The sequence below is a fragment of the Zonotrichia leucophrys genome, chromosome 10 (assembly GCF_028769735.1).
Source record: "Zonotrichia leucophrys gambelii isolate GWCS_2022_RI chromosome 10, RI_Zleu_2.0, whole genome shotgun sequence".
In the NCBI taxonomy this organism is placed as follows: Eukaryota; Metazoa; Chordata; class Aves; order Passeriformes; family Passerellidae; genus Zonotrichia; species Zonotrichia leucophrys.
Window position 1 is genome coordinate 7,443,100 of NC_088180.1, and position 109,804 is coordinate 7,552,903.

The 109,804-nt window shown below is 41.2% G+C and overlaps 2 protein-coding genes across 3 annotated transcripts; both read left to right on the forward strand.

Annotated features, from left to right (window-relative positions):
• Window positions 1-10,377: 10,377 nt before the first annotated feature.
• Window positions 10,378-84,178, forward strand: PRTG (protogenin). The gene is made up of 20 exons (XM_064722459.1): window positions 10,378-10,500; window positions 11,161-11,463; window positions 38,303-38,447; window positions 39,446-39,579; window positions 39,842-39,979; window positions 41,084-41,242; window positions 41,824-41,983; window positions 42,477-42,724; window positions 46,600-46,764; window positions 47,725-48,030; window positions 48,933-49,121; window positions 72,844-72,939; window positions 73,464-73,650; window positions 75,259-75,386; window positions 76,097-76,267; window positions 79,799-79,981; window positions 80,527-80,647; window positions 81,578-81,743; window positions 82,718-82,822; window positions 83,843-84,178. The coding sequence occupies exons 1-20, from the start codon at window positions 10,437-10,439 to the stop codon at window positions 84,176-84,178; spliced, it is 3,504 nt and encodes a 1,167-aa protein (XP_064578529.1). The 5' UTR covers window positions 10,378-10,436.
• Window positions 84,179-98,065: 13,887 nt separating this feature from the next.
• PYGO1 (pygopus family PHD finger 1) lies at window positions 98,066-106,258 on the forward strand. 2 transcript variants are annotated; one of them, XM_064722249.1, is made up of 3 exons: window positions 98,066-98,183; window positions 102,570-102,655; window positions 104,396-106,258. In XM_064722249.1, exons 1-3 carry the CDS (start codon window positions 98,135-98,137, stop codon window positions 105,515-105,517), a joined length of 1,257 nt encoding a protein of 418 aa, XP_064578319.1. In that variant the 5' UTR covers window positions 98,066-98,134; the 3' UTR covers window positions 105,518-106,258. The 2 variants fall into 2 exon arrangements, with proteins under 2 accessions (XP_064578319.1, XP_064578318.1); XM_064722248.1 differs by lacking the exon at window positions 98,066-98,183 and adding an exon at window positions 98,499-98,604.
• The last annotated feature ends 3,546 nt before the right edge of the window (window positions 106,259-109,804 follow it).

The window sequence follows — 109,804 nt, forward strand, 5'->3', positions numbered from 1 at the left end:
TGGCACACATTTCCTTTTTTTTTTCCTTGTGTACTTTTTTTAGTGCAATTTCAGCATTACTTACCAAATACGTGATCCTCATTAATTCCCTAGAGTGGGAATTGCTAAAACATTAAATACTTAAAACTGAATTTGTGTACTTTTAAATGTTGTCTTCATTTTGCTAATTTCTTGTGGGGTCAAAAATAATGTCAGTTTGTTAGGAGGCAAGATTCTTCTATCTGTTATTTTTCATGCTGTCTGTTCACATGTGGTTTCTGTTTCTCATTAATTAGTTTGTTGTGGTGCTTGATTTCTTCACACAGGATCTTATTATATTATTTTTCTATGAGATTTTGCTTTTTATCAGGCAGTTTATTTTAATATCTCCCCTTTCTATGAACCATTAAAAGATTCACTCTGTAGTTCTTATGATGTGAACTGAGAGGAGCTCATTTATCTGCAGTCTGAGCACCAGCAAGGAGCCATACCTCTGGTGGCCTAGAAGCATGTTTTTGAAATGTCTATTCATTTGAAAGACAACCCACATGTACCATCTTCCATGGTTATAAATGGGAATTGAGCATTTAACAGCTGCCATTTTGCTCTGCAGCATCACAGAATCAGTAGGAGATGCAAGCACAAGCTTTGGTGCTCTTATACTAAATCATTTTTCTTTGAAGTGGAGACTTAATTGCTTTTTCTCTGTGGAACATATATCACTAGCACGCTAATCAGAATACAAACAACTCACAAAAGGGATAATGAGGGAGAACTTCCATGTAATGCTTGGTTTATTGTCCACGTGATTCTGTAGAAAAATGTTTTGTTTTGCTGAGCTGCCCTTAATTTGAGGTTTCTTACTTAATGAGACTTCAAACAAATTTTGCATTGTAGGTTTCAGGTTCTCATCCCAGAGAGAGGCTTGGGATTTTGGGGAGGGGGAGGCCAAGTGGCTTGGAAAACCTAAACAGACATTAAGTAAGTGAGCCTGCCTCCTGAGGAAAGACAGATAAGGCAGCTTTCCCAATTGTGACAGAATGTAAAACTTCCTGTTGCAATATAATAAAGTCTAAAAACACCCATTACAATTTGTTTTTCCTAACCTATTTTGAGTTTAATTCAATGGCAAATGTTTTTGTAATTGTTAACTTTTCTGATATTTTCTACAAGCTGAAATTTTTCTGATTGGGGTTTTGTTTTGAGGGCTGGGAAGTATGACCTTTCAGAGGCTGTGAATACACCTCCTTCTATGCACTGCAGCTTGGGAGTATGCAAAATGCTAAAGGTTTAAATCAAATTGCCCCAAGGACTGCTTACTGACCTTTTGAATGCAAAGCTGTCAAAACCTTCAACTAGACATCAGCTAGAGAAGAACATTTAAGGCAGATCAATGCAAATAGAAAACAATGTGGTTTTGACTTTTGGTAATTCCTAGTTAGTGAAAAACAGTTCCTGTGCTGCAAGAGCTGCTGGAAGCAAACCCACGCTATGAAGGAGCTGCTGTGAGTAACATGTAATAGTTATTTTTCAGGGAAAACCTTTTATAATCTGCTTAAGAAATTAGAAGTTTTCATTAATTGCCAAATCCTGACATAGTTATCTGAGCAGGATGCTTCATTGACTTCAAAGGGATTTTTGTCTACTTAAGGAATGCAGGGTCAGGCCCTTAACTAGTGATAACTTTCTTCAGTGGGTTGTCAGATATGACAAACTATGCCACTTTAATAGAAGTTACCCAGACCAGACCATGCCATGCCATCCCTTTGTCTAGAAAATCTGCTTTCTGCCTTTGCCCAAGTAAAGGAATTTCTCTATAGAAGTTATTAGAAATTACTCTCTAGCTGTAGTTAATGAGAATATATTTTATTTATGATGAACTGCTACAACACATTATTTTCTAGTTATGATAACTATATAATAAATTCAGTTTCAGAAAGTGTTTGATGGAGTTATGAGCCCCTCCATTCTATGTATTGCTGCCCAGCAATTAGTTGTCCATCCTTAATAGATTTATGCCTAATTAGTTGTTCATGCATTATTGCTTGCTGTAATGCAGAGTTTTAAATAAATGCCTACCTTTCTATGTAGACCTACAGAAATGGGCCCAAAACCAGGGGACTGAGATGCTGTTCATTCCTATTTTGGGTCTCAGCCCAGTAGTCAGAGACTCCTGTGTTGAAGACTCACAGAAAAATTATTTCACAGGTTAGTAAAATGTAATTCTCTGTGCTTTGTCAGATTGTTATAAGTGCTTTTCTTAGTATAATAAGGGCTTAGCTATCAAAAAGTGAGGTGCTGCTTCATCCAATATAATATAATTGAGCTCCAGTAATATGTAGCTAAAAATTATTATTTTGCAAATTAATTAATTTTGCTCTTCTCCACACTGAGAATTTGGGGTCTGACTGCAAGTCTTTCTAAGAACAGATTTTCATTTCTATAGATGTCTACAGTTTTGTAAAGATAAGAAGTGAAGTTGAAATTTTGCATGCTTACATAGACCTGAATTTGAAAAACAAACAACGTTTTGGTCACATAAATGCGTTTGTGTACTGGAAAAGGTTCAGCTATTTAATTGAGTCTGAAGGTGCAAACAGGCTGGATTAGTTGATCTCTCACTGGAGAAAGAAATTAATCTTGATCAGGCTGTATGTGATTGAAGCAGCTCGATCAGTTGTTGCGGGGCTGCAGCTGGGCCATGGTGGGAGAGGGCTGCAGGATGTGACTGGGGGTGTTAACGGGGCAGGCTCCAGCTGAAGCCAGCAGGATTTGGAGGGCTGCTGTGTGTGTGCTGAAGGTTTGCTCTGGTGAGGCATCGTGCTTTGGGTGCTGCAGCTTGCTGAGGCTGGGCAGGACAGCCCCAGCTGCTCCAGATGGAGCTTCCCCTTAGTGACTTGCAGTGGCCTGGTCCTCAGTGAGCACATTAGGCCAATTTAACTCCCTAACTTGTCATAATCACCCCACACACATGGCACACATACTTTTTTCCCCTAGTTACTTAGCATGAACATTTTGGTATGTATTCCTTATGTGTATTATTTAAACAATACAAGTTCCATAATGTGCCACTGTCTGGCCTTTGTGGTCTTACAGAGGTATCGAACACAAATAACAGCAAAATGTTATTTAGCATTTAGCAAGCATAATCCTGGACTAATGATTAGCAGCACAGATAGCTGGATGCAGCACAGTTATGCTATAAGCACCTTTAACTGCTTTCAGGTTGCTCTCCTGAAACATTATGCAGCCATACCTAAATTGAATCAGGGAATTAATTCCAGCAAAACAAAACAAAAAAAGTTGTAATTTGCCCCCAAGTTATTTCTATCAGCATTATTTCTCTTGATTCCTCACTTGGCCACACAACCTCTTTGCAGCTGGCAGTGCCTATGCTGGGGTGGCAAGTGCTGAATTGCATTAAACTGGGGGCACCCGGGGATGTGCTTCCAGCAGAGCTTCTGATCCCCTCCTGTTCTGCTGTGCCTGGGCAGAGATCAGCTGGAGACCTAAGCCAGGTTAGTAACAATGCAGGGGAAGGAGGAATTGGGGTGGGCTGCTTTGTTTCCCCCCAGTCCCTTGGGCCACGCAGGGCACTGTGATCCAGCTGTGTCTCCTGCCTTCATATCCGTGCAGCAATGGGCAGACAGTTCTTCCAGAGTCTTTAAACAGGAGAGATCCCCACAGGCCCCCAAGTGACTCCTGCAGCCCAGCTGAGATAAAACCCCAGCAACTGCAGCTGATGGAGGCAGCAATTTGGGCATCAAAAGAAATCACCCCTGCAATGCCCAGCTTTTGGCTCCCCTGGGTTGACCCCCCTCAGCTCGCTCCTTGCACCCGGGTGTTGCCTTTAGCGGGTCAGCCCGAATTCTTAGCAGAGCCGTTTTGGTGCAAGTCACAGCTTCGTGTGGCCCTTCAAAAACATCTCGGTCTGCATCCCCAAAGCCGCCTTGTGCACAGGGGCATTTGCAGGCCGAGCCTCTGTGTGCATGTGAGGGGGAGGAGGTGGTGGGAACATGCCTTGAAGGCTTCAAATCTGTTTATCTTCACACTCCTGAGAGGCGATCGCTCTCCCGTGACAGGGCCGCGCGCTGGAGGGAGCAGCGCTGGCAGCGCCGAGATAAACCCGTGGGGCACAGCCTGCTTTGGCCAAGTGGCCTCTCCCTGACCAGCAATTCCTTATGTCTCTGGGAGATGAAATGGGACAAGAGCAGCAGGAAGCCTCCCCCAATCCTTCTTTTTAATAGTTCCTTGGGATAAATTGTAGATAAGAGGAGAGACCACGTTGTTAACATGCTGAGAATGCACAGACAAAGGAAAGACAATCTTTCACAGCAAAAATAAATAGGTATCTGTAGCACAGTATATTCAGCAGTATGTCCAAGTGCTAGCTAGCTTCTGACTTGCCTTGTTTTTCATTTATTTTATTTTTAATATTTGTTTTATCGTTGTAAACTTATAGAGGAAAAGAGGAAGAAATTATTTGCCTGTTTCCTGTTGTAACAGCAAAATGAAGGTAACATATAGGGATGAAAGGAGACCATATTTCATGCCTGTTGCTAAACAAATAGCTGCAGAACAGTGGGTTATCATGATAAGCATGACAGACTAACAAAAAGCTGCCTCTGACAGATTCCTTTGTAGATTGAAACATAGAAAAGGGTAACCTAGGAGATACTTTCTTTCTGTTGAGTTATTCTTGGTCTGATACTTATTGTATCGACCCAGTGCCTAAACACTGATTTATGGAAGATAACATCAGAGTACAGTACTGCAGCATTTCCAGGATTTTGTTTGTTTCCATATTGGGGAAAGGGTTGAGAGAGGGGACTGTACTGAGCCAATTAAAAAATATATACATTGCAAATGCATTTTATGGGACAGCTCCCATAAAATGGGAGTCTCCACTTGCTGGCCATTCCTGTGCCTCACAATTTCTACATATACATAAGCCCTTTATGAAAATAGTCTGTGTTTCAGTGTGCAAATTCCAGCTGCTGCTGCTGCCAGTCTGCTGTCACTTTGGTCCCATGCCAGCCAAGTGCTGAGGACTTTCCTCCCAGGAGTGCTGAGCACCCCTGAGCTCAGAGGAAATAAATGGTGCTTAGTTCCTTGTTTGGAAGCCCAAGGTGGCATGGCAGAAGTGTGCAGGCTCCCTGCACAGGTGTGCAGGAAATGTTCATGGTGGTTTGGCTGATCTGAGCCGCTGTCCCATGCTATTGCCATACCTTCTGCTCCATTCTGCAACCCTTGGTGTTTCTACACCTAAGAGCCAGGTTAGGGAGATTACCCAGATTAAAACAAGCTCTGCTGAAAAACAGAAAGGCTTTTCTGGCAGGTTATGTCTTCAGAGAAATTCACTGAAGCAGAGGAGCATCAGCTGTGGCATCAAGGCCAGAAGAGAGAGCTTGGAGCTGCAATCCAAACTCCACACCATAAAGTCTTTACACTGTATGTGAGGGCAAGAGTGCATCTGGGATCAGCTATGTCCCTTTCTCTGAAGCTGTACGGTTTGTTAAAAGTACCAACAAGATCTGGTGGCTTGCATCTAGGAAACAGCAGGCTGACTGAACAAAAATTACTATTTTTGGTATTTTTCACACCTTCCAGTAGCAGCAAATGGGCATGGGAGAACAAGGGAATGCACTTTGCCAGATCCCTGTGAGGTTGCTCTTCCAAACTGCCTGTGGTTACCTCTGGCAGCAGGGGAGATGATGATGGGATGTCATCCATCTCCTGCTGAAATTCATGGCAGGGTTCCTCTTTATTCTGGTGTGATGAGCCTTCAAGGAGGAGGCTGCCTCTGGGGCACTGTGAAACAATCTGGCAAAGGTAGACCGCCGATTTGGCCCAGTGAAACACTGGAAGGTTGCTGGAAGGGGAAAAATGCTAATATAGCAAATAATTTTATTGCTTTCTCTTTGTAGTTGTTTTATGATGAGATGAGAACTGTGTTAAAATCCCTTTGTCAAGGTGGGCTTTTCCTGTGCATGAAGGCTGCCTGGAGATAAAGTTCATTAGCATCCCAAGGGCTCAGCCCAAAGTGTCCTTGCCCATCTGCTCATGGAAGGAGTGAATCTCTGCTGAGAAGGCAATGGAGATGGTAACTGTACACAGGTTTGGAATGAAACAAGAATCTACTAAGTGACCACATGGGCCAAAAGTAAACATTTTTATGGTGGGTCTTGATAGAGTTAGTGTAACATACTAGAATCTGGGAATACAGTTGTAATTGAGTCAGGGGTTTGGCATGAGAAACAAGAAAGTATCTAAACATGCTTACAGGGACACCAGATCAAAAACACTCACGAGCAAGAGCTGTAAGGACAAAAGGGGCTACCCTGAGAAGAAGAGTTAATGACACCCTGCCAGGAGTGCAGCGTCGTGGCAGCCCCTTAGCTGGGCTGTGGGGACTCTGTCTGAGGGCAGAGCTGGCTGCTGCAAATTGCAGTAATTCCCCTGCAATTAATGGGTTTCTGGCAATTACCGCTGCTCCCAGCCTGCCCTGGGCTGCAGCCACATCAGCTGCCTGTGCTGCAGGTACCCTGTGCTGCCTGCAGCTCCAGCTCCCTCCACACCAGCAGTGACACCAGAGCTCCCACCAGCAGAGCTGGAGGATGAGCTGGGACCTGGCACTGGCAGCTGGGAAGGGCTGAGCCTGTGGGGGACCAGGATAATGAGTATTTGTCCGTTTAGAAATGGATTTGGGCTCCGGGACCCCACTCCCACATCTTATGGGCTCCAGCTAATTGAGGATAGTGATTGGACATATTCCACTGGGGACACTTGTAACTGCTGTAAATAACTGTTTCCCCACTTCTAGTTTGCCACCCAGAGGTGTTCATTCCTCTCCTTTTCTGTTCCACTACATGGTGGTGTTAGAACACAGCCATATGAAGCCAGAACAAGAGAAAAGATCATGTGGGCAAAACCGCTTTTCCATTTCTGAGCTTGCTAGATCATAGCTTGCTAGCAGCGTGCCGGAACCCAGCTCCATCCATGCTGCTGTGACTGCTTTTTCCAGACTACAGAGATGAGAGCTAACATGATGCTATTCATTTTCTCAGATAGGGGTGAAATGCTCAGTGCAAAACTGACCACAGAATAAACAGGACTGTTTCTGGTTTAAGTTGAAGGAGGTGTAAATGTTCTAACGTCAGAAAAATTATATTCTGATGTGCAAATATCTGCATTCTCCATCCTGGGTTTGGGGCGCAGTGATCTCATAAATACAGAGTTCACGCTGGGAAGGTCCAGTTAGTGAATTTCCAGCTTCTTTCCTTTTCCTGAGGCTGCTACATTCCATCCCAGGGAAGACTCCTGGCTATCAGTTTGCTTTCCAGACATGTTGGGAATACTTTAGACCAAGCATATATGCACCACAATCATGAGATTTCATTCATGTTTGGAAAATCCCACTTTGGTTCATAATAGTACCAAAATTCTGGATTTTGTAGCCCTAGCTCAGTTTAGCAGTCCTGGATGTATTGCCTGCTGCCCATGGAGCAAAACATTAAGTCAGTTCTGTTCAAGTAAATCTGATTTAAAAAATCTTACTTTCCAGGAAGCATATAGATCAGTCTGGTCAGGGCTGAGGCTGAAATGCAGCATAAGGTAAATCAGGTTATTTACAGACAGCAACCTTGACAGCATGCTGTTGTTCCAGCTGTTGATAGCACTTCAAAGAGAGTTCTTACTTTAAAAAAAGTTTCAAAAACTGGGGAAGTTTGGATAACCAAAAGTACAGCTTGAGTCAAGCAAAAAAATCTGTGTTGGTGACAGAAGAAAAATTGCTAACTTGCAGCAAAGTAGGCATGGCTTTGTTTATGTTGGCTGCAAGATCTTGTGCTCCAGGACTGCCTTTCTGTCTTCCTCAAGATAATGCTTCTGAAATGGTTGTCCAAGAAGATAATCGTGTTCATTGGCTGCATATTTACAAATAGTGTATTTGACAAAGTTACAACTGGCAGTGCCTTTAAACTATGGTTCAGTGAGTTTATCAGTTGTGTATGAATTTAGATATGTTATCACAAGTCTGCACTATCTCTTACCCAGTTAATTACTGGGAAATGTGTTAAAATAATGAATCCTGACAAATTAAAGAGGGAGAGTTTATACTCATCGAGCTATTGAACTGCTTAGTTCTAGTAAGAATTGCATTACTTATTATGTTAAATAGAAATGTGAAAATGAAAATACTGGTTTTTGTAGCTGCCTAGACACAGGCACAAGAAGCATTCCAGAGGGAAGCACTTGCTTTGTTAAGCCATTTAAGACAAATATTGCATTTGATCTCATGAGTCAAAATCTCCTGTTGGCACAGTGTAGTTTGGGGAGATGGTAAAGCACTTTCCTCATCACAGCAGAACACAGCAGTGAGCACAGATGACACAAATAAGGCAAACCAGCCCGCAAATAGGACGGGACTACAACTTGCTGTCTCTTTGTTGGCTTTTATTTTGTCCCCTGGTCAGCTCAGACCAACTCTTCCTTCAAAAAGGGCTAATGAACAAGGATGTGTTCCCCTGGGACAGGTGGGATGGTGTCCAGTGCTGGGCAGTACAGCTCAGCACCTACTCATGCCTGCAGGAGGCAGTGCCAAGGTCTGCAGGGAAATGACCTTACATCTCCCAGGGACAGCTCCAGCCACTCCACCAACTGACTGAGGCATCTGGCATAGAAATGTTACTGGATATTGCATTCTCTACTGTGGTTCTCATGTAGGTGTGCTGAGCTCCTCTAGTAAATCTCAGTTTTACTGGTCACACTGATGAACCAGAGTTTAGCATGAGCTGCAAAAGAAAGTTGTGTGTTTACCATGAGAAAGAATGAATGTTTAGTCCTTAATGCTCAAAAAAATAATATAAACAAAACTGATTGTGATTCTTTTTCACAGTTTTCTGATTAGATAAATTAAAACACTGAGCAAAATTGAAAACTATTTGGCCAAGTGGATCCTGTTGCTGTATTTGGTCCTATTTGGACACCAAAGCAGTGCATGTCCAGTTCTGCTCTGCAAAGTGAAGCTGTCTGGATGCTTTTGGGGTAAATGTTTAGCATGTAAAGCAAATATTTCCTAATTATCTTCCCTGAAAACTCTGCTTATGTATTTTTGACAAGTGAGGAAGGTGATGTAGATCAACCTATGGCTTACATCACATTTTAGTAGTTCTGACTTTCTCTCAAAGACTTTCAGAGGAGTCACTGACTCCAGCTGTAGCCAGTCCCGGTGATGATGCAGCAGAAGGGGCTGGTTTGGCTGCCAGCTCTCAGCTCTGTGAGCTTTGCAGCGATGGCAGGAACAAAAAGCAGTAAAAACTTGCCTGTCACTGAAGTCAGCAGCTCTCACAATGAATGCAAACATAGAGCAAATCTGCTGAGTAAGAAGATGCCTTCCTACACAGTAACTTTAGAAACTAGAAATCTGAACAGACAAAAAAAGAGACTAGAAATTGCTGGCTGCAAGCATGGAGTAAAATCAGGGATGGAACTGAAAGCTTAAATGATAGTGGCAGCATCTGATGGTATCTCCCCTACACATTATCCAGAGGGTGCTGATAGCATAAATTCTGAAGCCATGTGTTCTGTTTAGGTTGCATTTTTGCAAGTAAGTTTACATCTGCCTCAACTAAAGGCTGTTTTCTGAGGATGTAAGTAAAGGGCAGCTCATCCTCAATAGCACAGTGCCGTCCCATGTGGCCTGCTGGAAGTGGTTTTATTGGTGCTGTAGGATGGGCTCAGTGAGAACTCCTACCAAAATTGGCTTTTTATTTCTGATCAGTGCCCATCCTCAAGTAATTTGTCTGCATGTGTGAGAGGCCGGTTTTCTCTGGGTGTGAGGATGCTCTGGCACACCTGGACAGTTCAGCACCTGCGCCGGGCAGTGAGGGTCCAGTGCTCAGCACTGGTTCGGTGCTCTGGGCGGTGAGCTCTGGCACAGTGCCTGGGTAACGCCGCGCCAGGTCCAGCGCACGTGTTGCCGATGCTGGCCACGCCGGTGAGCCGTGCGTGTTCGGGGAGCCCGGCGTGCCGGGGGAAGGCATGGCCGGCAGCTCCAGCCGCGGCTGGAAGGCTCAGCCCGCCCGCCAAGTCCCACAGCCGGCAGCGCCCGCCCGGCTCGGGGGTCGGCGGAGCTGCCGTCGGGTCCCGGGGCCGCGCTCGGCCCAGATGGCGCCGGAGCCCGCGGCCGCTCGTGCGCGCTGCCGGCCGAGCCCGCCGCATTGTCCGCCGCGACCCCCGCCCTGCGGCCCGCCCCGTCCAGCGCCGTCCCTCCCTCCCTCCTCCGGCCGGCCCTGCCCCTCGCCCCTCTTCTCCCCAAAGGCCAATGGAGACGAGATGCAGAGAGTAGGGCCGGGACGGGCGCGCCGGGGCCGCTCCGTCCGTCCCCAGTCTCCTCCCCTCGCCCGCTGACCGGTGTGTGGAGCGGCCGGCGGGGCATGCCAGCCGCGTCCCGCTGAATGGCGCCGCTCCGCCGCCGGCCGCTGCCGCGGGCGCTGCTGCTGCTGCTGCTCCCGCTGCCAGGTGAGTCCGGCCGGCCCGAGCCCCATTGTCCGGCCCCGCTGCGGCCGCCGCACGTGGCTTTATTTATCCGGCATCGGCGGGACCGGCGGGGAGGGAGCGGGAGCCGGCGGCGGCTCCGCGCTTTGTTCGCGCCGCGACGGGGCGGGGGGGCGTGAGGGGCGCGGGCGGTGCGCGGCCCCTCCGCGCTCTGGTGAGAGGTTTTCGCTAACGATTCCTTGTAAAATCAGCCTTTTTACGACGCGCCCCGCTCCGGCTGCTTTGGCAGGCTTGTAAAATTAGCGAGCGGGCCGGGCGGAGCGGTCGCACCTGTGTGGCCGCCCCGGCGCTGCGCTGCCCGCGGCCCCCGGGCTCACCGCACCCCCGCCTGTGCCGTGGCCGTGCCCGGTTCGCTCGCTGTGGAAGGCGCTGGTTCTCCGGCTCCTGGGCTTTTTACAGCCCGGGGGCTCCGCGCCGCGTGGAGTCAGTACCAAGTTTGCCCGGAGTTGTCCGAGTTGGGAGCGCTCGGAGTGTGTGTGATAGCGATGGCTTCACCTCGTGCTGTGGGGATGACTCGCAGCTCACAGTGCGCTGGGTAACTTGCACCTCTCTGCTTACATGTCTGTCCTTACAGACAAAAACATCTTTTCCTTTTTTTTTTTTTTCTTTTTCCTTCTCTCTTAGGAGTGTGGTGCTTTAGTGAACTGTTTTTTGTGAAAGAGCCTCAGGACGTTACTGTGTCAAGGAAGGATCCGGTGGTTTTAGACTGCCAAGCCCGTGGTGAAGCTCCTATAACTATTACATGGCTGAAAAATGGAGGCAAAGTGTCTGAAAACGAACGGATCTACACTTTATCCAATGGCTCGTTGTATATCAGTGAGGTAGAAGGAAAGAAGGGAGAACTGTCTGATGAAGGATTTTACCAATGCTTAGCTCTCAACAAACATGGGGCCATTCTCAGTCAAAAAAGTCATCTCACACTAGCAAGTAAGTCCCAGCTCTTGTTTTTAACCTGTTCCCGAGTTTGTGGCAGGAATTCTCTGAGCAGCACACAACAACCTATCATTTTGATTGCATACCTGAAAAGTTAAAATGCAGAATTATAGAGTAATTCTAGAGAACCTTTATTTCTTTTTAAATGTATAAAGATTATGGAAAAAAAGTATGGTGGTCCCTTTTTCAGTCCCTGATGTGGCAGAAGTGGCACAAGCACTTGTGAGACCTCCTGGGCAGTGGTGCCTTGTGTGGGTGGCTTATGTGTGTCACTAGCCTGGGGCAGGTGGTGATGCAGAGTCATGCTGACCCAGTCCTGGGTCTGGTTTCCCAAGTGCTGTTCTAGCAGCCTTACAAGGGTTATCTACAGATCTGATTTAAAAAAAAAAAAAATTCCTTGTTCAGTAGCTTGACTGTTGTGTTGTGCCATCTTGGGGCACGGTGGAATGATTAATGTAGATGTTTATCTCTGGGAGAGGAAAGAGGGGAAAAGTTTTCTGGGCAACTGTAAGGCCTTGCTTTTCTGACTTGAGTTCAGCCACGCAGATGTGGGTGCTGTCCCACCTGGTTCCTCTGGAACCTCCCATAAGGGCCTGGTACGTGGTTCCAGTGGGAAGGGAGAGTTGCATTTCTGGAGTGGCTCCCTGCTGCTGGGTGAATGGTGAAGGAAATAGTTGTGTCTAAGTGCCTTTATGGCTTTAACAGACTGACCCCGGGTGTTTGTTGCCCTCTATTTTCCTATCATCTTTAAACATTGAGCAAGAGATGTGTGTGAGGGACGGAATGCTGTGCCTTGTTCCATGGCAGAGCAGAGCTTTGCCACTAGACTACTTCTACAACATGATCTCCCTTTGCTTCCCAAAAGTACATGGGAATGCGCTTTTCAAAGAAAAGTAAATTTTGGCAAAGTAAAGAAAACTTTCATTTCAAAGAAAGTATAACACAGAGAGTACACAGTTTATGTAGACTTCTCATGTTCCCTCTATAATGGGACTTAACTGATGAACTTAATCTAATAGGAAAAGACTTCCTATGACCTCTTCGACCCTGTTCTTAGTAGCAAGTTGAATAAAACTAGTGCTGGTACCTCACTGAAAAACTGACATTGATTGTAAGTTGCAGCTTTTACTGAATTCAAACTGAAACGAAATAATGAAATTGGTATATTACATTACATTAAAAAACGTGTGAATGTTAACATTTGTTCGTTTCTTTCTGTGTGCTACTGACCTGAATCTAAACACTGTCCACCAGATGCCCCAGGAAGGTGTGAACAGCCTTGTTCAGTGAGCCAGAGCACTGGGTGGTTCAAAACCATCCTGGAAGCAGGTGGCTCCACGTGACTGCTGAGTTTTCACATGCTGTAAGAATGTGAAACTCTGAAGTCTCAATTTCAAAAACCTGCCTATATATTACTTTTTATCTTGCTCATGTACAGTACTGAGAGACTAAGTGATTTGTGGATACTTTTGATAAAAATTAAGTGTTTGGTGAAAAATCAAGTATTACAATTTTTAACATTTAACCTCACTAAGTTTCAGTGTGTCAGCATGAATAAAAATTAGACAAGAAAACCCTCCTAAAGAGGATATCAGGGCTACTTTGAATTGGAGACATTGCAGAATGAGCTCCATGCTTAATATCAGAGAACTTCTGGAATGGTACAGAGCACTAGAGTGGAATAGCTTGGTAATGCAATTATAGTATTTGATTTTATTCAGACAATACTGGACTTCTGTAAATGTTTGTTTCTCACATGTACATTATTTCATCAGAAAGATGGTTTAATTATGCTGATTTTCACCAAGAAAGTCTTGTGAACCAATAGAATGTGTGCTGTGGAGTGAGATTCTTGTTTTGCAGCCCTTTTTTTTCCTCCCTCCCCTACTCTGTAAGACTGTGACAAAAGGTTTCTTTTTCTTGTTTGAATACTTGAAAGGCTTTCTATGGCTGTTGGAGAAAACTGGAAGAGATAGCGGATCCATAATGATCACAGTAGGTGTTGTTGACTTAGTGATTAAGTGGTTAACTAGTGGCCAAACATGGAGTTATCCTCTGTAGCAGTCTCTTCTCTTTAGTCATGCACCAATCTCACCCGTTTCAGAATGTCATCTTTACTGTAAAGCTGTGAAATTGGGCAATAATTTGTATTGTGATAATTTGGAGCCTATAAAACACGTGCAGAATTAGTTTTCTCTCTTTATTTTCATAGTGTTTCTGCTTGCTCTCATGAACTGATTGAGCTTTGCAGACATTTTAAGTGAAATAAAATAAAGTCTTGTGGGGGATTTTGTAGCCTTACAATTTTTCTTTTTAGAAGAAGTTGTCGGGTTGCTGCAAAGGCAAATTACCTTGTGGTCAGGGTACAGAAGGAACTATACATATTAAACAGGTGGAGAATAGGCATTAAATGGGCATTCTTTCTTTGGAGGAAAAAAGCAAATGCTCTCTTCAGTTACTGGTAGCAGCAGGGTGTGAGGATGTTCTTTTACTTTGCCTGGTCAGAGGTTTTGCCAATAAGCTTATCTTTTGCTTCAGAATTGTAATGTTTAGTGTTGCATTTGGAAATCAAAAACTTTAATCTGTCCAAGAGTTTAAGATCTGAACACACAAGGAGATCAGGTCTTGGTTTCTAAAGTTAGAAACTGGAAGCTGAAGGTTGCACTCTTGGCAAGAATTCCATTATTCATGTGCAAATTAAGAATTCACAGGGTTAAAAGGTTAGAAACTGGCCAGGATGAGGTTTACCCTTGTGATAAAGAGCAGATGACCCTCATTCATTGGCCAAAGCTTTCATGTAGCTCCTCTGCAAAGTTAGTGATTGCCATGAATTGTTCTTGAGGAATGCAGAAATTCAAATGTGAGCAGGCCTTTCCTTAAGTGTCACTATGGAGCCTTATCTCCCGAGCACATCAGAGTAGGTCTGCAGGGACAGGGTTCCTCCCCAGAGGCCCCAAGGCTTTGCTTTCCTGTTGTTCATCCATGCACAAAAGAATTTGACTAATTTAGGGCTTTTTTTTTTTTTTTTTGTGAGATCCCCCTACTTTTTTAAAAGGAAGCTCTGGTGCTGAGGTAGTGCTTAGGTAAAACTAAATATTAGTTTCAGTACATGCTTGTAGTTACTTCCAAAGCTGGCTGATTGATGTGGGGGCAGAGGAGGAGGCCCTGTCTGCTTCTTTGTGAGGGGAAAATGGTACTGCTTAAGAGCATGACTTAACTCAAAATTCGACTTTTGCCACTGCTACTGAGACAGATCTCTTTAAACCGAATGTAAAGGGGGTGTAGGCTTCAGAGAAAGTCCTTTTGGTACAACTTCGAATCAGTCAAAAGTAAACAAGCTGAGATTTTTGTTTTCCTGCATTTTAAAATTTTGATTATTCAACCACAGTTAACTAAGATTCTGTCTCAAAATAAAGCTAGACTTCCAATAAAATATTTTTCAGGAGAAATGGAGAAGGTGGATCATGTTCTGAAGCTGGTAACATGGGCATTGTGCAGTGATTGGATAGGTCACTCACTGTTTATGTCCTTTTCACAAAAAGTAGAAATTAAAGTCTTGAGATGGTTGGATGGCATATAAACAGCATACCTGGATAACCTTTTCTCCTCTTGTAACTTGGCTGAATTGATTTCAATGTTTGTGAGTTAGAAGAAGTGTAAGCCTAATCCTTCTTGTACAGGTTTCTGCACTTCACAAGAGTGAGAGGTGAAGCCAGCAGGTTTCTGGGAAGATGCTCCTGGAGGGAAGGTGTGTGAGCCCAGTGCACTGCAGCTTGAGGAGTGCTGGGCCCTTTGCACACAGCAGCCTGGGATTGGTGGGAACTTCATAACTTTGCTTACCTGCTGAGGCAGTGATGTGACTTCAGGTCCTCCAATAATTGGCCATATTCATGTTTTTATAGCCTAATAGCACCTTTTGCTCTGCTTTTAAATATTTGCACTGAAGAGTGCATCCAGCTGAGCCTCTTGCTGTGCTGTGGCAATCACGTTTCCTTAGCAGTTCCAGCAGTTTGTTCCCATTTTGGCATTGTGCTGTTCCTTGTGTGGGCACAGCTGCACGTGTAGCTGACTGAACAGGGAACTGCTCTGGGTTAAAATAATAGAATTAAAACAAAAGATGCTGTTTAACCCAGCTGAGTTCCCTGATATGGTTTCTCTTGGAGCCACTCAGTGATTGCAGTGGTGTAACTGAGAGGACTGAATGGAGGTGGAAAGGGTTAGTGGGGACAGGGGAAGGTTAATGAAACTTACACTCATCAAACTGTGGCCTTTGTGAAATGTGTAGGCAAAACTTTTGCCCCTCTGCCACTAAATTTTTAAAAATAATCTACATCTTGCCTTAAAATAACAGGATTAATAGCTGTGGTCTATCAATATAGTTTTTGCTTTCCATGGAATCTGTCATTTCAGGTGTCTTCCAAGTGCATACAGGACTCAAAGTTATGTTTAATATTTTAAATAGCAATGGAGAGAGGTACGAATTGTGAGAAAGAAAGATGGTGTTAGGGGGCAGAAGTGGTTTTGGGCTGAGGTGGAAGTGAAATGGCAGATGGCAGCTGTAGGCAATAGAATTGTATTGAAAGAGAGCAAAGTCTTAGTGCTGCAGAACTGGTGTGGTTACAGACAGCTCAGGGAACCTGGTGATCTGGGTTTTGGCAAGTGCTGCCCTACTGCTCTTGCTTTGATTAGTTGATTGACTATCCTGAGAGGAAGATTTGTTTCTAATCTGAGAGTGCACATGACTGATTATTAGTGCATTTAAATTCCAGTGTTTTTAGGCAGGAGGATGAGGTTCCAATGTCTTAGTCAGCAATGTCAATTGATAACAATGAAGAAGAGTGAGATTTTTGTTCTTTAACTGAGATATCCCGAAGAAATAAGAAAACTGGGAAGTACTATCATGTTAACCCTTTTTATTAGAGTATTTTCCTCTGCAACTCCCCAGGTGTCTTTTGACCTGAGGTCCTGCAGCACCTTGACAGAAGACAATTATCAGCATCCTTTTTAAGACATAACCATTAGTTACTTTTTGTTGTTGGTACCAGGGCATTCCCTCCTTTTTCAGCAATGATTGGCTCCACTTGTAAGAACTCTTCCACAGGATGAGGAATGGGCTTTTATATTGTTACCAAGATAAAAAAAAATGTATAAAACTCTGCTTAGTGCACATGAACAGTGTTTGTTTCCACTACCATGTCACTTGAGAGGTGAGCTTTTTATGGGTTTCCTCAACACCTCACTTTCAAATTTGTGTCAAGCCTAATGCCAGACTGAGGCTTTCTATGCCCTTGCTTTTATTCCTAGCTAGTCAGACCAAAGCTGTTAGGGTTTATTTACTAGTTTTTATCAGAGTAACTTTACAATGTATAAAGTTTTTACTAGCTTCTTTTTAAAAAGAATGCTCAGTCTTTTTGGCAGTGCACTCTGTAGCTACTGAACCCTTCACCTAGATGAGAAAGGTTGAAGGAAAACACGGTGCTGTGCTAGATGTAGTTGAGAGCTGTGGCCCAAAGCACTCACTCCTCACCTGGTGTGAGTCTGTGTGTGCTGTGTGCACAAACCTGGGGAGATTCCTTTCCTGCTTGCAAAGCAATGCGCGGCAGCAAAAGATGCTGTTCTGTTCCTGCAGTGTGCTGCTCCCCCCCCACTGCTCCCTTTCTTCCCCCTCCCTTTTTCTCTGCATTTCTTGGTGTAGAAATTGTTGAAAGGGCATTCAGTAAGGCCCCCTTTTGTCAGCCAGCTCTGATTATCCTAAAGAAAGGGATCTCACTCTGAGCAGTTGTTTGCCTAGAGACTTGTTGTCACGTCTTCACAATTTAACAGCTGTGGCTATTGATGGTGTGCAGAACAATTTAAGACAATGACAAAAGAGAATCTTGGAGGAAGAATTTAAAAGTTACTAAGCGTTTTCCTACAGAAATATGGTCATGCCCATTGTTTGACAAACTTGTGCTTAGTATTTGTTTGTTTTCCTCAGCATTTTGTATTTTTTCCACACTTTATCTCCAAAATTGTGAACATAATCTTTATTTAGTTTTGCATTTTTTTTGTTTTTGTTTCATCAATAGGCCCAGCTGTTAAATTGGGATTGATTACTTCCAGTCTTTATAACTGGTAATCACCACCTAAGTGAAAAAGTAATCAACAATGTCAAGACTCCACATTTTGTTGAGTAAGTGTGGGTTGTATGGTCAACATTAGTTACTAAGGTCAACCTTTAGGTAGCTTTTAAGCAGCAGCATTTTAAGCAGTGTCTACATTTTAAAGTTGATTGTCTCAGCAATTGAGTTAGAGGTAGAAAAGAAATCGCTCTAGATCATTTGTGTTAGAAGTCCATCTGGCAGCCTTCCAAAACCTGCATCTGTAGTGGAAACAATTTTTGGTTGTATGGATTCAATGGTTACTTTTTAAAGACATAAACAGCAGAATTAGGGAAGAAATGTCTGTGAAATCACCTGAGTATGGACAGTTTGCTTTTGTCTTAGTGTATGGAATTATTGCAAACTCCTCTGTTTTTTTCTATATGTAAAAACTTTGGAGGGAAACGGCCTTCCTAATTTATTAGGGGAAAATATAAATAATCATTACTAGACAGGTTTTTTTTTTTTTCTGCTGCTTTTACTTTGTTTCATAACTCAATAATAATTCTATTGGTTTTGTTGGTTTTTTTGACAAAATCAAATTTGGTCTTACGTGAGTGGAAGTTGTTTTTTTTTTGTTTTCAACAACATAAACACCATCAAAGACTAAATAAACTAAGTTGCATCTGGATAATACAGTTATCATCTCAAGGCCCTGTTCAAAGTGCTTGTTTCTCAAGTGCTCATCTCTTAGTTCTGGTAAAGGCTTCTGACATATTAGAGCATCTGCAATGTAGGGAAATAGAGTCTTGGTATCATTTTTCCAGAGGCAGACAGTCTGCTCCTGAAGTTAGATTCTTATTATCAAAACCCAACAATGACAGAATGTGTAATCTTTGTACTTCATGGGGTAAAAATTTCAGAGTTCCTGAGTCTTTCTGTGCCAGTATTGCACTAAACAACTTCTAAAACTCCCAGGGTGGTCAGGGTCTCTTCTGATTTTGACTGATGAGAAAACTGTAAATTATTTGGTAGCTAAGCTTGAGCAAGTTTGGTTCTAGCCTGAGCATTGTAGCAATAGCATTCAGTAAGCAGCTGCTTGTTTACTGGATGTCACAGCAGTAGAATGCAATGTGAGAAATGAAATACTGAAAATGAACTTGTTGTAAAAGACATAGGAATACTGACAGCAAGCTTTACAATCGAAAGCTTTTATCAGGATTTAACCATTTGAGGAGAAGATAGTAGCATGGGCAACAAGACTTATGTGTGAGACTTTTGGAATTGCAGCTTTAGGTGGAGCAAACAGAGTGTTTTAGAAAGAGGAAAAGTCTGTCTTAGCTGCAAGCTGCTCTGAATGGTGGATTGATGACAAAACAGCAAAACTTCCCTTGTCCTAGTCCTCTAGCCTCAGAACATGCTAAAATTCTGATTTAGATTTTAATAATAGCAATATTTTACCTTGGCTTAGAAGTGTGTTAGAAATATGCTCTTTAGCTCTGAGGTGCAGTACTTGAATTTTGAAAAGATTTGCTGATGAGAGGGGGTTTTAAAAGAAACAGTTACTGAATGACCAGGCATAAGAGGTACTTTATTACAAGTGGCAATAAGAGGTAAGTTATTACAAGCATTAAACGTGTCGTCAGGTGTTCTTTTAATACATAGCTGGGGGGAAAGTTAAAGTAAGTCTTTACAGCTTGTGGTGTGCATCTTGTAAATAGTGATGAATGAATGTTGGAAACTGGAGAGAATTCTGTGAACAGAAGCATCTTTATATTTTCGTATTTGATTTTTAGTGTCTTCAGGTAATAATCCTGATCACGTTGATTGATTACATTATTTGTCCTCATTCCCGTAAACCAGAATTTCTTGTAAAACCTTCATCATTCCTGGGGTTTTCTTGGCTCTACTTTGAGCCATTTCAGGGTAAAGTCCAAACAAGTTAAAAGAAGTTTAGAAAACCAGGTTACATCTCAGCCTTTGCAGCATATGAAGCAGCAATGCTGTCTTCTCCCTCTAAAATCATAACAGTTACAGGATGTCCATATCACCATATTTTACAAAGTGGATTTGTTGGCTCTTTTAAGCTGTATCAAGACAGCTTCAAAGCTTTCTCAGTCTTGAAAGTGTCTTGAAATGGGGAGGAAAACATATCAAATAGCAAAGCTTTTCAGATCAGATTTGCTGATCTGTTCTACCACTGAAAATTTTCTCATCATTTGTGTTCTCTCCCATGTTCCCACTCTTCTTTCTCATGTCACATGCAGGGTGATTTTTCTGCATTTAGTTAGTTTTTCTTTTTTCCTTTTCTCTTATGAATAGCCATGTATGTGCTACATCATTGCTTTGGATCTGTAAAACTGCTTCTGCTGGCCCTCCTTCCTTATTCCTGTCTGATGCCTGGAAGGAGGTGCTGTTTTCCAGGGGAGCCTATTTTCACAGCTGTGCCAGAGGAGGGAAGTGTCATAAGATACTTTGAGGTCAGTTTTGACCCCAAATTTAGATGAGGTAAAAATGATTCTACAGAAGTATAATATCTTGTCTCAGGTGGTCTGCCTGTCACTTAAAATCAGACAATAATTTTGATTAAGAAAAAGCTGTTTTAATAGCCCTTGCAATAATGTACAGTAAAGCCAGGTCAGTGTTACACAGTATTGTTTTTTGCTTTACAACTTGTTACAACTAGAAGTTTTCAAATAACCCGTTATCTTTTCAAAGAAACTTTGAAATTCAAGTCTTTGAACATGCAGAAGAATTTTAAATGCTTACTCCTGCTTGTACAATCTTGAACATATTAATAAATTGCTTAGATGACTTATCAGCAAATTAACTAGGGTAAATTATTAAATTACCATTTCACCATCCACATCAAGATCTCTAGTAAACCTCTAATAACTGTACCATGTGCCTCAGGCAGAGCTGTGCATTATGTATGTTCTTTGTAATGAGAATTCGTTGACTTTATGAAGCCATTGACAGCCATTTATCATTTTGTTCATTAAACTTGTCTGTGACATCCGGTAAATTGATGTTAACTGGAAATATTCTCTGGCAGTTCTGGCACGACTCTGTCATTTTGCCTGAGGAGAAACTTTGTACCTAGCATGTCCCAAATTACAAGGGTGAAACTTCCTTCCCCCTCCTCCTCTCCTAAGCCTAAGTGAGCATATGACCAGCTCTTTTTTCCCCTCTTGCTTTTAATGCTTATTTATGCAAACACCCCTGCAGCCCACAGTTTGTAAGCAGATTTATCATTGATCTTCAATAGAGGTTGAAAGTGGATCCTGCTTTTATTAGTTCAGCCAGTCTGGGCCGGGAAGGCAGCTCAGTTTTATCCCACAGCATACAAGAAATTAACTGGAATTCTTGGTAGCATTGGTGGGAGTTTTGTGACATTCCCAGCACGTGGCAGTTAGTACTTGTTTTTAATGGTCATAATCTTTACTCAGTGGTGCTTACTGCTGACTAAATGCATTGCTGAAAGCCTTTCTAATAGTGCTTTGTGTGGTTTTTTGAAATTCCTTTGTTTGGAATGATGAACAATATTTCTTTTTTTTTTTTTTTTTGCTCTTGAGCACCCAGTGTGGAAAAAATGCACACTTTTAGTACCTGCCAGTGTTTGATTCCTGTGGGATAGCTATCTCTGGTAGTGGCAGAGGTACTTAATGGGATATCTGCTCCCCTTCTGGTGTGCTCCTGTTGTGCTACCTGAATCCAGCTGTATCAGGGATTGTTCAAACAGACATGAGTGCACTAATAAATTGTGCCATAACGGACCAAAACATTTATGAAAGGGTCTAAGATACCATAAAAAAATTGAATATCCAAAAAGTCCATTACATAAAATTTTTGCCTTTTGAGGGAAAGAGTAGAGCAGTTGGCTCTTGAAAATATATTGTGTCTCACTACATAATAGTTCACTGGATTAAATGAATTTATTGATTTCTGCTTCTTTACTGACACACATTTATGAGCAGTTTCTTTGGCACCATGGCCACATGTCAAAGGTCATAACTTTCCTTCACTGTGGAAGAATAAAAGCTTTCAGATGGTGAATCCCTGAAATCTAAACAGGGCTTTATCCTCCCTTCCCCCCTCAATATAATTACTGGTTTAGCTTGGATTTATTTAAGATAAATGCACCATAATAATAAACAAACCTGTACATACTGAAGGAACACCTATATTATCTGTCATAAAATAGCTGCAGGAAACTCTGTACATGAAAGGCAACATATCTAATCTGCAAATAGTTATCAATATGGAGCACATGGTAGTAGATTACACTCCTTTATGGTCAGAGATTTTATTGAAAATTATCACCTTTTAGAACAGAATAAATATTTTTCATGAAGAATTTTATTAGCTATGGTTTAGAAACAGTATTTCTTTCCTTTTAGAGTTGTGTATACTTTGTACACTAGAGGAGATCCTGGAAGTAGATCCTGCTGAGAGAATGAGCATGTTCAAAATCTGTGCTTTGTATTTAGGTGAATGTTTATAATGTTGATGTTTTCTTTAATGACCTTCATTAGTAGTAAGTAGCCTGTGGGGTTGTTGGTGTGCACTAGATATGAAAGTCCACTCATGATGTAAACATGAAGTTACTGAAAAAAAGAAACTGCAGTGAAACATAAAGTGAAGTTTAATGAGTGCACTAGTTTGTTAGAGGTGAGGAGGCAGGAGTGTCTATCTGGGAAGAACTTGTCTTCTCTTTTTGGCAGCTACTGGCTAGTAGATGAGCTCTGACCATCTCAAGAAATAGTAGTGTGAAAGTAACCTCACCAAGGTGTTGATGTGAAATAATTGAAATATTTGTGCTAGGTTTGAATTGTTCGTGTGGTCTGGCTGTGGTCCTCTTAGCAAGGATGTTTCTGAAGGAGCAGCAGAGCCTAGAGTTCTATCAGTGGGGAAAAATACCCCATGGTTTTCTAAGAAGGCATAAAAAAGTCACCCCACTGCCTGCCCTCAGAAAGAATTGTTTGCCAGACTTTATTTTTGCATAGCAGAGATGCAACCTATTGATGCTTATAATCATGTTTCTTAAGAAAAAAAATCAGTGGTAGACTTTTCTTCTGCTCTAATATTTGTGTGTGTGTACAAATGGTGATCTTGTTCTAAGGGGGCTATTGGAACTCTGATCTTAAATTTACCAAATATTTATATTGTAGAACTGCAGTTGTTAACTTTCTGACATGTTAACTTTTTCAATAGAAATTTGTCATGTCAATATTCATCTCTGTTTTTTACTTTTTCTAATACAGTATATTTCATCAGGACTGTTTATCCTGTTCCCTAGAGCAAATAGAAGATGAAACTCTTTTCTCTGTGGTTTTTTTTTTTTTTCACTAGGACAGCATGGAAATGTCTACTTAGGGAACAGAGACATGGAACTTATTGAGGTCTTTGTGTCTGGAAGTAGCTTTTGGTGTTGCTATGACTAGAATTGGTTGTCCTGTCCGTTCTGAGGAAAAATCTCAAACTTTTTTTTTATTTTGGCATACGTTCACACATCTTTACTCAGCTTGACTAGCCCAGGACAGGAGGTGATGTTTGTGCTGAGCCTGTTGCTCGTGAACACCGAGCTGGGCTTTTCCTCTAAGTAGTCCTGGACAGATGTAGACCTGCTTTTTTCCCTGTTCTGCATTAATGAGGAGCTAAGTGTGATCTAACACTGCCTGGAGAAACCAGCTGGCATGGAGAGCTGGAAACAATGCTCTAATTACGTGGAGAGGAAGTTTGGGAGGGGAAGGGGGTGAGGTGGAGGTGTGAGTGCTCTCATGTGTCTGGAGGTCAGGCAGGGGATCGGTGGGAAGAGGCAGCGCTGAGGAGAATCTGGTGGAGAGGGGACCTGGGCCTGGCTCCTCTGCAGCTGGCCGTGGGTACGAGCTCAGAGTGGAAGAGGGATCTGGCAAAGACAGACACAGGAGTGTGTGCCCATCAGAGCAGCTGATCTTTCAGGACATCGAATGTGGACCCAGGAGGCCTGGACTTCCCTTGGGAGCTTCAGAGAAAAACAAGGAATAATCTCCCAGTGATGCCTTGTGATGCCTGAGGCATCACTGCTCTGGGGATCTTTAGAGTATTAGAAATGCATTTCTGCTCCAGCCAGAAGCTTCTGCAATATGTGACACACACAAATCCACTTGTCCCAGCTTTCCATGGGAAGTTTTTGATTGCATATTTCTTATGGCCTCAATATTTGATACCAGGTTCTGAGATCTGGTCAGTTGGAGCTGCAGCAAGTTGGGGGAGCTGTCCATGACCGCAACACATGGAGTGCTGTGAAGGATCAGTGTTGTGTCTTGGATGTCTAAATTTAGTGAATATTAAATGTTTGTCCATACCCAACAGTAAAATTCAAATAATAATAGAACACAATCTCAAGATGTTGTGAAAGTGGATGGAGTAACATTTGTGAAGAACCATAGTGCAGAGCCCTGCAGGGAAGGCCAGAAGGAAGCTGGTGACTCTGGTGAGGGCAGTGTTTAACACAGTGTAATAAACAAGGAATGAGGCCACACACTGAACAGAGAGGAGAAAACAAAATATTGAATAGATGCTCAGTATGTGAGCACCATTCATTTGGTGCTGTGAATAGTGGGGAAGTGTGATTGTGCACTTGTATTGTTTCCTAAAGCACGTACATAAACAGAGCAAATCAATTACATAAACAGAGTATTTTTTTCAGTTTCCCAACTTCTGAGCATTTGGAAAATTTTCGTCATGTGTGTATACACACATGTAAGAGAAATATTGAATGTGTGTGTGGGATAGTTCAGGGATTAGCTTAATTTATCTAATGATGTATGTAATTTAAAAAAAGGAAATAAATATGCTTGAAAGTATTAGAGCTTTATATGGGCAGGAGGTAATGAAAAAAGGTTTGTAACAGAGTGTCTTGTGACAACTTTTTAAACAAATAAGTTTGTCAGAATTTTCTGATCCAACCAAAACATGGGTTGGTATCTGAGCATGTGTTCAGCAATAACTTTAACCTGATAATATTAGTCCTCAGGTAATATTTATGTATATACATATGTATGCTCATCTATGCACTCTCTGGTGTTTGTCAGTACAAAATTTACTTTTTGTCATCTGACTGAGATGAAATCAGGTATATTGCTTGTGCAGAGAAGAGCTTTTCTGAGATGCCAGGCAGGACTGTGGGCTCCAGTGCTGTGGAGGAGTTGGCCTCTGTGGGTTTTACCTCCTCTTTCATCTTCTCTGTCTCTTCTCTCAAGTATTTACTCCCCCACATAGCCTAGACCACCACCCGCTTGCTAGGCTACAGGTCCTATGTTGAGCCATAGGACAGTTTTTTGGAAATACAGCCCTGCAGTCATGACTAGAGAAAAGCTCTAATACTTATTTGTTTTGGTTTTTTTTTTCTTATTTTGTTGCTTCTCCTGATACATTTATGTAAAGAATCTCAAAGGCAGCAGAGTATTCCAGACCTCTTGCCTTTGATGCGACTTGTACATCTAGATCCTCTTTGGGTGCTGGGACCTTCTTTCTCTGAGGATGTTTTTCACAGGCCTGTTCAGATGCTGGAGTTATGGGGAAGTTTAAAGCATTATTTTTATTTATTTTAATAGTTCCTTTCCTCACTCCTTAGTTGCTGCTGTGTTCACCATTGTCTTCCGTTTATCTAAATAATGGTTGCCTGGCCTTTCACAAACTTGTGATGGGGAAAGATGGTGACCACCTGAAACAATAATATCTGTGGCAGAATAGCCTGAGAACTTTAAATAACCAAAGGGGACCGTTTCCAAGGCAGCTAAATGACCTTTGGATCCCAGGAGCAGACTATTCATAGAGGCAGAGCCTTTGTCCTGCTTTGACCAGTGGTCAGTGAACTCTGGCAGGCCCCTCGGCTCACCATCTTGGCCCTAGCCTAGCAGCTGGTGATTGATTCATTTAACTGTCCAGATTCACATTCTTCTGTCAAGGACTTGTCAAGGAAGAAAAAGGTTCTATGGAGGGCTATTCATTTTACTAAAAGGAAGGGGATGCATTATATGATTGAGTGGATTACTTTTGGGTCAGAAGAGTTCCTGCATTGCTCTGTTTTAATTCGGCCTTCAATCTAAGAGAGATTTAGTTTATCAGTGTAGTGTGGAGCTTGTGTAGAGGGACAGATAATTTCAATTCCATCAGTGCAATATGGTTGTTTTGTTTTGTTTTGTTTGTTGTTGTTTCCCCCTGTCCTTTTTGTGATTTGTCCACACCACTGCATTTCTACCAAAAGAATCCATAGATTTTTGTGATTGGTTGATAGGACAGAGTTAAGAATATTAATTACTAATAATCTCACTCTTAGATTTAATGTATGTGTTATATGAGTATTAATGTTCCTAACTGTCCCTCATATATGGTTTTGAGCAATCCAGAAAAGTGTCAAGTAAGTAAAAGGTCAGTGTGTTACCTCTGTTTTGGATGAAGAGAAAAATGAGAACAAAATAAATTCAACAGGATCAAATTAATAAATTACTTTCCTCAAGACAACACAGATGATGGTAAAGCTGAGGGTAGAACCTTGTATTTTCTATCTAGTACCAGTTTTCACCTGAAATAATCATTTGTTGTAAAAACTCAGCATTTTCTAAATTTTCAGGAGAGCTGTTTCCCTCTGCTGTTTTGGAATGCCCTTTTTTGTAAAACTAGGAAGGTGTTTCCATGCATTATGAGACTTGAATTGTGTTCAGTTTTCAGTTCTACAACAAATGCATCCAAAACACCAACTTTGAGTTGTGCTAGGGAGGTGTGTTTCAGCTTCAGTGTGTGTTGCCAGCTCCTCTTTCCATGTGCCCTCCAGCTGGGCTGTGTTTCCTTAGCATTAGGATTTCCTTGCTGCTCCTCTTCGTGAAGTACTGAGCAAAGCACGTCGTTGCTTGGCTCCTTCCACTGGAAATAACAGGCATTAGAGAGCAGATCCTGCCAGTTAACCTCCTGCCTCCCTTTGAATGAGCACCATGAGCTGCAGCAGATGAAATACGACCTTCAAGTTTCTTTCCCCCCTCTCATAAGCTATGTATTGTTTTGATTTGGCTTATTGAACGTATTATGAGGGATTTCTGATTGGCTCCAGGCCAAGGTATTTTACTTCTGCTGATGGAAGTACAAGTGCATAATTTAGAAGAAAATATAGTGAAGCTTGATCTGTTGTTTCCTTTTCTCTCCCTCTTTTTTTGGGGAAAAGGAACAATTTTGTATTTGTCAAGATAAATGAACGGCTTAACTACCTTAAGATCACAGGGGAAGGTGGAAGTCTGAGATAATCTAACCTTGCTAACATTTCTCTGTTATACACCTCTACATATGTGCCAGAAATCTGGGATGAGTAAAACACCTGTTGAATAGGCAGCCTTTTTTCATGGCGGCCTAGTGCTATTCCTCTCCTGCCAGCAGCTGCATTTCCAGGGAGCAGCCCCTTGCTTGGGACTGCTTGTTCCAGGCTGGAGTGGGATGTCTGAGATGGGGATACCAGCTTCTCTGGGCTCCTGATAACACTTAGTGCTGCCCTGGTGCCTTTGATTCACAGCCTTGAGTTGGAGACAAGCAATGAGCTGTTAAAAATCATGGAAAGGAAAAATGGGTTGTCATTGTGTATTGGAAAATATAAGTAATCTAATAACTAGTTGTATCACCTACCTAGTAGAACATGGCTGTTTGGTTGCGCTATGAGTGGGCAAACTGGAAATCCAAGAGTCCAACAATTGTGTCCCACCCAAGCAGTCAATAGTCATAGCAAGGTGACTTCCTCTAAAGACACTGAAGGCAAAATAATTTTTTCTGGAAGCTGCACTTCTGGTTTGTTCCATGTGAAAATTGCAAGAGTTGTAAACACTTCCCCCTCCCGTACCTCTAGAATTTTTCAGGTAAACATCTAATCTGAAGATTTAACTAGCTTCAATAAATAGGTAGTACTGATAGTGTCTTTTGTTGCCTTTTTTTTGTGTGTGTGTGTGTGACCTTTGTTTCTGATTTTCTCCCTGCTGCTCTCAAAGTTTAAGATATTCAGATTTTAACTGTTAGCTACTACTCTCTGCTGAAAGACTGTTCCTGGGTGAGATCTCTGGGCTGTGTAATGCAGTAGTGGGCATTTGGTGACAGGGAAATGAGCTGCAGGCATTTGGCCCTTGAGAGTGGAGGCATTTCTTCTTTCCTTTCCCCGTGGGAATGAGGAAATGTTGACATTTGGAGAGGGGGCTGAAGGGCTTGAATTCCCAACACCCCTGCTCAGCGTTTTGCATTGAAATGGTCTTTCATCCTGGGATGCTGATTCTGAAACACTGCAAGCAAAAAATGGAGAGTGCTCCTATCTCTCAGGAATAGCATTTCTGACAGTCTGGAGACTTAACAGCACCAGCAGATCAACTTACACTCATTCATATGGGGATGGTGTCAGTTTGCCACTGTATGAAATGGAGCCCCTTCCTCTGCCTTCCCCAGATGTGAGCGAGGGCGCAGGGTGGGTGGTGCAGCACAGGAATGTGTGGGGCCCCACTCCTGGCCTGGGATGTGCTCTCTGGTGCTTCCTCTGATTGATGAGCTAGGCAGAGTGAGGTGAAGAGTGGCTTTTGCATTCTGCTTAGGGTCTATTTTGTTTTAGCCAGGAATAGCATTTATTTATTTATAGAGATACAAAACAAATCAATAGAGGTCTTACCCTTCTGCGGCGTCTGCAGTGAAATTCATTGGTCAGAATGGGGCAGATTTATGCTTCCAGTGCTGCAGACTTTTGGTGCAAAGTGCTGAAATTGTCTTTTCTGTGTTGCACTGAGAGATTATTAAATTTTAGTTTGAGGAACTTTAGAATCATAGCAGTTGATCTTTAAATCTTTCATGTTCTATTCTGATTTGTGTGGGTTTATTTTGGTTTTGTTGGTTTTGTGGAGTTTTTTTGGTCTTTCTTTTTGGATGCCAGATTAGGTTAGTTGTGAAGGGACATGTCTTTTGTTGCAAAATCCTGCTTGTGTTCTGATCCTTGTCTTCATGTTGTAAAGTGCAAAACTGTGCTGGATGTTCCCCATGCAACAGTTGGGCTATTAAGCAGAACTAATTCTTCACAGAATGGCAGCAACTCCAAAGAAAGGCATCTGTGGGATTAAGCATAGATACTAGAAGGCAATCACTGGGCAAACTGCTGAAGGAAATCAGTCCTTGCAAGGGAGAAAGTGGTGTGTTCTTTCTCCTGAATGCATGCAGCCACACAAGTAGAACAGCTTTGAAGCTGGTTAATGTGGCTTACTGTGTGCCTTTTCTCTCCTATTTCCTATGCTTCTTGTCTGCAGAAGAGCAGAAGGGAATTCCTTGATAAGTGCATTAGCATTTATTGTGCCTTCTGGGGCCACACACTGTTGCCTGGATGATAGATAGACTGAGAAGGGAAAACTCCAGCTGGGATGCCTTCAGAAGTGAAAAGATCAAATCTCTCATGCTTGTTTACATGGTTTGGTAAGGAATGTCAGTCACACCATCAATAAACTGTTGAATATATAGAGCCACATTTTCAAAGCCTCAAGCTTTTAATTCCTTTAAAACAGTGCTAGTGATAACTCCTGAGGTGATATGTTTGTCTGCTTTTGTTGGGAGGGGTGGTAGTGGTACAGTTTTTGCTTCCTATTAAGTGATTCAGGTGTAGTAAGGCAATGTGTGTACTCATGAGAACACTTGCATGCAGCTGCAAGAGTGGTGGCATTTTTGCAATATTGGCAGCTGCTTCTAACAAGGTAAAATAGCAGGACCTGGGTGTGTTACCCTGCACTTTCTTCCCTCACAGGCTGAGAATTGTGATGCATGCCCTTGCATTGCAATATTGGATTCTCATCTCAGTGTGGCTCTTAGATCAGCTGATGGGCAGGAGAGCAAACTGTAAAGTAAGGGATTCACTGGCTGGTACTGTGTCAGTGAGGAGCCTCCTGTTATTTCCTCTGGCACGTTGCTGCTGCCCAGGATCCCATTTATTGGCACAATTATGTTAATATGGCATGGATAACAAGCTCTGTGGCTGTTCCAGTGGTTTGAAGTGAGGAGGGAACAATACATTTTAATAGTCACCTTGTCAAATTGTACTTTTCTGTTCCTGCATGTGTGTTTCTGCATTGAAGAGACCTTTTTGATGGGTGATTATCCACTTCTGAGGAGCCAGTTTTCTTCAACTGTTCTGAGATTTTTTTCCATAACATACAGAGTGGACATGCTAATTATGAACTCTTTCTGTTGCTAAGGTTAACACTTTCCAAAATTTAGTGTTGCCTGTTTAGCAAAAGAAAAGGGTATCTTTCCTAGAGTACAATATATCCTGAATAGAAATTATTGTGTTTATCCTTGAAAAAATTGATCAGTATCAGAAAAATCCCTGACATATTGTGATGCTGTTGAGGTATTTGTTCTCAACTTTTCAAGGTTTTCCTCCTTTCACGTGAACTATCTTTAAGATGCATCCACTTGAGACCTCTCTCTTGACTTTCTGCCCTGGAATTGATCAGAAACTTGCTCACAAAACTTCTGTTCTGTATGTGGATATCATGAAACCAGGATAGTGGAGAAGAAAATATATTTTCCTACTTTCTGAGGATACTGTAAGGATGAAGGAATAAGGATACAGTGGAGCAAAGAAAGGACAAATGAGCACATTTCCCTAAAAACTTGGCCCAGAATAGCCTGACTTCCAGGATTTCAGGAAGAGAAAATTCTACATATGAAACTTCAGACTGGTCCTAACTTTGAGAAGCTGCTGGTGAAAACTGCCTGTGTGTGGCCATAAGCACATTTATAGAATCTAGTCCCAGCCCAAATGATGGAGAGCTGAATGATCTTTAGTGGACAAATTCAGACTTGGTTATTCCTGTACAGGGATTTTTAAAATGATCATTTGTCAGCCACTGAATTAGGAGCTTTAAAGAAAGGAGCAGGGGGACCTGAAAGTGTTAGAGGAAACAAATGAGATTGCAGCTGACATCTCCAAGGGAACTTTTGTTCGAGGGTGCTCAGGCTGTTGACCTCTTTGCTTCTCCATTTCATTGCCTTTAGATTATAGCATTCTTCAGTACCAGAAGAGTAGTGGGTAGTTTGTGAATGGGCAGTTTTAAAATTTTTGTTTTTTTAACCAGAGACACTGGACATTGCTGTACAGAGACTTTAATGCACAAAGAAACAGTTTTGCTTTGTATTTTATAAGTATGAGTTTTGTGTATGGGGCTCATGATTTCTTTTCTCCCTTGTCAGAGATTGGAGAGTAATTCCTGGTGATCTGCATCTCAGTTTGGAATTCATTGACTCTAAACACTGCACTTAGATATATCTGTGCAAGTTGGCAAGAATATGAGAGAGGAATGGAAAAATGACAACATACCTTGGTTTATTACCTTTTCCATTGCATTTCTCTCTCATTGCTTAGTTTAGTGTGGAAGTGAGTATGTGGTAGGCTTGGAGTGTTTTTACAAGAAAGTGACCATAAGTTTTAGCAGAGCAGTTTCCCAAATTGTCTGGCACTATGTTGGAGGCAAACTGCAGTAAGCTGTGCAAAGGGGTTCAGGCTTCAGCTGAGCAGTCAGGGCCTTGGAGAAGATTTGTCCAGAGCTGAAGTAATGAATGGAGAAAAGCAGAAAGGGCAGATGGCCCAAATCCTCACTCATCACCTCATCCTGGGATCTTCTTGGTATTTATCAGTGAAAGCTTTCTTTAATTACCCCTATGTGCAGAGCATTTTGTGGTCCCTCCAAAACTCAGAATGTGATTTTGAAAGGGTTTTTCAGGCTAATGCCTCAGAAAAATTTGATTCTTAGATACAACAGTACTGTTCTGTGAACTGAAACGTGAGTAGCACATGGTGTGAAGGATCAGTTTTGTCTAAAGGGAATGTCAATTTTTGGAATGTCAATTTTCAGAATGTCAGTTTTCATGGCCAAACCTGGCTCATATTCTGTGCTTGTGTCTTTCATGCTGTAGAAATGAGGTTTCTAATCTTGTTAACTTTTTGCAATATTTGGAAAAAACAAATTAAAAGAAAAATTAAAATTGTTATTGTTTAGGTTTGTGTTTTCAGGAACCCAAGTTATAGTGCTAAGCTAGCAGCTCATAAAAATGCAATTCTGTAATTTCCCACTCTGCCGTGTTTTCCAGAGCATCAGAATGATTGCTGTAGGATATTATTGTGTTCTGTACAAGCTGTATTCTGATCCAACTTCCCTAAAATGTTAAAATGCCTGCTGGGAGATTTTAAATGGCAAATGGTTAAAGCAATTGTGGGATAGAGAGATTATTAGGTTTCCCATATCAATTATTGATAGTGTCAAATCAATGTGGCAGTTTCAGTCTCATTTAACCTCCCTGTTATTTAATTGTAAGGTAATAGTTTGAGTCTGGACTCCTTTTTCAATGCAGTTCTGAACCATCATCCTTAAAATTGCTGCTACATTGTTCATACTAAAGGGAAGGATTTTCTTCCTCAGATTTGGTATCGGTAATCAATCTGTTTCTTGATTTGGTCCCTCTCTTATTTTCCTTTCTTCCTTCAAATATTTCTCTTCTGTTACATAATATCTGATTTGGGTGTCATTTCCCCCACACTTTTAGTGTAACCTCTAGATTTCACAGGAAAGTTATTTTCTTTTTCATAGTGAGAAATTACATGTCACAATTGTGGCAAACCAATGTGTTTCTGTCATGTTGCCTTAGGTCTGTCTGTCCTGCCTTCTTTCTAAGAGTGGGTTTGTAGTAAGCAGCTTCAAAGAACAAAGGAAAGGCAGGAATTAAAGCTAGAATAGGAAGCTGGGAAACAAACCAGCAAGGTAAAATGAATGCCCTTTAGCAGGATGACCACATTTCCAGGCAGTTTGTGTGCATACTGATCTGAAGTCATGTCTGACCGTTTAGTGTTAGTACCTCATTAAAACCCAGGGATTAATAGCAGCAATCTCCTTGTTGCACATTAAAAGGATTTAGTTTAATTTGGGATTAGAGGGTACAAGGTGCCATTCTAGCAAAGCTTTTCCCAAGATATCAGGGAGATGAAGTGAGATAGCTTAAAGACTCTGGTTTTCCAGCTATTGCAGTTATGCTGCACACACACACACACACACGTATGGATTTTAAAACTGTGGTGAACTGGTTCACTAATCCTTTAAAATGTATGCTGCCTTTGGAAGTGAAATTGTCTGGAAAAGCTTGTTTGAAGGGTAAGGAAAGGCAGTTGGAGTTGAAAAGGCACTGAAGGTGTGGTGGGGCCTGGGTTACTTTAAGGACATTAAAATCTGTGGGTCCTGGTGTTGGAGATTGCATCTGGAATCAAGACTTCCCTGTGCTTTAGAGAAGGATAAGGTACAGTATTCTGCTCTCCTCCCCTGCAGCTGCACAGGGCTTGGAACAGGATGGGTCATTATTCTCCTCCCCTTTTCCCTTCTACAGGTGTTTCTCAGCATGCAAGTGAGAGAAAACCATCCTGAGAGCCTTAAGTTACAGCTGAGAAGAGGCCCGTGAACACTGTGGTCCCCTCCCTGGTTTTAGATTTTTGGGAGAAGGAGAGAGCAGTTGTGTAGTTGTTTTATTACTATCAGTTGCTTTTTGTTAGACTAGCACAACTCATTAACATAACAATGTGTGATAGCATTTACTGCTGGGGATTATTAATGCAGAGAAAGAAAAATACAGATTGAAAATTCTCGTGTAATAAGTTAAGCACCTGATATAGCATTCTTCAGAAATTTCATTGAGTTCTTAACATGTGGGCAGTGATGTCAGCAGCCTGTATGATTTATCTAATTATTTATTTATTTAATGCCACCTCTAATTATTTTTCTTAAAGCAACTAATTTTGTTCTAATTAAGTTTAAGTACTAGGCTTTCAGCATGATTTGGTTATTAATTAAAACTAAGTGTATTAACCCAAAATTTTAGCCAATAGTAGCACAAAACCATGCAATTTCAGAATATCTCTCTGCAACGCAAGTTTGTAGAAAAAGTGTGTTTTAGTTAAGCTTATTTTTCCAACCATCCTGGCAGAAATCAAAAATAACAGCTGACTTTAGTGAAAAAGCCACACTTTGCATTTTATCAGAAGAGTTAAATCTCTGGTAATTTATAAGAATGCCATTACCAGTATGTTGTTTGAATTACAGTGTTTTATAACAGTCAGAATGAACTGACACTTTCCCTTTGTGCCTGAAAGGGCCAAATGTGTTCTGGATGGTATCACTTCCCCTTGCAGATGGAGCTCAGTTCCATCTCAGCTCGGTTGTTTGCCTTAAATAGTGGCCATTAGAGGAGGGAGATGTGCAGACAATAGTGAGATAAAGTCTTTGCAGATGCATTTGCCTCCCTTGTTTGCCTGTTCCATGCCAGTACATTTCCATTCAGCAGCCTCACCTGAACTTCCCATGCTGGAGCTGAAACCTCTTCTTGCTTTTTCTGGTCTTGCAAATATACAAAGAAGTATTAGGGAAAACAGGGAGCAATGACTCTCATTAATCAGTAAGACTATCACTTCTCTCCTGAGATGCCTTTCCCAGACCTAATCAGATCCCAGATCTTTCAATCTTTCCTTACAGGTCACCTTCTTTTTCTCCTGAAATCTCTTATTTTTATGCCTCACATTTTAAAAATAGTAATTTTAGGTAAAACAACACTTGATTAAAGTTTCAGAGGGTGAGTGTAAGAAATCACTCTGCTTGTGGGAGCACATGCAGGATGCCCTTTCACAGTAATCCCTTTTCAGTTACAGTTGTGAAAATCTTTACCCATATTGCTGTGTTTGTGTGACATTCACCTCTGAACTGTATGTAATAAGTAGAACTTGGACTACAAAAAACTTAATTTTTGCTAGCATCTCTTGGGAAACTCAGGGAAGATTCACCCATTGTATCACTTGATGACAGCCCCAGCTCTGTGTGCTCCACATGCTTGTTCAGAAATGAGGAGAAGGGCTGTGTGTCTGCAGTCTTGCCAAGTGTCTGCATCTGTCAGTATATACTCAAATTAAGTTTATTCCAAATCTAGATCCAGACCAAAGTGTGCCATTTGAGCAGCAAATCATTGGAAATGTGTGTCTATATAGCCAAGAGGCATGGCAGAATGCCTTTCATAATCTCTTCTAAGCCTTATTCCTAGAGAGTCTCATTCCAGAGAAACTGCAAAACTTCAAGAAAATATGTGCAAATTTGCTTTGGTGTTACATTACACATGTGTATTTGTTGGATTTTTCAACAGTATCAGAGAGAATACATCACAAAAACTGGATCAAGAAGACAAAGGTTATCATGTGTTTCCCTGAAATCAATTTCTTTGGGAAAAGCCATAGCTTCTCTTTAACATACAAGTTTATTTTTCTCAAACGAAATCTCTTCACCAGAGAGTTAAAAAAAATGAGAAGATTCTTGGTTTCACTTCAAGGGTTAGAGCTACTGTGAAATTCTCAATAGCATTAACAGATGCCTTGTATAAATGGCATTATGCACTTTTGTCCTTTCCACCTGAGCAGTTCATCTCTGTGAGTGGCCATTATCTCTTGAGAAACACTAAAGCCTCACCATCAGGTACAGTTTCTCAATATTTCATGCATTCTGGTTACTTGAAAACTGCTACTGTTTCAGTTCTGGGTTTATCTTTCATTCTTTCAGGTTTTTTATTTCACAGTTGCAGTCCAGTCTTGGGCTAGAGTCAGCTGTGATGAAACAATAATCAACATGTTGGTTGTTGGAATTTCTTTTGCCTCTTAGGAAAGCTCATTCAGAAAATGAGTTCATGATGGCATGAAGTGTGCAAGCAGAAAGTGCAGTGTGTGAGGGAACAGGTCCCTGGATTGGTGTTGCAGCAAGCTTCAGGACTTCATTTCAGGAGGGAATGAAGTGGGTGTGTGTTGGGCTTCTTTTTTGCTGGTTTGCTTGGTCTTTTTCTTTCCACAATTAAAGTCGGTGAATGACTGCTGCTGCATACAAACAAACAAAAGGTGTGAGGCATGAGCTTCTTAAGTTTGACATCTTCATACCTTAATAGTTAAATCTGTAAACCTGCCTAGGTACATAGAGAGTTTTTACATGATGCAGAATAGTCCATCCTGCATCCATCCAGGATCCTCAGTCCATGTGCATCAGGAGCAGTTCTCCAATACTTCATCATTTGGGTTATGAACCCGTGGATATTTGCCTCAATGGTAAATGAAGGAACTCATACCTGAACTGGAGTCTAATTTCTCTCTGCATAGATAGCATTGGTGACATAAATCACACAGTTCTGCCCAGTAAAGATCTTCATTCTCAGAAGTCACTGTGCAAACACATGCACCTATCACATAAATTTCAGGAATTTATACAAGTAAATACAGTTTTCAGTTATTGTCTTCTGCTTCTGTTTGATATCTTGCAAGTTAATAAGAGTGAGAGCATCAGCTTCCCAGAGTAGCATTAATCATTTTCTTTTGGCTATAAATCTGAGAACAAAATGATTAAATAGACTGGAGAAGTGGGAGGGAAACTCAAATAAAAAGGCACTTACATTTATTGCATTGCAGGGTTGTTTTTGGGAGCAGGGTATGTCTCTTGAGACTTTGTTTCTTATCCATTTTATAGAGCTCTGGCCTCTTAACAGTGCTGTTTTAATGACTTGTTCTTGGGTTCTGAGCTGGAATCAGTGTTTGCCAGGAAAACAAGCCTGTTACAAAGAGGTCAGATTTCACGAGACAGCAATAGACTTGTAAAAACAGATTTTACTGGAACAAATAAAGTCAGAATCAAGAAGAAACCCGAGATGTACGTAAAGCAAGATACAGAGGGAGCAAGTATTGAGCTAAACTGGTAAACAATGTATGAACTTAGATAAGAGGTAAGCGAGGATTTTGTTTCTAAAATCTCCATTTAGTAGCATTAATAAGGTTTTTTAAAGATTTTGTGCAGTTCTTCATAGTTGTGACTTTTGCTGTCTTTAAAGATTAATTTTCAGGGGAAAGACATTGTTCCTGCTCAGGTGGAAAAATGTTCTTTGCATATCAGCTTCAATTAGCAACTTTCACTGGACTTTATCTGTACACTGTAGAACCTGCTCTTGCCTGCTATTGCGATGGCATTTTGTGGTCTGTGAAATACTAATTGTCCTCAGTTTGCTTTGTAATTCTGCAGGGTGTCACTTCTGTCTTTAATCTACAGCTGTAATGTACCGAGTGCATGGAAGTAAATAATTATTTTTATATACATAAATGACATTGTGTATATACACAAATGAAACACATATTGTGTTTCATTTGTCTCACTGTTTCTAAGTAACTGTACCAATATAAGAAAATTTTAGGTAATTTATTGTTCCAGTGGAGATGAAACTTTTAAAGCTGTGAAAGAGCTTTGCTTCAGTAAAGCCTGTATGATTACCTTTCTGCTTTGTTGCAGTGATCCTTTTTAATGCCACTGGCTGTGGTGCAGCTGTGCTACAGAATGGTTTTGAAACACACATTGCATTGGTTTGGATTGTTCATATAATTTATGCCTTTATTACATTCCTAGAGATTCTGTTTTGAAATGTGACCAGACTTGGCTAATTTGCTGCATCATAATTTCAGTAAATAAATGAAGCATTTTATTTTCTGTTAAGAAAGAAAATCTGTTGAGAAGGGCACTAGGGAAATGCTATTCTGAATCCAGGTGAACACGCATTTGTGTAGGGAGAAATTAGAACCAAGAAGACGAGAAGAAAGTAACACAAGCTTGGATTCCTTTTCCATTAATAACCAAGTAAAATAGATAAATTGTTTAAACACAAAACTTTAATATTAAGATCTTGAATATTAATATCTATTGCAACCATATTTCTGTATCATTTATACAGGAGTAAAAATTTAATTGGAACCTGATTTTTTAAAAAACAGAAGAAGTACCATTGGGTTTACAGAGATTGTTCCCTCTGCAGTTACAGGGGGTGGAAATGTGTGACATTATTTGTGTTGACTTAGCCAAAAGGAGTTGCTTCTGAAGAATTGTTCTGTTAGTTGTTCTGTAAATAGCAGTAAATAAGCAATTAATTAGCAGGTTTTGTATTACTTTCCCTTGTTTTTGAGCAAGAAAATCCAACAACTGATCAATTTCTTAGCTATTAGCTGCTGAGTATCTATTGATCTTCCACTTCAGTTGGCTCAACATTGTGAACTCCTCAAGTTGTAGATGCTCAAAATAACATTGGTGCTCTGTGCATCAGACATTAGCTTGTGACTGCTCAGACTGCTGGGATAAAAGTGTTCTCACCTGCTTAAACTTATTTTGTGATTTTTTTTTTTATTTTGATTTCTTTTTCTTACCACACATGAACTTGTACAACTTTGCAAATGCTTTGTTCTATTAAAGTGAGTCAGGAAGCAAAAGTTGGTTTGGAAATTTGCTATTGCAGTCAAATTTTTTAAGGCTGTCCCAAACTAGTTGTATTGACTTGAACTTTGTTAGTCCAATAATTGATATGGCTTCCAGCTGCATGCCAGTCAATTTGTATGCTTAATTCTATTTGAGCGTGTCATATTTATTTTCATTGAAACATTTTTTTTCTGAATTAGGTTAAAGCAAAGTTATTTTAAGTAAAACTTCAACCAGTGAAAACAGGCTATTGACCTAAGTTGACAAGGCAGTTAGATCCATCTTTCTTTGCATACAGAAATAAAAGGGCTATGTGAAGTATTTCTGGGTATTTTTAGAAGTTGATCTATGAACTAGAGTTTGATTTAACCAGGATTTTTTTCTCACTTTAGTCGCTTAAAATTGATGTTGTCTTGTTTTTAGCCATTTCTGCATTTGAGATCCAGCCACTTTCAACTGAAGTCCAAGAAGGTGGAGTAGCTCGATTTGCCTGTAAAATAACAGCAAACCCTCCTGCCACTGTGACATGGGAAGTGAATAGAACAACCTTACCCTTAGTCATGGACAGGTATGTAGGGTTACACATTTTAGAATGTATTTTATTCTTTGCTATCATTTTGGTCCTGCTGCAAGAAAAAAATCTGGATACTTCCATTGCCAATACATTAAAAAGGTTCCATGTCAGCTATTGAAATAGCTGGTCATAGATATGTTGCTAATGAATTTTAAATAGGTGTTATGAGTGCAGGCCAGAGTCACCCTCTGTTATCTGCGCAGCAATCACTGGTCTGAGTTCTTATTGGTGAATTTTGTATGAAGTCATCCTCAGGAGCAGGCATTGCAGTGGGGAATGGAATGGGTGAGCTTTGGCTCTGGGGGTTGCTTGAACTAGTGGGGTTGCTTTCACTCAAGAATTGATGCTGAACTTGTTTTCTTTAGAGGGACAATAAAGAATTATATATACAGAAAATTGAGATAAAACACATGAAACCAGGGAAATTCTATGTTAAGGGGGACTTCTCATGAACTGATGAACTTGAAGAATGTAGTTTGCTCTCTGCTAGATTCTTTTTCATGTCCAGTTTGTGTTCATTGAACTGACTCCTGTGCTTTTTGACTTGTAACTCCATTTGAAGGTGTCTAAGATACCCTTCATGTAAAAGAAGAAAAAAAGAGAAACTAAAAACTGAAACCCTGGGTGGGTTTCTGGGAACTGTACACCAGTTATGCCCATATATCAGAAACTGCTGGGAAAAGTCAGCCAACCTGAACAGTATGGATGTAGTAGCAGGTTAAAGAAGGCTGGGATGGTTGATTCTGGGGGTGAGAAAGATCTGCTTGTTGAAAGTAAATTCCTCTGCTCTCATTGTGGTGCTGAGGGGAATTTTGCCTGTAGTTCAGAAAGGCAGGAAGGTGAGTCATGTATTGGGAATGTTTCTGAGTCTCCAGCCTGCTGTTCCCGGGTCAGTGTAGCAATGACTGTTTGTAAATCAAGGAGTTAATTCCCTGACCGTGTTCACTGGCTGAATGTTTATCTACATTTTTTATTTTTGGTTTCTGTGGCAGGATAACTGCTCTGCCTACAGGAGTGCTTCAGATCTATGGTGTTGAGCAGAAGGATGCAGGGAATTACCGATGTGTTGCCACAACTGCAGCCAGTAGACGTAAGAGTACCGAGGCAGTGCTGAGTGTTATTCCAGGTATTTACCACGTGAGATTTCCTTTCAGTGGCACTATCTTCCTTTTCTTACAGTATAGCAAAAACACTTAAAAGCCTTAAAAAGCTATAGTTGAACCACTTGTCCAAATAATTTTGCTTGCTTTTATCTTGTGCTAAAATATTGTTCAATGTAAGTTTCCCCAATCAACATCCCAAAAAAACCCTGTTTCATTTAATATTTGAGTTTTTGTTCAACTGTGCTCACTTCTTATCTTTTTTTTTTTTTTTTAATCTCTCCAAAGCTTCAGACTTGAAGCCTTTTCACAAGCCATCTATAATAGCTGGTCCTCAAAACATTACAGCATCTCTTCATCAAACTGTCATACTGGAGTGTGTAGCCACAGGGAATCCAAAGCCAATCATCTCCTGGAGCCGGTTAGGTAGGTCTTAAAATTACAGCATGCCACCTTCAGCCTGTGGAGAGGAAGTAAAACTGGAAAGCAAGGATTTGAGCAATTAGGTTTCTGTACTGAGGCTTTGTGCAGTAGGTAACCATTAGCAGGTTAAGGTAGGATGAGTGAAGCACTTTCAGTTCTGTGCTTCAGTGCTGCTGTCAAAAAGCCCCGAGGTTTTCTGAAGCTTTGGACTCCCTGCTTCTGCTGTCAGTCTGCGCTGCTCCGGGCACAGGGACAGGCAGGGTGGTGGCTGGAGTAGAACTGGGGGTGGGGGCAGGTTGGGATAGCTGTTTCCATTCCATCAAACAGACCTGTTAAGAGTTCCTTTCACTTCTCTTAGAAGCCCTGTGAGAATGTGGTTTGCACCTGGTGCTAATGGGCCATTTGGACTATGAATAGATAAACCCAGGACAGTCAGCTTGGAAGGGGAGAAGAGGGAATGCAGCAAGTATAATAACATTGAGCAGTGCATCACATTTTTTTCATGAAAACTGCTTTCTGTTTTCATTCCAACATGTACCTAAATGTGGAAGTCAGGACTGTATGTGTAGAAGCAAACCATGAAAATTTTTCCTTCATTTTTATTTCTCAAAGTGTAAGAAATAAATGTATCTTTCCTGGTTGATTCAGTGGCTTTTACAGACAAACAAGTAGGAAAAAAGTTCACGTTATAGTTGTGGAGAATTTGGTGTGAAAATAGGAGAAAGTACATGGTGCTCAAATGAGTTAGGTTTATCTGCAGTGTAATTCAGGACATGGTTGATCACTGTTTGTAAAGATGATGTGGTAGTTGGTAGGGATGAACTGAATCATTGTGCTAGGCAGATGGGAGGCTAACTTCAACTGAGGTGAATTCCAGACATAAACCACATAAGAAGTGGTGAGGCCCAGCCATCTGAATGGTCAAGTAGCTAGTGAAGAGCAAAGGAAATGCAAAATGGAAACCTCTGAAAGTTCAGTTGTGATTTCCTTTGCATTTTTTGACTTTTATATACTCTAATCTAAGCCATCACTGCATAGACAGCCCAATTTAGGTCAGTTATTTAGATGAACAGCCTTGTAACCCCCTTGATCTGCTCTCTCCCACAGACCACAAGTCCATTGATGTGTTCCACACGCGGGTCCTGGGCAACGGGAACCTGCTGATCTCGGACGTGCGGGTGCAGCACTCTGGCGTCTACGTCTGCCGTGCCACCATCCCCGGCACGCGCAACTTCACCGTGGCCATGGCCACCCTCACCGTGCTGGGTGAGCCCCTTCCCTTGCAGTGTGAGCACCCTGTGGCTGCCCTCCTGAGCCCTGCTGGGTGCTGGGCTGGTGGTTTATCTCAAACATCGTGTGCCAGGGGCTGCAGGGAGGCTGCAGAGATTGAGCGGATCACAGAACTGTGGCTGCATTCTTCTGGCTGTTGACTTAGATGGGAAGTGTCAGATACTCCAGATCTGAGTTGTGAACTGGCACTTGGAGATAGCCAGGTGCAGTGTTTGCTCTGGGAAGACAGGCTTTCAACACAGAAAAAGACCCTGTAACCAAGCAGAAATATGTAATGTGTTTATGAGAGAACAGTGTGTCATATTCTGGTGTTTGATTTGTTTGTATCCATAAATGCATGAAAAAAAGTACTATCTGTGCAGATAGGGTGTCTTTAAACATATGTGCTTTGTTCAAAGGAATGTGCTTTCTGCTTGTGGACATGTGTGTATGAGTGGCTTGAGGAGAGAGGTTTTTATTTGGGAAACTAATTATTATTATTATTGTTATGACTGTCTTTGCATTTGTAGAGGCTTGATTTTTTAAACTATTTTTTTCCTCTTGTAACTTATCTGTAGCTCCACCTTCATTTGTGGAATGGCCAGAAAGCTTAACAAGGCCTAGAGCTGGTACTGCTCGTTTTGCTTGTCAAGCAGAAGGAAATCCTGCCCCCAAAATTTCATGGTTGAAAAATGGAAGGAGAATACACTCCAATGGTAGAATAAAAATGTACAACAGGTAAGATTGCAATTGCTGTAGGTGAGCTGTGCTAGTGATGTGCTACCAAAAGAGGACATTGCAGTAGACAATCAAGATAGAACTCAAGTCAGCCTGCAATGGGGCATTAAATGTAGTGATGGATGCACATTAATCAACACTGAAAATCAGTAAGGCTTATTATACCAGGCATTATTATTATTATTATTATTATTATTATTATTATTATACCAGGCATGACAAGCTTAAGGGTCAGCTTTTTGCAGTGAAGTTTTGTTTTCACTGTGCCTGGCTTTGCAGGCACAAACAGAAACATGGCAGGTTTTGCAGAATGCTTCAAGGTGCTAAATTTCACTGCTGAGCATCCATTTGTAATAGAGGAATTTGTGGCATGTAAGTCAATTATACTAAACTTAGGAAACAGAGGCAAACATAACTGTTTCACTTATGTGTAGCTAAGTTTATCCAAGATGTGAGCTTCTTTTCCACCTCTTTTTCTTCCTTTTGGACACAGTAAATTGGTGATTAACCAGATCATTCCTGAAGATGATGCCATTTACCAGTGCATGGCTGAGAACAGCCAGGGCTCCATTCTGTCCAGGGCCAGGCTGACAGTGGTGATGTCAGAGGACAGGCCCAGTGCTCCTTACAACGTCCACGCTGAAACCATGTCCAGCTCAGCAATCCTGCTGGCCTGGGAGAGGCCGCTCTACAACTCAGACAAAGTGATTGCATACTCTGTGCATTACATGAAAGCTGAAGGTAAGCAGTTGGATTTCAATGCCATCTCATGATTTGAATGTGACAAGAGCTTGAATGTCCTTGCAAAGACTGTCAGATGTGCATGGCTCCTATTCAGGGCTGCATCAGAGCATATCAATGCATACTGCAGTCAACAGAGGGAAAAGTGCTTTTTCCACATCATCTCATTTTGGGACTGTGTTCTTCCAACTTACCTGTGTCTGATGGCTCCAGTGAGCAGATCCTGAAGTTAGGACAGAACCTTGGAAGCTGTGCCCTCTGTAGTGCTCTCTGGATTTCCCTCTGTCCTCAGCAGGAATTTCTGCCTTTCCTCTCAGTGTGTGCATGGCAGGAAAGAACAGAGCATACAGCAGAGTCCTGGAGGCTTACAGAGCTGAACTTCTCACCACAGACTGCTCTTCTGTCTAGATCCCCAAATTCTTGTGACTTTACTGGCTTTCATATATTTTGGAGTGGAATAGTTGATACTTCGTCTTCACTACCTTCTCTTAAAATGAATATCGGCCAAATGGTAAAATCTACTCTTCTCTCATCCCTTGGTCTCCTGCAATGAGAAAAGTTATTCAAATGCTGGATGGCCATGAGTGGCTTATCCCAGTGTCTGAAATGATATACAAGTTCCTGTATAGAATGGAATGGGTAGTTGGAATAAAAATGAGTAACTAGACATTTTAAAATCCCTTAGTATTATGTAATTGCTTTGAGTTAAGGTAATTTAAGGTGGTACGAAACAGCCATTTTTCAAGAGCAGAAGGTGATGGCTTAATGACTTGAAAAATTGTTAGTGCATGGCTTCCAGTGAGGTGCATTGCAACCCTGTTTTCTTGGAGTGATTTCTGTTTCCACTGCTATTCAGTAAGTGGTTTATTCAAGGACAGGACTGCAGATGCTCAGCCCTGTGTGGAATACCAGCCTGCCATCTGCTAAGCAGAGGACAGGAAGGACAGCTTAATTACTCTAATGCTGATGCAGGAATAGCCACATTTGCTTTTGCAAGTGGGATATTTCAGGACACAGGAGAATTTTGTCTGGAGGAAGGAAGGAAGGAAAGAGTTTTAAAAGATAATGAGAACAAGAGGGGTGGGAAATTACCCCCTACTCTTTCAGTCACTGAGGTATTGTGCTCACAATCCCCTCTTAGAGCTAATATGAATAAAGTCACACTGGATAATTTATCTGGGTAATTGTGGAGAGCAGAGACCAGATAACTTCAAAGAAACTGGGAAAGTGTCCTTAGGGAAGTTTGTGCAGGAGATAATCTTGCAGAGTAGGGAAAGGAGGTATCTTCTGGAATATGTTTTTTGCAAAATGATTTTGCAGTCCCTGTCTTATTTGCTTGCTTATCCAAAGGTTGTATTTTGTGAAATGAGATTATAGCTTGTCTTGGTGTAAAAAACAAAACAAACTTCAAACAAAAGCAAGCAGTCAAACAGAAACCTCTGAATTATTTGAACATACTTTCCCAAATACCCATTTTTTTCATCTTTCCTGACTGACTTGTGGTATTTATTTTATTTAATATAATGTTGTTGTGCATCCTTTCACATTAGTGAAAAAATCCACACAAGGAGAGTGGAGAAGGCTGTGTAAAGAGGAGTAATTACAGTGGTGGGATTCAAATGTAGGTGATCTGCATGTAATTTTGTAACATGATTTCACAGTATCAGAAATTTGCATCAGAACTTAAACGTTGCTTTTGTCTTATTTTATAGAAAAATGTTGAACTTGACGGGCTAGTGGACTGCAATTCTGTAAAAATAATAACTTTCTAAGTGATAGAGTGGTAGCCTATAAACCTTTCTGAGGATCTTGCTTTCATATCAGAGGCATTTTGAAAGTCTAGAAAATGCCTTTGTGAAAAATTATCACATCAACCATCTCTCTAATGTAAATTTAGAAACAACTGCATTTAAATAAATTAAAATTAAATATGAAGCAAAATATTTTTATGAGATTCACACTGTACCAGGTTGGTTCTAACATAGACTATTGACATTGTCAACATCTTATTTACTCTCTAAGAATTCTAGATAATTATGTATTAATGTAAATATTATGTATTAATGTATTGCTTTCGTTATTCCTTTCAGCTTGTCTTTCCCCGTTCCACCCTCACACCCTGTTTCTGACCATAATGAAGGTTAAAAATTATCTCAGATACATCTGACCTGACTAGGTTTTATCTTTGCTTGAAGCTTCTTATGAACATAAATGTGTAAACAAAAAAGTTACAGATGTATTGCTCTCTTCCTTTAGTTAGGAACCTCCTTTGCAAGTGTGAGGAAAGAACATAGCATTGCCAAAGGAAAGCAATGTTTGCCAAGTCTCCTGAGTTGGCATAAACTGATGTTTATGATTCCATAAACTTTATGGAAAGCAAAACTGGATAATGCATGAATTGTACGCAGTTTTAAAGAGGTTTTTTGTAGACATCACAGTGTGGTAGGTGCTTTGAATACAAAAGATGCCATCACTTATTGTTACATTTCACAACTCACATATTCTGATGTTTCACTTTAGAAACAACTTCAGGTTCTCTTCCCTGTATAAAAAAAGTTAGTGTTTTAATCAAGCTAGTTGAGAAAACTAACAGGTGTGGGTTTTGTGTGTTTGTTTTTTGTTTCTTTTAGCAGAATATTTTACATTCAAATTGGGGTCATAGTAGCAAGAAGAATAAGGGTCTGATGAGCGTGCATGTTGGAGTGTGTTAATTCCTTGTTAGTGATTTAGAAAAGGCACAAAGGGGACACTGATTGTGGTGGAAGGCAAGCCTTGTTCTCTATTATGGCTGTTTCATTAGGGCCTCTGCATGAGGCCCAGCAATCCATTCAGTGAGAGAACAAGTCCTTTTAATTTGAGCTCAAGGATCTTGTTTAGCAGGTCAGAAATCGTGCCTTGCAATTCCTAATTAACAAGTCATTAACTAGTCTGTTGTGAGATGCTCGTAATCTTGTCTAATTAAAATGCTATCAAGTTAATTCATAAATGTGGGAAAACTTAATGGTGGAATTTGCCTTTGGTTTTGTTTATAAATTCAGTTGTGAAGAGGAGGAGCTGGCTCTTACAGAGTTTTGATTAAGTTGACGTGCACTTGGTGTGAATTGTTCCTTAACACAGCAGCTTTCACCACACTTGCTCCACTTTATAGCCTTCCTCTATAGGAATAAAGCCCAACAAAGACAAGGACTGCTGCATGCATTGCTATGCATACTTTAGTGTGAATTGCTGACAATTTTTTTCTTTTTTTCTTTTTTTATTTTTTATCAACTTGCTAAGGAGCCAAACATTTTTGAAGATTCTGGTCTGTTCTTATTCGCCTTTCTCCAAATTAAAGTAAAAAACGTGTCAATCAAATGTAATAGTACTTGCAGGGCTAAAATGAGATCCTTTTGCTGAATAAATTCTTTTTGTTTGTTTCTTTTGGGGGGCAGGAGGGTGTTTGTTTTGTTTTTGATGGAGTGGAGCCCTCACATTCCTCACAGTCTGCTATAGAAAGGCTCTGTAAATAGGTTTTGAAAAAAAACGCCTGACTCTAAACAAATAGATTTAGAAGCTGGGTATGAATGATAAGGCTATTAGAGCTTGTCTGTTGTGTTACTGTACAGTGAGCACAGTTTGTTGTGACTAATGCTAAATAGGGTTTAGAGTTGCATTCAGCATCCCTTATTGAGGAAAATCCTGAAACACCACAACCTATACTGCAGCTAGACACAGTTACTTCTGTGCATAAAAGAGCTTTGCTGAACAGGGTTTTAAAAATAGAGGCAGGCTGGGGAAGAACATGAAAGTAACTTCATGAGATCTTAAAGCCAAGATACTGTGATGTTCGAGGATTTTCAGCAATTTTTGTTTGTCTAACCCTTGTTTTATACCAGGCTTAAATAATGAAGAATACCAAGTGGTGATTGGAAATGATACAACCCATTACATCATTGATGACTTGGAGCCAGCCAGCAACTACACCTTCTATATTGTGGCTTACATGCCTTTGGGAGCCAGTCAGATGTCAGATCATGTCACTCAGCACACCCTTGAAGATGGTAAGAAGTTATTTTGGTGAATGTTGTTATCTTCACTGAGTCAAACTGTGCAGTCCAGTGGTAGCAGTTCTTGAGGGTTTTGAATTTCTCTTGGTACCAGTGAGACTTCTGGATACCACAGTGCAAGGCAGCAGCTCACAAAAGGAATGAGAATAAAATAACATTCTGGCAGAGCAGCACTGTGTATTACACAGTCTCTTTCTGTGCTGAAAGACATTTCATTAAATCATGTTAATAACTATTCTAGATCTTTGAGAACTCCTTTCATGATGAGAATTTGACAGCAGCCTAGGATTTAGGCTACTGTCAAATTTTTTAAAGATTTTTTTTTTAATTAACCTGTTGTTTTGTTTTGGGTTTTTTTGTGTCTGTCTGCCTTTTGTAGTAGAATCAGAATTTTGTAAAAGACCCCGCTGACTATTTCTGCGCAATGATTTAATTAATCTGAACATCATGGCAACAACACACTGTTTAGTGTAGATCATTAGATCTGATTAATAAGTTCTGACAGGGTTAAGCTTTGGCAGCATGGAACAGTGCCATTTCTAGCTGTCTGCAGGTCACTTTATCAGGACCCTCATTACATGGTAAGGGGAAGAAAACATGCACCAAGTGTTTGGCTGCAGGTTGTTGTCTGGGCCCTGGGTTGGAGCTGCTGCATCAAACCCTGACAGGCAGTGTGTCACACCAGTCAGGTGCTGATTGCCTTTGATTGCTGCTGGCAGCAATAAGAGAAGAAATGGCCTTACAGAAAAAAAAGTTTGATGGCCTTACAGAAAAAAGTTTGCTTAAGCTGTTCTGCATGCAGCAGGTGAGAAGTGTCCAATTATCATTAAGAATCTACAGAACTTGCTGGATTATTTAGTTTTACATTCCTGGTATCTCATTATAGTCTAAGGTATCAGACAAGAATTTTCTGTCTTTTCCCTGAGCTCAAAAGCTTTGTCTTTGCCTTTTTAGTTCCCTTGAGAGCTCCTGAGATCAGTCTGACGAGCAGGAGCCCTACAGACATTCTCATCTCTTGGCTGCCAATCCCCGCCAAGTACCGGCGGGGGCAGGTGGTGCTGTACCGCGTGTCCTTCAGGCTGAGCACCGAGAGCAAGGTGCAGGTGCTGGAGCTGCCGGGCACCGCTGCCGAGCACCTGCTGGAGGGGCTGAGGCCCGACAGCCTCTACCTGGTGCGCATCACTGCGGCCACCAGGGTGGGCTGGGGAGAGGCGTCCCTCTGGACCTCGCACCGCACCCCCAAAGCCACCAGCGTCAGAGGTAAGGCTCGGCAGCTGCGCACTCAGCAGCACGGGCTTTGGGCTTGGTGGATTTCTAAATTTGCTTAATTCAAATTGTGTAGAGCAGAAGAAAATGAGGCTAGAATCTAATGCATCTGAGCAGCTCACAAACATGAACGAGAGTTTCCTGGGCCATTTTGATCAGTGTAAAATACATTTCTGCAAACTGGAACGCTGCACATTAGCATTGTAATGTTCTAATAAAGGATCTCGGTTGTTTCATGTGTGTTTGTACTGCATGCATCTTTTGAATATGCAAATTGACTTGATACATGAAGTCTAATTTGTTATAATTGAGCTTTGAATTTTATTATCATTTAGTAATGTCATGCAGAAGAACATTCATCTTCACAAAATAGCTTGAAAACTATTCAGATTTGAGTTTTTAACTTTATTCCTTAAGCTTGAAAACTATGCAGATTTGAATTTTTAACTTTATTCCTTAGCTGTAGTTCACATCCTTCTGCTTTGGATTTAATTGAGTTTTGACTGCTATAGTGAATTATTAACACTTGATGAAGTGGGATGGTATTGTTAATCATATTTGCTTTGGCTCGCTTTAAAGCAGGAAGGAACTTTGTAATTATCTTTGGAATGTTTTCATTTTTGCTTGAAAAGAACTACCTCATAAATTTATTTACTTGTTTATTCAGATGCAGAATTAAAAGCTTTTTCTCTTCTGTTGTATTCTAAATTAAGTTGTTAGATTTAGGTTATAGGGAGTCAGGTATCATAAGAAAGAAATAATTACATGACTTACACAGATGAGATAGAATCAAAGTCTAAAGTGAAGTTTGGACTGATAGACATCCAGATTTTTGCATGAAAAATGCTTTTTCTAGAACACAAGACTATTTTCTGTCTGTGTTTCTGTAACCCCAGCCCCGAAGTCTCCCGAGCTGCGTTTGGAGCCCATGAACTGCACGACCATTGCTGTGCAGTGGCAGCAGGATGCCGAGGACCCCGCTGCTGTGCAGGGCTACAAACTCTACTACAAGGAAGAGGGGCAGCAGGAGAATGGACCCATTCTGCTGGATGCCAGTGACCTGGAATATACTGTCAGTGGTTTGGGTGAGTGTACAAAATTCTTCCCAACTCTTTTGGAAGACAGTGACACCTTAGAGAGCTTAACTCACTAGACCTGCAAGGCAGCAGAGTTAGGTTGGCCACCTGTTTTCCCAGCAATAAGCTTTGCAGTCTTGAGTTAGGCTGCTGAGGGAATAATCCTCTCACAAAATATGTGTTGCACTTAGATAACCAGATCTTGTAAATCATGTATAAGCTGGAAGGACACCCAACCACTTATCACAAGATACTTATTACAAGAACTTAGTTAGTAAATACTGCTAGTAAATGACATGTCTTTTTAATATTCACTTTAATATGCAGGTTTTTAATATTTTTGGTGTTTATGCCTGATCTAGGAACAGCGAAAGATTAATACAAAACACCAAAGCTTTTTCTCTGCTATTTTTAGCCTCTTTCTGTCTCACTTGCAGCCTTTGTCGTAGGTATACTGCATGACAAGCACTGCTTGTTCAACATAGAAGCAAGTAGCTCTTGTGCATGTTATAATCCTGTTAATATTTTTAAGGAGTACTGGTAAATATTTGCAGGACTGAGCACAGAGCTTGCTGAGTACCACTGGAGACCTTCCACCTGACTCCCTTTCCTCTGTAGCTCTTGCAATGTGTGTTAGTACAGATCTGTTGGGATCATCCCAAGGTAGAAGGTACTTTGTTTACATGCAGAACTGAGAATTTCTTTCATCAAAAGATGCATTCTATCACATAATCAGCAAAAGTAAAATAGGACTTGACACTTGCTGTTTGAACTGTGTTGAGATAGTTTATTTGGAGGTATTGTGGAGAATTAATCTTGACTAAGTTATCAAAGTTGACCTGCAGTCTTAACTAGGTCAAATGCCTTCCTGACCATGCTCAAATATTCTCATCTGCTGCATACAGTTGAGATACAATTTTAGGGGAGATTTGAGAGGAGTATTCTGGTCTGTTAACTGGACAACTGACCATCTGTGACCATTTCCAGCCAGAGCATCTGGCAGTGTCCGACTGTTTAACAGAGCTGTGAGACAAAAGAGCACCTCTGAGAGCCCAGAAAGGATGTGGTGTCTGTGTGTCCTGGGACAGAAGTGCATAAATCTTCTTCTTATTATGCAATAAAAAGCTGTAATTTCAAACATGTGCCAACTTATTAACAATGTGATCTACATGATATGGATTTTCTCAGCCCACTAATAGTCTTCAGATGAAAATACTATTTTACAGAATTATATTAAAATGTATATTATCTGTGTCATTTTTGTTAGATTTTCTTTCTATTAAGCAGGTAGACAGATGGGAAAATGAAAGAAAAGTGAGTTTGGAAATTACAACTTTCACACGGTCACAGCTGACTGAATTGCAAGAAGGAAGAATTCATGTCCTTGAGTAACCATTCAGTCATGATTCATGTGATGTGTTGAGTGTTTATTCTTTATCATAATTCTCAGTATCTAAATATGGTGACCAAAACATGATACATTCCATATACTCTGATTGCTGTAATTTATATTTTTCCTATCTACATAATTTGTGCTGCTGGAGGCTGGTTTCACTGAAGAGTAGTTTTTGGTTTTTTTTTTTTTAAATGGGATGTATTGAGTTACTTGAAGTATATATCGGATATGAACTTTCCTAAGTTTCTTTGCTGGCTTCTTTCTTTTTTTTTCTTTATAGCATTTATAGTAAAAAGCATTCATCACTACAGCTACAAAAGACTCAGCTCAGGAAAATTGATTAGGTCATGTTTTTCCAGTGCTAAGACGATTACTTACACTGCAGCTTGGAAAGCTCACAGAGACTTCTTGTAGTGATAGTGCCTGTCTGATTGCCCTTTGCCAAACTGCCTGCTTGAAATACTTGTGCATGCCAAATTATTTCTTAGAAAGCAGTCTACAGCCAATCTTCTGCCCCTGGCAGCTGCACACCTGGTGATTATAGCAGGTAGAATTATATGCGGTACATAAATCCACAAAGACTGTAGCCACATCCACACATTAAGAAGGTGATTTGTTCATCTTTTTATTTCTTGTGAATAATCCAAGTGATTTGGACCAGTACATTTCTTTATTTATGCATTTAAAAATTAAAACTATTAGTTATTAGGAAGTGGTCCTACCTGGTACAATTTGAGGTGTGACAAGGCAAGCCACCACACTGGGGTTTGTGACTATGGTAAACTGATTTTTCATGAACTGGACAGAGGCTTTGAGCACTGATGTTCTGTCACCCATTTGCCTCTCCTGAGGACACTAAACTCCTGATTTATTGACAGAGTCTTTAAAATAAATGTCTTCATTATGAGCTACAGGAATTAGAATACTGCAAGTGTGAAACTTGAAGGGGAAAGGTGTGTGTTAAGACTTTTGATGTACTATATGTTGGATAATATGATCAAAAGGAAGGGTTTTTCCTAATTTGAAAGAATATGCTCACAGTCCTAGGGGCTTCCCAGTGGTAAAGAAGGAGCAGTTTCTCGTGCATTATCTGTCGCCAGATAATATCTGCATACGGCTTCCAAGCACTCCCTCTTCATGTCTTTGTCATGACTACAGCTGCCCTGCATTCCCCGTTCTTCTGCATAGTTAATAAACTGCAGATAGACTTCTAGTGACATTTAGAGCATGGCAGTACATCTGTCCATGGAACTTTCTGCAGATGTTGGTACAAATGCCAGTTGTGCAAGGTATGTGTATTAAAGAGGACATTTCACTTACCCTGTGGCAATTAGAGTGCATCACAAAATGAGAGTTCATGATTGTCTCTAACCAGAGAACATTAGCATTGTTATTACAAGCACTGTTGATTGCTTGTTTGTGGGTAGCTTTGATATAACTACTATAAATGATTGCAAATGTCTACAGGAGGACTCTTGATGGAAGTATAATTATGATAGATAAAGCAGAATCAGCACATTAGTGTGAAATAGATGACGATGTTTAAACATGGAATGTAGCAGTATGAATATTATGCTGCATATTTTTAGTCTCTTATTGGTTGCCTGAGACATGACCTCTCTTTCTCCAGTGTAGGTCCACCCAGTTACTTCTGTGTGTTTTTAAACTGGATTATTTACATGATAGTCACCATGTAAATAGAATTAAATGATCTGATCATTTATTCTCAAAATAAATATCCACAGTTTCACATAGACATTTGTTTGTGTTAAAGGTCTTTGCATTTATTTTTCAATAGCAGGCCATTTCCTAGTCCAGTGTAAAATTCCATTATTACTTGAATGTGCCACAGGAGCAGACCCTTGGCTGCATACCGTGCATTTTTGCCTCTATTTTTAATTCCTCCATTTCTTCCTCCTGGTCTAGAGATTTTTCCCTCACAGAAAGTCTTTCATTGTGAGGCTTGATAAGTCTGCTGGTCTGAGGTAGTGGTTCAGGATGTGTGTTTAGAAGTTGAAGTGAGTTTTGCTGGTGGAAGAGTTTGTTGGGGAGCCCTCTGGTTTTACATTACCCACTGGCATTTTTTTGTGCCCCAATCGAGTACTTTTGGAAAAAAAATTAGATTCTGTCATACTCATGTGTGTGATGTACTCCAAAAAGTTTGGTCTTAATCAGAAAAGCTTTCCTGTCAAAGCTCTTCTACGTTCTGCCTCTTCCCAGTTACAGAGAGGAGAAATAAAGCAAAGTGCATTTCCCCGTGTTCCTTGACCTGGACAATATTTCCAAGTGAAGAATTTGTCAAAGTCTGAATGACACAAAGGCACATTTTGTGACCCTGCATGGCACTCCCCTTTGGAAAGGGAGCTTCTGCTGAAGAATTAGCCAGCTACCTACTACACTTAGGATTCCCCCAGAGACTCGGCCTTCAGTTGTTTCATTTCCCTGGGATCTATTTATATTGTGTTACAGCCATGACTGCAGCTAAGCTTTAGTCCAGGGCAGCAAAGATGACAAGGTCATTCAACAGTCCATAGAAATTGAATAAGGATGTGTAAGAAGAGTCAGTGCAAAGAATTCCTCCAATTAATCTGCCTGCTGCACATCACCCAAGCTTCTCTTGTAATGATCCTGTTAAAGTGCTTTAAAGTTTCATAAAGCAGCTGATAGGGTGGTGAGATAGCACACAGCAGTTTCATTTGCACCATATTGCAAATGAATATGCTGGAAAAATGTAAGTTTTAAAAACTTAATGGCATCTCTGACAGTGTTGATGCTATCTTTCTTAAGAACTGCAAATGCTGAAGTACTGAGAAGGAATACTAAGTGCATTTCATGTGTTAATGCAGTCATTTCTGAAAGCTGGGGCTGTAATTTCAGTTTTATCTCATGTTTTGTTGGTGTCAAAATGTAGTTTCACATGCTTGTATTTAACAGCTCTGGAAAATTTGTGTATATGGGAGTTGATACTGCTTTTTGTTTATAAGTTACTGTAGAAATTTAGTTTGGAATTCCCATAGAAATTCAAGGAGCCAGGTGTTCCTACAGTTTCATGAAGTGATGTGAAAGAAACACAGCTTTTTCTTGAGAAATAGTTTTTTTTTCATTGTTAACTGTTCTCAAATGGCATTAAAGAAAATATAATTTAGTATAACAGATGTACTTTTTTCCGCTTCAGGTATTTTACATCAGATCAGACATCCACAGTTAGTGAAATGCTGACCTGAACAAAAAACCAGCTCTGTTAAAAAAAGAATCAGAAATTGCTTTAGTTCTTAAAAAATATCAACTAAAAGCTCAGTTTTCCTGCTTGGAAAGCCAGATGATTGCACTGCCTGCTGTATATACTGTGGTCATGATATTTACATTGTTACATAGTGGAAAGTGTGTAATAGCTCAGTAGGTGAGCAGGACAAATATTATCATTTATTTCCACTGTTTACAGCTGGGTCAGTCTAGTGTTTACTCCTGCTGATTACATCCTTAAACTAAACCTCTTATCTGTCAATTCTCCTGATTGTGTGTAACAGCCTTGCTACTACTACTTATCAGCTAAAACATAAGGGATTTGCTGAGAGGGGAGGAGGAATTGGTCAAATTGCACAGGAATAAAACCAAAAGCCCTGGAAGTCAACTGGGCATGCTTAAAATCAGCTAACTCTGACCCCTTTCTCTTCCCCAGCCATGGCAGATAATGTATATTTGTAGTTAACAAAGCCAAGCTCTTGCCTAGTCCTGCTATGAGAGTGCTTCTGTGGCACCTCAGTAAACAAGAGACACACATTCCTGGCTCCAGTCATGAAAGACAGACCTGTCACCACTCTAAATGAGTCTGTCTTCCAAATGCAGACATGGCATATCTGCATATCATTTTTTCCTGTTCTTTTTTCCTTTCAAATTTTGAAAGTTAGATTATAGATTAGAAGAGAGAATGGAGGGAGCTTTATTACCCTGTGACTTTTTTACCTGTAAGATATCAAAGCAAATGCTTCTTTGATAAGCTTTTACCTCTTTTATATAAGAACCATATTGCATTTTACAGGCTGTAAATGCACACAGAGATCAAACTGGGTTTTGTGTTTTGTTGTGATTTACAAACTGCTGCATCGTGTTTTGTTTCCAGTGTATGGCAGTGCTAGTAATTTCTCCAGGCCTGTTTGTAGCTGAGAGCTCCCTTTAGGCTCAGATGTACCATCCATGCTTGTGGAATACCAGGCTGAGTGGCAGAGGCAGGGAAGGCATCAAATCTCTGTCCTGTGTGGCATTTCTGCTCATGCATTGTTGGTCTGTGTGCAGCTGGGCTGTACTGGGGGAGCAGCAGGAGGCTGCACAGGGCAGACACACTGACACAGGATGGGCAGACACACTGACACAGGGTGAGCAGACACACTGACACAGGGTGGGCAGACACACTGACACAGGGTGGGCAGACACACTGACACAGGATGGGCAGACACACTGACACAGGATGGGCAGACACACTGACACAGGGTGGGCAGACACACTGACACAGGGTGGGCAGACACACTGACACAGGGTGGGCAGACACACTGACACAGGCTGAGCAGACACACTGACACAGGCTGGGCAGGCACACTGACACAGGGTGGGCAGACACACTGACACAGGATGGGCAGACACACTGACACAGGCAGACACACTGACACAGGGTGGGCAGACACACTGACACAGGCTGGGCAGACACACTGACACAGGGTGAGCAGACACACTGACACAGGGTGGGCAGACACACTGACACAGGGTGGGCAGACACACTGACACAGGGTGAGCAGACACACTGACACAGGATGGGCAGACACACTGACACAGGGTGGGCAGACACACTGACACAGGGTGGGCAGACACACTGACACAGGGTGGGCAGACACACTGACACAGGGCGGGCAGACACACTGACACAGGGTGAGCAGACACACTGACACAGGGTGAGCAGACACACTGACACAGGGTGAGCAGACACTGCTTCCAGACTCACCCACTGCCTTCGTGCCTTCCTTATGGAGGGAAAATACTGCACTGCTCTGCTTAGGTGAAACATTGATTCATCAGGGTTGTAAATTGAATTCTTACTGGGCAAAACTGAAGCTGATGTTGGAGTCTGTGGCCCTTTGTTGGAGCTTGTCAGCCTGGCTTCCATTGCATCAACTGTGTCTTGGGCAAAGTTAAGTCTTACTTAAAGCACTGAGTGGGAATCCCAGATAAATATCAGCTTGTTCTGAGTAGCTTTGCTGGGGAGTAGCCAGTTAACTGTCAGCTGCTAATGCTGCATACCTTCTGTGCAGTTCAAGTGACACATCTGTAAAAAACTGTAATGCCTTCCTTCCTGTGCAGTTCTGCCATTATTTGTTTTGCGTTGTGCAATATTGCAGATTTGTATCATTATTGCATATTTTCACTTTAATTTCTGTTCTTAAAAAGATTGCTTTGTCCTCTATGTTTTCTGTCAGAATTTAAATTTACCTCTATTAAAGAAATTGGATTTATGTGTTTTTCTAAACCACATCACAGTTACTTCTGCCCATATTTTTGTTTTTTTGAAAGTAAATGTTATTCTCATACAGTTCATTTCTAGTGGAAAGCTTTAATTAATTTTTAATGTCTTTGCCAATTTTAAATTACATCATCAACATCTAGGTTACCAATTTAGTCAGTAATCAACTGCACTGGAATACTGACATTTGTAACATCTGCATTAGCAGCATAACTTGTTTTGGTGTTGATTAAAATGCTATTTATGACAGACCCTTATGAAGAGGAATCCCTGGGCTGGCTTTCTTTTACTCAACAACAGACTCATGGAATGTTGAGTAAAAACTCTAAAACTCGTGGAAATGTATTAATTTGTCAGAATGATAAGCACCTAATCTTGGGTCAGAAAGATGCATTCTTTCTCTCTTATTTAAAAGCTTTCATGAAGAGGTAGGAAGGATTTGTGTTTTGGAAGGATTTTTATGTCTAACATATTTTTATGAAACCTTCTGGAACATGCTGTGGTCCAGTTTGACCTCAGTTATCTGGGCAAATAGCCATGATAGCCCCATCTGAACATGCCTTGGCAGCTTCCCAAGTTAGTGGCTCTTTGAAGGGGAAGCACATGGCAAGGGAGTAGATCCTCAGTGCAGAATAAACATTGAGCGTACTGTCCTTAAAATCAAAATGAGGAGTGCTAAGACAAGTTAAGCCCTGCTCTAGAGGGATCCTGTGAGCTGTCAGGAGTGGGAAGTGTCACTGCCTGGGACAATGCCTTGTGGCAATGTTAAAGGTAATAATGTAAAGATAAGGGCTTTGCTAAGGCAACAGGAGCAATCGTGTTCCATGGGCCCACTCCAGCAGCATGGAGGGCTTTTGCCTATTTTTGAGACTTTGGCCTCTTTATCAACCCATAACTGAATTGCACACATTTTTCCCAGGGGATCAGATTAATTGTGTAATAACTCAAAGAACTGGAATCAAGGGTGCTTCAAAGTAAGAGGAGAAGATTTTTTGCACTCTGGCAAAATAACTTGCCAGCCTGCAGTGAAACAAAATGCGTTGTCCTCAGGGTATTTAAAGGTAAACTTTTCCACGGTGGGAAAGTGATTAGAATCTTGCAGGAAATGCTCTCTGCTGCTCTGTGGTCCTGGGGTAGGAATTCCAGCGTTTAGAGCTAAACCTGTGTGGGAATTCAGCTGGGAGATTGTGTCATGTTGATTGAGTAACAGTTAGGATGCATGCAAATAATGTTGCATTGTTCATTTGCTGGAGCTGAAGGTTAAAATTTGCTTAATGAAAGGACATATTGATCACTCCTTACAATAAGAAAGTAGTAAATAACTTTAAATTAAGAACCACCAAAATGTTTTTAGGTATTACAATGAAGATGTAATAAGTACATTTTGATAGCTGTAAAGTAAAAGTGACCACTAAATAAAGACTTAATTTCTTGAAACTGGAAATTAAGTTAAATGTATAACCCCCGTTTAAAGCTAAAAATTTGCAAGCAGATAATGATGGCAGGAATGGCCAGATAAGTGATAAAGTTTGTTAAACAAAACAACAAAATAAACCAAACAAAAGAACCCCAGAAATGTGAACTACTATGTACATTCCTGCTGTACAATCCTTTTTAGATTTAAACAGAACTTTAAATATGGTGGGTGGTTTTTTTCCCCTCCTTTTTTTTCCTGGAATGAGAGGATTTGTCTCTGGGAGACAGCATTATTTAATTTGCTATTTATTGGACTTCATTAGTAAAATACTTAAGTCCTGGATTGCAAAGAAACTGCTCCTTAGAGAAAGCTTAGAGAAAACTCCTGTTATAGGAAATTAAATCAACATTGTCCATTAATCATACTGCATGTCAACCCCCAGACCTCTCTTGATTGTTCTTGGTGAATGTGAGGAACCATTAGATGTGTGAGGTCCTTAAAGGTCTGAGTAAGTCAAAGGGGAAGAGTTTAAAAAAATGCCACCATTAGCACATGAAAGAGACTTCAGAGTGGACAGAAGAAAACATTTGCTGTACAGAGCTAGTTACATTTCTTAATTTTTTTTCCTTTTTTATTTATTATTTTCTTCCGTTGTTAAACAACAATCCAGATGTTGTGATCCAAATGTTAATTTAATTAATCCTGAAGCTTTTTCTTCATTAACTTTTCTTTTGGGTCATGTTACTAGATGTAGTTGTATGGGAAAGGTAAGAATAGGGGATCTTTGTAATTTCTGTGTTAGTGATAAGTAAACACACTTCTAAAGCTAAGCTGAAATGTCTTCTGGTAGCTTCCCTGTCTTGAGTAACACCTTGGTTATATATTTGCCATGAAGGCATTATTGCTAACAGAAGCATTTTTTCAATTTTGGGAAAAGATGCAATGTGGAAAAGTGCACGTTTGTTTTTTTCAGGCTTCCTGCAGTCACACTTCTGTGGCAAATGAAGAGGGAGATGCAGGAAGCAGGGAAAAAAAGAATCTTGTGTTGGAAGAAGCCCCTCTTGCTCTAAAATGTCTCTTCCAAACCTAGGACTTTAAGAATTTTTTTTTTTATTTCTTTGTTTTTGAGTTTTTTGGTGGAGTTTGGGTTTTTTTTTGTTGTTTTTTTTTTTTGGTTGGTTAGTGGGGTTTTTTTTTTTTAGGGGTTTTTTGTTTTGGATTTTTTGGTTTTTGTTTCTAATCTAGGAAAAAATGTTTAGTATAAGTAAGATTTGCATAAAGAGTGTATTTCAACATTGATACTCACTTTCATGGTGGTTTTTTACCTTTATCATAGCCGAATATTGTACCCCTGTTCAAACTGGTTATCATTCAGAACAAAAACACTTGTTGCTGCATGTGCTTGTAGAAACCAGGACAGGGAAGTCATTCTGATCCTCTTTGGTAGATCTGTGAAAGGTTTGAGTTTCCTGTCTCTGATGGCATCCAGTTGTGCATGCTGGGGGTTTTCGTACAACTGACAGTTTTGTGTACTCAAACAAAGGAGGAGTATACAGAATCCTGTATGCAAATACACCCTAAAAATGTGGATTTTTTAAAAGGTAGTTGAACTGGAGACGGTTTGGGATGGTAGGTAGGATGGTGTATGTGGGAGCAGAGAGACATAGATGGGTAGATGTTACACTACTGTGCCTTAAGTCCATTTACCAACTTTCTCCCTTGTATGTTCAAGGTGCAGGGAGTGCTGTGCTCACAGCCTGCTGCCCAGCTCAGTGTGTCTATATTTGCATTTGTATATATATGCTGTTGGGAGAAAAATAGGATATCTTTGCTCTTCTTTGTCTTAGTCTAGCCCAGGATTTCTCTATCACAAGCAAACCTCTCACTGTGTTAGTACCTTGTATTCATTGTTATTTCCATGATAATTTCTAATGGCCTAATTTGGCCTTTTTTCTCTCTTCATATCTTGGCTGCCTTCTTACAGCTTCTCACCTGCCTTTATTTAATCTCTCACAGTTTCCCATCAGCCCTTGTTGCCCTGGTGACAATCACTTGCCTTAGAAATCTCCATCTGTAGCACCTCCCTACGAGTTGTTTGTGCTGGAGAACTTTTCTCAGAGGTGGCTGGGATGTATAAAGTCTGTGTGCTATCCAGGCAGAGTGGGCAGGCACGCATGGGCTGTGTTTGATATCACTGTCAGATAGGCAGGGATCTTCATCCCTCTCCTTCACAACTGACAGCCAGATCTTGCTTCCAAACCAATCAAGCACCTGCAGGAGAGCACCAAGCACAGTCCAGGACAGCAAAGTGAGCTGCTCAGAGTGCAGATTGAGTGCAGGCATGAGAGCAGGCTCTCCAGCTGACCCAGCAGTGCCTGCACCTCCCTCTTCCCTTGAGCCTCCCTGCTGGAAGATCTGGCTCTCAAGGGTCATCTAACCCCCTTGCTGGAGCCTAGAGGAGCCTGCCAGTGGGACCTGAGAGAGCCTGTGCTGTCTCCTGTGCCCCTGTGCAGGGCAGCTCTGCCTGCAGCATCCACCTTAGGCAGTTATTCTTATTTCCACTTTGCTAATAACAGATGTTCATCTGTGCTGAGAACACATGCTGTGCCCTTCCAGCAGTTTGGCAGCATTCCCATGAGTTTCACAGGTGGGTGAGTGTTCACTGTCCCATGGTGCACATGGGGTACCTGGAACACAAGGGAGAGAAGGGCCCTTTTCATGGACTGCTCTGGTACTGATGTTTTAAGCTGAGTGTGACAATGCTGTCCCTGCAGTCTGAACTGAGCTGTGTGTGTCCAGCTTTGCATTCAGTCTATTAGATAACAGCTCCCCCTTGAGGGAAACGTCTTTTGTTAATAAACTCATAGCTCTGGGATCAGTGGAGTTTTTTGGGTAGGTTTGAGGGTCACAGTTTCACCAGGCTGGATAAAACAAAGCAGACTCGTAGTGGCTGTGCTGAGTCCTGAGCAGCTGCCAGGGCTCCCTCTGCTGCCTTGGGACCTTGTTCAGCTCTCAGAATTCATCCAAGTGCAGCTCAGAGCACAATAAAGTAGCAAAAGGGGGCACTTTTGGAAGAAATCACCCCACATTTCTTGTGTACTCGGAATTGGTGCTGCTGCTCTCTGTGCTTGCACACTTGTGACTCTTGTGTTGGGGCACAGGATGGGTGGGAAGTGGCAGAGGAAGGAGCAGGGAGTGCTGGAGGCTGAGGGGAGCAGGCTGGCTTCTTTCAGCAGCAGCACAGCTAATGCTGCTTTAAAATGCTCATCAAGCTGCAGGCTCAACAGAGCTTTTGTAAAGCTGAGTTGATGATGGGAAAGCCTTTCAGTTGTGCAGAGGGAGATAGCTAGCTAAGAGTTAAGTAGCTGTGTGTTTATTTTACTTAAGCAATCAATCAGTCAGACTGCTTTCCACTTCCTAAGTGTTGTATAAACTTCATATGCAGAGGGATTACATCAAGATAATTTTCTTCTCCTTTTTTCAATCAAGATATTGATATAGGTTGAATTTAAATCTTGAATGCATTAGAAAAGTTAACAAAAATAACTTTCATTATTAATTGTATCCTACTTGTTTCCTCTGTACCTTTCAGTTTGTTAATACAATGTTTGACAGGTATTAAATGCTTGTTCTTCACAAAGCTATTAAATAATACAGTAGGTAAGGCAGAAGATTTACATTGTAACTTGTCTGTGGTCAAACATCTGGACAACAGTAGCATTGCTTCCGACAAAAACCAATTTTGTGTATTAAAAAGAAAAGTTAAACATTTTGAATTTAAAATTTAAACCAGAACAAATTCCCATGTATATAATTATGGAAAATACAGATATAAGAAACTTTCTAGAAGAAAAGGACACAATCATTAAAATTCTGCTGCAGTTTCTGCAGAGTGTACTTTCTTTCCCATGTTATTATTGTTGTCCTTTAAAGTACGATAGTTTTACCTGTAGTAAATACTATCCATATTAAAAACATGTAATGTTGTAACCCATTTCCATGTGGGGAAAGATCTACTTTTGTCTTTATGAAATACCACAAAGTGTAAAATAAATAGTAGAAACTGCGTTGTCAGCCAGAAGAGCAAAAGATTTTCAAAAGTTTGAGGAAGCCTGAAATCTTTCAGGCTACTCTTCTTGTTTAGATTCTTCTTTGTGTGGACATTAAACATCTTAGTGGAAGGGTACTCAGGCCACAGTTCACTGACTAAAGGATTTGAGCATCTGAGAGTATTAGGTCCAAATTCAGATTGCACATGTTGACCTCTTTTACACCACCTGCAAGATTTGTCTTTGGTGCTTTCAAGTGTTGGTGTTTCAGAAACTTGGTGTTAATTAAATAGTCTTCAAATAAACCATTAACATCTATTTAACTAAAGGCAACAACATCATTAACTTGCACAGCTGCTGCCACAAATATAGACTCAGTAATCCTTCTGATAAATTATCTTAGAAAGCAGAGTCTTGGCCTGGAAAGAGATGAACACAAGATGTCATTGAAATACTGTTTTGGGAAGAATCAATGTGGAGATGAAAAGTTATAATTTTTACAGAGAAACAGGTTGTCCTGGCCTTCTAGATGGGTATTTTCAGCATGCTGAAAGCACTCAAAAATGAGTGTAAGTATGTATTATATCAGGCTTCATTGCCTGGTGACAAGCTGTCACTTACTGTGTTCTTTTAATAAATGTTTCAGTGCAAATTCATGGCACAAAACTCATTATGAATAGCTTCTGCCAGTGTGCCATGGGATGTAACAGTGGTGAATATTAGAGCCAAGGATGTAATAGGGTCCTGGATATTTCTATTGTCATTACAACTGGAAATTTTCTTTAGGGCATGTTTTAGAAGTTTGGGATGTGCTGTATGAAAATGTAAAGGGTAGAAATAACACTGCTGTGCCAGACTATTAGGGAGGTGGTTCAGCATAATCTAAATGTAATTAAAATGAATACCCTTCCTAAATGTCAAAGATATGCGACCAGTCAGAGGCACTGAAGGGAATGAGGGCTCTAAGAAGATAGAAAGGAAAAAGTAACAGACATGTTCATTTATGGGAGAGATCCTGCAATGCATTTCACAGCTGAGGAAACAGAGCCCTGTGTCCTCAGGCCATCACACTTCAGGTGGAACTGCATGCTGAGCTAAGGCATTTGAGATGAACTCTTGACAAGTACTGTTAGCTGTCTTCCCTGCTTCCTGGTTTACTAACGTGTAATTTGAAAATATTTAGCATTATATGATGGATTTTCAATGAATAATTTATATTAAAAGTACTGTAATAGAGAAAGCTCAATGCCACCCCTTTTGTAGTTGTGGGGTTTTTTTAATGCCTCTAATTTAACTTCAGCAAATTAAGTATGAGGGTTGTAATATTAGCAGTAAATTTATCAGTTTAGCTGGCAGCTCATGACAAATGGGCCAGTTTAACAATTTCACTATAAAATTTGTCAGCTGTCTGGGTTAGTTTGCTCCCCTTCTCCTGTATTCAACCAGTGAGTGCCAAATTTTGATCTTCCTTAGGAGGCTGCTATATTTACGTGTGCAGACAGTCTGTATGATAATAGCTCAGTGCCCACAGAACTGTGCGTGCCCCCAGCCCATGGGCACATGCAGGTGGGTGTCTGTCTGTCCTGCAGTGCCCCTTGGCTGCCTGGTGTCCCTGCAGTGGGAGGGAGCCCTGTGTGAGCAGAGCAGTGACACCTGCAATAACAGAGCATCCTGCTGAAGGCTGGGCCCTGATTGTAGATGCAGCTGGATAGAGCCCATGCAGCCAAAATTTGCCTTAAGAAAAATACAGTGGTGGTTTCCCCTCGCATGTATCTTGTTTGTTTTGCTGTCAGGATGGACTTGTTTGGCACCTAACAAGTGTTTTAGTGCAGTTCCTTGTTACCCTCTGAAGGAGGAAAGAGCCAGACTGATTTTTAGTTGCCCTGCCTGAAACTTTTGCATCTTGCAGTCATGCTTGCAACAGCACAGACCTTAAAGCCTGAGATCTGAGTCACCAGGCCACAGATGTTTTTGCAATGAAACCGTGCACCTCCTACAAAGTCACTGTGGTGCAAGTAATGATAGATAGTGTTTTCATTTTGCTGCACAAAAGGGTCAAAATGGCACGGGGAGTCCATGACAGACCAGCAGAAAATGTTGGTTCTGAAAGGAAATTTATATCATAGCTCCAGGGGGAAGTTTGGGCGCTGTGAACAGATTGCCTTTGTCATTGTGTGCAAATGTGTTGTTTGTAAGGTGATGCTGGATGTCAGGCAGTCAGTGCATATGTATGATAGATCTTGGTACTTAAACAAATGTTAAACCAATTTTGGTAAAGTGCTTGTTGAATTGTGTTTAGGTGTATATTCTGGAAGCATTCCTCTTAGCATGAAGGCCAGGCAAATTGTCTAAACATTCTTTTTATCTGCAACCCAGAAATGTCAGTCTCTACTGGGGAGATCATCTTTTCAGCCTCTTGTATCTTACAGAAAAGACCTTTTATAGCATGCTCCTGTTTTGTAGCAGCATTTCTGTGTGGGTTGTTCCTTTCCCCTTTTCCTGAGCCACTGCAGTAATGTTTGATTCAATGTTCTGTCACTTGTGCAGGGCTCACTGCTGTGTGTAAGGGAACCTGTTGTGTGGGGTGGCACATCCTGTTTGGATCACTGCATGAATTCTCAGTGGACATGTGTGTGTTAGTAACTGGGTAATTACAGCTCTGCTGGCTCCTTCGGACACTCTCCCTCCCCCTCTCCTCCTTTCTTCTTGCAGAGATGGCCTCTCTACATAATTCCATTAAAGTGATTGTGCTCCGAGGGGTGGACTCAGGGGCAGTGCTCTCATCTTTCAAAGCAGGACCAATGAGCTATGTGCTTTCCACTGGGCAGCAACAAAAGAAAAGGTCTCTTAGAAGAAAAGAAGAGCACAAAAGATCAAAATTAGGTGTTTGTCCAGGCCTCTGGTATTGCTTTCAAGTTAGCTTTTGAGGGCTCACTTTGAAAACGGTGAGCCAGGCTAGTTAACATAAGGGTGTCTGCTGGTTTAGAGAGCATTGTTAGAATAATATTGGAAGAGAGCTTTTTGCAATTGAACAGTTCTCTGAAATGCAGGAGGAACACAGGGACTGATAGCAAGACCTTGCAGGCACAGTGGGAATGTCCTACACCCATGAGGAAATCGGGAAGACTTAAAATCCTTGAGATTTGCTTCACTTATTTTAAAAAGATTAAACAACTTTAGATAGTTCTTATTTCTGTGGGCCCCAGAGGCTGAAATTCTGTGTGCTGGGAGCTCATCCTGCCCTGCCAGCCCTCCCCCAGCAGTTTGTGATGAAGCTGCTGTTGCTGCTGGTGGGCAGGAGGAGAGGTGATGTTTTTACTGCAAGGGGGTGTGAGGTGTTGTTTGTCCTGGGGCCCTCGGAGGGGACAGCACAAAGCTACAAAAGGGATACAGACCCTTTTCAGATTTAGACAAATAAGCCAGAGCCATCCAAAGCCCTGGAAAGCCAGACTGTTTAGCTGGATCAATTCACATGTGTCATATGTTCCAGTTTCTACCAAAATAAACTTTAACAATTTTGTACAAAGAACAAATTGCTTCGCTTCTGCTTCAGTTATTTGGTTTGCAAAGGAAAACAAGAGTATCACAGACAGTCCTTGTTCTATGTGAATGTTTAAAGTTACCTTTAAATTGAAAAAGAAGTCATGACATAAAATATTGGCAATTTGTAACTATTAAATTACCTATTTGATACTTACAAATTACCAATATTTTATATGTCATTTACCTATGGTACCTATTACTATTACAAATTATCAAATTTGTAACTATCAAACTACTTAATGTGATATTAAAATGTTGTTATTTAAAATTTGATCAATTCAGTTGTGCAACCAATTGCAATTCCAACTCATTTAAAATAAAAGAAATTAAATATTATTTGAAGCCAGTAATAATGCTTAGAAATTGCATATGCAGAGCTTCAACAAGTTTTAAAAAGTGTGATAGAATATGGTTGCTTAACTGTGTTTAATTGTTTAATGATATGTATAAATAAGGTAAAAGGGCATTTTTTAGAAAAGTGCAATAAAATCCAGTACTGGAAATTTGAGAGGGAATACCTGCTTTGGAGAAGAACAGACTGAGTCTGTATCACCCTCCTGCCTCCCAGCTCTGTGTCTGTGTTTGGCTTGATGTGCTTCTCTCTGTCCTTTTCCTCTGCTACATTTGAAATGTATTTGCTTATTTTCCTAATAAGTTTCTGCTGTATTTACATTACTTTGCTTCAAAAGTACATTTTTAAGGATAGTATTTCTCAGTGCTCTTCCTTTCCCACCCTTCCCCCTTAATAATTCCCCTGGACCTCTGTTGCTTGGAGCAGACTTTGGCGAGCCCCAGATTCGGTGTCAGAGGCCGCGACCCCGTGTCAGAGCAGCCCATGCTGCTGGCCTCTCCTTTGAATAATTATCTGGAGTTTATTGTGTTGAAGGGCTGGGCTTGGGGGCTGCACAGTCACCCTGGCAAACCAGACCAATGAGCTCTCCAGCCAGACCACTGCCCAACAATGGACCTGTAGGTTACACAAAAAATCCAGCAGCACAAAAGATTAAATTAAAAATGGACAGTTGGACACAGAAGTTCTGTCCTTAGAACAACTATTTTTTCAGTCTACTGTGGGTTTGATACTTCTAACTGAAAGGAAAAAAGTATTATTTTAAATTTTGTATGCAAGCTAGAATGAAGTTGAAATATTTTCTTACCTCCTTCCTTAACTGTTAGAATTGCCATACTGGCTGTAGCTTAAGAAGTTGTGTCTAGGTTTTTAGTCACTGAACTCTGCTTAAAACGTCAAGACACCAAACCTTTTTTTTTTCCCCCTAGAAATTTAGTGCTGTACAAGTTATTTTATAAACAAGAGCACCCAGTAGTTTAATTTCTATCCATATTTTCCTTTTAAATTGTTGAGAACAAGGATGTCCAAAACAGGCATGAAAGTGTGTTTCAACAGTGAATGATAGTAAAATGTCCATTTTCTTTCATCTTCCCTATCTTTTCCTCCCTGCAAAGAGGACTTAAAATGTCTGAAATCCAGATTGTGGGGTGCTGTCTCTTCTTATCAGGACTGAATGAAAGGCTGCTAGAGGTGGACTCACTGTTCTGGAGGGGTGGAAAAAAAAAGAAGTTCTTTCATGGTCTGACCTCGGATTCTTTCTTAATTTTATCTAGCCCTGACCTGTTGGCTCTGCTCTGGCTCCTTTCAAGGCCTTCAGAGCTTCACAAACATGCAGCAGCTGAAAGAAACAATGACAGGGCTTTTAGGGGCTGCAATATTACACTCTCTTGTAACCTTGGCTAAGTAGCCTGTAAACAGATGCTTTCTCTGAAGCATTTGCCAAAAAGCCAAAATTTTGGCTGTGTTCATATCAGCAAACACTTTTTAGCACATTTGGTTTGGGACTCCTGATTTTGTATTCAATTTAAGCTTCAGCTGAATGAGCAGTTACCCAGAGTGTGCCTGTGTGTACAATACATAAAAACCTGCTGTTACAGGTTTTATACTCATCTTTAATGCTGTAAATTTACCCAGGACAGGAGAACTGTATGAAAACAAATTGTCAAAATCTGAATGAGATACACTGATTTGAAGATAATGTTAATATGTAATCAGGACATTTGTATTTCTCTGTGTTCTTTTGAGAAGGGAGGATGGAACTATACATTGATTAGGATTTTTCATTGGCTGTGTGTTAGTGTCGTGCTGCTTTAGTCTTAGAGAGTTTTAATAATGTAATACAATATTGAAAATGGAGTTTTTATTCCTGTGAATGTGGAAGTGACTATTTTTCTCAGTAACTTTTTCTAAGACTTTGATCTGTGCAATCTTGATAGTTGAAGAATGAGGAAGCTGCATTATAAAGTGCTTCACCAGCTGCAAAGTGATTAGAAGCACGTTTCTGGTTTTAGTGCCTTAAGTGCAAATACAGACATTTAGTCTTTGGTGCCTCCCGTTTTTCCAGCTGTGTCCATCGGAGGTGCACGAGGACCCCACCTGGCTGCTGTGAGCTATAACTCTGCCAGATGGAGGGAGCCCTCCCCTCCCCACGCCACCTTTATCCCTTGGGAATGGCTTCAGGGCAGAGAACCTCGAGGTGCTTCTGCCTGCCACTGTGTCCGTATTTACTAGAGCATTTATACTATCCCAGGCTTTCAAAACTAGGCTCTGAATGCTGAATCTGTACTGAAGTGTTGGAAAAGAAAATGGGAGTATCTGAATATGAATATTTCTGACTGGCAGCTGTTTTGCAATTGCAAGTTTTCCCCTTCCTGAAAGAGAAATAGAAGATTTACATAGAAGCAAGGCTGATTGCAGGAGTAAAAAATACTGAATAATTTCAAGCTGGTGCAATAAAATGTAGATGTTCCAATGAAGTGTAGAGCAACAGAACTGCTAATAAGTCTCAATTCTTGGTGATATTTTTGCAGTTTCTCTGTTTCTCACATCCAGACAGATAAACAGCTGTGGTTCTCCCTCCTTGCTGAGAAATGAAATGAGTTGTCACCAAACCAGGTTGGAACATCTGAGTGCACTGTAGAATTTTCATTGAAGAATCTGTGTCTGCTGTGACCTTCCTGTCTGCTTTCTGACAAGCTAAATATAATCTCTAAGATTATATATCAGGGATGGAGTAAGACAGTGAAACACACCAATAAATCATTGTCATCTGAATTCTTATTGAAATTCAGCTATTGCAATGTTTTAAGTTTTTCCAAGTTGCAATCCATGCTTTAAATATAGTTCAACTTAATTTTTTTGCTCATACTTGCAGTATTTAACTTTACTCTGGTTTGACTCTGAGGTGTAGAACCCATTCACAGACTCACAAAATGAGGGCAAGGCTCCCCCATGTGTCCCTGTGCTGAAAGACCTGCCAGGCTGGATCTGCAGGACTCACTGCAAATGTTTATGGAGGAATGAATGACAGGATTTGGGGTTTAAAAGTGATATCCAGAGGAATATCACCAGGGAGCAGTGACCTACCTAAAAGAACTGCTATAGGAAGATGAGGCTGAGCCAACATAAATTGCAAACCAGTGATTTTTGGGACAGTATTTATTTTGATATTTGAAGTAATGAAAATAAGGCATAAACTGTACACATAAGATAGTTTTTCCTACTCTTATTTTATAGGAATAATGTTGCCAGAAGCAAAATTTGTGCCTCTGATGGAAGTGTTATTCATGTGTTCTTAATGCTGATAGGTTTTGGTTACACAAAAAAGGTGTGTGCAGCAGATCCCTTGTGTGAAGCTACTCCAACTTATCACATCCATTCTGTGATGTCTTTTAAGTCAATCTCTGTGTGTTCCAGTGGCACTCCTGTGATAAAATATATGAATTAGCTTTAGTGTGTTACTGTCAGCATCACTGCCAACCCCCTGAGTTGTACAGTGTAGATTTTTTGTCCTTTCTACCAGCTGATTTAAGTAATAACAATAAAAATACCTATTAAAGACCTCTGGGTGCTGTGACAATTTTCACACAATCTAATATCAACAGCACAAAACCCCCCAAATGATACTTAACAGAAACAAATTAACTTGAAAAAATTCTGCCAGTTGGTAAATAGGCCACAAAATTGTTCCTGTTCACCTTAGGACTGGGAACAAACCTTCAAGCTCTACACAAATGCTGGCAATTGTAAGAGAATTAATTGAAACAATTCAGTGTTACCTGTTATTTAGAGAAGTTTTGAAAATGCAGAGATGAAATCTTGGTGTGTTATTTTTTTGCTCAAGCTGAATTTATGTTGAGCAGGCTGAGTAAATCCCTGCACCTGCTCTGTTCCTGAAGAGCTGTGATTTTCTGTGGAGGGATGTGTTCCTCTGGGTCTGCTATGAGCAGGACTGTTCCCTCCAAGCCTCCTGTGCATGGATGGTACACACTGGATTTCAGACTGTCGGTCCCCAGGTGGCCATGCTATCCCCAGTCTTTTATCAGTGATTTATGTGTAAACTACTCAAGATACCTGTGCTGCTTAAAGATAAAGCTCCTCGAGTTTGTTTTCTCTCTACGGATGTGTCTGGCTTGGAGTGTTTGATCCAGCTGGTGAGCTGTGAGATCAAAGTGTTTGTGCCAGGTGTGTGTTGGGATTGCCACTGAGCAGTAAATCATATCATCAGCCTGAAAATGAAATGTAAAATTGTAAAAAATCTTCTAAACAAAGGCTACTTCAGACAAAAAATATTTCCCACCACCTCATAAAACAAATAGTGAGCAAATAAATGTTGGAACTGAGGCAGGGCTTTGGCAGAGCTTTGGTTGCTGTGTTTGTCACATGATGAAGAGAACTACCAACGTGGATCTGCATCTTGGTGGTGTTTTGGTTCTGGTCTTTCCTTACCTTATGTGTGTACTCTGTGAAGAAATTTCACAGCAGTTTCTACTGCTGCTCAGTACACTGCCTTTGATTCTTTTCCATTCTCCTTTTTAGGTGACTGTAGCATAAGGTACTCCTCCCTCCTCAGTTGCTATTTCAGGTCTAGAAACCAGCAGAAGGGTTTAACCATAGATGCCCTAATTTGTGACAGCTAAAATATTCTGGCATTGCTTTTGGCTTGAGCTAGTCCTGCTGCCAATTAAATCATGATATCATGAAGTGGAAACAACCCTGGTTTTCAGATGGTATAGACTAGGTGGGAGATGTTACTTTTAAAAAGGTTTTCCTATATAAAGATAATTCTGCTTGAAAGTTCTTGTGTTACACAAGAGTAAGAAGAATAGCACTCAACATTGTGCTTCTTCTACATGTAAAGTGTTAAGGATACTTAAAGTCAGATTTTAAAAACATGTTTTTCTCAAAGACATTTGAATTTTTTTGTGGGAGTTAGATTGTTTTGCCTTTCTTCCACATCCTATTATTCTTCCTTTTCTCTTCAATCAAGTGTTAATGAAGAATTCAGTTTAAAAAAATGCGGTGAGGATAAACAGACCTCACAGGCTCCTCATTCAGCTCAGCAGGGCACTAGAGCTCGGCCATCCCTCATTTCACAGTGAAGATGATCAGTTCTGGGTGAGCACTTTCAAAGGGCAGGGAGTTTTTGAAGGTGCTGGGCAGGATGATGGATGGATGGCCGGGCCTGTCACGCTGCGTCCTGCGGAAATGCGGCGGGGCAGCGGCCGGGGGGCAGCGGGGGCTCCGGGGCGCTCAGCCCTGCCTGTCCCGGGCCCTGCCCCAGCCCCGGCTCTGCCCAGCTCGGCTGGCACAGGGCACTTGGCAATGGCAGCCTCCGGAGCGTGGTCCCAGTGAGGCCTCAAAGGTGTCCTGGTGAGCTCTGATTTAACTTAATTTGTTTTTGAATCCTTGTTGCACACTAATGTGTGTGTTCCTACTGCAGGCTGAGAGCCTGGGAAGGTGTTTCTGCTTTTCTGAGATGCAGGCTGTAATATTCCTCAACAAGGCACCCTAGATTTTGGTGTATTCAAATCACTTGAAACTCTGAAAGATTTTTATCATTTATCCTTTTGGTTGGGCCAAGTGTTCTTAAATTCATCTTGCATTTTTACAATTTTTAAAAAATATTGTAATTCTTTACATATAGCATCTTACTGTTTTTCTGAATTTTCAATGTTAGAATTCCATATTTTCTTTTATTGCATGTTTAAGATTATTCCGCGTGTTTGTATCCATCTCCGTTTTTTCTGATTTGTAATTTGTTGCCTAGGAACAACTGATGTCCTCTGTTGTAAAAGTGCTATTGTAAAGTGAAAAAAACCTTCAAAGCAAATCAGAAGTTTGCTCTAGTTTAAAAAATCATGGTTTTTAATTTTCTTTTATTTCTTCTACATTTTGTTATTTACATTGTCTGCTTGTGATGTGAAAGTCTTCAAAAAATGGGAATGGCCTCCTCTTGCCTATTCTACCATTAAGGTCAAACACATCAAAGAAATACTTCAAATCTAATAATCCAAATACAGGAGCCTTTCTGCTTTTGCACCTATATTTGGATTTTGGTAAAATAACTTTTCAAAAAAATCATAAAATACATAGAGATGTTAACTCTATTTAGTGATATCTCATTTACAGCTGATATGGGTAGCAACAGCACAAAAAGTGTCTATTTCAAAATAAATACTAAAAGATTTTATAAAAGGCATTCTTAGGAATTTACTCTGCCACCTTTCCAGAAGCATCCAATGATTTCCTTCAGATGGTGTTGCTGCTGCAGTGACTGCAGAGGGAGCCAACGATCTGATGGAAACAACAGTCCTATTCCTGGTCAAGGAATGTCAGGACTTTGTGTTCCTGTTTATTTTGAGAAGGGACAATATTATGGTATCTTAGGGCAAAATAAAAAGACATGAGCAAGATCAGCACAGATATATAGTATCTGAAAATCCTAATTAAAAGCAATAGGTTTATGTCATCAGGAGAGGAGAATGTCCCAGTGCCTGCATTAGTCCTGGGGTGAAGTTTAGCTCATATGAGTTGGTAGCAAACGCTGCCACCCTGCAAATCACTGTTGTGTGCAAGGGGTTGGTTGCAAATGCAGTTGCAAGGGAGCAGCTGCAGGAAGCAGAGCAGCCACCCTGGAGCCTGCACTCGGCCTCCTGTGGGTGCCCCTTGCCATCACCCCTTAGAGAGCTCCAGGGCCCTTCCCAGCTCATTCCTCTGCAGCAATTTTTCACTTGGATCAAGGCCAGCATGTCATCAACAGAACAGAGAAGCAGCAAACTGAAATGTGGCCACCCAAAAATGTGGGCAAAGAAAGGGAATGGGGAGATCCTTCCAGCTTGGAATGGTGGCCCTCTAGGACTGCCAGAACCAGCTTGCAAGAAAACATATGGAGGCAGAATTTCCTAGTCAAAGCATTATTAACAATCCCTGTTGTTTCACAGTTTATCTCCTTCGCAGCCTGGAACCAAAACATTTCCCATTTCTTTGCTGGGTGCTGTCCTGCCATTGCTTTGACTGCCCTGCTTCCTTGCAGCTTCTGTATCCAGAAACAAATGTTGGTCTCTGTGGACCTCCTGCTGTTTGTTTTAACAAATCTTTAAATTGTACTATTAAATCTAGCTCTGTAGCTGTGAAGGTGTGGCTTTGTTACAGATAGAAATGTGGTATTTGTCCTAATCCCATTGATTCTGCTACAAACCTTTGCTTTAGGCTGTTGCAAGAGACATTGGGAGATAACTGGCTGTTTCTGAGCAAAGAATTGGGGGAATTTGAAGGGCTGGAGAAAAAGACAGCCTTACAGGCATCCAGCCTGTCCATCAGTCCGCTGCTGGTAGCAAACAGGTTTTGAAACAAACTTTCAGGAGCATCAGTTCGTCTCACTATCTGTACAAGTCCAAATATCCTCTTTTTTTTCTGGGATTTTTTTTTCCCTCTCAAGTTTAATTTTCCTTTGCTCTTTCTGCAGATCCTAGAAGAAAGTATCATGTAAGGCTGCTGGCATACAACAGTATGGAAGAAGGTTATCAGGCTGACCAAACAGTCAGCACTCCAGGATGTGTCTGTAAGTGTTGTAGATGCATGAAGAATTTATTGAGGGTTGAGGTGTTTCAGAGTCCCAGCAGCTCTGTGTTTTTAACTTTTAAGCAATCAATTAAGCAAATCTGTGTAAAACAGAGAACAAGAAAGATCATATCAGTGACAAATACTGCAGCTGAGACAGTCCTGTGTTCATGAAGCACAGTTGAAGAAAGAAGACAGCCCAAGCACATTTCCTTCCCTTGCTGAGCTATCTGCATCATCCAACATCATGTATCTGTATCTTATGAGAGATTTATCTCTTTCTCTTGTCTCTGCTGATAGTTTTGACTTCATTTTTGAGTAAACTAGTGGGATTGCAGAAATAATACTGGACATGTATTGGGTGAGGAGGGATCTCTAATAGCTTTAACCAGATTCCTGGGTCTAAATACCAGGTAGTGCTGGGTTGTGAAGATTTGTATCTAAACTGTGGGCTCAGACCTCTGCTGTGACCAGCATCTGTACCCAGTGCAGTTGTTCACTCCTGCTCCTGTTTTGTTTTACCAGCTGTCCGTGACCGCATGGTGCCGCCGCCGCCGCCCCCTCACCACCTGTATGCCAAAGCCAACACCTCCTCCTCCATCTTCCTGCACTGGGGCAAGCCTGCCTTCACCTCTGCCCAGCTCATCAACTACACCGTGCGCTGCAACCCCGTGGGGCTGCAGAACGCCTCCCTGGTCCTCTACCTGCAGACGTGAGTGCAGCCTGGACTCCTGCATTGCCAGCTCCACATCCTGCCCACTCACTCACTGCTCTTCCTGCTCTTTTTTCATTTCCTTTCACTAGCAAAACTTTTATTTCCCTCAGAGGACTCTGTGTTTTGCCCATTGGCTGCTAGTTAAGTTCCTTGGGTTAAGATATACTCATAGAACAGCTTCATTCTCTACTGGCCATCCTTGTGTTGGCTCATTGGGCTAGCTCTTTGTTTAATGTCTTTTTAGCTGTCTGGGTTGAATTTCATTCTAACCTCTTCTTCAACTGTACAAAAGACCATACCTATTTTATAGATACCTTGTCTGGGCAAAGATGAGACTTAGTCCAGTGTCTGATTTTAAGACCAAAAATGAGAATTTTTGAGGGGTTGAGCGTTTCATTGTGGGAATGCCATTTTCCTGAGTGTGTGGCACCCTGCCAGGGGAAAGCTGAGTAGGATTGCTTGCTCTGTAGAGGAGCAATGTGTGGGGCACAGAATGGCTGAAGAGAGAAGGGAGCCTGCCTTGGTTTGCTGCCCAGGTGGTGTGGGAGCAGAACGCTGCTCCGTGCTGGGGGCTGTGGGGCTGATGAGGGAATGAATCCATGTGTGTAGCTCCCTCAAAACTTCAGTTTACTCAAGCCTCTAAATAAGAAAAATGCTGTCTTAAAGGATAAATAGTTTCCATCCTTATATTCATGGTTTTCTCTTCCAAGAACACATCTGCTGCTGTATAACTCCCGGCTTAATGATTAGACACAGTATAATCACCATGTAAAGTTCTTAGTGTGCCATGTGGAGCATAGCAATGAGTGCTGCCTTTTGTGATTGGATGAGGCTATTGCAAGTACTGGTTACTGCCCCTGCAGTACAGAAGATGAAAATACTAAATGAGATTTAATAAAGCAATATCTGTAGAGTAAGACCATTTTAAATTGAGATTTAATCTTGATGGGGTATTATCATCCAGAATTAACCCTGGCATATATGAAGGATTTCCCTCTGCCCCAGAATCAAAGTGAAATGTCTACAAATGACTTTATGATCAAATTGTAAACGGCAATGTTATAATTAATAGAATCAATTCTGCAATTAATATATTACTAAATATTGCTACCAGGTGAGTAAGGAGCATTCATGCTCATCCCCTAAACATGACATGTGGAGGCCATAAGTGGAAGGGATGTTGCCTGTATAGCCTCTGTGTGTGAACTGGGAAGCAGATCCATGTCCCTTTTCAGTTGTGAGGCTGGTTGCAGCTTGTAACTCCAGCCTGAAGCACAGTGTCCTATGGACAAGGGTGGAAAGAGCTGAGTTTGGGATACCTGCTGGTGATCCAGCCAGTAATACTCTTTGTGCATCAGCTGTTCAAACAACATTTATAAAAAGCTGAGCTCCCATCAATTGACAGCAGATACAGCATCCTCCTGAGAGCTCCAGGGCTGCTGCAATTGCCCTTCCAGGTAGGATGTGCCACGTGTCTGGACTTGGACTGGTTTGTCCTGTGTGGAACTGACAGTGGAAATCTACTCATGTGACTGAGACATCTGATTTGGGGATCTTCAAGTCAACTGCTGCTGTTTAATACATTTCATTCCTTCATCTCTCCAGGTCAGAGACTCACATGTTAGTTCAAGGTCTTGAGCCAAAAACCATGTATGAGTTTGCAGTTCGACTGCACGTGGACCAGCTCTCCAGTCCCTGGAGTCCTGTAGTCTATCACACTACCCTCCCTGAAGGTAAGGAGCCAGGAGAGGGCCCCTGTGGTCCTAAAATAACATTTTGTAAAACAAATGGCCTGCAAAAGTGCTTATTAATTTTAGGCAGTGTGTAGAAGAGGGAAATCCTTTCCTCTGAGACACACATAGTGCTCTTCTTGGTGAGACATAGAAAAATGCTAGCAGGGAAATCCCTGCTTTAGAACTATGAAATTATTTTTCAAATTTCACCCTAAATCAGCATTGATTTTTGTATTAAGTGTGATGCTTTCACTACTAGCAGCAACTAACTAGAAATAACTTGAATAAAAACCTTAAAATATGTCTGTATTAAAGAGGTATGGCTGATTCATTTATGAAATCTACTGCCTTAGCTGCTGGTTTGATTTACTGTCAGCCTGGTAGGGGAATATCCACACTCAAAGTTCCATGTTCTCACCAAAGCAGTGTTTGAGAGGTACTTGCTCACAGGATAATGAAGTGGGAGGTTGTCAGTAACTGTTTAGCTCTGGAGATGAGGGAAAAATACAAAGCTTGCTTTTACAGAATCTAAGCTATTGTGTGGCTCAGAGGTAACAGGAGAGTGTCTGTGAGGAGCTGTGTGTGGTGGTTTCAATGTGGTGTCTGGGATGTAGCAGTAGCCATTAGGACTGCACATCAGTTCCTTTCTGAGCAATTTAATTGCATGTAAATTGGGTTAGCCTAATAGCATTGTGTTACTGTTCTCACAGCACCATCTGGCCCTCCAGTAGGAGTGAAGGTGACTTTGATAGAGGATAATACTGCCTTGGTTTCCTGGAAGCCACCTGATGGTCCTGAAACAGTTGTCACACGGTACACTATCCTCTATGCATCCAGGAAGGCCTGGATTGCTGGGGAATGGCAAGTGTTGCACAGAGAAGGTAAAATAAAATCATCAACCTATGAACTGCATGAACACTGATGCTGTTTGTAAGATGCTTTGTTACTTTCAGCAACCTTGGACTCCACTACTACTATGAATTATGAAATAAATTCATATAAATGTCCACATGAAAGTTCCAAATAGTTTAGAATTATTGCCATAGGAAGATGTAATAAAAAACAAGTTCATATTCAGAAGATGGGGGAGAAGGGGCTCTCTGTGTTGCTTTGGAGCTCAGTGTGTGCATGTAAACCAAAATGTCTTGTAAATCCAATTACATCCATCTTAGTTTTGTTGTAACCATGATTGTGATGGTTTCATTTTGTAAATGCACTCTTTCAAATCTGAAGTCTCTGGGATGTTTAACTGTGGCTGTGTGGGTTTATAGTTTCTGTCGATCACTGCCAATCCAGTTAGCTCAGTTTGCTTAATGAACTTTCTCCTACTCCCAGTAAATCACTCTGCAAATTCAATTTAACTCTCTGGCTCTATTCTATGCTGAGACCCAGCTAATCTCACAGTACCTTGGGTATGCTGACGTGAGCTGCAGTCACATCTCTGTGATTAAATGTAGACATAGTATAAATTTTTGTAGGCACTTTTCTGAATAATACTGGGATTTGAAGAGCTGAATCAAGAACAGATTTCTACTGTAGCCAGAGAAAAAGTAAAAGGCTTTTATTGTTCTGTTGATAGTCAAAATAGACAGAGGTAGTTCAGAATAGATAATGTTCTAATAATGTCTTAAAGCAGAGAGGAAAGCTCAGTGTTACAGAGTAAAGTCATGTGCTTGGGTAGCCTATTTAAGAGGATTGCCCTGGAAGAGTTAGTTACTGTTTTGTTGTTCTGTTTTGTTACCTGGCTGGAAACTTAGCTGTCAGGAGAGAGTGAGGCTGTAAATTTTCTATGGAGATAATTCTAAAACCTTAATGAGTTTGCTGTCATAGAGGATAATTCATTCCACCATCATGGAGAGTGAGCTGCTCTAGTTCAGAGCTGTTGTTCTTTGTGCTGCTCCTGAAGAGAGGGCAAAGGACCAACAGCCCCTCTGAAAGATGGCAGTGCCACTTTGTGTGCTGCAGCACAATGGAGTTTGTCAGGCTGGCCTCAAAGAGAATGGGCAGCTCTGAGGAGTAACAGGAAAAGGACTATTAAACTGAATTTGTGAGAAATAACTAGTCTGAAATATCAATCAGGTCTAACTACAGGGGAAGATTGAGCTCATGGGTTTTCACTATTAAAATTGTTCAGTGAAACAGTAATTTAAATAAAGTTTTCCAGCTAAATTGTTGGAAGAAACAGTGATATTGTTATATTAAAGGACAAATTTACTGTTATTTTTTACTCAATAAAAACCCCAGCAGATTTAAATTCACAGAGGGCTTATATTTGAAGACTAAATCTTGTCATTCTGTTGATGATACACTGTATTTGCTGCATGCAGCAAAGTGGTTGAATTGCTTTCAGATGCATTGTTCAGCCCAGTCATGCCTGTGAAACTGAACAGTATCTCTGATAGTATTTCACCAGAGATTTCGATGGCAGCATGGCAATAACAGTAAACATTTTCATGTGTTCCCATACTGAGAGTGTTGGAGGGAATGAGCAAATGGAGAGCTATAAATCTCAGTGTATTACTGTGTCCATCAATGTTGGAGCCACAAATTTTGCATTTTGACAGATATATTGGGGTTTGAGGCATGGTGTGGAATTCAGGCATCGTGTCACACTAGGACAATCTGTTATGGTCTTAGTTAAAGTTTAGATGAAAAGGTCTGTGAAAGGAAATTAGTATGTAGAGATAAAATTGGGCACATACCCTGATCAGTCCTGTGACAGTCCTTTCATAGGTAATTTGAGGTAGAAGCAGGGTTTGGGTTTTTTAATGCATTTATTCTGATTAGATCAGTTAACCCTATGCAGTAAAAATCTTTTGTCTGATGCTAAACTTGTTCTGTAGAAGATTTGTGAAATCTTGACTCCATTCCATTCTCACTCCTCCAGAGAAATCCCCTCAAATAAAAAAAGTATTAAAAAAACCCACCAAACCAACCCTACCACTTACGAAATTCCTAGCATGGGCTTTAGTTTATGCAGGAAATTTTCTCCCAGTCCACCCCCTAATTTGACTGAGCTTGTGTTAGGCCTGGCAAAACAGAAAATATAACTGCATTTTGGTGCTGATTGATGATGTGAGTTATGTTCCAGCCACCTCCCCCTTCTTCCCTAGCTCTCTTCAAGTGGATCAGAAGTTACAGCCCTTGCACACTTGGTGTGCAGTAAATCAGTACCAAGTGCTCCCTTGCTTTAGCAAAGCAGCAGATTGGAAAGGAGCTGGTGGCAAGGAGCCTCTGATATTGAAATGTGACCTCTCACCCTTGCTGGTGCTAAATATTACAGCTCCTTTGGTTACAGATACCTCGCATTTTACTTCAAATGCTTTCAGCTAATGGGTTTTTTTTATGGAAGAACTGAAACAGCTTTTGAAGTAGCTTCCTTTTTGCCAAATGTATAATCTTTTCTGTCAACAAAACAACCTTGCATTTTATAGGCTCCCATGATACTATAAATTTTGACTTCTCAAACTGATTAAAAAAGTTAAAATTTTGACTTCAGTCTGAGAAAGTAAATGGAATATGTGAAAGCAAAGAGATAGATTTAGTGCTGTAACTGCCACTGCAGGGAAATAAAAGCAGCATATTTCTGTGGTAGCAAGAAACACAGGCAGTTTAGAAATGAATTGGAATTCTAAGCAGTAGTTGCAGTCCCTGGGCAGGCAAAGCTCTCATTGACTTTGATAGGAGTTTTGCCTGTCTAAGGACAATGCTAGTGAATCCTATTTATGTTTCTTAATCTTTTTTCCTGCCTTCAGGGACTTTAAGAAATGAATCCCTAGCATACGAAAAAGACATTTTCTGTAATATTCTTAGTAGCACAGCTTAGATGCACAGTAATCAAGGAAGCCTACACAGGTCTAAATAGGGTTTAATTTTATTTTAAAATCATGGTATAAGGTGCTCTTGCAGAGCTTCCTGTTCATTTAACTAGACCTGAAATTTGATAAACTGAACCTGGATTCTTTTGTTATGTCAATTTTCATTCACATTCATGGTACAGTAGGTGGAGGAGAGGCACATGTGCTCTGTATGAGAGAGGTTTAATGTTCTGGTTTCTCTCCCTGAGTCTGGTTAATGCTGGGTGCATCTCCTTGCAGATGGGATCACAATATAAAGGCTGTGCTAGATTTAGGGTTGGTGTGCTGTGTGCCACAGGCCTTTTGAACTATACTGGCACTTCACAGTATCCTGTGTTCAAATAGAATGGAGAGAAAGGAAACCAGGGATGAGAAGGCAAATCCAGTGTTCATTCTGTATCTTGTGTATGCAGGGTAGAACATATCAAAGTGATCACAATCCTCAAGCAAGATTTAGAGGTGCTGTTGGGAAAAAAGTGTAGGTCCCAATGTCTAAATCTGAGTCTTTCTCTAAAATTTTGTCAAACTGGAACTGTTTATTGTATCTTTTCCCAGGAGCAATGACCATGGCTTTACTGGAAAATCTTGTAGCAGGAAACATCTACTTGGTTAAAATAGCAGCCTCCAATGAAGTGGGAGAGGGACCCTTCTCTAATGCAGTGGAATTTGCTGTCCTGCCAAAGGAGACACCAGAGTCTAACCAGAGACCCAAACGTTTGGATTCTGGAGATTCCACAGGTCAGGAGCAATGTTTTGATTGCTTTGTCACAAGTACTGGGGAGAAAAGATCTCTGTTTGTTTAGCTGGGACCTCTTTCTGGGTAAAAAGTGTTCTGTGTGAGGCAGTCCTAACAGTGTAGCATTTTCTTCTTCTAAATGAAACAATTTTGGAATTTTTCTCTCGGTTCAACTCAGAACTGGTCTAATTCTCTTGCTCAGAAATGGAAAGTTTGCCTTTCAAGTGAGAATACATAACTGGTTTGAATATTACATCAGTAACTTTGCAGCCAGTCTTCTAAGGCATTTCCTTTAAGTCTTTTATTGGTACCAGTAGCTCTGGGTCTGTCCTCTTCCTCTCCTCCCAGGACTGCACTGACCAGACACTCCTCTGGTCTACAAGCTTTATTTTCACAAGTATAAAAATGTATGATGGAGAGGGCCTGGAAATCTCATTAGAAGGAAGCATTTATCTCTGTGGTTGTAACTGTAACCATATTAATTTCCTGACAGGGAGCAGGGGTTAACTCTTCTTATTTACTGAGCCTGTGTTCCTTTTTGATACAGCTTATTCTGACTATTACCATCTGGACCAGAAATCAATGACTGGCATTGTTGTTGGGGTTTGCATAGCCTTGACCTGCATCCTGATCTGCATCCTGATCTTAATTTATCGCAGTAAAGCCAGGTATGTTCAAAGATTGAGCTCTTTTTCATTGCACTCACTCTTGGACATGCCTTCTCCTCCAAGAGTTCTCTGAAGTACTCTGTCTCTTCACCTGTTTCTACCAGTGTTGGAAACAAAGCATTTTGTTGGCTCTTCCTACTCTGCCTGAGCCCCTTCTCCATTGAAAAGGAGGAAGAGCCGGCAGAGTGCTGGTGCTTTGACAGCTCAGTATGAGGCATGTTTGCAGCTGAGCCCCCAGTTTGGGTCAGAGGAGCATGCTGCTGTTTGTTCATCATCTGCTCCTCCTGCTGAGCCCTCCAGCCTGCCCACACCTGGCTGGCAAGGCTTTAACCCCCCTGGTGCTGCTGGACAAGAGGGACTCTCACATAAAGGAGTTCCATGATGCAGATTTTAAAGCAGATCCATGATGCAGTTTCTTTGCAGTGGTGCAAGTCACCATCTATGTCTGTCATCAGCTGCTAAAGGGTATAAACTGGCCAATGACTCTGCCCAAAAAGTTGGGATCAGGGCAAATATAAGTCACTTGAAATAATAAATTAAAAAACTCACTGAGTGTGTTTTCCAATAACAAGGGCTTTTTAGCTTACATGCAGGAAAAAAATATGCATTGGAACACAGCTCTGTGTAGTATGGTAGAAAGGTCTTAATGTCATTAGTGGTTACTTCCTCCAAGTAATATTACTAATCATGACAATTCCTGTCTGCACACAAGCTTGTAGCCTACTGTGTATGATTAACTGGAAGCAGATGTTATTTTTATCACAAGCAATAGCATTTAAATTCCATGTGAGTTAGGAGTATCGTATAACAAAACGTAAATGCCAAGAATATACCAGGATTACTTGATTAATAAGAGCTTTGAAGTTTATCCTTGATTTTTTTGTATTGTATTCCTGTGGGTCAATTTTATTCCTCCTTAACATTGTGTAGGAAAGCATCTGCTCCTAAGGCTGTGCAGCAGAGCACTGACCAGCTGTCACATACCAGCATCTCATTACCCAGCCCTAATGAGCTGGAGAAGAATATTGAAGGAATTGCAGAGAATGAAGAATCCTTATTGCCAATGATAGTGGGAAACAGCTTCATTGATGCTAAGGTACTGTGAGTTTTGCTAATTCCCAGGTCAGAAATCTTTCTTTAGAATTCATTGTTATAATATCAGAGTCCTTATCAAAAGTAAAATATATATCCTATGAACCTCCAGGAGGCTGTTTTATTAATGGGACAAGCACATAGTTGGCAATCCAGGCTCAAATTTTCAAGACTTGTCTGCAAGTTCAGCTGAAGATCTGGTTGAGTACACTTGTCTTCAGCTGTACTCTGCAGATTGCAGAGTTTGGCCCTGGCACAGCATCAAAGGATAAAGGCTCCACAGACTGCTCTGTGGCCTCTGCTGGTCCCAGGAGAAAAGTGAGAGGTCCTGTCAGCACCTGGCTCAGTCAGTGCCTGTGCACAGGAGTCAACTACGGCACTAAGCAGGTGTTCAGAAAAGTATTACTTTTCCCTATATTTACTGGTAAGACAACGTTGCAGTTTATAAACTCATGCTCAGTCACATTATCAATTAGTCTGCATGGCAGAATGTACCTGTGGATGTGCAGAACCTTCAGTCCAGGAGTTCAGTGTGGCACCACCACAGTGGCTTTCCCTCCACGTGCACATGTACATGTACTGTGCTCTGTTCTGTTCACACTGCAAACTGTGAGTACAGCTGCTCCCTGAGGAGGTGTCTGAGAGCTGAGACATGGAAATGGAGCCAGCAGAGGCACAGACACTGCCTAGGAATGGCCTCATTCTAAGAACTAGAGCAAGAGCAGGAGCTGGAATATTTTGCTGTGTGCCTGCAGTCCTGCAGCTTTGGGTCTGGACAGAAAGCCTGCCTGATTTAGTGGATCTCTTCTTGACTTGTCTTGAGCAGAGGTGTACCAGACCACAAAAATGTGACTCACTACTGAGGCTTCATTTGTCTTCATTTTCAGTATGGAACCAGTTGGTAGGAATAGAAAAATATTTTCAAGTCTTAGAAATTTATTTTATTAAAATAACTGTCTGCATTTTCCTCTGTTGTAGGGAGGGTCTGATCTGATTATTAACAGCTATGGGCCTGTCACAAAGACTAATGGCAAGAAAAGGTGGTTGTTCTTCCAAGATGCTAAGAAGGCAAAGACTGAAGAGGTAATTGCTCTAATGGGCAGAGAGGCACAATCTTTACTGTAATACCCTCTTTGCAAAGGAACATACATGGTTTTCTGGTTATGGAAAAACATATTTAGTGGTCTTAGTATTAATTGGACAGTTTCAGTTGGATAAGGTTGATGATGTTTTATCTCACCATAGTACAATCTTACAGAAATTCCATTTTCTGACAGATATTGTTGTCAGGACACTGTGACTCTTTACAGTAAGATTTCTGTGTACTTTTCATTGCATGAACTACTTCTGCAGAGACTCTGTATAAATATAAACACAAATTAAATATGTATTTACAAAACAAAAATAATATTAAAATAGAAAGAATCCTTTCCTACTCTGGCAGCTAAATTGTTTTTTGGCTGAAGAGAAACAAAGAAGGGAAAGTACTGAGAAAACTGAGAACCTGAATAGAACTGTCTGGCTTCTGATATTGTTGGTCTGGACATATTTGTTATTTGGCCGAGAAAAAAGAGCAGTTTAAAACTGAAGTGTTAAACCAAATCTGGAACATTACTATGCAAATTCATACCTATGGAGCATATAACCATTCTTCATTGCATTTTAACTTGTATTGGGCTCCTGTGTATTTAAGAATTAGAAAGTCTTGATATCCATGTTGTAAAATCATATTGAAAAATATTTCTACAAACAGCTGTTTATTTCTGATGCCTCTATATGAAAAATATTTGTTATTGCCTAAGGAGGAATGCTTAAACAATATGCATGAGGGGATGGGAGGGAGCTCTACGAAGTGTGTTTTTAAAATACTCTTCACATCTCTCCAGTGAAATAATTTTTTATTAGCCATGCTTATCTGGAAGGATTATTTTATCTACTGTGGAAGAGAAAAGTATGAGCAAGACTTGAGATTGATTATTTTTAAACTGCTCTAGGAAAGCCCTGAGAGAAGCATTCTGGTGGAATAGGAGCCAGGAAATGCAGTGAAAACTCCCAGTTATGGCTGAGTTTTTCTGAGGCTCTGTTCTCTGTGCTCTTGTGCAGCCGCAGCGGAGGTTCGTGTGTCTGTACCAGCCGGGCCCCGCCGTGCTGCTGGGCCGGGCCGGCTCCCCCGGCTCCCCGGGCCCTCGGCCGAGCTTCCCGGGGCCCTTCGGCGCGGCGGCCGACACGGAGCACTCGGCCAACAGCGAGGGCAGCCACGAGACCGGCGACTCCGGCAGGTTTTCTCACGAATCCAACGATGAGATTCACCTGTCCCCCGTGGGCGGTGGCACCCCCCCGGGCAGCAGCCCTCTGGCCAGCCGGGACTCGGCCGCGGGCAGCCCTCAGGGCGGCAGAGCCCCCCGGCCTGGGCAGGGCCTCCCCGCCGGGCCCGAGTGAGCCCTGCGGCCGCAGCTGGGTCTGTTCGAAGGACAATGAACAGGGAGCCAAAGGTGCGCTGTGGAAAGCCTGGCTGACCTAGCAGGTGATCCATGGCTCTGTTGAATGTTGGGTTTGGTTTTTTTTTTTCTATGTTTTGGTTTGTTTTTTTAAAGCTCACTCATTTTGAATGTTCGGCGGTCAAAAAATGTGAAAGGAGTGAAGATTTCTGCCGAAGGTTAAAAATGTGTCACTGGAGCAAAGGGAAGGCTGTTGGCCCTTTTGCTGACTATCTACCTCAGTTTGCCGAGAGGTGAACTCTTAATGACGACTGCTTTACCTCATTTGTGTTCTAGTTGGTCTCAGCTATGGAACTGATGATACTTCCTAGTAGTGTTGTTTTATTTTGGGGGTTTTTGTTTTTATTTCCCTGCCCCAAGTGGTGTGTAGAGAGAGAGAGAGAGTGTGTGTGTGTGTGTGTGTGTACTCAGTGATCAGGGAGTTGTATAGGTTGGTGGACAAGATTGTTTAGCTGAAGCTCTGTCTTTAAAAAGAAGGAAACCTCAGAGTATAAAATGTTATGATTTCATGTGGTTGACACAGAGTATGTTAAAAACTGGGAGAACTGAGACTTCCACATATACAGCCACATGAAATCTTTTGTACCTCTTGATTTCTTAGACCCTCAGTAAACCTAGGACAGTGCCTTTCCTCAGAACCTTGTGCCAGCAGCTGCTGACAGCATATATGCTGTATCCCTGGGGCTCTGGGACATGCTGGATTCCCCAGGGTGACAAATATTGCCCCTGTATTCACAGTAAAGGCTAAAAATCATAGCAGAATGAAGAAGTACTCAGCATTTTTAGACAGCTTGGCTTTGCCTGAGAGTTATGGAATAGATAACTACACTGAGTATTCCAGTATCACAGTACTTCTTAGCAGTGGTGCCTTGCATTATATATTATGAAATTACTGATTTGCCTTATTCCTTTTTAGCATTCATAAAGTTCCTTTGGAGTACAGAAAGATGCCTTAAATGCTTCTTAGATATTTTAAATAAGCTGTAACATGAGTTTATAGTTCATTTTTACCCATCTTTGAGTGCTGATAAGCAGTGCTAGCATTGTAGTACGTCTCAGAACTGTTAGGATGCAAACCTGCTCCTTGCCTTCACCTAGTGTGCTGTTAGCCAGGAATTTTAGCTCAGGGAGTGACTTTACCTATATGCCAGTCTAAAACTCTGATTAGGCTACCATGAGAAATAAAAAAGCCAGAGCTTTAGTTGAAGAGTCTGTTGAAAGAGGTGAGTACTGCTACTGCCTTGAACCCATGCAATTCCTGTTTTATACTACCTCCTTTAAAAATGATTCTAGTGTTTTTTTGGATTTTGTTGTTGTTGTTTTTTCCTGTACTCAGGGAACAGTTTGTTACTTTTAAGCTGCCTCACGGAAACGTGGAGCAAACTGACAGGGTATCATTTTGTGTTTTAATAGGACAGAGCAAGAGACAGGGAAGAGGCTGGAATCATCCAATGTTATAAACTTACCTGTATCTATATCCAGTCCTCTTCTCACTCCTCCTCTTTCCCTATTCTACTTTAAAAAAAAGTAAGAAAGGAAAAAAAAAAATTAGGCATATGTTTTTACTTTAAAAGATTGTTTAAAATATAATGTTGTGAGAAATCAACCATAGGGACTCCTGGCTCTATTTAAGTCTGTCAGAACTCCCACTGACGGTGCTGGGGCTGAGATGTCACCTCCAGGTGTGCCAGGCTGGCTCCTGTGTTGCTCCTCAGTATCAGTAGGTGGTCAGAAGTTGTGGGTAAGCCCTACTCTCATGGTTGGGTTGTGCTGAGGGATTGGGCTCTGGTTCCTGGAATTCTTTCCCCTGGAGCTGTTGCCAGTCCTGCAGCACACAGTACACACTCACCAATGAAGAATGATCTTGTACCAAAGACTTTTCTGTGGAGGAGAAGGAAGCCACATATTATCCAAAAGGAATTGAATAGTTAAAATGCTATAGGTTTGAAGAGCTGAATACATTTTATTGTATAAGTAGTTACTAACAAAACCCAATAGGACTTCTTGATTGAACTAGCCGATTGCATAGGTGAGTTGTATTCAACAATTTTAACTACCTTGTTACAAGAGCCTTTAAAGAAAATTAAAATGCCAGCAGATATCTCCAAAGAATTCCAAGTGTAATTTTTTTCTCCAGCTTGTAGTTGATGAACAGTACAGTATTAAGAAAAATATTTTTAAATAGTTTTTTTACTACTTGCTGAAGAAAAAGAAAACTTTTCACCAAAGATTTATTTTCGGTCTTGTCAGGCAGAACGTGTAGTGTACAGCAGAGTACTGTTTTTCGTTAGGTAGAGTGTGAATTAATCAAAACTAGAGTAAGAATGTGTAACTGTAGCATGAAGTTTCACACTTCATCTTTCAGAGTAGCCTCTTGTGTTAGTTGCATTCAGAAAGAGCTGATATGCAGATGGTAACTGCTTCTCCAAAGACTTGTTTGCTGTAAGTACTGGCACTGGGGTATAATTTAATGATCCTAGTTACAGGTAAATACTATGAATCCTAAACTCTTCCTTCCAAAGACTCATTCTGTAGTTTAACCTATGGATAATCTGAGAGAAACAGGCTTCAAATAAAATCTGCCAATCTGATACAGATGCTTAAAGTTCAATAGCCAAAGAGTTGAAAACACTCAGTGTATTAGAGAGCAGCACGTCCAGAGCTGGATTCATCACTTAATGCTTTATCAAGGTACTTCTTATCAGCAAATAAAGAAAACCAAAGATATTTAAGGTTACCTCAGCGTATAGGAAAGCTTAGTTAGACATTAATTATTCTGTCTTTTTCTTTATTTTTATGTTAACCAAATATAAAACATTTCTCCAGAACCCAGTCTACATTCATGTGCTTCCCTTTGGCACAGTCATGATTTCTACAGAACAAAAATCCTCTCCTCAAAATTCATGGCCTAGTACTAATGTGTCACAAGATTTTGTGAGAGAAAATTTGTCTTATGATTGAAAACACCAATAAGGTAAGGTAAGGAATAGCCAGAAAAACTGTAGAAATTGATAATGTCTCTATTGAATTTAATAGCAGAATTATAATTCTAACAGTGCAAAATTAAAAAGTTTGAATGCTTCATAGCCTTGAAGGCAATGCATGTAATTATAAATATGATCTTACAGATGATAATTTTTTTCAAAGTCTATACTCATGGCTGTCTAAGGGAATGAGTTTTTCCCTTTGTTCATTCCATTTGCCTAGAAAGAGCTGGCAGAACACAGCAGGCAGACTGGTTTCAGGTTTTCCAGGTTTTTCTTCTAGGTTATGTCTGTAGAAACTGGGTCCTGGAGAAAAAAATATAATTTCTTAATTATGAATTTTGCTAAATATGTTCTGGAAGATGAACATAAATGTGGAATTTAGTGTTACACTATGTGAATTGATTTTGTTTAAGTGTTGTAAGAACTAAGGGGCCATGGCAGGTGCAATGAATGTATGTGCAACCCTTGTGTTTAAAAAAAAAAAGCAAAAATGTTACTGTTGATGTGACTTGAAAAGCATCAAAACTTACAGAGAGAACCTCAAAACTGACTTCCCATGGTGACAGTGTTTGTCAGAGAGGATCTGCCCTTCAGTGCCTGGAGTCAAAACTAAATGCTCAGTGTGCCCACAGCTACGCTTGTGTAACTGATGATGTTTTTAACAGAAAATAGTGTCAAAAGATTGTTTTGCCTGTTTTTCATTATTCTTATAGTTCATTCCTTCTCTGGGTTTAGTCCTAAACTTTTTATATGTGCTTCATCTTGTTTGTCTTATTCAAATCAGGGTCCTCATCCTGTTTCTTTTTAAGCCAATGGGAGAATTAATTTGTATTTCAGTTTGCATAGTCTGGACAAACAAAATAAGCTTCTGTTTGTTTTTTAAATTTTCACAGTACTATTATTTTAAAAGGACAGAAGTGTTAGAACTCTCCATGAATCCAGTATTAGCCTGTAGTAAACACTGAATATTTCAAGTCAGTTTACCTCTTTTTCATTGCAAATCAAGTCAACTTGAATGACTTCTCATTTCCTGCAGCCTGAGTGTACACAAGCAGAGCTACTGCTGGCCCTCAGTAAAATGTTCCTCTGAGCAAATTCTGAGCTTTTGTTCATTTTATGAATTTTTGCTCATTTAGTGAAGTTCATGCAGGGAAAATTCCATCTCCTAACATGGGGAACATTGGTAGGTTTTGCAGGGCACTCCATGTTTAGCCCAAAATCCCATTCATGGCAACGAGAGAGCTGCCCGGGTGTAATGCTGGTGGTATTTCACAGAAATCAATTAACTGACATTATTCCCATAAAATTGAAAGCAGAATTACACTTAGTAATTGGCTGAAGTGGTAGTTCTTAGCTTGGGCAATTGTCTCACTTGCCAGTTGCTGCAGCTCTGCTAATGGCAGCCTTAGAGCAGAGGGATTCCTGTCTGCAGGAAATACTGAGCACCTTCCTGCAATAACTCTGTGTAGCATTTTGGAACAAGTGTTTCAGAAACCACAGTTCTTGTACCAGTCCAGATCACTTTCTGTTAAGAGAGAAAAGAACACAAATTCAGCTTGGCTCAAATGTAAGTTCATTTCTTTGAAATTCCTCTAGAGTTATGCTGAGCCCACTCCAGACTGACTCGAAAGGGATATGAAAACAAGCTTAAGGCTTTGCTGTATTGGGCCCTCTGGTTCCATAGGGCTCCTTCAATAAAAGAAGTTTTCAGCTTTTCATGGTTGCATATACTCACATTGCATCTGCCTGGTGTGTTTTCAGTGAAGACTAACTGTATATGAAAAACTGATTTATACAAATGTTGCTTTTTGATTGTTTGGCTTCTTTTTTTTTTTTTAAGTTGTGAATGACTTGCCAGTGTAGGAGCCAGGTGTGTATCTGACATTGTGGTGGTCTGGATCCTTTCACTCTGTGTGCCATTTTCTTCCAAGGGCAGCAATGGCTGACTGGCTAATGGAGGATGGAGCTGAATTGTATTAATTTTATATTTGTCTCAGGGGATCAGCTCCATGAATTCCATTGCATGAGGGAAGCTAATGTTTGCCCTGATTTGAATGTAACTTTTTAATGTCTTTTAAAAACTATTTTGTTTAATAATGTGGATTTGTTTTTCTTTTTCTAGCATTCTAGTAAATGTTACCTAGTGTGTTGGTTCATTTTTCCCCTCCAGGGTTGTTTATATACTACCCCAAGGTCATGCCAAAAAATAATAGAAGTTTAAATGCCAAATGTTTATGAAACTGCTGTCTAAATACTGATTGATTGCACAGTTGAAATAAAAGTTTTCCTTAGTAAAGGTGTTACTTGATATTTTATTTTCAGTGTCTCTGAGGAGTGGCTCAAAACAAGGAAGATGAAAACTGCAGCACCTCATTTCAGGCTGAGCAGATAGGGCATTGTTGGCACTTGAAGTCATAAAAGAGGTAGACATTGAACTGAACTTATAATTGAATTTCATAGAACTTGCCCAACCATGTATTCATGTATCACTTATGTACCTGGAATTGTTTCCCACCTAAATCTCTGTCCCACTGCTAACACCCATGGAAAAATCTCTGTTCTGCTTTATTTTCATGGGGTGTGAAACACGTGGTTCTCAGTGCAGTTCTCTCCAGCTGCTGCCAAAGCTGCACTGCTGAGTTTCCCCAGCACATTTACACCTGTGGAACCCCATGTCCAGTGTATGAAAGACTGCAAATGCAGCTGCTGTTGGTCAGGAGGCAAAGTGCTGCTCTGACAAAGGACTGCATGCCAGGTGGAAGTCAGTCAAGTTCAGTTAGTGAGGAAGTTGTGTTCTGGAGGGATTCAGTGCTTTCTGTTCTGCCAGGCTGGTCACTGATTGGCACCTGAGAGCAAGGAGAACTTGGCTGGGCAGTTCACAGCTGGGTTTAGAGTAGTGGTGCCCATGCAAACTACTGGAAATGAAACCACAGAAATTACTGCTGTCATTTACAGGGTCTCTAGGGAGACTGAAATCAAAACATCAGTGGAAGTGGAATCTTGCAATACTTGGTAGGTTTGACTTCAGTTTTTGTATATGTTGTTCCTTAAAAGATATGAGTTCTTTACTGGCATTGGATACTTAATGGAGGAGGGAAGATATCCACAGGTATTTCGAAGTTTTAAAATCACAGTATTGGGAACTGAAGATTTGAAATAAATGTCTGCTAACTTTTTTCCATGTCCAGGAAATACATTTTGAATACATTTACTTCTTATTCTGACCCATAAGAGCATGGGCCCTGTCACTGCTGGGTGCCCCCAAGAGAGAGCACACTGAACACCCCAGGCAGTCAGAGCTTCTCTGCTTTGTCAGTGTCTCCTGCTGATCACTTGAGATGCCTGAATTCTGCAGCAGAACCATGAAGTCTCTTTCCTTTTGAATTCTCAGAAGACAAAGGAAATCCCAAAAGCCTCATCATGCTTCTTTATGAATCACAGCTGTTCCCACCTGCAGAGTCTGCTTCTAGACCACTTCTTCCTAGCTTATATGACATTTATCCCTGGGAGTTTTAGAGCACCAGCTGTGGAGATTATTTATAAAACCAAGTATAATCCAAAAGTCTTTACTCCTTATGTTCAAATATAGGAGTACTGAAATATAGTTATTGAGAGATAATTGAGAAAATCAGACCAATGCTGAAAATATGATCAAGTATTTTAAGAGAGTATTTGTAAAAAGTGAATAAATCCTAAATTGAGTAAATAAATTACATTTTTAAAGATAACAATTTCAAATAACTAGGGAACAGTCAGTCTTGGACTGTGCAGTGATACCAACGCTCTACCAGTGCAATCCACCTGAGATGTTGCTCTTTCTCTAGGTAAGAACAGGAACCAACTGCAGTTTCCAGTTCCAGGTTCATTTTACAGTCCAGAATCCTTGTTCTCAGTAGCAATAACTAAACAGTAGATCTCCATCTTCCAAGGAGTTACTGTTGCAAAGAAAAGCTTAGAAGCAGCCCTGGTTTGGGGTGTGATGCTGTGCTCCCTGCCTGCAGTCTGCCACCAACCTGAATGTCTGAGCTACTGCCAGGTGAGTGCTGTGGGCCTCCTGCACTGAATGGCCACATTCCTTCAGGTGACAGCATTGCCATTGCTTTGTTTAGTTTATCAGGGACAGCAAGCTACAGTCTAAGCTTGTCTGTTGTTGGATAAAGGGATCAATAGCTTGGGGTATGAAGGCCTGGGCTGAGAATCTCCTTTGCACCTGAAGCCAGACTTCACATCTTGTTATATATGAAAAATACCTCTGCTTTCCTTTCATTTATTCAAGTTACTCCTCTGAATATATACACGTAAATCCAGTTGGGTTTTCTGTTTGGGGATGCATAAACATTTGTTACCTGTAGGATTAAACTGTGCCTTATCTTATTTCTGATACATGTTGGCACTGTGCATCCCTTCTTCCTTCCTCTGCAGTCATGGCTCAGCACTGCTTGCTGGGCAGTAAAGCATATCCTCTGTCAGTAAGAGAGAAGCTGCAGGTGCTGATGTTGCTGCTGTCCATGTTAGGGTCCTACACTTTCTGTAACTGATGTATTGAGGCTTCACCTTTTCCTCCCCACACAGCAAACAAGATGGGATTTGAGCCCCTCTCTCTTCACATACTTGCATGTTAGAGCCCCAGGTAAACACATTCATATTTGACAAGGAGAGATCAAGTTATTTCTGGCTGAAAGAGGAGTGTAAGCTTTATTTAAATCCCATAATTTAAATCCTATTTACACAGGAAAGCACCTTTAAAACATATAAAAAATAGAAAAAACTCAGGATCTAGCTGTGCTCAGTGACACAGATGTTGTTCCTGGATATCCCTGGTCCATAGGATCCCCCTGGCTTCCAACAGAGGCCTGGGCTCTGACCTCTGAGAGACTCCTGCCCGTCCTGGTGGCTCTGGGGCCCCTGCAAGGACCAACTGAGATGGTTTTCTGGCAGTGCTGCCAAGTGGCCCAAGTTCCTCCGGGTTTCTCTGGAGAGATGACTCCAGCATCACTGGAAGCTGACCAAAACTCCAGGTGGGTTCAGGGGGTGCTGGATACTGTAATTATCCATGGTTTTGAAGGGTGAAAGTAAATTTTTATGGGCAATGGAATATAATGTTTCCTATTATACTCTGTGGGACATTTTGAATCACTGCCTAAAACACTGGATCCTACTTTAGCTGGAAATAAAATGGGGACTCCCCAGAGCTTCTGTTAATAGAATGGTTTTGAATTTCCTTTTATCTGCATAGCAATACACTGGGAAAAAAAGATTTTCATGAGTAAAGCCGCAGATTTCTGGCTGGGCTGCCAGGCTATTGCACCACATGAAAGCAGGAAAAGTGCTGCATATACTGCAGCTCACTACAGCCTTTTAACAATTTGCAGTTTGGTGTGCTGGTCTAGGAGATTAACCCCCCTGATTTGCTGAAAACTATCACCAGGAGGTGGGTGACAGACAGTCTGTGCTGCCTCCTCACTTTTTGCAGTTTACAGACACAATAGCATAAAACAATCCCACTGAACTACTTGCTCATAGCCTTCCTTGTGATAGGTTATACAACTGAAGTTGGAAATAAGATAGTTTACAGCGCAGACTGTAAAATAATAACAATAAAAAAATCCATTAAAATTATTCATGTTAGCAACCATCCTGCTTTGGAATAGGTCCTGAATATTTAAAAGTCAGTAACAGCTTGCTTGGGCTCTACCAAATAAAACAATCTGGCTTTGCTTTACACAAAACCCACAGTCAAGGCAGAATGAATCCCTTGAGATTGAGATTTCCCAGCTTCAAAGGATAAGTAAACCCCAGGCTTGAGTTTCTAAGTATTTCAATTAAAATTCTTCTGATAAATCAAAAGCAAGACAACCCCTAGTTCATAATAGGAAGAATGCTGGCTTTTAAAACACTTTACAGAAAAATGGCTATATTAAAGAGGAAAGCGCTCTCATTTTTTATAAGCTCCCTCTCCATCTCTGTGGTGTGGGCAGGGTAGGGTAAAATCAGTGGGGGAGGTCAGTGTGTCAGAAGCCATGGTAGCACAGCTGACAATCCCTGGAGTTCACCTGAGCTGGGAAAGGCCCAGAGGCCACCTCCATGCTGGGCTGCTGGCACAGGCCAGGGGTGGGACCCTGGCACCCAGCAGTGCTGGCTGTGCCACAGCCTGGGCTTCAGAGGTCTCAGCCCAAGTGGGGATGGCTGGAAACAGCCTCTTAATGGGAGCGCTCTGCAACTTGGTTTAGCATTCAACAAGGTTTTAAGAGTTTATGATGGTGTTTCTTTTCTGTAGCTCAACTGGGCCAAAACGTGGAGCCCAGCCCTGCAGTTGCAGATAAGAAAATGACAGGATCCCCAGAGGAACAGCTGTATAGCATCCTAAAACCTCTGCCTCTACATTTCTGATTTGGAATTGTCCCCACTAAACATAATACATGCCAAGTAATTTAATCCAGTTTGGTGTTTGCAGACAGATAGTGCATATCTTTTAAATAATTCTACATTCTTTTCTTGAAATCCTGGATTTCATGTGAATTTTAGCCTGGGGATTAGGGAGGCTCCTCTCAGATGCAATGGGTGAGTGCAGCATCTATGTAACTAGGTCACGGTGTACTTAGGCATATTTAGTTATCTGTTCTTGTGTTCTTCCCTACTTTAGTGGCACAATAAACAAAAGAGGGAATGAAGATAGATTTGTTATCTCCTCTCCTAGGATGGCAGAAGAGATTTCATTGTGGAGTTTTTTTGCTACATTTGCCAACAATGTTTGTGGTTTTTCTTTTTTTTTTTTCATTTTCCATTTTGTAAGCAGTGAAGTGCAGGAATTAAATGCTTCCCTTCTTTTCATCAGACCACAATGAACAGGAAAATGCAAAGGATTCAAGATGATGATCCAGAAAGAGTGAGAGATTGCATTTCTTTCCTTTCCCCACAGAGTGTCCCCATTTCACTGTTCGTTGCTCAAGAGGCAACCACCTCTGAGTAGGCAGAAGTCCATTTTGCAGAGAAGCCTACAAAGGTTACTCAAGCATGTATTTGTCCCTTTCCAAAAGGTATTGTATTGCAGTTAACATGGCAAACTGAAAGTTTCCTTTTACTTATCAGAGAGGTTTTATCTGTCTTGGTGACTTGAAGATCAAATCAGGTTTTTTAATGCATATACACACACACACTTGTCAAAACTTTTGTTCTTTGGTGTATATATAGCTGTAAATACAATAATTAAACTTAAGTTCCTGCATAATCAATATCATCTTTATATTTTAATTATTTAGGTACTAATTAATTTTGATATATTGAATATAAAACTTTATAGTTTCAAAGTAATGGAAAATTGTAGGTTTTAACTTTATAAGTCTTGTGTTGGCAAGAGTATCTGAGTGCATGAAAGCTGCTTTTTCTGAGATACTTCAGCATATACATGTTTCAGATGTAAGCTGAAAAAATAAATACGCACCCCAAAAAATCAATTAGTCTCACTAGGTTTCATAACTAAGAGCTTGCTTTGAACTTTAAAAATTTTGTTTGAGTATAGATATGACACTAGAGTGGCCTTTGTACAGCTGAGACATTTTTTGATCAGTTCACTAATAACTTGTCTTGCAAAGCTTAGAAAAATATGTTTCATCAGCCAGTGATTTGCAATGTGACTAGACAAAGGCATGATCATTCTCAGACTTGTGTCATATGGAAGAAAACTAATGTAATGGGCTACAGATAAAAACTTACATTCTTTCATGGATCAATTCATAAGCCAATATATTTTGCCTTGTTTCCTACAAACAGTTTTGTATTCATTTCAGACTGAAGTTAAAACATGAATAAACAATTAATTAGATTCTGTTTTGTATTTTGCACTTTATATTATGTGACGAAGTGGCTAGTGCAGAAGTTTAGACAGTCCTAATTTTTGCTGATTAAAAGCAGAAACAAAACAGACGTGTGCTGGTGAGGCCTGGTTTGCATCACCAGAACAGATGCAGCATTCACCAGCAGGCAGAGCAGTTTGCACTGAAATGGCTTCAGTGACTCAAGCTCCAAGCGTTTCAGTTCCAGCCCAGTCAGGTCGGCAGAGATGCTCTGCTTCTCACAGAGCCACAAGGGTCCTGCTTAACACATTTTCCCAGAGTAGTATCAGCTGCATTGCCAGCCAGGCTAGAAAAGCATGAAAAGCACATCTCAGTGTAACTTATAAACATGCACGTGTTCAGTTCTACTACCAACAAAGGGAGGTGTGGAGGAGAACAAATGAGTCTGGAGCAGGGGTGTGACTCCAGCAAAACAGCAAACCCAGATTTTTGGTATTGTCTCAAGCCTGACAGAAACTCCCTCCAGCCTTGATAAACAGTCCTGTTTATCACACTGGTGCTGTGAAACATGTAAAGGTTGTAGAATTAGCACTTATATTTGTTTAACATGAAAAGAGGCCTTTTAGAAAAATGAATTATTGTATTTTTTCCCTCATAGCAAGTGGGGGGATAGAATCTACTGATGCTGGAATACTGTTACAAGCTAAGACTATTGAAATCCAAATTTCCTTAAACATATCCCTTTTTTTCCAGAAGAAAATTATTTCAGAAATTAATTCAGAACTTTACAGTTCCAAAGGACTTTGGAGGTCTTGCCTTTGAGTCCAGCATCTTGCATAAAGCAAGTCTAATGCTAAACTTGGACCAGGTAATTCTGGGGTTTGCCCCACTGGAAGCTTCATTTCAAGCCACACTCTTCTGTGAAGAGCTTTGTCTCTCTTTTCTTGGTAACTTCCCCTTAGGTGTTGGAAGGTTGCTAACTAGCTGCCCCTAAGTCTTCTTAATTAATGCCAGCTTTTGAAAGGAAGAAATGTTGGGGTAATTTTAAGGACAACCAATGACCAGTGAGGCTTATAAGGTGGTGAATTGTGTGTCATAATGAGAACTGTAGATTTTTGGGAAATATTTGGGATGCTGGTGTAGCAGGCACCTGAGCCAGTGAATTAGTTCCTTTCAGATATCACATCAGCTATTTCCAACGAGAGTTTAGAAGTGAGTCCAACAGGATTCCCACAGATTGCTCACAAAAGACTGGAGCCAGTTAAAAGCTGAATTTGGATGAACAGCAAAACAGACATAATTTTTTGCAAGTAGAGCACTGGGTTAAATCTGAATTCCCAGCTCCCATTTCTGATGCAGACAATGTCCCCGTAGGAATCTTCACAGCCTCGGTGACATCAATCTGCACATCCATAATTACAGTCTACATGCCATTACACGGCAGCCGTGCACAAAGCTCCTGCAGCCCGGGGAGAATCAGCTGGGCCTGCAGCAAGCTCTGTCACACAAAATGCAAATCTCTTCACAGATAAGGCACATCTTCCTCCAAATATAGACAAGCTCACACCCACCTTGCTAATATTCTCTTCAGTAAGATTACACAGAATCAAGCAGCACATCCCATGAGAATACTGGCGGTGTGCTGTACTTTGAGGTACGTGCATCTGGGATCGCTGCAAAGTAAGAGACTGTGGACAAATAAAAGTGATGTCTAGGGAAGGACAGAAATCAACATAAACTGAACTACTTTCTCCACTTTACTTCTGCATTTTGTATAACTAAGTAATAGCCATACCAAAAGTATCAACTACCCATCTAACAAGAAGGTACATAAAGAAGTAGCACTGACAAGTATTTAGAAGTCAGGCACGTGAGCAAACCCAATACCGTACAGCTGGGCATTTTTTATCCTTATAGGGAGAATAAATCATTATTCAAATGGTACTTTTAATGCAGTTGATTAACAATTTTGATCTAGATCAAGAACTGCACGCTGAATACCTCTAAAACTCAGCCACTTCAGAAGATGGGAAACTGAGGTAGAATGTGTTTGCACAAGATTACACCGACACCGGCAGCGATTTTTCTGTCCCGTGTGTTTTTAAGGGTTTGGCAGGGTTTACCGACGCATGAGGGCACGGGCTGGGCCCAGTGGTTTGTGCGGTACCCCCAGGCCAGAGACCCGGCCGGCGGGTGGCACCCGGTGTGGGGAGCCCCTCCGGGTATAAGGTCCCCCTGCCTGCCCGGGAGCCGCCGGAGCGCGGTGCTCCAGCCCTTCAGCCCCCCCCAGCGTGGGCAGGAGAACGGGAGCCGCAGCCCGGGGGCGGGAAGCAGGCGTGAGGCACGTGCCGCACCGGAGCCGCGCCGTGGAACCCCTGACGGCCCCGGACTCGGTCCCGGCCAGCGACTCCCCCCGCACGGCGGCCGAGGCGGCCCCTGCCCGCTCCTGCCGCGGCCCCCGCGCTCACGGGCACTGCCGGCCCTGCCCGCCCCGCGGCTGTCCCGCGGCCGGACCGAGTCCCGGCGGTGGCCGAGCGGAGGGTGGAGGCGCCGGCGGAGCCGCCCCAGCGCGGCGCCTTTGTTCCGAGCGGCGGCGCGGCCGGGGCCGGGAGTCCCGCCGCGCTCATGGCGGGAGCAGGGGGAGCCCCGCGGAGCGCCCCGCGGGCGCTGCCGCCCCTGCGCGCCCGGGAGCCGGCGGGCAGCGGGGGCTCGGCGCGCTGAGCGGCGCCGTGTCCGGCGGGGGCGCTGCGCGGGGCCCGGCAGCCCCGGCGGCGGGGGCCGGGCGAGGCGGGCGCCTGCAGCCTGCGGGGGCCCTGGCCGGCGCGTCTCGGCGCTCCGCGGACCCCCGGGCGGCCTCCGGGCAGGGGCGCTCCGCTCGCCGGACCCCGCCTGGCCTGGCCCCCGCCGCGAGCTGTAGCAGAGCCCTCCCGCGCCCAAACTTTGCAAAGTCTCGTAGCTCCGCTGCTGGGGCGGCGGCGGCGAGGGCAGCGGCGGGCGGGGGCGGCGGCGGAGGAGGCGGGGGCGGAGGGGGCGGGGTGCGGGCCGGCGGCGGCGGCGGCAGCAGCATCAAAGAGCCCCGATTCTTGCCGCCCTGGGAGCCATGCGCTGCTGTCTGTAATGTCAGCGGAACAGGAGAAGGACCCCATCGCGCTGAAGAGATCCCGAGGTACGGCGAGGGCTGGGCCGGGCCCGGGGGCGGCCGCCGCTGGGGCCTGGCTCCCTTGCGGAGCGGTGACGGAGCCGCGGGATGCGCGCACCTCCCGCGCCGCCGCTGCCCGCCGGGCTCCCCGCGCCGCGCAGCGCGGGCCGGGCCGCCCCCGCCGCGGTCCCTCCCTGCGGCTGCCGCGGGGCCGGCGGTGCGGGGGCCGCTCGAAGTTTGGTCGGTGGGGCCCGGCCGGGCCCCGCGGGCTCCCGCAGCCTGCGGGCCCTGAAAAGCAGCCCCGGGGCTCGCCGTGCGCGCAGGTGTGCCCCGCGGGGGAGGGCGGCGTGCGGTCCTGTCTCTGTGTGTCTGGGGATGAGCAGCGCATTAGTATGCAGCAAGCATACTGCTGGTGCAAGGGAATACGGCGGCAGTGCCACATGTCCGAGTTCGTGCTGATGCAGAGCCCATAAATTACACTTGAGTGTTCGCTCTTCTTCCCCCGGTCCTGGCTCCTGTGCTTGACTCTAGTGGGGGTTTTTTCTTTCCCTTTTCGGGAAATGAAAAAAGAAAAAAATCGAAATATTATTCTTTACTTATAGCACTGGTGTATGGCTCTGGTGAGGTTTGAGGTATGCGTTTCTTTCAAAGGAGCAGGGAGAAGGGCAGAAATGCAGGGTCTCCTCCGACTTCGGCAGTGCAGCTGACTTTAATGGCAGTGGCACATCAGCCTGTGTAGTGATTGTTGTGTCCTTTTAGTCCTTAGACACAGAAATGCCTCTCTGAATGAAATAATAAAAGACAGCAGGATGGGTGACTGAGTTGGGTGAAAATCATGGCAAAATTATAGAATTCGCAATTTAGTGCTTCTTGTTTTCTTGCCTCCCCTTTTACCCCTGGAATTCTATTGTTCTTGCTGTTTTAAGCTTTTTCTCTGGTTGGATAAGTGGGAAAAGGTGTGGATTCCACGGTGCATATTGTCATTGATTTACAGTTTGCTTTTCTAAAACTGCTATAGTAACAGCTGGATTGCAAGCTTGAAAATGAGAGAATGAAGACACACAGCAGTGTTACAAAGGAGACTGGGATTCATTAGTCTCCTCCACTCTCAAGCCCTGATTCTGCAAATATTTAAGCATATATGGTTTCACATGCTGGAGTTACCCACCGAGTTCCACCTGATTACAGCTTATTATCAAAACTGTTTACAGTCTCAGGGCCACAGAACAGGCTCACCAAATTTGGTTGAAATTAGACTAGTTTTAGTTTTCTGCCTCTAATGAAAAGTTTATTTAGCCATTTATGTTTCTTGGGAAAATGTTCTTACTGAGATAAAGTAGTAAAAACCTAGACTGAGATTTGTCAGTGGATATGAAAATATTCCATACTGTATTTGCAGTATGTTAAGTATGGCATAAATTACATGCAAAGTAAAAATCCCATAATGTGTAAACCAAACTACAACTTGCAGTTCTCCTAACTAACACTGAAAATGCCTATCTTGGGTATGTATGAAGTAAAAGAGAATATGAGGCTTATCTCTTCTCCTTTGCCCAAGTGTGAATGGCTGAAATTAATTTTATCTGTAGTTTAATAGGGGAATAGTTATCAGATATGTATTTGTATCTTTAGATCCATGAGATAGGTGATGTCCCAGTCAGAAGGACTGTACTTTTGCCCAAAAAATTAGTCTTGGACAATGAATAATTTTTCATTATTTCAGCATTCCAAAATGCTTGGTACTCCTTTAATGAAAGTCTGTGTGGTAGGTACCAAAAGTGACTTTGTGGAAAGTTTATTTTGGCTTCATGAAAATGAGCCTTATTCACTCTTTTTTTGGAGGTATGCTAGGACTAACATTCTGTTTCCTTCATGTATAAATTAAATCATTATAGAACCCACCGGGAAAATATAAATTCTTAGGGCTGAATTAAATCATTGGCCTCACACAGTGAGGAGTGACAATACAAAAGCTTTGTGCCTTTCCAGACACAGGACTCCCTTCTGTAAACCAAGGCATGTGAATGGCTTTGCTGATGAGAGTAATTCAGGTAGAAATTGATGGAACTTGTCACTGGAATTCTCATGTTCGTATGCTGATGCTTTTGAAGAATGATGTCCCAGAGAGGGAATTTATATGTAGTTTTGTAAAGTCTTAACTTCAGCTACTGTAAACCAGCACTTGTGTATGACCCTAAGTATTCTACTTGATCACAAATTTACTGATGTCTGTGCTACTATTGTTGAATTTATTAAAAGAAATCTGGATATTTGGAATTTTTTGCTATCTGTAGTTAATGTCAATTATTTTTTAAGAGTACAGGGACACGAAAAGGAGTGTAATTTATGCAGTTGTGAGGATTAGTGTTCAGAGTGCAATGTTACACTAAATTTAGTATAAACTTATAGGAATGCTGGAGAAGAAGCTGATAGAAAGTACAGGAACAGTTTTGAGAAAATAGATTATAAAGATGATTTATAGAGTTGAAATTTAGGGAAAATTTGCCATCATTCTTTATGTAAAGCCTTATGCTGTAGTCATTTAGTATCTACAGGTAATGTAGTGGCAATGCTTCATAGCACACTTAGTATGTGCAGGATTTTATCTTCTAAATCAAGGCAGAAAGGTCTCTTTTTAAAGAGTAAATCCCTAGTTTCTCTGATTGTACCTTAGACCACAATACGTATGCTATGTGCAAACTTGAATTTATTTTGAGACCTTGATTGTGACATCATGCCCTTGTCTTTGAAATTCAGACTTAAAATTTGATAGGTGTTGATCTGGGATGTCCATGCATCTTCCTTATGTGTAATGAAAAATAAAATCAGATTTTAACAGTGACAGCTAGATCCAAAAGGAACTTATTAAAGCTGAGGCAGAATTGGATTCTTACTTGAAGTAGGACTGATAAATTCCCTGAAACCTCAAAAAAAAAAAAAAAAAAAAAAAAAAAAAAAAAAGAGGCCTGGAGGAAGTGCTGGGAGTGAAAATTTGTCAGGTCTCCTTGATCAGGAGTATTTCAAATAACTTGGATATTTTGGTCTGTGTACAATAGGACTGCTGCTTCCCTGTGAGAAGAGATGTTGTGTTATGTTGCTGAATATTCCTAAAGCTGGTTTACCTGTCTGCTGGGAACACTTGTCTAACAGAGCAGTGTAATGTCATACATGGTGCTGCTTTGCATAATACTCTTGATAATTCACAGTTATCTCCAGGTTGTCTTTGGTAATGAGGACCTGTGTGTTCAGCTGGATGCTTGCATCTTGATAAAGTTTGTCTCATATTCTGAATATCAATTTTAAACAAACAACAGTAAAATTTTTTTGTTGGATTGCCTGCTTACTGTTCTGTGCTGTTACTATATATTAATATAAAAGAGCAAATAAGCTATTATCCTAGTGGGCCTGGGAAAAAAAAGAATTAATATAGTTTCTTAATATAATGATGTTAGTACTTTAACATGTGTTGCTCTGGTATCACCTGAAAATACTTCTCATACTTCAGCTCAGGGGTTTCTTTGCGTTCCCATATTATGGCAATTTCACTTGAGCCTATGAAGACAGACTGGGATAATAATGAGATTGCCAGATTTATTTCTCACTTATGGTCTAACTAGGGTTTTAAAATGGAAGCCACGATTTATACAAATTTGAGAGCTTGTCCCACTGTTGTGAAAGGTGGAGAATCCCAGGGGAAGTACAGATATCTCTTTGTATTGCTCAGGGTGAAATCTGATTGAGCAACCAGTGAAATGAACATTCCTTTCTCTTTTTTTTTTTTTTTTGTGCCAGGATAGACTTGCTCAGTTATTTTATAAGGTTTCTGCAGAGGTGGGCTGTTCACTGATTATTGGCAGGTGTCTTTTTGTTTGATCAAGTCTTGCATTTAGTGACATTTAGATTTGATGAACTGGAGATTAGTCTAAACAACATGGCAAGTTTTCAGTGGTTTTTGTTCATGGACCTACTACTGTTTGCTTTTCTTTTCCTTCATGGTGGATTGTAACAATCTGTTATATATTTGCTACACTGATGCAGTGTCTATGTGAGTTAAGAAGTGAGTCTTAGACATGGCTTTTTGCAGTTCTTTTGAGAGTTTTATGGTTTATGCAAACAAGAAATACTTCTAACTAGTGATGTGGAGATATTAAGAATCAAGGGACAGATAAAAATAAAATAAATGGAAATGTCTATTTCAATAAGAATGAGCATGAATGGGACATGAAAGTGGTAGCAGACAGGAGTAGGAGGGATGTTACCTCACCTCCAGATGTGTGCTCCTTTAGCACTTGCAGCACAAGGCACCAGAGTCAATGCAAATTCAGTATTTGTACCAGATATCTGAGGCTATGGTAGTTAAAGAGAAACTTACAATTAAATTAATGTAGTACTGCCCTGATTGATATCTTGTAGGTGGTGACAGTGGATTGGATGGGTTAGGAGGACCAGGAGTTCAGCTTGGGAGCCCTGATAAGAAAAAGCGCAAAGCGAATACACAGGTAAATTCCCTTTGCTTCTTTTGAATTCTTAATAAACAGTGCACTCGAATGTTGTTTGCTGGTATGAGTAGCTCTCGTTGTTCAGAATATCAATTTGTTGTCACAAATAGCAGCTACATAGCAAGTATTTCAGTTTTACTTTGAAGCTGAAATCTTCCTGAATACTAGTATTTTTGCTGAAGTTATTTTAATCCCGGTAAGTTGCCAAAAACATATAAAGAGAGGAGCACAGTGAGACTGCAATAACTTGGATTTTTCCCATAGGGATCTGATTCTGAGGCAGACTTTTTTTTTAATGACTTTGTAGCCATTGGTAGAAATCATGGTACAGCATGAGTAGTTGCCATGAGACTACTTCTTACCTTACTTTCATTTCTGTATGTGTAGGTTTGTGGGCTAATGAATCAGTACAGTTTGTTAATGCTTTGACCAAGCTCTTGGCATACTCCCCAGGTGATTTCCAAGCAAAAGCCAAGTCAGGCAGAGCTCCTTTCCAGTGAATCCTTGCAATGTGACATTTCTATGCAGTTGTTCTTTCCAGAAAAGAAAGCCTCAATACAAAATATCTTCAGCAATTGGGTATCTATAGTGCTGAATTTTCCTTTGTGTATTCATTCAGCTTTGAGTGAGAGTATCTGTTAATTTGGTACTGCCCAGTGGGAATACCTTTATTTATGTAGGTAAAACAATCCCTTTCTGTTAGGCCTATGCAGAGTCCATTGAGATGTGGATCTTTTCTTCATTTTTCTTTTGTTTTAAAGTAGTCATGCTGAAACTTGCTCTGAGAAATATTCTGTTACTTTACAAGGCTTCACGCCTCTTTTTTAGTGGAGTTTCCTTATGTTCTGTAATGGTAATAACTCTAGAGGACATGCAGATTAGCTTGTGTTCCTTCTGACCAGGTTAAAATTTGCAATGCAGCATTTTTTTAAAATAAATTTTCAGTCTCAGTTCATTAGTACTTAGGAGGAAGTGCTTTCTGTGAGCACAGTTAGTGTGAGGGTGAACCCAGCAGGTGTTCCCTACAGGCTAGTCTAGAATGAATTTCAATTGTATGACTGCACTGCTGACATTTAAACAGACTCTGGGCTCCATTAAACACTTGATTATGCTCTGTAACCAGAGCATAATCCTCGTGTTTCATACCTACTGACTATGTTTTGCAGACTGTCCACAGTCACTGAATGCTCTTTGGTACAGAAATGTACAGCACAGAATATTCCACAGACTATAGAAGATACCAGCCTGCTGACTCCTATATTCTAAATGCCTTTTTTAGGGTTATAGTACCATTAGGTTTGTATATCTTAATGGAAGTGGGCTGTCTTATGAGATGTGTATTCAGTAACATGAACCCAAAAATGAAGTTAGGGAAATGCTTCAAATCTGCTCTTCAACATTTGGAAATACTTTGTGTATGTTTGTGACAGTTGGATTTCTGTATTGTTCCTTGTCTTTTGTAAAAGATTATGAAATAGAAGTCACATATCAAGTAGTATTTTCAACTGCAAACTTTTTAAAACTCTGAAACTACTATAAATCACCACATTATCTGGAGCTCAAGCTCCTCTCCTGCCTCTGAAATTTCAGACAGCCTGGCAGGGTACAGCGGGTGAATTTTACACAACAGCTGAACAGTTCTTTCAGCAGTTGTATTGCTAATCCAGAGCCTTTGTGGTTGGTTTGTCTTGCAGGGAAATACTAAAACTAATTCAAGTGTTGTATTTAAAATATTTGTAGGGGTCGTCATTTCCTCCTCCATCTGAATATGCTCCACCACCGAACCCAAGCTCTGACCACCTTGTAGCTGCAAATCCATTTGATGACAACTATAATACTGTGTCTTATAAACCACTTCCTTCAGGAAATCCATATTTTAGTAATCCTGGTTATCCTGGCTTTGGAGGCTATAACACTTTCAGAATGCCACCTCACATGCTGCCTAGAGTGTCCTCACCATATGGTGGTTCTTACTCCCTCAGAAACCAGCCACATCCTCTTCCTCAAAACCCTGTTGGCATGGGTTTTAGTCGACCCCACTCTTTCAGCTTTGGTCCTCATGATAACCCAGGCTTTGGGAATCAACCACCTTATGGCAGTGGTCAGATGAATCAAAATGTCAATATGCCTGCTCAGCATTTCAGACCAAATCCTGGGGAGAACTTTGGCCATTCTGGTCAGATACCTCACCCTGATGTGCCAACTAACTTTGGTCCTGGAAACAATCCAAATTTTCCAAATTCTCAGCTAGAGTCAAACCATTCTTTTGTTCCTCCACCAAACACGTACAACCAGACAAAATCATCAGCACAAAAGCAAGACTTTACTCAAGGTGCAAGCAAAGCACCCAGCCAGAACACTGCTGCTCATCAGCATCATCACAGGACAGAGGATGTTGTGAGTCAAGGTAACAGTGACCTGAAAAGCGTTACTCGAAACAATGTGGTAAATCAGGATAACAGCCATTCTAACAGTGCTGAGAACACCAGTGCTGGCCACTCAAATGGGACCCAGAGCAAGTCCCGCCAGCCTCGAGGCTCTGCTGAAGGGTGCAACTCTGAAAAGAGCAGCAAGACACCCCTCCATCCCAGTCGTCACGGACACTCGTCCTCTGAGCCCGTGTACCCGTGTGGGATTTGCACACATGAAGTCAACGATGACCAGGATGCCATCCTGTGTGAAGCCTCTTGTCAGAAATGGTTCCACCGGGTCTGTACAGGCATGACAGAGTCGGCCTATGGGCTCCTCACGGCGGAGGCATCGGCGGTGTGGGGCTGTGACACTTGCATGGCTGACAAGGATGTGCAGTTAATGCGCACCAGAGACACTGCAGGGCCGCCTGCACTGAACACAGAGGGCTGACGGCCTCCGTGGCTGCCAGTGGAGCAAATACTTGCTATGAAAATTCGGTTACAAATTGGGTACTTCACTTTCTGCAGACAATCAGTTGTGTTGGATTGCTGTCATCTTTTTTCCCCCTAATCTGTATTCATTCATAAACTTCCATCTCAGCTTTTGTACTCTTAGTTTTATGTGTGCTAATGTTTTACAGGATGGAATATTTTTTGTTTCTGATTAAACTGTAACTGACAATTGATCGGAAGTAGGATGAGCATTGACAACATTATTGAAGGAAAAATGTGCCTGTATGAATAGCCCTAATTTGCTAGTGTATATTAATGTGTTAACTAACACTAGCATTTAGTGCTTGGTTTTAATGGTACTATATTTGCAAGTACTCATTACTTTGTTTTTTTCTTTTGGCGTGAATGTCTGTTATTGATGTTCTTGCTAGCCTTTCTTTGAATATAGTAGAGATGACATGGAGGAATATGCAGTACTAATAGTTGTTATTTTAGGGTAAATACAGAGAATTTTGTATGTGCTTTTTCCTATTTTTAAGTAAAGCATTAATGTGCCATTCAAAAATCATGAATTCATGCTTAGTAACACAATGAAACCCGCTAACTATTACACATTTCTGTTTCCTTGAAAAGGCAATAATCTCTTGGCTTCTCAGCAATTATATGCTGAAGGCTCTTGCTAGGCCTTGCATTATTTGGAAATTGTTGTGAAATAAGATTAAATTGGAAGAAGAACACATTGAGTTTATGAAGTCCACTGCTTTAAATCTAGAGAATGCCAGAAGCAGGGTTGCACATGTAACCTTAATTCATGTATCTTGAGGACATACCTTGGGATGCAGTCTTTGCCCTGTCACGGTTGTGCAGTCATGCACCTCTCTCTCATTCTTTCTCACTGATGGTCCCTGTCTCCTGCCTCAGTGCTGCCTGAGGATTGGGGATGAAGTAGTGCACAGAAAATCCTGCCCAGCTCCTAGGGCTGTCAGCTCCAGCCTGCTCAGTCACCCTGAGCTTACACAGCCCACTTGGCATGAAGGAGGGGGCAAGGCAATGGAGTGTGCTCTCTGAATTGCTCGATAATTTGGCTAGCAAAGTCTTAAATCTAAATTCCCACCACTGCCTCAGCCAGTCTTGCAGTGAGGGGGTAGGAAATCTAAGGTGAAGAAAGAAAATGCAGCTGTCATACCAGGTGAGTTCAGCTCACATCAGAACTAAGTAATCAGAAGTTTAGCTCCTTTGCTAAACCTGATATCCTACTGACAAGTATGAATGGCACTACAGCTTAATGTGTGATGCTAAGAAATCCTATTTTAATAAGGGTAATTTGATCTTATTCTTGATCTCAAAAATAACTCCCCTTCTCTTTTGAATGCTGGGAAGCATCTAGCCTTGAACAGTTCAGCCTTAGCCGTGTGATGAAGTTGCACGTGCAACTGAAAAAGTTTATTTTGAGAGAAATATTGTTTGGAATTAATAAAAGGAGGCACTGTGATAACAGATTCTGCTTGGAATATGTACCACTGTGCTGGAAACAGTCTTTAAACAGTAGTTAAATCATGTGTCAAGCTTACAGGTACTAGTCATGTTCCTTAATGTGATAAATTTTTCAGGTCTGTGATGATGAGTGATATAGGAGTTTATAGAGAATTCAGTCATCTAATAAAGAGGTAGTTTTCATGGTAAGCAATGCTAATGAGTGAAAGTAAGGCCTGTTTGATAGTTCACCATTGTGTTTGATTTTAAATGGGCTCTACTGTGTACATTCCTGGAAGATCCTGTGCAGATCTACGCAATCTGTTTTATTTTAAAAGTGAAAAGTTTTGGTGTATAAGTGCAGTACCCCGCTGCAAAAAAAAAACCCGCTGTGTTTTTTTTGTTTGTTTGTTTGTGTTTTGTTGGGGTGGTTTTGTTTGTTTGGCTGTTTTGTTTTGTTTGTTTGTTTTGGTTGGGTTGTGGGGTTTTTGTTTTGGTTTTTGGTCTTTTTTTTTTTGTGTTCCTCTCATCAGGAAAAAGAAAATAATATCTAGAGTGTGACATATTTCATATCTTGAGATTTTCCAGTATGGAGATGCGAAATAAAAGATAGATCCAGAGCTGCTGTTTTCATCAGTAGTTGCTTTAATTTAGTACATTAACTAGAATTAATCTTGTTTTGTTAGAGGTGTGATTTTAAAACCAACAAGAAAAAACCAAACAAGCAACAACCTCTGTTAAAGAGATTTATTCTTCAGTAGTTCTCCTAATGACTGACAGACTGTTTGAATTTGCTTTTGCTACCTGAAGTAGCAATTAAACCAAACCTTGTTTAGATAGATTTGTTCCTCTAGGAATCAGTTTAATCTCTGCAACAATTAGCACTGTGAACATAATGGAGCTGGTTCACACCTACAGTAATGTAAGTGAAATCAGAATTTTGCTCAGTGAAAATTCAGCCAAAGCTCCAGTGATGATATTATTACCTTTCCCACTCCCACACCCCATGCCTCTTGTGAGAAGATTTTGGCTCATTTCTTCTCAGAAATCTAATTCATGTTTTGACATTTGGAGCAGACATTGCATTTAAAATAGCCATGTATTTCTTAATCTTTTCCTCAACCCAACATGAAGTTAGGAAACTATTTTCTAGATTAGCTATCAGGACATTAGTATTTAAACATAGTGTTCTTAAATACTTTTAAATCATCTGGAATATCATTTTATATGGCCTTGAATTGTGTATTTATGAAACTTATTCTAACAATTTATTTTAGATTTTTTTCTAAACTGGTATTATATTGGGTTTGTAATCCAGTAAATTTTCCTCATTTATTAACTTGTAAGTTCAAGGCATTAGCAAATGTCAATGATATGAAATAAAAACAAATGAACAACCAACTCCACACTTGTTAGGACAGTGATCTTAGAGATAGGACTGACAAGGATCTCCAGAAGTCATCCAGCCAATATGCTTGCCCTACTGATATGTTCTAGGCATACTTGAACTCTTTATCTAGAGAGCAGTTATATTTTGGTTTTCTCTGCATGTGTTGACTAAGTAGTAGCTCAAGTATGCACAGGAGAAACAGCAATCATGTTTAATTAGTGAGGTACTAGGAAAATGTCAGCTGATTAGCAGTAGAAGTTAGTTCTAGAATGATGGGAGGGAGGGAGGGAGGGTTGGCTAGAATAGGTGAGGTTTTTGTAATACATGAAACAATTTGTATTGAACTCTCATGTGCTTCTTTCATTACTGGTGATTTAGATTGTACTGGTGCTGCACACCAAAAATATTGCAAAGATTTTGTAAATCTTGCAAACCTTAACATTTTGTGGGAAATGCCTGTGTCCTTTTACATGGTTTCTGGTCATGATCAGAAATGCAGCCTTATATTGCCCCCAAATTTTTTTTCCCCTCAGGCTGAAAGTGACAGGTATAAATTGGATTGTTCTGTCCTTAATACTTTTTTGCTAGTGACCAATTTTAAATGAGAGAACAAGTAAGTGACAGTGCTGGATACAGACTAGAGGGCAGGTAGCAAAAATCCTGTTTCTTCCTGTTTTACTCATTCCTTCTACAACTTGAAACTAGCAGGTTTGTGCTTGTCTCTTCTGAAAGAAGATGGGACTGATGCTTACTTCCAAAGGTTGTTTAGAGGCCTAGTTTTTATTTGAGATCTTCACATGAAAGAAGCTAGAGAAAAGTAATGAAGTTTGCTCTACTTAAAAGAAAACTATAATTTTGGGGGCTGCTCAAAGAAGATTATACTTTGTGACCTCTGAAGTTTTTAATCTAAGAACCAGTTTTGTAATCACATTTTTCAGGCTTAATTTCAAGCATGTGACAATTAATGAAGTAGGTGAAACTGCATGCACACAGTCAAGAATGTTTTAAAGTGTTTGCAGTTTGGGGCCTGTGATATTTGCAAGTGAACTGCTTATATGGTTTGAGATTTTTACAAAATCAGTGGTGTTAAAATGTAGCACCTTTTTAACATTTGTCTTTATTCCAACTTAATACAGTAACACATCTGCATTAAATAGATCCCTCTCATTTTATAAATAAGCATTGCCTGTCAGTAAAAGTATTGGTGTAACATTTTTAAGAAAAGGAAGTCATGCTTCTTATCATGTTGTATGTGACTTAAATGACTGTTTCATATTAAAACTAATCTTTCCTTATGTACTGCTTAAATATACCTGTTTTGGGATATCAGTTCAGTACTTTTTATACAATCTTGAATGTGTTCCACATTGGTGACATGTATTTTTGCAACAACTTTTTTGTTTTGATTTTAAATTAGAGCAT

Coding starts and splice junctions, on each gene's coding strand:
- PRTG (XM_064722459.1), top strand. CDS start 10,437: ATGGCGCCGCTCCGCCGCCGGCCGCTGCCGCGGGCGCTGCTGCTGCTG. Junction 42,725..46,599: donor GCATTACATGAAAGCTGAAG/GTAAGCAGTTGG, acceptor GTTTTATACCAG/GCTTAAATAATGAAGAATAC. Junction 81,744..82,717: donor ACAGCTTCATTGATGCTAAG/GTACTGTGAGTT, acceptor CCTCTGTTGTAG/GGAGGGTCTGATCTGATTAT.
- PYGO1 (XM_064722248.1), top strand. CDS start 98,532: ATGAGCAGCGCATTAGTATGCAGCAAGCATACTGCTGGTGCAAGGGAA. Junction 98,605..102,569: donor CGGCAGTGCCACATGTCCGA/GTTCGTGCTGAT, acceptor GATATCTTGTAG/GTGGTGACAGTGGATTGGAT. Junction 102,656..104,395: donor AGCGCAAAGCGAATACACAG/GTAAATTCCCTT, acceptor AAATATTTGTAG/GGGTCGTCATTTCCTCCTCC.